Genomic DNA, 144,179 nt, shown 5'->3' on the forward strand with positions numbered 1-144,179 from the left:
ATGCATTCTGGGAAAACTCGATGGCATAATGTCCATGATCCATTGATGATTAAGCCTACCGTTTTCCAAAGAAAATGAAACAACTGAGAGGACTTAAGCCTCGTTATTTCGAAAATCGGAATCTATTATGGTCATAACACAACTCTCTGGATTAGTTTTAGTTGCAATCGAAATAATGAAACACTTGAGGCTTTGATTTCGGTTTACTGTTGTTTTCTGAATCTTTTTCTCCTAGTTTAATGGTGGAATGTTGTTTGTTTAACAGCAAAAATCAGGAATCGCGATGCCAATACTTTCTCTGACGACAAGTCGGAAGAAGGCAGGCTTGGCAGAGTTTGTAACAAATCGCAAACTTTTTCGGAGAAGGGGGTAGTAGATTCGGCTGATGCAGATGCTAAATCAAGTTCTGGCTTTCTGATGTCTGATCAACGGGATCGAGAGAACAATGATGTTGAGTGCTCTGATAGAAGTATGAATGAACCTAAGGTTGCCGGCGTTAAATGGTCTGTCGAAAATGCAAATGATCTTAGCAGGAAAAAGGATGAAATAGCGAATTCCATTGGGAGAGAACAGGAAGTGGATTCGAATTTCAGATATACTGGAGGATCACAAAGAGTGGGACAGATGTCTGGTTGGCAAGCTGGGAAGCGAGAAGAGATGGAGCAGTTTCAAAGAATTCCAAGACCTGTTGTTGAAGGTGTGCGATTTTCTACCTCGAAACATCCAGATGCAGGCCCATCAAATCATATTTGGATTCTTCTTATGGAGAATCATTGCAGAATCAAACTGAACTGGATGGTTCCTGTAGAATTCACCTTGAACAAGGTCGAGCTGAGCTTCTGAGGAAGCTAGATGAGCTGAAAGAGCAACTTAGTCGGTCTTGTGATGTGGTTGATAAACCAAAAGAGAAGGTTCTGCTTGATGGGAAGGTTGTTCCTCCAGAGTCTTACGGTGGTGGTGATAGCTGGTTACCAAATGGTTATTCAGGTTCGCGGAAACCCTCAATGCTTTTCTATGGACCTGATAAACATGCTGCAGAAGCAGGACCCTCTTATTTTAGCTATTTCCCAGAAGCATTTGCTTATCCTGTAGAGCATGATGACTCGGCACGGGATGTATCCTCCGATGCATAATCCGAATCACATTCCTCCGTATGGAGATCCTTTGGATCCAAAATGCTTGGAAGAACCCAACACCAGTTCCTTGGAGAATATCAACAGCCACGTCATCCATACTTTTCCGGGCAGTACATTGAAAATAATCATGATCCATTTATGCCATATCCACGAAGTTCAGTGTTGCATCAGGCTTCTTGTTCTTGCATTCATTGTTATGAGAAACATCAACGAGTTCCAGCACCTATTCATCCCGGTTCATTTGGCAATAAAAGGTTCCATGATGTGCCTGGTAACCCATTATACCATATTGACAACCCTGGGTCTTTTGGTTCGCGTTTCTATAGTTCGAGGACTACAGTTGCCCCATCGAATGTGGGTACACAAGCTTATGCTAGATGGCCCAGTGATATTAACTCGGAAATAGATGGTTTTGTTCGTTGCTGTCCCCAGAGGGTGGTGTTAGCCAGTGGCGGGCACCATATTCGTCCTATGGCTGGTGGTGCTCCGTTTATAACATGTTATAATTGCTTTGAATTGCTACAAGTGCCCAAGAAAGTGCAGCTCATGGAAAACAATGAACATAAATTGCGGTGTGGAGCCTGTTCAACTGTGATAAACTTTACCGTCACCAACAAGAAGATCATTCTTTGTGATCAAGCAGAAACAAAGGGAATTTCTGTAGATGATAACTCTAATGAAGGCTGTGTTAACCGAGTCGCTACTCACTTCTCCTCCGATGACTATGATCTATCAGGTTATGATTTTCAGCCAATGGACAGAGAACCTGTGGCAGTGTCAACTGGCCAGGCTTTGAAGTCGGTCAGATCTCAGGAAATGCAAAGCTTCCACTCTTCATCTCCAAGCAACTCCGAGGACGAAAACAGTCCAGATGTTTTAATTGCTTCAAGAGACGAAGTAAATTCTGTTCCACAGCCAACAAAATCTACTTTGTCTCCATCGCCTGCAGAGTCGCCTCTTCAAGAACATTTTGATTACTCTTCTACCAATCATGTAGCCAACCGATTCGGGAAGGGAAATTGTAGTAGCCGCTCTTATCAAGAGAAAGTTGTGTCAAACAAGGGTACCACACGACAAAATTCTTTAAAAGAGGCATTGCCTACTGAGATGGAGGTGTCATTCAACGAGTACTCTAATACTGGGATTTCTCAAGATTCAGGGGATGCAACAAGAGAAGATCAACCAAAGATGGCAAGAGGAGGTGAATCGTTTTTTGCAAATATTATCAAGAAGAGTTTTAAGGATTTCTCAAGATTTAATCAAACCGAGGAACGTGCGAAAAGTAATATTTCAGTTAACGGTCACCCTCTTCCTGAGCGTGTGGTTAAAAAAGCCGAGAAGATGACTGGAACAATTCTTCCTGGACAGTATTGGTAAGCATTTGTTGATATTTTTCCTGATATGTGCTGACTTTCGCTTGTTTCTTTGTATGTCTGTTGTGATAGAGATGCATGTAATTTCTAGTGTATTTCAATAACAGACATTCTTGTTTTGCGCATATGACTAAATCAGGTATGATTTCCGAGCTGGATTCTGGGGTGTTCTTGGCGGGTCTTGTCTCGGCATAGTTCCGGTAAGAACGAATAATTTTATCTTGATACTAACGGTTTAGCATTTTGTTGTTCTTTGGTTTTTCAAAATATATATGTTATAAGAAACCCAAATTTCTATTGCAGCCTTTTATCGAAGAACTTAATTACCCAATGCCGGAAAATTGTTCTGGTGGGACCACCGGTGTTTTAGTAAACGGGAGAGAGCTCCATCAGAAAGATTTAGATTTGCTTGCTAGTAGAGGGCTTCCGACGGACAGAGATCGATCTTACATCATTGAGATAACGGGCAGAGTTCTGGATGAGGACACTGGTGAAGAGCTAGATAGCCTTGGCAAACTTGCCCCAACGTAAGTACATAATTTCAACAGTCCTTTCTATTAATTATTGTGAGAATAGTACATGATCTTAGGCATTGATGGTACTAAAGTCTACTTGTCATGAATACAAGTGTTAGTACATCATACCGACATCGCACATCATCCTGCTTGCTTCGTTGTCTGTCCTTTATAACTTTGAACTCGTGGTTCTTCTAATTATGGATTGCTGTTAAATTTTATTTATCACAAGATGGGATTTCTTTGTTAGGATACTTATCCTGAAGCATTTTTGACCCGATTTTTAACAGTGTCGAGAAAGCGAAGCACGGTTTTGGCATGAAAGTTCCAAGATCAACTGCATAAAGAATTTGTAATGATCACGGGCTCACAGCAGAAATAGTCGTCGCGTTAAACCGTCCGAAGTCTGAATGAACGTTTCTGATATATTTGGTATTTCACCCGGTGTTTGGTAGGACACATTCTAAATTTATTGCGTTCTCTAGGCTGCAATTTGTATATGCAAATTATGTGAATTTATTAACTGGCAAAAAGAATATTGTTATGGCCAGAGGACCTTGGTTCGAACAGCTGCATATCTTAAGCACCTGTTTCCGTTATTAGCATCAGTGTTTCATGAGACAAGCACAATGCAAGATATGTAACCAAAACCGGTAACACAAAAAGAGGGAAGGAAATAAGGAACTAAGAGGTAGATCCTGCTTTTATCATGTTGATTTGCAAAGTTGTCTGCCTGGTGCAACTTTAAGTAATGTTCTTAAACACAATGCAAGCGTTTAAGGACATGGCAGCCGAGTTGTTATAAGAAACAGAGGAGAAACTACCACAAATTACACAACAATCAGATTTGATATTATTCAACAATTAACTCATGCTCCAAACAGCCACCTAGGCATCTGTTTGCTCAAGAGAGGTCATTAAATTTAGGGTAAAGTACATAGGTCATTGAACTAGGTTTAAATGATCATTATGATCATTGACCTTTTAAAACCTACAAAAAATTATTAAACGTATCGAATTTTTACAAAATGATCATTAAATTTGATCAAACAATTATAAAACAATCATTAAATTTATCAAACTATTACAAAATGGTCATTAAATATATCAAATTTTTACAGTTATTATAAAGTCACAATGACCATTTTCTAACAGTTTGATAAATTTAATTATCATTTTTTGATTTTGAAATTTAGTGACCAACCCAATCATTTGAGCATGATTTAGTTACCTCTAGTTTATTTTACCCTTAAATGTATTGATAGGGAGTGAATTTTGTGTGTAAATTCATCCTTTGTCTCCAACTTAAACAGGGGCAACAATAACACAGCCAGTCACATTGTTGACCGGAATAAAAATTTGGAAGAAACAAGGGGGCAAACGGCAAGGGCAAATACTTTATTTGCATGCACGAATGATGTGTTGAAAGTATTAAAATAGTTTCAAGTTTGGTAACCAACTTTGAAAAAATGGTTTTCAAAGTTGGTAAATGTTTCTTTGAAAATGGTTTTCAAAGTTTGGTAAATGTTTCTTTGAAAAATAGTTTTTCAAAGTTTGGTAGATGTTTGTTGAAAAATGATAATGGGATAATCACAATTAATCCCTAGGTTTTACGGTATTTACAAGATTAAGTCCTTAAGTTTCAACTATAAATACCCTAGCTCATTTAGCTTCAAAACTATCCCAAAAATCATTTCTTTCTCCCAATACTAGAGAGCTTTCTTATGAGTAGTGAGTGTTTTGTAAACACCTGTAAATTTTTTCTCTTAGTAAAAGATCTGCAGCAGTCCGGAGACGTAAGCACAATTGGCCGAACTCCGTTATCAATTTCGGGTATTATTTTTCCGCTTTTATTTCGTATTCTCACTAATCTAACTATAGGGAAATTACTTGTTACTTGGTTTATTTCCCAACAACTGTTATCAGAGCTTTTTGGTTATGAATTTTGTCAATTTTTGCGAGGTTACTATTCAGTGAATAGTGAATTTCGTGAATAGTAAAATTTTGTCGGCGATACAAATTTGTCGACGGAGGTGTTCTAATACACGGTGGTTCGCAAGAATTATCAGAAACGATCCAAACGAAACCAGATTCGAGTGGGAGCGATGACTGCAGACGAAGGGAATGTGAAAATTGAAAAGTTCGATGGTGCGGACTTTGGCTTTTGGAAGATGCAGATTGAAGATTTTCTGTACCAGAAAAATCTATATCAACCTCTCTCAGGAAAACAACCAGAGGGCATGAGGAATGAAGACTGGGCTTTTCTCGACAGACAAGCCATCGGAGTTATCCGACTGACGTTATCCCGCAATGTTGCTTTCAACATAGCAAAGGAAAAGACCACGGCGGGTCTTATGACGACTCTCTCCAGTATGTATGAGAAGCCATCGGCCTCAAACAAAGTTCATTTGATGAGGCGATTATTTAATTTGCGGATGACGGAAGGGGCATCGGTGGCACAACACCTAAATGAACTCAACACAATCACAACCCAGTTGAGTTCAGTGGAAATTGAATTTGATGATGAAGTTCGAGCTTTAATTCTCTTATCATCTTTACCAGACAGTTGGAATGCTAATGTTACAGCAGTCAGAAGTTCGTCAGGAAACAGCAAATTAAAATTCGACGATGTTCGGGATCTGGTACTGAGCGAAGAAATTCGACGGAGAGAATCGGGTGAAGCATCAACCTCCTCAGCCTTGCACACGGAGTCCAGAGGGAGAACTTCAGAAAGAAATTCAAATCGTGGCAGATCGAAATCCAGAAGGGGAAAATCAAGAACAGGAAATAAAGATTTTACCTGTTATAATTGCGGCAAGAAGGGCCACTTCAAAAGAGATTGCCGAGCACCGAAGAAAATACCGGCGCACAGGAATCTGCCAACATGACGGAGGAGACAGGTGATGCTATGATTTTAAGCGTCAACAGTCCGATTGAATCATGGATTTTGGATTCAGGGGCATCTTTCCACTCCACGCCATGCCAAGAAATCATGGAGAACTATGTCAGTGGTGATTTTGGGAAGGTTCTTGCTGATGATGAAACCTTGAAGATCGTCGGAAAAGGAGACATCCGACTAAAGCTGCCAAACCAGACCACCTGGAAGCTGACAAGAGTGAGACATATTCCTGGTCTCAAAAGAAATTTGATTTCTGTAGGACAGTTTGATGGAGAAGGATACAGTACAACCTTTTCAGGCTGTGAATGGAAGATTACCAAAGGAGCACTCGTCATTGCTCGTGGTAAGAAGACTGATACTCTCTATGTAACCTCAAATTTAGAGAATATCATTGCAGTAGCAGATGTTGATGGAAAATCAAACCTATGGCACCAAAGGCTTGGCCATATGAGCGAGAAAGGAATGAAGATACTTCTGTCAAAAGGGAAGCTGCCGGATCTAAAGAATGTAGATGTCGGACTATGCGAGGATTGCATCTTTGGTAAACAAAAGAAAGTCAGTTTTGCAAAGATTTGTAAGACACCCAAGGCAGAAAGGTTAGAATTGGTTCATATTGATGTATGGGGACCATCCCCAATTTCATCTCTTGCAGGCTCACTATATTATGTCACCTTCATCGATGATTCAACAATGAAGGTGTGGGTTTATTTTTCGAAGAAGAAATCAGAAGTCTTCGATACCTTCAGAAAATGGAAAGCCATGGTGGAAAATGAGACTGGTTTAAAAGTCAAGCGGTTGAGGTCTGATAATGGAGTAGAGTATAGAGATAGTAGATTCAAAGATTTCTGCGCAAATAATGGGATCAAGATGGAGACAACAGTTCCCATAACACCGCAGCAGAATGGCGTAGCAGAGCGCATGAATAGAACTCTGAATGAACGTGCCAGAAGCATGAGGATACATGCCGGATTGCCCAAATTTCTATGGGCTGAAGCTATCAACACTGCAGCTTACCTGATCAACTGTGGGCCCTCAGTTCCTTTGGATGGCGGAATACCAGAGGAAGCTTGGAGCAAGAAAGAAATAAACCTTTCACACTTAAGAGTGTTTGGTTGTATTTCTTATGTACACATAAACTCTGCTGAAAGAAGTAAACTTGATGCCAAGTCCAACAAATGTGTATTTGTTGGTTACGGTGGTGATGAGTTTGGTTACCGGTTTTGGGACTACGAAAATCGGAAGATCATTAGAAGCAGAGACGTCATTTTCAATGAAAATGTGATGTACAAAGACAGGTCAACCGCAGAATCAAGTAATACCGAAGCTGAAACAAAGGAATTTGCTGAGTTCGAGGAGATTTATGGAAATGATGTTCAGATCAATCCTGAAGCAGTTCAAGAGGAAGAACTAGGCACACCAGAACTGAGACGCTCCTCCAGAATTCCTAAACCAACCCAACGGTATTCTCCTTCTTTGCACTACTTGTTGCTGACTGACAATGGTGAACCAGAGTGCTATGATGAAGCAATGCAAGTGGAGGATTCAGTCAAGTGGGAGTCTTCCATGAAAGATGAGATGGACTCGTTTATGTCAAATCAGACATGGGAATTAGCTGAATTACCACCAGGCAAGAAAGCGCTCCATAACAAGTGGATTTACAGGATCAAAGAAGAGCACGATGGGAGCAAACGCTATAAAGCAAGATTGGTTGTCAAAGGTTTTCAACAAAAAGAAGGTATTGATTACAATGAAATTTTCTCTCCAGTCGTGAAGCTATCTACAATCAGACTGGTGTTGAAAATTGTAGCTGTAGAGAATTTACATCTTGAGCAGTTAGATGTAAAGACAGCTTTCCTTCATGGTGATTTGGAGGAAGAAATCTATATGAGGCAGCCAGAAGGCTTCATAGAGGTAGGCAAGAAAAATCTGGTATGCAGGTTGAAGAAGAGCTTGTATGGTTTAAAACAAACTCCTAGATAGTGGTACAAGAAGTTCGATAGTTTCATGAGTAGCAGTGGTTTTACCAGATGCCAAGCAGATCATTGTTGCTACATCAAGAGGTTCGATAATAGCTTCATTATTTTATTGTTGTACGTTGATGGCATGCTCGTTGCAGGCTCAGACATGCAAGAGATTATAAACTTGAAGCAAAAATTGTCAAAGCAGTTTGCTATGAAGGATCTGGGCGCTGCAAAGAAGATTCTTGGATGAGGATCAAGAGAGACACAAAGTCGGGGACTTTGATATTATCACAGGCTGAGTACATCAACAAAGTACTCTCCAGGTTCAACATGCAAGATGCTAAACCAGTAAGTACACCTTTAGGTGTTCATTTCAGACTCTCCAAAGAACAGTCACCAAAGACGGAGGAAGAACGTGCACACATGGTGAAGGTGCCGTATGCCTCAGCAATTGGAAGTCTGATGTATGCCATGGTTTGTACCAGACCAGATATTGCTCAAGCAGTGGGTGCTGTTAGCAGGCACATGAATAATCCGGGCAAGGTACACTGGGAAGAAGTCAAATGGATCCTCAGATATTTGCGGGGTACCACAAACAAAACACTTTGTTTCAAAGGTGGCGATACGATACTGACAGGCTATGTAGATGCTGACTTAGCCGGAAATGTTGACATCAGAAGGAGCACTACAGGGTATGTATATACTCTAGGAGGAACCGCAGTGAGTTGGGTTTCTCAACTACAGAAGATAGTTGCTCTCTCCACAACTGAAGCAGAATATGTTGCTGTTACGGAAGCCAGTAAGGAGATGGTTTGGCTCCAAAGTTTCTTGGAAGAGTTAGGCAAGAAACAAGAAAACAATGTCTTGTATTGCGACAGTCAAAGTGCTATACATCTAGCAAAGAATCCGTCTTTTCATTCCAGGACAAAGCACATACAATTGCGATATCATTTTATCCGGTCTCTTCTGGAAGATGGGTTTTTGAAACTTGAAAAGATCAGTGGAGCTCAAAATCCGGCAGATATGTTGACAAAGACTGTGACTACAGACAAACTGAAGTTGTGTTCAACTTCAGTTGGCATGCTAGAGTAACGACTAGAAAAGCCTGTTGCATTGATCGAGGTGTGAAGACAAATTAAAATCAGTCTTCAAGTGGGAGATTGTTGAAAGTAATAAAATGGTTTTCAAGTTTGGTAACCAACTTTGAAAAAATGGTTTTCAAAGTTTGGTAAATGTTTCTTTGAAAAATAGTTTTTCAAAGTTTGGTAGATGTTTGTTGAAAAATGATAATGGGATAATCATAATTAATCCCTAGGTTTTAGGGTATTTACAAGATTAAGTCCTTAAGTTTCAACTATAAATACCCTAGCTCATTTAGCTTCAAAACTATCCCAAAAATCATTTCTTTCTCCCAATACTAGAGAGCTTTCTTGTGAGTAGTGAGTGTTTTGTAAACACATGTAAATTTTCTCTCTTAGTAAAATATCTGTAGCAGTCCGGAGATGTAAGCACAATTGGCTGAACTCCGTTATCAATTTCGGGTATTATTTTTCCGCTTTTATTTCGTATTCTCACTAATCTGACTATAGGGAAATTACTTGTTACTTGGTTTATTTCCCAACATGATGATGGGTTTGTTCCGTCCCTTATTTTGTGGCTTAGAATTGGGGATGTCTCAGGTACGGCAACCTTAATATACAACTAAGAAAATACGCTATTGAAAACATTATTACTAATTTAACATTTTTTGTAAAACACTATTTAAAACATTATTTTTTCTATCGAAAATGTTAATATTGAACGCTACATAAAATGTTTAACATTTTCGGTAAAGCGTTACCTAAAACATAATTTTTATACCAAAAAAGTGAATATTAAGTTCTATCGGAAATCAGTTAGCGAAAATAACATTTTTGATAAAAAAAAATAATGTTATAAGTAATGCTTTACCGAAAATGTTAAAAAAATAATAACATTTTTGATAAGATATTTTCTTAACTGTATATTAAGACTGTCGTACAACATAATTATCCCTATAATCATGCAACCATCGTTCGTATTGGAAGTACGTACAAATGCAAGAAATAATATAGTGAAAACAATAACTTTTTATATAAAATTGTGTCAATTTTATACTAAAACTATGCCAGAGCTCATCATGCCATATTAAATACGTCACGGCAAATGTAATAATAAGAAGTGGGGGTAAATATATTTTGGTGGTTTTGTCTGATGAAAATACTACGGTCTTGTCGGATGATAAGCTTGTTTGCCATTTTGTGCCGTTTGACACGACAAAATGTGGGGCATGAGAGTTGAAACACCACTGTCTCCAACGATACATCGAGATATGTCTGGTAAGCTTGAAAATGAATTTGGTGGTTCATTTGTAACGTACACATGCTGCACGCGACAACAGTTCATATTTTCTTACCCTTTTGCTGGACCCTGTGCTTCCTATGGAAATTCAGACATCTTTGCTTAACTAGAATAAATTAAATTGGATTAGACGAAGATAATTGTCTCTAAAATTTTTAAATTATTATATTTTTATTGATAAAATGATTTTATTCTCTTTAAACTTGTTATAAATTTATCTCTTCTAAAATTTTAAATATTTTTCTTTAATATAAAATTATACTTTTGTGTATGTGCTTAATCCACCCGCATGACACTAGAACCGGAATGTGATTAAAATAAGCTCGTTTTTCTTGTGGACAAAACTCGTTAGGTAAATGCTGGACTGATTAGTTGGTTTGGACGTGACAAGAGGGGGGGCCTTAGCTTTTGGCCCGCCTTGCCATGTTTCCTTGAAATTATGAATTAATTCATGTGTTTAATTAGGTGAAAATTATATAATAAAAGGAGAGTCTCTTTAAAAACAAATTGAAAGATAAAGTGATGATTGCAGGGACACTTGAAATTATTGACAAAATTAGCCGAATAAGGTATATAACAAGTAAAAAATTTATTTTGGGATTTATGGTATTTTTTATATTGACTTGGAACTCATTACGTCGAGGTAACGAATTACAATAAAAATATTTTTTTATTTTAACCTTTTACATTGATGTACTATATTTTAATAAAAAAATTATATTTTATTTGAACTCGTAATTTCGACGTGACGAGCTCCAATAACACTGTAGAAACGGGGTAGATCCCAAAATAAATTTTGACTTGCCCTAATAGGCTAAATAAAAAACTCGTTATCTTTATTGGACTAAATAAAAAAACTCGCTATCTTTATTGGGCTAAATCAGCCGAAATTATTCATATTTTTATATCAATGTAGTTTGGTTTACAGAATAGAAAATTACTTTTAGTCAAATTATCGAAATGTTATATTATGAGAATAATGTATTGCCTTATTTAATTTGTTTGATTGGAATGTAAGATTATGATATTTGGTTGAAGGGATATAAGATAGTAAAAATATATGTTTTACCATATTATTCTTGAGATATTTTAAAAAAAATGAATTCTCAATATTAAAGTCGAAATGTTTATATGAAATTCATAGAAAATATAATTTCCTATTATTTATAATTTTTTAATAAAAATATACTTAATATATATATATATATATATATATATATTATTTTTCATTATTCATTTCTTTGAAAATACTGAAACATATTTACACAAATATAATTATATGTCTATTTTTAGGTACTAAGATATTGGGAGATATACATATTTACACAGGTATAAGTATGTGTTTATTTTTAGGTACCAATATATTGAGAGATGTACATACTTATACTTGTGTAAGTATGTGTTAATTGATACATTTTTATTTATGCTAAATATATGACTTGTACATCGAAACATCACATCAAATTATATGATAAAATTATTAAAAAATATATATGAAAATTAATCCTAAATAATAAACGTAATAAAACATCTAAAAATAAATTTTAAATACAACAAATACGTAAAAATAATAAAACAAAATAAAATATTGATATATTTTTATTTTATTTTTATTTTATATGCATGATTTATTTTATAATAAATATAAAAAATTCATAAACTATTAAAAAAGAAATAAATATATTTATGCTCATATAATTATATAAAAAGAATGATCATTTTGAAATAATTATATTATTTTAAGAGTGTTTTTATCCAAAATATAGGAAATTGTTTGATAACTAAGAAAGGGGATAAATAAGATTATCGGGAAATGCAAGGTAGAAAAGTACTTCGGCAATGTTTCATTATATATTGGAGTGAATGCTTTTTAACCAAATATAGGTATGTGGTTTTGAAGAAAATAAAAAAAATGTAATAATGTTTTTTTTAATCCAAACGCGTCCTCGTGTATAAATGATAAAATGAGTAAGATAATGTACGTGAGATTTTTTAATTCCCAATATAATCTACCTCGATGATTATTTTTTCATATAGGGTGAATTGAACAGTATTAACTTAAAGACGCCACGTGCTCAACGCGTCTTCAAACTAAATATGAAGACTCCACGACTCCACGACATCTTTAGACAAATGAAGAAGACCCTATAATGACATAACGCCTTCAGACAAATTGAGAAAACCCTAGAAGTACACGACATATTCAGACCAATGAAAAATCCTAATTCATAAAATAATATAGTGAATGCCTTATATGAGAAAATAATTTTTCCTACAATCCTATATGGGCGAGGAACCAATAATTCCATACGAAGGGTACCTTTTAGGCAGTGGAAAAATTGGCAAGGGAATCGAAATATTTTCAGTAAAGCAGTATCATGAATTCATACTAACTTCACGCGGTTCAATAATATTGGAGTAAGACATGATAGTTTTAGATATTTGGACCTTGAGTATTTTAAAAGGCAATAAATGTTTTTGTTTGTTGTACTAATATGAGTATGATCAAATTAAGAATTTATATTTGACATCTCAAGATTAATAAGTTTTTGTAATGAAAATATTGAATCCCACATTGTTTAGATATAATTTTTTTTTAAATGTATAAATATAATCTTTCATATATTAGTTCATTGATTATTTGAATATAAGGTTTTATACACCTGTGATGAAGATATGCTACACGCTCATGCGAAATATACGTGCTTTATTTGTTTTCTATATTTTACAGCATCTGCGATTGTATTTCTTTTAGTTTTCAGTACATTATTTTAATTTATTTTATTTTGATCCGAAATGTTGCCAACATTAAAAGATACGTCCGAAAATAATGTCACGTTTTAAATTTCGGAAACGTGACCTATATGACTCTATTTTATTAAAAAAATCAAAAATAAGTTTTTATATATTATTTATAAAAATAACTTTAAAATATATATTATTTCTATAAAATTACCATTTTAAGTAGATGGAGAGATCGATAAATTGAAAGAGACATTTCATATATATTAAATAGTTTAAGGTGATTAGAAGATAATACATGTTTATAAATTTTTTAACCATTGACAACACACACAAGCAATTAGGGGAGCTCTGATACAGTTCAACCTAGCCTCACTTGGATGGATGGTGAAGTTAAGGTTGTACCTTTGATTGTTTCGATCTAGGAAAGCAACAAGGATCCTGCACAAGCAAGAAAGCTCAAAAAATAGTTAAATAAGTAATGAAATGGAAAGATAAATATGGCAATAGAATATATATATAAGTTGGTGATATGTTTAAAGGAAATGATGAAGTATGGTAATGGAAGTAGAATGAAGGTGATGGAGATGAATATAAAAAGTAGTATCTCAAAGAAGACTCAAAGAAGAACCAATGTTAAAGAACAAAGACCCATACTTTATATTGCTTCTTTAAGGGATGGTAAACAAGGATTTTGACCCACTATCTATAAAGAGATAGGAACCAGAAGTATCAAGGTGACATAGATAGGGGTGACGCCACAAGCATAAGCTTGATAAGTCGTTAAAGTTCACTTAAGAACTAAAGAGAGAAACTCTCACAAATATTTGATTAAACAAAGTGAATTGGTTCCTTTTACAAATGAATGGAAAGCTATTTATAGGCCTAAGAGTGCATGGTGTGAATAGAAAACATTTAATGAGTGAACCTTCATGGATGAGTGTTCATACTTTAAGTAGATACAAAGCATGGCTTAGGTGAATGGATTTTGATGAATGGATATTCATCTTTTAATGGAATACATCCTTTGGCCGAATTCATTCCACCTTGTGTGAACTTGTTGATTTGTCTTCTATGGATGAATGTTCATAAATGTATCTTGGCTGAAATTCTTCCCCTTGTGTGAACATGACTATTTGGCTTCTTGCATGAATGGATGAATTTAAAAGCCTTTGAATGAATCCTTGCACCTCCTCACAAATGTTTTGATTCATTTTAATATTATTTTCTCGTCCATGCATGTCTTCATTAATTCCTCCCATGCATAAGTCCTTTGAAAGAGATGAATGGTTGCAAATCCCGTATTAATTTCCAGCATGCAATGTCTTCAGTAATCTAGGCATATCTCAAGCTCTCGATATCGTATTAATGTGATTAAAAATGCGTTGGAAAGCTACGAGATAGGGGATTAAATGTTAAGAAGACTTCATCACCCAAAGATTCTTGGAACATGTTCAAATATGTAGATCAATCTGACTGACGTGAACTGTCCAACCAACTCTTCAATTGCCTTTAGTCTTCTTAGCATCCAATGAACTAGACAAAGTATGTAAACAAATAATTAGATAGGAATTGAGCTATGATAATTATGAATGCATGCTTCCACCTATGTTAATAATGCAAATGAGCTAACTATGAATGCATATGCATTGAATGAGTTATATAAAGATGTGAATTAATAAGTCATGCATGAATATCATATATTATACATATAAATGACATCATATAATATTCAAGAAAAAAATAAGAATAAGATAAACATATTCACGTGACATGTAATGCATAAATGAGTAAATAAATAATAAAATAAGGCAAGACTTCCTTAGAATCATCTTGGAAGAACTTCAAAGTTGTGAGCATGTTTTGTTTGAACTTGGTGGTCGGTAGGATCACATCAAGCTCCCTTAGGGCCCAAAGGGGCCCCGACCCCTGTAAAATTATTTTATGTTTGATAGATTTTGCTTTAATATTTAGTATTTAAATTAAGAAATATAATAATTTATTAGATATTTAATCAAGTAGGGGCGAACTAAAGAATGATAATACAATACAAACAGCCGGTTGGTCTAGCGGGATGAGGCACTTATCCCTTAAGCAAGGTCAGGGGTTCGAATATTGGCGATTGTGAATGGAGCAAATTGGGTTGGGAAGGTCGCCCTCGTCTCTGCAGTACCTGATCCGAATTAGTCGACCAATAGATTGGAAACCGGTGGTTATACAAAAAAAAAAAGGAATGATAATTCAATGTTCTCAATTTTTTGGTCTAATAACAATTTAGAAATAACAATTTAGATAGTTCTAAATTTAATTATTAGACAAATTAGACATTATTTTCTGAATTGTAAGTTTAAACACCTAATAAGTCATTGTATTTTTCTTAAAAAAATTAATATTTCAACTCTTATCCATATCTAATCATAGCTCCGTCCCTATAGACAACTACTAGAGTCCAAGACTTTAAGAGAAAACAACAATACCTTTAACTAATGAGAATATTAGACTACTCAAAGAATTCATATATTAAATAATTATTTATACCCATTGAGTATCAGAATAATAAATATATATATTTATAGATGCTAAAAATGAAAGTACAAAGATATTAAAGTGAAAAATATTGATATGAAATCAATCAACATTTCAATGTTCAGTAAATAATGAATAAGAATTCATTGCATCTTTCAAGAAATAAATAGGAAAATTTTAGTATGTCATTCATTGCAATTCATCACTAATTTTATAAGATAAAATTTACAAATGGTCATTAAACTATGTCAAAATTATACTTTTGAATATTTGACTTTTAAAAGTTATATTATGAGTATTAAATTTTAACTTTGTTACAAAATGGGCACAAAACCATTAAGAAATATCTAATTTGACTCTTCAATTATAGCTAAAATTTAATTTTACTCTTATTTTTAATTGAAATAATTCTTATTATGTCCATTAAACTGAAAATAAAATAGATATAGATAAAATAAAAATCATCTTTCAATTTTATATTATAAATATTAAATTTGTACCATATAAAATAAAAAATATTTGATATGATATCTTAAAATGATGGATGTATGATTTTTAAATTACATTTAAATTTGTTAACTAACGTTAAATGCTTAAATCACATTATTAATAATTAAATAATTTTATTATTTGATAGTAATATAAATTTTTGAACGTCAAAAATTATATTTTTTTATTTTAATAATACTTAAACAATTAAATAAAATAGTTATAAAATAAATTTTTAGTAATAAAAAATAATTTCATTGCTTGATAACTGAATTTTTTAAAATAGTTTTAAAAATAATATATTTTCATATATTTCAAGAATTATATATTTTTAGAATTACTACTTAAAAATGTTTAAAAATATTAAAAATGAAATTTTAGTTGTAATTGAGGGGTTAAATAATTTGTTTATTAATTTAGTATTTATTCATCTCTTAATAACATTTAACGGTCGTTATTTATTTATTTAACAAAGTTCAAAGTTAAGTCTCTATTTTGTAATTTTTAAAAATTTAATAATAAATAAAACCAATCTAAAATATTTTGTGACTATTTATAAATTTTATCCTATTTTATATTAATGGTGTATTTAAATGAATGTCACTAATTGTATAGACCCATCCAAAACAAATAAATTGTTAGACTAGTAGTATTATAGGTAAATGGGACATCTTTGACTATATTGGTATTTGGTTTATCAAGTCAAATATTTTGAAATATTTTAATAATGAAAACACGCTAACAATTCTACACGTGTCAAGAAAGTTGAAGCCGCCCTTCGGCCTTGTTTTAAAACTGAGAGTAGGGACTTTTCAAACATTGATTTTATTTTATTTTATTTTATATTATAAAGTAATATATATTTTAAATATTTTTAATTATTTTATAATGAATGTTTAATTATTTTATTATAGTTAATGATATTTTAATTACTGAATTCGTGTAAATATTAAAATATTAAAAGATGATGATAAATTACATAAATAAAATATTAAAATAAGTTTTGTGGGTGACATGATTTTGCAAAAACAAATTTGCAGTCAAGACAACGACATCCATCTTTTGACTTAGAGGGAGTTCTGAAAGTCGTACCTTTTCTCTCTCCCGAATCCCGAAGCAATAAACGGCCGCACGCACTCCACGTTCCTCCTCTATTTTCTCAACACGTGCACCGTCGAGTTTTGTATGAAGCCTGGATATTAGTGACGCATTCTTATTGGTTGGTGTGTATACGGAAACATATGCTGTCATAAGTGTCGGGTTCCTATTGGTTAGCTTCTCTGAATTATGAGTAACAAAAGAGTGATCATTTGCTGGTTTAGCAAAAAAAAAAAAACCGTGGTCTTCATTTTATTTTCAATATAATCGATAATACCACTGGTAGTACGGTGCATATACAGTTTAGGGATAGACACAGGTCGGGTTTAAGTTAGAATTCAGTCAATTCGATTTAACTCAAAAAATTTACATTCTCTATTTGATCCGAAATCAACTTAATTTTTTAAGATAAAATTTGAACTGGACTGACCCGAAATAATATATTTATTAAAAAAAATATTCAATAAAATGTAAATTTAATTGAATAAAATAATATATAGAAGGGTATTTATTCATAAATATATAATAAAATTATATTTTTTCCAAATCAAGTCGAAATTTTCACCCTAAACCCCACCCCACCCAATCCAAATCCAACCTCTAAAATACACGACCCAAACCCATTTAAAAAAATCAGATTCGATCTAGTTGAAACCTGTCGAGTTCAGGTCCCACGTCTATCCCTAATACACATGTTTGGCTCATGAGCCATCTCCTTTTACTAGGGATGGTAATTTCATTCGATGAAAATATTTTAGGGGGAAAATGCATATGAAGCTATTGCATTTTTTAAGAAAAGAGATTGAAGTCGTACTCTAACTTAAAAAATAAACATAACCGAGTTCTTTAATTAACATTTTTTTCCGTTGATTGTTATGTTGTTAGCATGACGTTTTATGATTCTGATAACCTGATGTGATAATTTGTAGTGTTGATGTGACGGTTTATAGTGACAGTTAACGTAATATATGACGTGACAGATGGACTAAAATGATTTTTTGATAATGTTCAAGGGCAAAATTAAATTTTTTTAAAAATTAAGGGATTATTTAGTTTTAAAAAAATTAAAAGTATCTTAATCCTAAATTTAAAATTTAAAATATTCAAAAATTAGATATATCATAAGCTATAAAATACATACTTTAAAAAATACTAAAAAAATTATTTGTTAAAAAAATAAATAATATCATAAGCTATAAAATAATAAATAATAAATTATTAAAACTTAAAAATATTAAAAAAACATATATCGTACGTAATATATTCATGTAACGTAGAGTTATATATCAACATTTATATAGGGACGGGCATGGGGTGGGGCAGGTCAGCCAGCTCCGACCCAGTTCCGAAAATATATACATAAAGCCTGATCTCATCCCGCTCCAATGAATTTTAGGTTTTTTCCCACCCCAAGCACGTTCTGATTTTTAGACTAAAACCAGACCCCGACCCGATATGAATATATTAATTTTTTAAAATAAGTAAAATAATATATTTTATAATAATATATCTATAATTATTTAATATATTTAAAATTATTGAATTAATATATTTAATAGTATTTTATAGTTTTATTAATTAAATAATATATTTTAATAATATAAATAAAATTTCTTAAAAAATTAAATATAATATATATATATATATATATATATATAATTAATCAGGTTGGGCCGACTCGGTGATTTTTCACCTTAATCCACCCTCGTCCCGTCCCAAAATTTTATACCATAACCTGCCTTGCCCCCGAGCTCCGATTTTTTTATTTTTTTAAAAATCCACTACAAGGTCAGGTTGGGTCGGGACCCGTTGAGTTCGGGTATTTTGACTATCCATACTATACATTAAAAAAATCAACATTTATACAAAGTATTATGATTGGATTAGTATAGACTTAAAAATTTTATATCAAAATCTAGCTAAGAAACGTCATAACTTACTCACATTGATACAAAATCTAGCTATATTTGAATATAAAATTTGTAAATCTCGACTGATCGAGTAAAAATACTTTGTATAAGTGTTAATGGTATATATATCCTTTTTTTTAAATATTTTTATTTTTAAATAATTTATAATTTATCATTTTATAATTTATGATATGTATTTTTTTTAAATAATCATATTTTTAATATATATTTATTTTTTAGCAATTTAATTTTAATTTTTAATATTATTTATATTTATTTCTTTGAATATTTTAATATTTTTGTATTTAAAATTTAAGATATACATTTTTTCAAAATTTAAATAATTCCATACACTTTTTTTAAATAATCACTTTGGCCCTCAAACATGATCGAAAAATCAATTTAGTTTATCTATCACGTTATCTATTATGTCATCAATCACTGTAAACTATCATATTAGCATTGTAATGGTTAACGATATAAAAATTGGTGATTGACATTCTCTGTAACACCCCAACCCGTACCCGACCCGGATACGAGTCTGAGATGTCACATTGACTTTTTAAAACAATATTCTTACAAAATAACAAAACATTTGGACTTATATTAAGAAAATACGATAATATATTGTTGAATTATGTTCGTTATAACAAATTTAAAGAAAGAAACGTTTTTATGAACAATACTATACAGTATGAACAGTACCGTGAACAGTATCGAATGCTAAAATTTTCCAGAATGCTACAGTATTATCGATACCCTGCTACAGTGTACCGATACCCTTGTTACAGTAATTTCGGTCCACTTATATAAAACTCATAAAATTAAACTTTCATCACCATAAAGATTACCATTTACATTTATATGTTTTAAAACATTACAAACTAGATCATATGATTTTACAAAACCGATTATAACATATCAGATTCAAACCTTTATTTACATGCCAACTACAATTAGTATTACAAAATACAAACTTTTCATTTCTTTTATGATCTGATCTTTGGAAAGGAAAAACTGACATGTCTTGCTTAACTTTTATCAGTCTTCCTCTTCTCAGAACCTACGTGTGAAACAATCACACGCTAAGTCTTTGACTTAGTGAGGCATATAAAACATATAATAGAAACCATAGAACATTTCATATAACAGAATGCATACATACATATATATACCATCCTTATCAACATCAACATCATTATCACGATCTCTATCATTATCATTAACCCATTTATCATATGATCTTATACTTATCATTTCGGTATATCATATAACACATATATCATTTCACAAAGAAACACACAAAACATCATATAATAATGCAAACACTTTTGATATCTTTTATAGGCCCATGTACATTACTGAGAGCTTAAGGTATTCGAGTACATTGAGGTTGTGCACTTATGTTGTCACCACAACTCGTATGAGTTCCCACTAGGGGCATGTGAAATTTGTCCCAAAAAACCTATGTATTTGTCCCGAAGGACCTCTGTATAATGTATATGTCTCGAAGGACCGCATAGACCCTCGACTCTTGGCATGCTAACTATACCTATAGTTCTCGTATCATATAACATGGGCATTTTTCTTATGCTTCATATATTCATGTACTCATATATTCTATCACATATCACATGTGCATATGATCATCCATTTCATGTAATTCAGTATCACATATAATAACATATGACATATATACCCATTTTCATGTACTCATGCACACATAAAAATCACAAATCACAAAACATTATAGGAGTCACTTCTTACCATAGTAACTCCGTCACTGGCTCATCGCAAGCCAATGTTTGTTCGATAACATAAGTACAAATTAAATTGCATTCACCTTAGGCTTACTTAATTACCAACTCCACCTCTATGATTTCTCTCTCTCTTGAATCGATCCTATCTTTGCGGTTGTTCATGAACTTTCTTGTGCTTAATATCTATACAATCATACATATAATATCCATATCAATATTTCAATTATTATGATTCGATCATTTATTTCTTAGACTAAAAGAATGCTTAGTTTCACTTTATCTTAAGGTAGTATCGATACCCATATTGCATTCGAAATTTCAGGGTATCAATACCCTCCTTAGGGTATCGGTACCCCCTACATAATCTGTCAACTTAATCTCAACCCAAAATTTATTGTTTAAACCCAAAAATTCACCAATACTCATCTAAATCTTCCATTTTAAGCTTCTATCATGCAATTAAACTCAAATACCTTTACTAACGTAAACTTATATCCATATAAACCATCATTATCTTTCATATCTCATCATGATTCTCAAAATTAAGAATCTTACTAAACTTTCAACTTTGTTATAAATCCTTTCTAATTCCATAAATCTCTTATTCTTATGAAGGACAAGTCAAATTTCATCTCAAAGTTCCTTTATTAACTATTTTTCAAAAATTCATTTAGAAACCCATTCTCCTTAATCCTTCATAACTTCTTCATCTTTTGATTTTAAGATGATTAAGCTTTCCTTAAGCTTAAGTATCACCTAAGGATCAAAACTCATACTTAAAATCAACAAAAAATCAAGAAATCAGAAAACTCACATTTGCTCCCTTGGTTCACGATGGAAGAAGAAAGCAAGAAGAAGAAGAAGAGAGTTTTCCATCTCACTCTTCCCCCTACGTGTTTATCTCCTATTAAAGGGGAGAAAAATATCTTTAATGTCAAATGATCATTTTACCCTTTATTTCCTTTAATATTTACTAATAACCCTTCAAGGAATATTTTCAAATAAGTCATTAAACTATTAAACTTTTCTACTTTAATCACCAAATTATGAAATTTTACAATTTAGTCACTAACCCGTAGTTTAGGATGTTACATTCTCGAGCTGTTAAATGATCAACAACTCGTGAAAAATAACATTGACAGACCAGGCTCTGTTGGATGCTAACAGACCCCTTCAATCAGCCAAGAAATTGACATGAAATGTGTGATAACCTCTTCATTACTAAACCCACCACATCTTATAAGATATATCAAAAGGTTTTGATTCGTATTTAGCAATGGGTTTTGTCTTAGTGGTAGAGGCGTGCGTCACGGGTCGTCAACGGGTCATTTTTTTTAATTCAATCTGATTCGACCGCCTCGAATTTTTAGAGTATAAATTTGACTCAATCTGATAAAAATAAGAATTTAGTTAAAAAATAAATTTTACGAAGATTACATTATTATCCTCGGGTCGGGTCGAATAGGATAATAGTTTTTACCTCAACTTGAACACGATCTCACCTCTTAAAAAATTGACTTGACTCTACTTTTTTTAAATCCGATCCTATCAGATTGGGTCGAGTCAAAAAGGTCAAATTCGAATTAAATTGTCATCCCTACGTGCATCCCACTTCCTTTATGTCCCAGGCTCGATTTGTCATGCTCATTTGACAACATTTAATAATTATGTGATTTTATTGATAAAATTTAAAAAATAGTTATCAAAATAAAAAAGAGATAATAATGAAGTGATTATAGCTATGGTTTACTCTTAATATTTTTAATAGACCTTTGATTCATAAAAATCTAATCAAATTCTTTATTTTAATTAATATAAGGCAAGTCAATGATAATATATATTTAAAGATAATTTTTAACTATTTATCACTGAACCTTCAGATTGTTAATATTTTTATACTAAATCTCAAAATTTTAAAATATAATAACAATTTATTTATTACCGAAAGCGGTAGCTAATCAAATTCATAAAACCAAAGAGGAGGGTTTATGGTTAGTTAATCACGACAGCCTCGTGAACCGAGATTAATAAAGATCTTATGTCAAGGGAGACCGGAGCCGTTGAAGCCGTGTCAGAATTTCAAAACTTTCCTTTTTAATTCATAGAATCCTATATATATTATTTTGTCCCTAGAAAAATCGAAACTGTAAAATGCCAAAGTTGGGTGAGATTCCCCACATTTCTTCCCTCTGGTTTTCCCTGCGTTTCTCTTTCCTCCTTTTTCCCACTTTAGCTCTCGTTGTAAACTGACAACAACAACGATAATAAAACATAAAAATCAACGGCCAAATCTTCCATAAAACTTCATTACTGCTCCGGTCATCTCTTTTAACAAATTCAAAAGGAATTTTCCATTTTTATTTTGCTGTAAATATCTTTGCACTTCGGTTACAGTCGAGAATATTCGTCTCAACTGGATATACAGTAAATTTTTGGCCAAGCATTTTTCTTTTTCTGTATTTCTTAAGTTTATGATTGGATCTCTGAGATTGTTGAAATAAAAACATCGGTTCTCAAGAGCCTGTAACTTTGATTTTAAGGTAAATTTAACTAGATCTTTATTTGTTTCATGTTTTAGTTCTTCTGGTTTAGAGTTTTTGGTTCGATTTCTTATTTATACTTGTTAATTTTAGTTTAGTACCATAACATTTTTTCCAGAATTTTTCTTTATTTTAGAATTGGCTGTATTTTAGTACTTGCTGTTCGTTATCTAAAAGGGAAATCTGTTTTGAAAAAGCTGTGAAGGACTTTCAAAATGATACCCAGAAAGGCTTTTCATCTTCTTTTTAAAGCTAGATAGAATGTGCATCTTGCAATTTTGCTTAGTTCATGTACTTATTCTTAGATCTGTTTGATTAGATTAAAAGCTGAAACCCTTTTTCTTCATTTTAATAAACCGTGGAATTGATTCTGCTTGTGGCATACCTTGCATTTGAAAACCACGAGAAGAATCAAGAGAAGTTGTTATTAATGATTTCTATGTAATGAATAACTTATTAGTTCTTTTTTTTTTCCTTTGCTTTGTGGTTACGCTGTAGTTAGTACTAGCAGGATGCTTTTGGAATTGATTCTCGTCTAACATTATGATTGTTTGATCAATGTGATTGGTTGCACTTAAATAATAAATAAACTTATTTTATGTGGGGAAATTAGTTGAACTTGAAAATAGCTAAAAGCGGTATGTTTCTTTGTTTTGGTAAAAGATCCTAATCTCAATCAGTGCCAATGGGGCTATATTCCTCAATTCCTGTTTCATTTTGAACAAATATTTCAATCAGGATATGTGCTCTTCACAGTGCTTGATTCACGGCCTTGTGTTGTAAACTTCTTCTCAGGGAGGATATGATTTATTCAGATGCCAGGATTTGATGTTCGTGAATTAAGTCGCCTTAAGTGGGGGAGTGTGTGAGGCTCCGTGGTGTGTAAATAGATGCAGGCGGTTGGCTTTTTGTTGGAATGAAGAATTTACAGGTGTTTTTCTCTTTCAAAAGTAATTATTTGTATATATAATTGATCTCTTTTGTGTCAGCTAAGTAGCCACTTTGTCAAGTTGTAAGTGGTCTTTACTCCCAAATCAACACAGAGAAGAACTGCTTACACTTTCAGTCTGTTTATTCGGTGCATGAATCTGCTTATCATTTTCTTCCTTGACACTAACTTGATAGATTATATTTGATTACAGACCGCACAAGATAAAAAACCGTCAAGTCAAGCTTCACATGAACCAAAAACGGAACAGAGCAGTCAAACAGCAGATGGCTCTGGCTCTTTATCTACTTCAAGCAATGATGGCCGAAAAGTTTCACGCCAAGATATAGAACTTGTAGGAAACCTGTTCTTTCTTATATTTCATTTTTATTTCTTTTCCCTTTTGATGTTTATTTATCTGTTTTCTAATTAGTGATTCACAATTCATGTAAAATGGTTGTTCCAGGTCCAGAATTTAATTGAACGATGTTTACAACTGTACATGAATAGAGACGAGGTTGTCAAAACCCTATTGACTCGAGCGAGGATAGACCCTGGATTCACAACTTTAGGTATGCTTCCTGAAATCTTTTATTAGTCCTAATATGTGTTTGTTATCTGGGATTTTCAATAGAATGCGCATATGCTAGTGATAAAATAGAGCATGCTATAAAATGAAAATGAAAACCAGTCTACTATAGCGACATCTTCGAACTAGTCAAGTCTAAGCTGCCAATCAAGTATATTTCTTATTCAACCCTGTTAGAGAGTGGGAAACCTCACACTGTTCTCTTTGCTATTCTTGTTTATTCAGTATGGCGAAAGCTGGAAGAGGAAAATGCCGATTTTTTCAGGGCCTATTATATAAGGCTAAAGTTAAAGAAACAAATCCTTTTATTTAACCATTTTCTTGAGCATCAATATCATATGATGAAATATCCCCTGCCTCCAATGGTCCCTCTTGCCCCAATACAAAATGGGATTCATCCCATGCCTGGTAAGAGTTCTGACTAAATAAAAAAGGGACACACGCCTTGCCTCAATTACTTCAGTTACAGTGTAAAATGATCATGATTTTAAGTTTAGACACGGTCTCTATTGTGGTTATTCAATGCCACTTTTTGCAGTGCAGTTAACAACTTACCCATGGGATACCCTGTGCTTCAACAACCTCCAATTCCAGCTACGGGGCAACTTCATATCGACTCCATGGGTATATCTAGTTGTTGTGTGGTCAACGGAGTCCCTGCACTCAGCAATTTTCAACCTATGCGGATGAGTACTGGGAATGAGTGAGAACTTAACAATCCTTGTTTTGATCCACTATTAATTGGCTACTAAACATACAAATATTTACTTGGCGGTAATTCTGAAGGTGCTGTTCTATATTTTCATTATCTCATGTCACAAGTTATGCTGCTTCGTGAAAAATAACTTGCCAAATTTATGATTTTATTATTATTTGCTGCATTCTTTTGTCTTTTTCTGGTTGAGATGTTCAGGAACTACTTGATCAGATTTGCAAAAATGCATGGTCGTGTTAAGGTTATATTACAGTATCATAAACTAACTCCATTCTGTTAAACTCTAATCCTAAACTGTTTTAGGTTATCTCTATGCATAACTTTTACTACCACATTCTTAAATAATGTTAAAATATTTAGTCCTTATCACATTATCTTGGATTTTTGTAATTTCATAAACCAAAATTTTGTTTCGCCGTTATGCTAATGATAACCGATTTCCTTATTCTACCACGGTGATGGACAACACTGCCAGTGATGTAACACCTGCAATTCCTCCAACCACTGTCATTTCATCTATGTCAGAGATGCCTGTGAGCTGTAAATCAGTGGCATCCAGTGGGAGTTTTCCCTTCACTGCTTCAGACATGTCAGGGATGGGTGTAGATACATCAGCACTTGATTCAGCCTTCACAACGGACGTGGCAAGTTCAGTAGGATTGCAGCTTGGACATGATAATGGAGCTGGGAATTCTAGGGATTCCTTTAGATCACTTGATCAGATTCAGTGGAATTTCAGTCTCACTGATCTCACTGCAGACTTGTCAAACTTAGGAGGTAAGCTGTGGCTATGATGCCCACACTGAGATAGCCAGTTAAACTTTTGTATTTAAGTTTGTGATCTCTCTCTCTCTCTCTCTCTCACACACACACACATATATGAGGACTTAAGTTTTGTATTTGTTTTTCAGCATTTTGCTCTTAATAACTTGTGAATTGCTTTATTATTGGCCTTGGAAACCATCACTCCAGGAACCTAGCATGCTCGCTACTTCTTATTGTTCAATTTGGTGTTTCTCTTTATTGAGCTTGTACTTACAATGTGTGGCCCTTGGAATTGTTACAGATCTAGGTGCTCTCGGGAACTACCCTGGTTCTCCTTTTCTTCATTCTGATTCAGAAATTTTGCTTGATTCTTCTGAGCAAGATAATATAGGTAATGAGGTTGCATACTGATGTTTACTAAATGAGATGCTTTGACTGACCTAGAATAGGAGTTTACACGACCTTTCATGCACTCAGTTACGATTGAATTTAGCCTTGAATCACAAAATTATGCTCGTATAACTAATATGGAGGGTTGATATGGTGTAATTACATATATGGGGCTTTGATTTGATTCAATTTTCATGTACCATTAACAATAGTATCCATACGGTGCCCTTTTAATTATTAATTACACAAATAATTATATTTATTTAAAAATAATAATATATATTCTTTTAAATATGTTGGTTTTTTATGTTTGAGTCTTCCCATTTTAGTTCCATGAGCATAACTGGATTAAAATATTTTGGTTTTTGACATTTTCCCATTCAAAGATACTGGGTGTATTAATGTGTTTGACAATACACTGATAACTTCAACTTGTTTCAGTGGAGGAATATTTTGTTGATTCTGTCCCTGAACAGCCGTTCTCTCCATCCGATGAAGATAAAAAATCCTAGCTCAAGGTGAGTCTTGTAAGCTTATCTTGTTAAAATTGATGGCAACAAGAACAAGATTCGACATCTTTTCAGTAGGCATTTTGAAAATTGAATTGTTAGCAAATCTGAACATCTAAGCAGTGTAACTTTTGCTTGTGATCAAATCAATAGCAGTCAACAAACAGGAAAGTAGCCAAGTTCTTAGTGGTAAATTTTCAGATTATGGTTATCAGACCCTTAATTTTATTTGGAGAATATGTGGATCATTTGTTCGTAATCTTGTGTTTCCGGGGTCGTAGTTCCGTGAGGTACATCTTTGATTTACTTGTTCCGGTAAAAGGATGAGATCATTTCTGTAAATTGTTATCTTCGCTAGCTATAATAAACATGGTTATACTAGATGGCTCATATTGTAAGAGGTATAGTGCACCGTTATTTTCTATTACTATGAAAGCCGCCAGCCTAGTAGCAGGTAAATTTACATATTACTGAAAAAGAGTTACATATGCTCAATGGTGGATGTCTACAAAACTGGGATTTCTCATTTGTTTCAGTTAGCGGAGTTTTAATTCTTCTTGTAAGAGATAAATGGGAGTATATTTCGACAACCCTTAATTCATATATTTCGGCAGTTGGGAGCTTTACATTGGCAAGGAACTTCAAGTTCATCACACTCATGGATCAAACAAACAATGTACTTAGTCAGATCCATCAACCCTTCATAATCCCAGGACCCTTAAACATGGAAAAAGTGTCATCATTGGAAAGCATCCATTTGCCAGTGGATATGATAATTTGGATTGCACATTCAAATATATGCAGTCCAATCCATTTCTTTTAGATAAGTAAAATTCTTCCAAAATGATTTTTACTAAAAAAAAACCATATAAGGGAGCCGGTCTTGGTTATTTGTTAACACGAGCGGCTGGTTAATATGAAGAGCATGCCGTACAAAGTTGCAGACAGATTTCCTGAAAGCTTTTATATTTGAATGAAACTTTACAGACTGGGGAAGAGATTAAAGAATTCAACTTCCTTAAACCTCAATGACCCGGAACATTTCTTGGAAGGTTTTTTAAGCTTCTTCTTGACCTTCTGGAAAAAAAAATATACATTAAAATAACACAAATAGCACACTCGTATTATGAACACATCTATGTCTGTACCATCAGCCATGTCAAATACCAAATTACCATCTCCCACTAGCGTTATTTTGTTAGGGAAAAACACACAGAGAAGACCAGAAATTACCTCCTGGTTTATCACCAGCGCCAAGCACGCCCTTCATCAAAGAGCTTATATCCACAGAGCGTTCACGCATGATCTTATCGTGGTACATCTTGCTCCCGATCTTGCATATTTCTTCTTCCACCTCTTCCAAAGTTTGATCTACATTCAACCGTAGCTCCCCTTTCCTGATCACGGTTACACCGAAACCATTTGCTTTGGCTTCTCGAAAAGCATCCTAAAACAGATTAACAATTAGAACCAGAAATCATTCCAGCCTCAAGAGGAACAAAGGAGAATGCAAAAATATAATAGAATTACCATCACCTCTTAATGCATTTTAGGTCAAATTTCAGTTTATCAGATCAGGATATAGAATGTCATATTGGTTTTCTCAGGCAATCTTTTAACATTTGAAGTCCCTTTTTTTATATAAAATTGAATATGGTTGATCATATTTCATTGGAGAACCAATCAAAATTTTACCTTAGGTGGCTGTGGAACAATAAAGGCTCTGCCATTTCCTAGCATATCCAAGTGAGCCTGCATGATGTAACAGAAGCTTTTGCAATCATCAACATCTTCAAAAGCAATCACATGGTGTGGTTTTGGTCCCAGTTCAAGATCTGTTGTCATCTCCAGTGCATAAAATCCTATTCTATGATCCTCGTTTTCAAATGTGTATAATTTGATACACTGGGAAATAAACATAAGATTTAGACTGTGTTCAATAACCAGTACCATAGGCAACAAAAGTGCATTATTAGAAACATACTACAAAAAACCTTATGAATAATATTCGGGAACCATACACTCGTGCAAAGAGATAACGCAAATTCTTTCCAGTACATGTGGAAGATCTAACCACCATAAATAATCTTCTTCCTTCACCTCTGCATACTCTTGATACTTGCTCACAACAGCTTGTGGTCCAAATAATTCCATTTCTCTCTTAAGTTTGTCGAGTTTCTTTTCCACGAACTTTTTGTTCCTCTCGGGAAGCTTCTTCATCAAATCTGCTGCTGCTTGTATCTCCTTTTCAGTGATCCATTGGTCTAAATCCTTCCCCATGTCTCGACAGTATAAGATTCCAAAAAGCCAGGAGACCATTTTTTCGCGTGCTGCCAAAACTCCTTCCCTGTTTTTTTACCTGGTTTGACAGAGCCATCATGGCCTTCGATAGCTATCCTGGGGTCTTTTTTATCTGCATCATGAATTTCACTCCTCAAATCTGATTCGGAAGAAGAAATAGCTAAATCTCCATTAATGAGGGATTCAGTTACTGTGGGTTTCTGAAGGAAACTTTGTCCATCTCCTTTTGTTGGGTATGCCGTACCAGCTTTTCCATTAAAAAGTGCTTTACGCTGTTCTTGGAAGTTGCTGAGGAACTCGGGACTTCTCTCTAATGGGGGTCCCTTCCAGCGTGGTATAATTTTTTCTAGCGGATCATGCAGGGTGATACCATCTAGAAGAAAAAGATTCTATGACCCTCATTGCCATTAAGTTCTATGTCTAAAGACACCAAGTAATAACAATCAGTAAATCGGAACAAATTTGGAGCTGTTCTACTTAGAAGATGCAAGTACAGGAGACAATTTGCCTGAAGAAGGATTCTAGATTTATGAATCATAAGTCATAAACTGGAGCCGCTATAAACAAAGATTTAACTGTATGGTGAAATATTTCTTTTTCAAGAGAGAAAATAATGAAATGATTGTGTCATTAGAACAACTACCTGCTCCTTAATCAAGATTTTCAATATTAGAATGAAGCCACTCATGGAGGTGAGACAGTTTTTTGTTTTCTTTCTCAACTTTCTTCTCCAGTCCTTGGAAGAATGCAAGTTTCTCTTCAGCATCCATCAAATAAAAGGGATCTCGGCCTGATAACTCATTTTCTTGGACCTGAAAACAATGTCTCTAAGTCTATCATCTTCATCCACTCAAGCTCATTTTCATCTTCATTAGAGCCAAGTTGTTTAATCTCTTTATGCACATTTACTTGTTCACCTGCTCTCTCCCTAGCAACCATGTAATTTTCTCTAAATCCATATCCGATCTTTTTAAGTAGGGGTTCGACGTCATGAAAATTATTCTCTATCCAATTTTCTGTCTTCACTGATTGCTCTTGTTCTCTACTCATTCATACCATTGCTTTCTTGAGAAGAAGATAGAAGTAGTTGATGAACCTCTTCTTTGCATTCTTCATCAATATTTCCTTCATCATTTTCGTTATTGACCGACTCTTTATCCCCCTGAATAGCACTTTGACAAGCATTTACAGAAGCTGCAGACTCTGAATCTCCACTGGAAATGCCCAGTGGGAACATTTTGTTGTTCGCACCTATTATCTGCTTTGTACTTCTACTTGATTTTTTATCATTTGGTAGGATTAAATCAGGACCACTTTCTTGCACAACTTCCATTACAGGTTCTTGGTTAAGTTTTTCTTTTTGTAGGATTGATGTAAGGCTAACCAGGCTTCTTCAATAATGGAGAAGTTGTCAACCTTGTTGTTTCCCGATCTAGGAGAGACACCAAATGCTACACCTTGGACTGAAAGTAATCTGCACAAAATAAGAAGAATTGTTTAATTAATATGATAATTAAGAAATTAAAAGTGAATGGAATTGGAAAGAATAGAAATGGAAAGGAATGTTATCAAGATGGGCTGCGGAAGTGTTGAATAAATCTCCTTCAAGTGATGTTGACTTCGGCCTCCAATGGTGGTGATGAAGTATGCTTTGTTTATGAATGAAGGATGATTTAATAGTGATGAAATGTTATTGGAATGGTGGTAGAGTTGGCGAGAAAGTGATGGACTATGGTGATGTTATAGGCGTGAAAATGGTGATGGAAGGTGGTGATGAATAGATAGTATCTTATAAAACTAAGAAGGAACCAATGCTATAAAGGAGAAAAGACCCGTTTCTTATAAGTTCTATAAGGGATGGTAGTAAGGACTTTGACCCTCTAGTTATATGAACTAGGAACCAAAAGTATCAATGGAAGGGATTGACGCCACAAACTTTAGAAAAGCTTGCTTAATCGATATAGTTCTAAAAAGAACTTGAAGAGAGAATAATCTCACAAAAAGTTTGTATTATCAAAGGGTTTTTTTACAAATGAATGCCAAAGCCTATTTATAGATTTGTAAAGGCTTGGTCGAATAAATACATGCCTTTTCGGCAAAGTACATGTCTTAAAACGAAAATAAATAATGCTTGGATGAGGGGAGATGTCTTTGGCCGAATGGTTCCTATATCTCTTCATCTTGGCGCCAACTTGAAGCATGATGATGTTTAGGCCGAATAGAGAGAAGCCTCTTCATTTTGGCGCCTATTTCATTCACATGCAAAGCACATGGGTGGCTGGTCATGTGACACTCACATGGATTGTGTAGAATGCTTAAGGCGTGGACTCCTCCATGGCGTGAAGATGAACAACAACTTAGGCGTGACTTGGCATCAAACATGTGTATAGGTGATATGGCATCAATGGGGCAGCAACTAATTATGAAAGGTCACATTTGTGTGAAGCAACCTTTCATCATTTGAGCTACTTCCCATGAGTTTGAGCTGAAGTTGAGCTGGCCATAGATGAAGGACATGTGTACAAGTCATAGGACATCTCCTTATGAAAAGGCACCTCTCGGAATGGCAACTCTTCGCGGAAAGGTACGAATCCACAAAAATTAACCTAGACCATATTTGTAGTGCTCTGTGTGGTGAAGATGATGGTGCAACTCTCCAGCTGAAATGAAGTCTCTAGCTAGCTCAAAAGTCCAGCTCAAGTGAGCTATGAGCTCGGGGGTCAGCTAACAACTTTTCACCATTTGTTCTTCATGATCTCCTGAGTCATCCTATGTTAGATTTCCTAGCGTATTGACTCCAATTCTAGCTTTAAGTCAGCTCCCATGATGTGGCCGAACATGTACCTACAAAAGAAAGCATTTATAAGCTAAGTAATATAAGATATAAATATGTGGTTCATAACAATAACTTCATACATTCATAATATCATCATCATAACTATAATTATAATGTATGTAAGCTATTATCATAATTATGGTATAAAGAAAGATTAAGTTAAGGAAAATCCCCCTTTGAATATTGAGAAAGGTTAGAGATGCAAGTCCATTTTTGACGTTGAATCGGATCACATCATCCCCCCTTCTTTAAAGCAATTTGTCCTCAAATTGAAGGGTGGTTTCTTTTCAACGTTCCTCCATTCCATAGTTGTTGTTTCGTCAGAAATTGGGATCCCTTCTTTAGGCTCTTGAGTGAGATATGCCCATGTAAATTTGCTCTGAATATTTAGGTCCCTTGATATCCCAAAAGTGGTGTTTCTTAATACTCCAATAGACATGATCATTGAATTCCCATAGGTCACGTCCATTGGCTCTTCTAAAGACACATTCTTTGAATGAAAATTGATGTCCTTTTGCTTTTCAATGGACACATCTTTTGGATTCCCAAAGGTCACGTCTCCTAAATCTTCCTTTTGGCAAATTGTGCCTCTTAGTAAATCCTGCAAGTCAAAGAAAAAATCTGCATGTTCAAAGTTAGAATAATCATCTTTAACCTTGCATTTTGTTAATAGGCATTCTCGAATCAAACACTTTGAAGAATAAGCACTTGTTTTTTGATCAGTTTCTTCCACGGTTGTTGCTTTTCCTTTCCTCATAGCCTCAACTCTGTTTCATTCTGATTTGATCATTCTGAACTTGTTTAGGCGTTAAAGGAGTTAGGATAATCTTCTTTCCTTTATGGCTGAATGAGTATTGATTGGTAAAACAATCATGAATAGTCATTTTGTCGTATTGCCATGGCCTTCCAAGAAGTAGATGGCTAGCGTGCATAGGGACAACATCACACATAACCTCATCTTTGTATTTGCCAATGGAAAAAGGAACTATCACCTGTTTGCTAACGTTGAGTTCTCCTCGTTCATTGAGCCACTGCAACTTATATGGATTTGGGTGCTTCATTGTTTTCAAACCAAGCTTTTCCACCATTATTGTACTGGCCACATTAGTACAACTTCCACCGTCTATAATAACAAAACATACCTTTTCATTCACATGGCATCGGGTATGGAATATGTTTTCTCGCTGTTCATTATCTTCCGCAACTTGAAGATTCAAACTTCTTCTAACTACCAAGGCTTCTCATTGATCAACGGGATCTGCAAGAGTTATTTCTTCATTGACTTCAATGGGTGCCTATTCTTCTTCTTCAGGTTCTGATTCTATTTCACCATTTCCAAGTAAGAGCATGGTATTTCGGTTAGGACATTGTGTAGCTATGTGGCCCCTCCCAAGACATTTAAAGCACCTAATGTCTCTTGAACGTTCAGTAGTTTGCTTTCCTCGATTGGGGTCTTTACTTACTTGTTGAGTCTTCAAAGATTCGGCTTGTTCTTTAACAGGAGGAGGAGTAGGTTTCTTTATGTTTGGATTCCATCGTGATGGTGTGGGTGCAACATTGCGAGATGTATGTCTCCTCTTCAGTTGTCTTTCAATCTTCATTGCCATTTGCACCATCTCATCTAGTTCGATGTAATGATACAACTCTAAGGTATTGGCAATTTCGGGATTAAGTCCAGCAAGGAATCTTGCCATAGTTGCTTCACGATCCTCCTCAATGTTGACTCGGATCATGGCCACTTCCATCTCTTTGTAGTAGTCCTTCACACTCTTATGGCCTTGTTTAAGATTCTGTAACTTTTGAAACAAGTCACGATGATAGTGAACATGAATGAATCGTTTTCTCATAATACCTTTCATTTCAAGCCAAGTTGAGACTGGTCGTTCTCCATTCCTCCTTCGGTTAAGGGTAAGTTGATCCCACCATATTAAGGCATAGTCTATGAACTCCATGGCTGCCAATCTCACTTTCTTCATCTCGGAATAGTTGTGGCAACTAAAAACATGTTTCACTTTGCTTTCCCATTCAAGATAGGCTTCAGGATCAGTCTTTCCTTGGAATTGAGGAATTTTGATCTTAATGTTGCTCAAATTGTCATCAACAATGGCACGTCTAGGGCCTTGGAATGCTGCTTGTTCACCCTCGTCAAAATTTTCTTGAACATCTTCTTCTGGAGGGGGTGGTTGTTGTTGTCTTCTATTGGCTCCATTATTACAGGTTGGTGGTAGATCATGGTGTTGATCTATCTTTTCATGAAGAGCATCGAACTCTTCACGAAACATTCTCATCATTTCACCAATGAGTGCCTGCATTTGTAAGTTTGGTGTTCCTGTATTTCCTCGGGGACTTTGAGACATGGTTAGTGAAATAAAGTAATTTAAAACCTTACCAACACACTCACAAGAACCTCACGTGATCTCTCCAAGAAAATTCAGATTGCACTCCACTCACTCTCGTGTTTGCACTCGAGGATATGATCATTGGCTTTTTCTGATCCCCCTTCTGATCTCACCCTCTCGTTTGCCTTTTACCGCTCGATTCTCTCTTGTGGGTCCTTTTTAAGAACTAACTCAAGATTGAGCAAGTTTCTTTAGTTTGTGCGTCGGTTTAGAAATGGTTAGGGTATATGATAAAGGATAGGCTAGAAAATGTTAAGAAAGATGATAAGGTAATGGAATAAGAAAAGATGAAAGAAAAGGAAATGAAATAGTAAATAAGTGAAGATAACTTACAACTCAAGTTGCAACACTTACTATCTTCCTTCACAAGAAACAACAAGGATACCTCCTTCAAGTTTGATGTTGGGCAGATTGTATGGTGCTTCTCTTTGAGTGTACTTTGCAACTTGCTTCACTTTTCTTTTGCTTTTCTTCTTTTTCTTTTCTTTCTTTTGCACTCCAAATTTGATGTAGGAGTCTTTTTCTTTTCTCTTTTGTTTTCTTCTTTCTTGTTGCTTTTTTTTGTTGTAGCACTTTGTATGTCAATCGACCAAAGCTCTGATTACCGCTTGATGTAAGGCTAACCAGGCTTCTTCAATAATAGAGAAGTTGGCAACCTTGTTGTTTCCCGATCTAGGAGAGACACCAAATGCTACACCTTGGACTGAAAGTAATCTGCACAAAAGAAGAAGAATTGTTTAATTAATATGATAATTAAGAAATTAAAAGTGAATGGAATTGGAAAGAATAGAAATGGAAAGGAATGTTATCAAGATGGGCTGCGGAAGTGTTGAATAAATCTCCTTCAAGTGATGTTGACTTCGGCCTCCAATGGTGGTGATGAAGTATGCCTTGTTTATGAATGAAGGATGATTTAATAGTGATGAAATGTTATTGGAATGGTTGTAGAGTTGGCGTGAAAGTGATGGACTATGGTGATGTTATAGGCGTGAAAATGGTGATGGAAGGTGGTGATGAATAGATAGTATCTTATAAAACTAAGAAAGAACCAATGCTATAAAGGAGCAAAGACCCGTTTCTTATAAGTTCTATAAGGGATGGTAGTAAGGACTTTGACCCTCTAGTTATATAAACTAGGAACCAAAAGTATCAATGGAAGGGATTGACGCCACAAACTTTAGAAAAGCTTGCTTAATCGATATAGTTCTAAAAAGAACTTGAAGAGAGAATAATCTCACAAAAAGTTTGTATTATCAAAGGGTTTTTTTACAAATGAATGCCAAAGCCTATTTATAGATTTGTAAAGGCTTGGCCGAATAAATACATGCCTTTTCGGCAAAGTACATGTCTTAAAACGAAAATAAATGATGCTTGGATGAGGGGAGATGTCTTTGGCCGAATGGTTCCCATATCTCTTCATCTTGGCGCCAACTTGAAGCATGATGATGTTTAGGCCGAATAGAGACAAGCCTCTTCATTTTGGCGCCTATTTCATTCACATGCAAAACACATGGGTGGCTGGTCATGTGGCACTCACATAGATGGTGTAGAATGCTTAAGGCGTGGACTCCTCCATGGCGTGAAGATGAACAACAACTTAGGCGTGACTTGCCATCAAACATGTGTCTAGGTGACATGGCATCAATGGGGCAGCAACTAATTATGAAAGGTCACATTTGTGTGAAGCAACCTTTCATCATTTGAGCTACTTCCCATGAGTTTGAGCTGGCCATAGATGAAGGACATGTGTACAAGTCATAGGGCAGCTCCTTGTGAAAAGGCACTTCTCGGAATGGCAACTCTTCGCGGAAAGGTACGAATCCACAAAAATTGACCTAGACCATATTTGTAGTGCTCTGTGTGATGAAGATGATGGTGCAACTCTCCAACTGAAATAAAGTCTCTAGCTAGCTCAAAAGTCCAGCTCAAGTGAGCTATTGTTCTTCATGATCTCCCGAGTCATCCTATGTTAGATTTCCTAGCTTATTGACTCCAATTCTAGCTTTAAGTCAGCTCCCATGATGTGGCCGAACATGTACCTACAAAAGAAAGCATTTATAAGCTAAGTGATATAAGATATAAATATGTGGTTCATAATAATAACTTCATACATTCATAATATCATCATCATAACTATAATTATAATGTATGTAAGCTATTATCATAACGATGGTATAAAGAAAGATTAAGTTAAGGAAAATCCCCCTTTGAATATTGAGAAAAGTTGGAGATGCAAGTCCATTTTTGACGCTGAATCAGATCACATCAAGGATTTTGAGGAAAGGAACTCCCTAGAATCCTTCACTGGCAGTATGACCCTTGGTTTCTTTCCAGAAGAACTGCTCTTTGTAGTATATGATTCGTTATCAGGAAGAACAGGGGATTACTTCCGTTCTCCATTGACCAAATAGTGTTAAAAGTACTGTCCTTATTTTTCAAATCCTCTTAAGTGCTTTGCTCGTCTTTCGGTAACTGTACACTTGAAGCATCAGTGACTTGTCTAACTCTACTACCTAAAGAGGCTACTCCATTGAGAAATTTAACATCATCGCCACTAGGTACAAATGAAGAAGTTGACTTCATAGCTTTGTAGTTACCTTTACCTTGTTTGGAATCTTCTTTTGTAGAAAGATTACCCAAGGAACTCACACCATCTTTGATACATGCATCACAAGGCTCACATCAAAGGAAGAAGTAATAACTCTTCCAAATGATCCACTCGTCCAAGCATTGGAAAAGAAGATCAGAACAGAAGCAGACTTACGACGACTTTTTGAATGGGATCCTGATCTTATTTAGTCAAGATGTCTTCTGAAGATACGACCATCTGTCTCTTATCTTTCTAACAGTTCTTGAATCGCATCAATCCGATATCGGGAACTCAAGATATGACTATTTTACTGAAGACGGTGCATGCAGAAAATCCTATACGGGATTAATACGGGATTTTGTAAATATTACGAATTTTCAATATTTTTATTGATTATTTGTAATATAACTTAATATAGGATGATGCATTATCTTTTAGGATTAGATTTATTATTTTATTAGGAATTAATGTTGGGTTAAAAGTATTATCTTTAGTTATTATTATTTTATTAGGAATTAGAGTTAAGATATGTTTAGTTTATTATTATTTTATTCATTAGTTATTTAGGACCTTTAGAACTCAACCCCTATATAAAGGAGGCTTCATTAAACTTTGTAATTCAAGATTTCTTTGATCAATAATACAACGAGAGTTTGTTTTTGCAAGTGCTGATTGCCTTGTGCCTTCGAAGCTTCTTCTCCTGGAGTTCTTTCAAGTTCTTGTGAGGGAGATTAATCTTCACACTCCAATTTGCCTTTTCATCACGACTAGGAGGATTGGTTAGAGTCATTTATCGTGTTTGCCTTTTCATTGCGACTAGGAGGGCTCAATAGGACACTTATCCATCTATTTTTCCACAATTCCATCCGCACCATCAATCATCTTTACCGTTCACCTTCATAAGGGAGATCTTTTGATTTCTTTATTATCTTATTTCATCTTTCATTTATTTATCTTTTGTTTATTTTATTCTAATCGTGTTGTCTTGATTCCAGCACATAAAAGAAACCCTAAACAATCCTAGCGACTGCCGCCACCTTCCCATATTCATCACCTTTGTTCTTCATCGAGTCTAGAGCTTTCTAGGTTTGATTCTTCAACAAGAGCAACGTTCATCATTCCGCCACCGCTTCCCTATCAATCTTTTCCACCCTCTTCGGTTGGCTGCATCTCATCAGAAAATTCCTTGTTTGCAGCCTGGACTTCCTTTTTGTCCTTACCCTCGAAATCCCCAGATTTGCTACTCTGAGTGCCAGAAGAATCCGGCAATGCCAATTTATCCATTGCAGCATTTGCCTTTAGCATATTATTCTAAGTTCTTGCTTATCCAGCAGTGGTTTTTGAAACGACACACTAAACGCCTCAACAGCTCTACGGATGCTTGAACAACTTCAACACTACCCTTCTCCAATCTCTCTCTCCCCTTCCTAGACTTTTTAACTTTCTCATATTTCTTTCTCCAATTGTGTGTATTCTGCCTCCTTTTTTCCACGAACAAACAACTTCGCCGCCCAAAATACGATCAAACCACTTAGAACCAAAGTTCCAACACTTGAGAGTTTTGGGATAAACCCAGGATGAAGAATAACCCGACCAATTCCACTCATTAAACCAGACTCCTCACCAGGAACAACAAACTCGCCTACAAAACTTGTCCTTGGAATCACATTTCCACCCACTTCCATCTCTCTAGCTAACTTCTTTGCATATATAACTTCAGAAGTCACTTTCTTGTCTTCAAATTCATGTCTTTTCAGAATCTCATCCTCATGGACTGTAACCACTTTTACATTCCCTTCCAAGTTTTTTTTAACAAGCTTTTTACATTCCCTTCCGAATCTTCCAAAGCCGTGAAAATAGGATCCGACCCATTGACCAAAAACTCAGTGTCTTTTCTTATATTGCTTAACCCAATTCTCTAATTTAAAACAAAGTCACCTAAACGCGTTGCCTGCACCGTTATCTACATCACTCTGTTTGGTCCTACCAGAATTCAAATTCTCAAAATATTCTAAACCTTCATTTGGGTTTTGAAAATCAGGAGTTGGATTCTGTCACACCTGATGATGACCAAGCAGTTTTTCGTTGTCCGTCCAAAATGACCAAGCTGAAACATTGGTCCAGTGAGGCGGTAAACTCAACGGAAATGATGGTGCTTTGAGTAATCTATTCAGGGGCTTATTATTGGAAGTTCTGATGGAAAATCTGGGAGTAAAAGATGAGAAGCTGGAGAAAAACAGGGGGATTTAGAGAGTGGAGAATTGAGAAGCTCCATCAAACGAAAAATTCGACCTTCAGGATAAAAAATGAAAAAGGAGAATTTTCTGATTACTGCTGATAACATTAAAGAAACGTAGTTTCTACTTCGTAGAGTGGAGAGAGGTTTTGTGGAAACTCTGGGAGAATGCTAAAACCTCTTTGGAACTTAAAACGGCGTCCGTATTCGATGTAATCCATAGTTGTGGACTTGTGGTCATTTGCTACACTTTCTCATGGAGGGAAGGAATTGATAGAGAAACTCGTTTTTGATTGCATTTCTCAATACCTTACAGCACGGTTTGTTTTTTGACAACTGAGAAAAGACTTAAGCCTCCAATATTCATACAGAATTCAAGAATCCTCAACACTAACAGCAGGCTGCTAAGAATATTAAAGAGCATCAATGTTATTATGGGGTGTGCATCAGTGATCCAGCAGAGCTTCTGTTTTTTAACTGCAAAGGTTGGGTATGCAGGCACCACCTTCTGGGTTCTGTTGTTCTTTCCATATCCGTCCGGTTACTCGCAGCTTCAACTCTTTTCTATCTCCTCCAGAGAAGAAAAGCGCCATGTTACGCTGTATAATTAGGCCATCATGGCTATCCCTGACCTTTCTGTGGCTATCTCTTATGCTTCTTGGTGTGCCTTCCCAAATTAGTTTCCTTCCATTGCCCCCAACTTCCACGTGTAACTGTAGTTGCGGGCTTCGACTTCGTCACCCATGAAACGAAGGAATGCCATATAAACAGGGGCCATCCCGAGCTGGAAGGCTTCAAAATGGAGGCAGAAGTACTGGCCATAACAGTGGAATACCTACACCATAGATTACAGTATTAATTGTAGTTCAGTTCATAATCAGGATGAAGGTGCTTAAGAAGAGTGCGCTTACGGTTAACATCCATGTGGCGTTTTCTACTTCACGAGGATTAGACTTCACATAACGATGATTGAATGTGCATCCAGAATGCATGTCTACCTTGTGGTCATCCCTTAGATGAGCAACAAGGAATGGAATACCACCAACAACAGCGCATTCCGATCCAGCATACGGGCAATTGTATGGCCTAAAGTTACATAAGGCCTCATGTTTGAGTTTACTGTAATAAGGAAAGATCTCCAGGCATCCAACTGACGTATATTTACAAGGCAGTTCGAGTGATTCGGCTACTTTCTCCAGTGCTAGACACCTGATATCACCAAGCTCCTGTCTACAAGTGGGGCACTGGTTGTGTACCCTTGTTTTACAGGTTGAACAGAGGGTATGCCCATTGTGGCACTGTGGAATAAGTAGAGAATCCATTAGGGGCAGCTAGATTCACAGAGCATAGGAGAATGTAAAATCCAGAATGTCTTACTTTTGTAGATTAAGCCAATATTCAAATGCTTTTTCTGTTAAATTCATCAAATTTAAAAAAAACATCTATATATGATTTTATTCTCCAATATACTCAAGTAAAAACTGTCATGGAAACAAACAAATGCACTGTTGATTCCTAACATTTGATTACTCCATCTTCTTCTATGTTCTCCTTTTCTCCTACTCATGGAAATGCTTTTATACATTTCATCATTATATGGAAAGGATTATTGTACTGCAATTCTGCAGTAAAACCAGCAAAACCGAACTACAGACACTCTAAAAATCAGATTCCCAAAGGATGGAACTTTAGAGTTCAGACTCATGCGATCTTCCAACACATAAAATTTTTCCAATCAATTGTCCTAATTCTAACACTAAAATAGCACAGATTCGACAAAGGAGATCAATCACTCAAAACCAATAAATTAATATTTAAAACCAAGAAAAAGAAGCAAAATTTAAACCATTACAGCACCCCAAGATGGTAAAAAAAATATTGGAATTAAATACTGACCTGATGGATAGGAGGGTACATTGAATTGGTACAAACAGGGCATTCAAGAAGTTCATGGACACTGGTGGTGCTCGACTGAACCGCTGATGACACAATACCGTTGCTGTTTCCATTGTTGCTATGGGACTTCAACAATGAAGACAACTGATGATGATGATGATGATGAATCTCATCATCGTCATCATCATCAATCACATCCGAAGATGTCATACAATCGATGCCATCAAACTCCATGGGAAAGGAGATGAAAAACTTATCAAATTTGACCCTTATTTTCCGATGAGAATAATTCCTTTTTGGAAAGATTAAAACTTTGGGTTCACTTTGTTTGATGAGAAAAATAAAAGAAAAGAATGAAATACAGAAGAAAAATGAAGTGAGTCAATACTACAACCTCTCTTTATTTGTGCTTTTCTTCGTTGGTTCCATAGAGAGAGAAGAGAGGTGTCACCGTCTAACGTTTCTGTGACACTTGATCAACATCCAACGGTTTGGCGTTAAAGAGAAAGCATGGTTAAAAAAAGGATCGAAAATTGTAAACAAAGATAGAATCATGAGAGACGAGAACCCTTTTCAAGATTTTAACAAAAGGAAGTTGGTTGCTGCCACTTGCCGCCTGTTCCTTGGATGGGAATTTAGAGTAGTAGGGCCGGCCAGCCAGCCAGCGTCTCAAAGGCTAAAGAGATGAGCTTAATCCTGCTCTCAAGTGTGGTATATTAATCGAGCGCATAATTGTGTTGTGTGAGCCACTTGTCGGGCCTACGGCCATGGATTAGGATATTTGTTGATATTTTAAATATGTTCATATCAATGTAAAATGTAAAGAGAAAATGGCTCAGCTGGAAATAACCCTACCTTGTTCGGACTTTGGACAACCAGTGGGAAATATATGAATTATTTATCAACATTATTTGAATCTGAGGGGATGTTTGATAAAATAAAATGATTAAGCGTTGAATGATTCAATGGCCTGAATGATTCAAAAGCTCTGTATGAATTGGCTCTGAATGTGACATGATATTTGATAATTGTTCTGAATGTACAATCTGAATTATGAATATTTTCATTTTTACCTTCATAATGATTTATTATATTATAAGATATGATTGTTTAATAAGACAACATGTGAAAAAATATGTATTATGATAAAATATCGGGTGCTTAATGATTCAAAATGTACTTTAATGCTGAATCATTCAGTTTTGTTGTTTCATTCAGCATAGTATTCATTCAGAGATGAGAATCAAATACACTGAATGTTGAACGGTTCAACATTCAGTACTAAATAATTCCATTCAACAGTAAACAAACCGCCCTTAGTCTTTTAGAATGTCCACAAAGAACTTAACCGCTGTATCCCTATACTATTAGCACATCTTTTGAATGTTACACCTGATATACAGGGATGGGCAGTCAGAGGTCAGCCCAAAACTCATTTTGAGCCTAACTACAATAATGGGACCAATATATATGGCCTGGGTTTTAGAATCAACCACTTAAAACGCTTAGACTCAACTGCTCAGGAGTGATTTTTTTAGTGTGTATTACCTTTTTGTTGCCCAGAATTTCTCCCAACATGTTATATTATATTGAATTTTACTAACGGGCATTATGTTTAATGTTCTAGGCAAGACGCTAAGTAGGAAAGTTGATAAAATCTTCTTTATAAAACAAAAGTTTTTCATTGTACAGTCAGAGGATACTCTTTTTAATATTTTGCTACTATTTTCAAAGCACCGAGTGCTGGTAGTATCTGAATCATAAATTTTGTTACACATATACTTTGTAAGTTACTGGTCGAGCTTGCTCGATCATATAATTAGCTAATATTCATGATGAAAAACCTTTATTATAAATTAGTTCTTATTTTATAATAGAATACAATTATCCAGTTGTTATTTTAACTTGATAGATCCATTTGATTTAACAGTACCGTAAAAAAAAATACCAAATTGACGGACTTTTAATGGAAATTAAGTAATCGTTGTTAAACCAGCGGTGACCGGGCCATTGAGATGGAAAAAGCATGAAATTTATAAATATCTCACTTGGTGGGGCCTGGTTCTTTGGTCAAGAGAAAATTGCATTTTGTAACATAACACACGAATCATGATCATGAAGGTGGATACCATAATAAGTGGACCCTTGCTATTTATGAAGAGTCTTCACCTCCTCCTGGTTTACTTGAGCTCCTACATAGAGATTGTTTTGGACCTCGCTTATTAAACTTCTAATGTACTACTGGCTACAGCCTCACCAGCATATCCTTTTTCAAATACGATAGCCCCACCTTAATCTAATGAATGACACCCTCAAACTTACTACAATGCCAGCTTTGATCCATTGAAATGGATGCTTCCTTTACATTTGTATTTTGCAAAGCGTCAGCGTTAAATCCAAAACACGGGAAAATGCAGTCACCGACTTGCAATGAACACAAACGTTAAAAGGGCCGCAAAAAAACAACACTGATTCATCCGACAAGCTACCCGCTCTTCTCCTCTCTCATTCAAATCCATCCAAGGTTTTGTTTCTTCTTACATTAAAATAGAGGCAAGCAACCAGATTTATCCCTAACCATAGTTAAAACTGATTAAAATAACCATACCCCTGTTTAAGCGCATCCACGGGGAGCAAACCCGATTCGGTTACCCGCTAAATCGAATGCGACCCGGAAACCCTGCTGCTGTATGTTTCCAATTATGGACAAACCGCTCATGGTACCCGCGAAAGCAAAGCAAAAGGTCCCGCTTCTATCCACCGGAATCATATAATTCGTCGCCGGCAATGACACCATGGCTCCTCTAAAATGCAGCACTACCGTTGGTACCTTAACGGTAGTCTGCCTCGACAAGTCGAAGCATGTATCGAACAACGAGAAATCGGGTGCCCGCTTCAATTTCGAAGCCCCAATACGGAACGCATCCCTCGTTGAGATGTAAGCGGGTCGGGTCAAGCGGGTGACAGACGTGCCGGAGTCGATAATGACTCCTCCGTTGCCAGCTTGATCCATTTTGAACAGAGAAGGCGTGACGCCGCGGACACGTGTCCCGCCAACACTGATCCCAAGCAGTTCCACGTAGTAGAACGTGTCGAGCTTTGGGTTCCTTAGCAGAGGCGTAAACACGGCGGTTCGGGGAATGGCAACGTCACCGAAAATCATGGAAGAGGGTTTAGAAGAAGCGGAACGGTCGACCAAACAGTAAGAGAACTTCCGGTTGAACCTGCGTCCGGTTTGGGTAGGAAATGATAATCTCCCCCGACCAAGGCCTAACAAACCTGCTGCGCCGACGAACAAGCCCTCGTTGTCGTGACCACAACCGAGCGCCACGCTTCCCACTCTGGTTCCTCTAAACGACAGCGTTTCGGTGGAGAAATCGCCGAAAGTAACCGAGCCGTCGCCGTAAGATACTTGGTAAAGACACATCCGGCGCTGGTTACATCCAGATGAATCTAAGCTACGGCAAAGCGACGACCCGCAGGGAATACCAGAGAAAGAGCGTGATTTAGTCGGATCGAAAATCGGGTCAGTCTGAGAGTAGCAATTCTTGCAAGGCGAACACTGAACCCAAACGACGTCGCTACCGGTGTCGAGCACCATATAAAGATACCTCGGCGGAGTACCAACCCCTAGGCGCGTGAAGTACTCTCCACTACCTTGAGCAAGTCCGGATACAATGGAGCTACTGAACCCAGAACGGCTTCCCGCGCGTGGAGGGTCACGCGCAACGGCAATCGAAACCAGGGAGTAGATCGTTTCAGCGCGGAGCGCATCGCGCTGCAGTCGAAGGTCGAAAAGTCGCTCCGGTATCTCTTCGGAATAAAAAGAATCTAAGTGGTGCAATTCTAAGTGCATTTCCAGAGTGGTATTGGAACTAACAGTGTTGAGTTCGGCAATTTCCGTGAGTGAATCGGATTCGGGCTCGGAGTCTGTCCATGATAAAGTGGGCGGAGAAGGAAGAGGGCGGGGCAATAGGGTTTGCAGCTGTACAGGGTCAGAAACAGCGAAAGAAAAAGAGATGAGGAGAAAAATGGAAGAGGAGAAGAGTAGAGTGTTTTTCGATTTTTCTGCCATTGATCAGAGTCAGAGTGAGACTGAGAGAGTGAGAGGATCGAGTTTGGTGCTGGCATAGAGGATTTAAATACTAAAAGGATCAAACAATAATTACAGGCAACCATCACTAGAAGAAGAAACTAAAGGTCTTTTTCACCCTTGTGAGGGTTTCCAATTTTGAACTGGTGCCAAGGGTGTTTTTGTCTGTCGACATTAACTGAATTATTAATCCGCTTTAAAAATCTTCTTTTCTCCATTAATCGAATGTAATGTTTTTGTTTTTTTTAACTATAATATCACCCGAAACAAAAATTAATTTTAAAAAAACATTTATATTTTAGGTTAAATTTATATTAGTATTTTTTATCATGTAAGATAAAGACAGAATGTAAAATCGTCTCTAAAATTGTGGTTTATGGGACATGTTATGTCTCTTTTATCTACGCAACAGTATTGTGGATATATTCTAGACTAAAAGAGAAAATAATTATAATATGAAATATATATATATATATATTTATTCAAAAAAAAAATACACAATGAGTGTCAAAGACACATAAAAATCAATGTATAATTTTATGTTATGTTGAATTTCTATAATTTTAATGAACAATAAACTTATAAAATTAAAATGAAAAAAATAAATTATCAATAAATAATATAAAATATATAAAATATATAATAATTTAAAATTTTTAACTATAGTCATCTTCTCGATCCAATCAAAAAGACATGCAATTACATGAGCACGAGTCGATAAGATAACGTGCATGTATTATTTTTATGTTTTATCACTCCATAAACACTTGTTTAAAATACTATATTAAATACTTAAAAATCTTTATATCTAAATAATATAAGATCTAAAATTGACCATAAACTTCTAAGAAGTCATCACTTTTTATTCTTTAAAATATTATTTATCAAAATAGATGTATTTTTCTCGAAAAAATATCGGTGATCGGTATATTTATCGATCTAACACCGGTCAGATTATATTTTTCGATCTAACACCTGATGCAGTAAAGCGCGCCCCCTGAATCGCGCTATATGTTGATTTGGCGCCACGTGGAGTATAGCGCGCCCCCTGCTCCGCGCTATACGCCACGTAGGGGTATAGCGCAGATCAGTGGTCGCGCTATACTCCGTACCAAAATTATATTTAACGCGGTCCCTGGTCCGCGCTATATAATAATTACATATAACGCGGTGCAGGTACCGCTTCTTATATATTTATAAATACACTCATCCGGTTCTCACATCTCCTCACATCTCTCTTCTCAACTTATAAATTAATACAACAATTCCGTCAACGAGTAATAATTCTGGCAATCTTCTCATATTTGATTTAGAAGTTCGTGAGATTTTTCGTTATAAGGTAATTTTGTTATAACTTTTTAATTATACTTATTGTTTATTATCATTATTTGAAAAAATATTATACTAATTATTTTCAATTAATTTTTATGTTTGTAAAATTGAAAAGCGGAAGCATACGTCGAAATAGTTTTGCGGTGCAGGTAATAATATAAAATTATATTATTTACGTTGATGTGTAAAAAAAATTTTGTGTTATATTTTCGTTCATATATAATTTATTTAATCAGGTTTGTTTCAGTTATTTTTTTTTACAGATATAACATTGCCGCACTTTTAAACTCAAAGAATGGCGCGACTTTCAGCTATTGTTTATTATGATGGTGAAATTCGAGAAGATGAAACCGACGTTGTTTTCGTATCAAATGAGCGTGTTAAAATATCATTCAAGAGAAACATAACTCTTGAAGAGCTGATAACGAAGATTTCGATGAAGATTCATGTTGGAAGTAGTAGAAGAATGTCGTCATTGCAGTACAGATTTCCAACATCATTGTTGCCATTAACTTATACAGCGTTCGAACTTTCGAACAATGATGATGTTCAAATGATGGTTGAAGCTCAAAGTAATTATTCAGACGTCGCTATTGAGATATATGCACATTTTGTTCAAGTGCGTGATGTTCGGGGTCAATCTTTAAGCTCACACTATGGGCTGGTTGAACAAGTTGATCAAGTTGAGAGCCCGACTACAGTAATGTGTAATGATTTTAATGCCATAATGGGGAGACATTCATCCGTAACTCCTTACGATATATACCGAGGTGGGTCCACGAACAATTCGTATGGCAACACTGTGTCCAGTTCAAGGGGAAGGCATTCATCTGCAAATTTCTTTGACCATGTGGAGATGTCATTGATGCAACCATCTGTGCAGTTTCCATTTGACACGATGGCTTCAAGCTCTAGGGGGAGGCATTCGACTGCGAACTTTTTCGATCTCAATGTCGATATGCTTTCTAGTTCAAGGGGAAGGCGTGCAAGTAGTAGGTTCTTCGACCTAAATGTGTAGAGCATGGAGGAACCATCATCTCCACCAGAAGAATCGCTTCGTGAACCTGGTGCAGATGCTGAGACTGGACTATTCATTCACCCATAATCACCGCAATTCAACTCCGATGATGATGAAGTTCCAGGAAATATGACACAAACTGACCCTCCTACACACATGTATGAAGCTGATTATGGTGCAATGTACGGGCTAGAATTTGCGGATATGCCTCATCTCGGTGACTATGAATATTACTCATCAATAAATAATGGTGAATTATCTTTAGGCATGGAGTTCTCAAGCAAAGAAGAAACGGTGATGGCTATAAAAATTACAATATCCGTAATTCTATTCAGTCCAGAGTCAACCGATCCACGACCGAAAAATATGTATGCTACTGTGTCCTACGCGAAAATGGATGCAATTGGGATAGTTCGCGTATCGAAAAGGAAGAGGAAAAACAACATATGTGAACTAACATATACAACGGTCCTCACACATGTTGTGCTGGAGAGGTCAACCAAGATCATCCCAACTTGGACTCTGAAGTGATATGCCAAGCCATCATGCCCATGGTAAAAGCAAGCTCTCATATAGCTGCTGCAGTGTTGATTTCAGCTATACAATCGCAGTATGGGTACACTGTCTCCTATAAAAAAGCTTGGTTGGCAAAACAAAATGCTGAGTGTGAAAACTGGGAAAATTAAGAAAACCCAGACATCGCTGAGTATGAAAACTGTACAGGAGGTGTCTGTGCTGCGACCATGGGTGATGAGGTTGAACCCGCCAAATATCCAGTATATGAACCCCAAGTTAGATCTACAAACATAGACTCATAATAGCCTCCAGGAGGGGTCATCTGTGACGGTGGCGGCGGCGGGGTCATAAAACCAGGTGAAGGCGACATCTAGTAATGAAAAGGTGATGGTGGCATCATAAATGGCTGTGGTGGCTACTGTGAAGGTCATGCTGGTGCAGCTGAGGATGAACCGGAAGCACATGCTCTCCGTCCACGAGTCGGGGGACGATGTTGTTGTGTCGGATCACATCTCTGTCGACTTCGCAGAAAAGTCTGCCCTCGTGCATCCTCGGGAAGCAGAAACGGTTTCCCGTTACTGTTGAACCACTCATAATAACCATCAGCATACATCAAGAGGTCATAAAAAATGGGCTCTCTACGGGGAAGGCACCGATGTCGATCCTCCCACAACACGAACCACTCATGATGCCTCGCCAACCAATCTATATCTGTCTTGCCGCATCTATCTAAGCTATGCAACTCATCCATATTGCGAGGTGCTTCCGGAATTGGTTGAAAACAACCAAATTGTCGGAGCACGTGATCAGTGAAGTGCCACTCGACGGTCGCATAACAGATCAGAGGGATCATCGCCATCCAAACATCTGATGGACCCCTCAACTCAGGTGGGATCGCCGCCCTCGCATCATCAGTAGAATATGACACCCATTCAAACTAAAACAAATAATATATAATTTTTATCAAAATAATAATCTAATTATATAACTATAATCTAAAATCGATTTTTAAACATTAAAATTCATACATGTGTGCCAGCCTTCTGTTCGATTAGCACCCTAATTTTTTCTAAATCATCAGGTAGCTCCTGATGATTTTTCCTATCAGTAGACCACCTATTCAAGGAAAAAATTTGTTATACGATGTATAAAATTATTAATATACAAAATCAATTTTATAATTACCTCAGAAGTAGTGGAAATATGAATGGGTTCTTCACAACGGGACATAAAAAAGGCAATCGATACCATGCCCAAGACTGCAGCAGCAGGAGACATCCACCGATAGCATTACGCCTGTAGTCAGTGGCTCCACACATCTCCCTGTACAGCAAAGCCAAAACTATCGAGCCCCAACTGAATGATCCGGCGAGACGAAAGTCGATAAGATGTCGCAACCACATGCAGTGAACTAGGTTGCGCGATTTGTCCGGCATCAGCAACCATTCTATCAGTTGCAGTATGCATGCCCATGCATACATCTTAACCTCATCCTCAGAGGCGTCTGCGCACAACTCCCGAAAATTGGCATCTAACCAATTTAACGGTATCCTACCTCCGATAAAATTTTTCGGGACACGTCCTAGACTATCCCGACACAAAGTAGTCCAAAAACCGGAAGCTATCCCCGATATCACATCTCCATCCACCGGAAGCCCCAGGTGCATAGAAACATCCTCAAGCGTGATCGTGTACTCTCCGCACGGAAGATGGAATGTGTGGGTCTCTGGCCTTCACCGCTCTACTAAGGCAGAAATCAGGTCTGGCTCTATCTTACAGTGACCCTGATATCTACCTATGTAACCGAATCCAGCCTCTACTAAATACGCAAGACACGACTGTGTATCACTAACTTAAGATTCCTAATAAAAGGATCTAATACACGGTCATTCTCCTAAAAATAATTACAAAATTAATTCTTAATCTAATAATCATGCATTAAATAAATAAACTAATTATTACTAATAATTTAAATTAAATTAAAACGTTAAAATGTTACCGTATCAGCAAAGTGTCGAGATATTTAATTCTTAATCTAATAATCATGCATTAAATAAATCAACTAATTATTACTAATAATTTAAATTAAATTAAAACGTTAAAATGTTACCGTATCAACAAAGTATAGAGATATGATTTCCATCAGCGAAGTAGATTGCCTTCCATTATATCTGCAAAAGAATTATATTAGTAAAATATTAAATAAAGTAAAAAACTTAAATAAATTAAATACATAATATTAAACATATTGTAAAATATACCTTAAAAAGAGAGTATTTGAGAGAATTTGAGAGAATTTGGTGTGATAAAAGTGATTGAGGATGGGGGTATTTATAGGGAGGATTGGGATGTGGACGGGCGGTATTTAGGGTATAGCGTGCCCCCTGCACCGCGCTATACCCTACGTATCAGATAACCAGGTATAGCGCGGATCAGGGGCGCGCTATACCCACGTGACGCCAAATCGACCTATAGCGCGGTTCAGGGGGCGCGCTTTACTGCTACAGGTGTTAGATCGAGAAATATAATCTGACCGGTATTAAATCGATAAATATATCGATCACCGATGATTTATTGAGAAAAACGTCCAAAATAGAAGCATAATGCTTTTATAATTGTCTAAAATTTGACATGTAAATTATAAAATTATTTTGGATACTAAGAAAAAATATGATATATTTTCTATATTTATTTTCAATAAATATTTATATATTTAGAGAAAAATAATAATAGTCAAATATTTATTTTAATAAAATATATGAATTATTTTAATAAAAATAATTAAATCCAAAAAACATATCCTTCATCCTTTTCGTCACCTTATTCTCTCATTTTTGGGTCCACTGCATGTTGAAGCACATGCGTTGGGCAGGGATGCAGGTGTAGTTCATACCATCAAGTTCGGTGCTATAATCCCCCCCCCCCCCTCTTGATGGACGGTTCTATAAAATTAAATAAATGAAAACAAATAAAATAAAAAACTACATTTAATAACTTTTTGTACTAAATTTTGCAAAGCAAAAATAATAAAGAAATCGGTTCTTTAATCTTCATCGTTAAAGATAAATTATTTTATGAATTATTTTTACCATATTATTAGTAATTTCAGTCAATTAAAAAATATACTAATCTTTTTTTATATCATTTATATACGTAGATTTTATTTTTCAATTCAATTTCTTTATTAATTAGTATCAAAATTAAACTTAAATTTAGGGATTATTTTTGTTTCTTTTACGGAGGGTGTATGTTACATGTATACTTTTTCCCTCCCAAATTCAATTCTTTTGAATTTTACATAAATTTTTTTTTGACGCACTAATAAAGATCCTAAAACAATTCTTAAATTTAAGTTTAATTTGGATATACATTGATGAAAAATTGATTTGAAAAATAAAATTTACGTATATAAATGACATGAAAAAAAGATTTATGTAAATTGTTTTAATTAATAGAATCATTGATGATGTAGTGAAAATAATCCATGAAATAACTTATGGTCGTTAAGATACTAATATACGTTATTAGTCATTTCTTTCATAAAAAATGAAGTTTCTCGGAGTTGTCAATATTTCCTCAAATTTATTTTACTTTATTTAATCTTTTATTATGATAATAATATAATATATATAAGTGCTCCATCTTATATTGCAAGGTCGATGATGGTAGATAAAAAAATTTAGAGTAAATACATATATATATATATATATATATATATTAACAAAATAATTTTAATTGGAGGTGAATATAAATAAAATTTTAAGATGAAAATATTAAAAAATAAATAAATAATTAAAAGATTTTGATTTTAATATCTATTTTCATAAATAAATCTGTCATTAAGGGTGCGTTTGATTCACGGAGTGTAAGATTACCAGTGGGAATATAAGATTACCAGGGAATACGATTACTGAGAATGTTGTATTTTGTGTTTGGTTGGTTTAGCAGGAATGTAAGATTACCGTGTTTGATTAAAGGAATAAAAGATTATTGGAATGTATATTTGACCAAATTATCCTTATTATATATTTATTTTTTAACAAATTGAAAAATATTTATATATTTTCTTTAAAAATTTAAATTCATAAAATTTATATATTTTTTTACAAAATTGAAAATATAAAAATGTTTAATCTAAGGGTAAAATTTTGTTTTAACCTCTAAATTTCATATAAAATTTTAATTATAGATTTTTTTGTAAATCTAAAATAGTTTAAGGATAAATTTGTAATTTAACCTTAGTAGATTTTTTATTATTCAATGACAGAATAAGAATATTTTTGAAAGAATTTTTTTTAAGGGTATTTTAGTCTAAAATGTCTGTAATCCAATAATACCTAAGAAAAGAAAGATAATGACAGTTCCAGTAATATACCCCAAAAAATCCACTATTGATAATTTAAGATTACCGAGAATGACATTTCCGACTAATCAAACGGGAGAATGTGGATTTTATTCCCATAGAATCTCACATTCTCCCAATCAAACACACCCTAAAGGTAAGACATAAGACACGATAAAATCTTATTGGATCTTGTTATTTTGGTCCAACTTCGCAGACATACTCCTTTTTGCATTAATTCAGCGAAAGGAAATGTTTAAGTTAAATGCCACAACCACACCATTAATTAATTAATTAATGTAAGAAAAAGAATTCATCTCCTACACAAATGTACCTCCATCCACATGGGTACCCTTTTAAACACCCATTATTAATTATCAATTTTATTTTAATATTTATACTTAATAGAGATTAAAAATGTTTAAAATCCTTACAATTTTTTTTAAACAATTCAATTGAGTGCCTGATTTTCTTTCTCATCGTTGGTAATTATTAACCAATGGTTTCATAAAATTAATGGCCGAGTGAGGTTCGCCTACCCTAATTAATTCACAGGATCAACAAATGCATACAAAGTTAATTAATTCTCATCATCTTAATTAATGGAAACTTCCCTACCTAACAAAATACTAATAATATCCATAAGTGGTAGTTGGGCTAACTTCATAAAGGCGCACAAGCCAACATCAACATACACGCAGAGTAATTTGTCATACAAATTGAGCTTAATTATAGATGAATGCGTACATGATACAAATATAGTTGTTTTTATATATATTTACATAAACTTTTTTTTTAAATTAATCATTGATATCAAATCCATTAATCAACTAATCCAAATTATATGTTGCAAAAATAAAAACGACTATCCCAATCTAATTATATGTTTTGAACCTTCGGATTTGATTTGGATACCCGATTTACGTTTATGGATTCGTTTAAGTTTGATTTGTAGTTTATCGATGATTTTTAATAACTGATAATCTTTTGTCGTTCATTTGCCCATGTCATCAAATATGTTTGTTGTCCGAGATTCTTGATTAGATTTTTAATCTTTCATTGTATGGTTATTATGTTATCTTAAGTTGCTAGTTTTGTTTCAATGATTATAGAAAATTTTCTTAATTATGTGCTTAATTAACGATTGTGATTATAAATCTTTATTATAAATTAAAATATTTTCTATTTTAAAAAAATTAGTTGTTCAATTTAAACACTCCATTTTTAGTCATTCAATGTCTCGAATTTAACATCATCATTAAAGACACTTAATGTAATTGATTTTGATATGTAGAAACATTTAAAGATAACTTTTAGTCTAATGATAAAAACAAATGAAAGGAATACAATTTTCTCTCTCGATTAGCTGGACTATTGGTTGAAGGGTCTAGGGCTCCTTCACAGTTCTTTGTTTCTTGCTATGCTGTCTTTCATGGCGTTTTCCTGGTGATCATTTTGGGGATATAGATTGGAGGGGGCTCTTATATGGTGTGGAGGAGCAATCCTTGGATTTCTTCTCGCCAGAGTGTTGTGAGGGTTCTACGACAGTGAATCTGTCGATCGCTTTGTTTGAGGAAGGGATTTCTAAGTAAAAATATTCTTTGGTTGGCCAATTCATCGGGTTAGCTCCCAATTTTGGTTCTCTGTATAAGATTGTGGAGATACTGTAAGGAAAGTCTTCGATGGTTAAAGTGAGTCTTGTTGATTCCAATCTCTATGTTTTTTATTTTACAAATGGGACTTGTAGAGATTGGGTTCTTGTAGAGATTGGGTTTAAGTCGTTGATATTAAGGAAATGGGAACCTAACTTAAAGCGGCTTGATTTTGACCTAGCTAGGATGCCAGTTTGGGTTCAGCTTTTCAATGTGCCATTGGAACTTTATTCTATGAGTGGTCTTAGTTACATAGCGAGTGACTTGGGTGTGCCTCTGTATATAGACTCCATAATTGCTTCGAATGAGAGATTAGAGTTTGCTAAAGTGTGTATTGAAGTGGAGGCTGGGGCTAGTCTGGCTAGGTCGATTGACATTAAACTGGGTGATGGTTATATTGCAAAAGTTCGGGTAGTGATTCCTTGGTTTCCATCTTGTTGTGCTAAGTGCAAGATCTTTGGCCACTCTGAGAAGAATTGTATTGAAGGAGCTAATGGGGGCAGATAAAATGGTGTGTGAAGACTGAGGTCTTTGTAGAGTATATTCTTTCCATTCGGGGATATAGTGCTCATTCTAGTGAGCAAACAGTTAGTTAGATTATGGCTAACAGTGTGGAAACTTAGGAAGTGACTGTTGTGGTGGATGGTGGTTTGGATCAGGTGGATGACAGACCATTGTGTGTTGTGGTGGAGGTAGCTGTGGAAACTAGTGAGGTTAACAAGGATTTATGTTTTAAGGTTGGTAAAGATAAGGTAACTGATGATCTTCCTTCTATTGATCCTCCATCTTAAGGAATAATGGGTCGTATGAAGAAGGGTGATAGGGGTAAGTTGGTATTTACTGGTTCTTCTAATAAGTTTGAAGTCTTTGTTGCTTTGGAGGAGATTGATGGAGGTGGTAGGAAGCCTAGATTTACTTTCCAAGGTGTAGCTACTATCTTGCAGAAAATGAAGGCTAAAAAGAAATATCATATGGGTAAAAGTAAGAGGACTGGTGAAACTAGTTACTCTGGGGGAGGTAAGACTTATTCTCCTTCTTTATGATTGTTGTCTTTTGGAATGTATAGGGTTTTAATCACCCCAAAAAACAAGTTAAAGTAATGCATATGATTAACTCTTTGAATGTTGAGGTGTTTTGCATGTGTGAGACTCGGGTTAGGGAGCATAAAGCTATGACATGATTGCTAAGTATGTTGGTGTTTGGGATTATTGTTGGAATTACTACTCTGTTGCTAATGGGAGAATTTGGCTGATATGGAGGAAGAGTTTAAATTTTTCTGTTATGCATTTAGCTGATCAATTTGTTACTATCCATGGTAGTTTAGGTGGGAAAAATATAATCATAATTGATGTGTATATGAGTAACTCTGGATAGCTAGGAGAGGACTTTGGAAACAATTGAATTTTATTGGCCCTATGATTAGTAGCTCTAATTGGGTAATTGGGGTGATTTTAACATCATTACTGATGTTAATTAGAGCTCTAACATGGAAGATATACAAGGCACTTCTAAAATGGAGGATTTGAAGGGGTCTATAAGGGACTTATTTTTTGTGGATCACATTTATTTTGGACCAAACTTCACTTGGTCTAATAAACATGAGATAGGTTATTTGGTTAGAAAGTTAGATATGGTGCTTGTAAAGGATATTTGGTGTGATGTTTTTTCTGAGTCTCATGTGGAGTTTCAAGCTCTTGGGGTCTTAGGCCATTGATTGGTTGTTGTTTGGTGCTCTAGGGGAGCCTTATTTCTAAGCCCAAGCCATTTTTTTATTTTATTTTTGGGCTAAGCATCCTGAATTTAAGGAGATTGTAAGGGGCTCTTGAATGGATCTTGTGCAAGGTGATCCCATGCAAGTTCTATTTAGCAAGCTAAAGAGATTAAAGCCTTTATTGAGATATTTGAATAAAAGACATTATTTTGATATCTCTGGAAAGGTTGCAGACAAGAGGGGCCAGTTGGAAAAGCAAGAGATGAAGAGTTTGGTCAGGCTTGTTGTGGAGGGTTTGGCTACAAAAAAATGTTGCAGGCTAAGCTTGCTGAGTTAGAGAAGGTTGAGAGGTTATTTTATCAGTAGAAAACCAAGGTAGATTGGTTGCAAGATGGTGATCAATGTACTAAGTTCTTTCATTCGTAGGTTGCAATAAAAAAGAAGATGAATACTATTAGAGTCTTGATGGATGAGGAGGGAAAAAAATTGGAGACTTTTGAGGCCATGTCTTCTGAAATGGTGAATTTCTTCACTAAACATATTGAAAATATTGATGGTAATGTGCATGGCTGTAATGATGAGATTGTCAAAAGTTTGTTGGGGTACACTTTATATGCTAGTGGTAGTGAAGGCTAGGTTAGGAGAGTCACTAAGGAATATATTAGGGCTGATGTGCTTGACCAGGGAAAAGATAAGACCCCTGGAACATATGGATTTATTTTTGGTTTTTTTCAATCTGCTTGGGATATTGTTGGAGGGGATCTATGTGCTGACGTGGAGTATTTTTTGATACTTTTGAGTTGCTCCCTACTTTTAATGTAACAATTATTGCTTTGGTTCCTAAGCTTTCTAATCCTAGGATGACCAATGACCATATGTCCATATCTTGATGTTCTGTGGTTTACAAGGTGGTCACTAATATTTTGGTTGCTAAATTGGCCAGGTTTTTCCCTGGTATGGTCTCCCCAAGCTAATATGTTTTTGTGAAGGGTAGAAAGATCGAGGACAACACTCTTTTTGCACATGAATTAGTCAAAGGATATGGTAGAAGTTTTATTTCTCATAAATGTGCTATTAAGGCTTATTTGCAGAAAGCCTTTGACTACTTGATTTGGGATTTCTTTCTTGTTGTTTTAGAGGGGTTGTGATTACTTGTTAAGTTTAAAAGATGGATTAATGCATTTGTTACTAACTCCAGATTTTCATTACTTTTAATTGTAGTGTAGTGGATTTTTTAAAGGCAGAATGGGGCCAGACAAGGGGATTCACTCTCCCTGTAACACCCCTAACCCGTATCCACCCCGAATATGAGTCTGAGGTGTCACATTGACTTTTCAAACTTTGTCACTTTAAGAAAAACAAGGAAATTTTAATCTTTCATTAAAACAAAATACATTAATTTACATAAAAGAGATCACGAAATACAAAATCAATCAGATCATTCGTAATTAACAACTTATTACATGCCAACACTCTATACACAACCCAAAATACCTACTTTGCCAATTACTTCTTATCTGATCTTTTAGTAGTGATGTTATTCTTGCCACTTCTAGTATTGCTCTTCTTGTTTCCTGGTACCTACGTGTAAATCACTTTATCGCTAGTCATAGACTTAGTGAGGCAATAAATAAACATGTAGCTATAGATTCATGAATATGCATTCTTACCATTTGATCACGACATTTCAATATGCATGTCTATATGAAACTTATCTTCTTGTATCACTTTCACCTTAATTTATCTTTCAATTGCCCATGTACATTATTGAGAATAGAGGTATTTGAGTATATTAAGGTTGTGCACTAATGCTATCACCACAGCTCAATAAATTCCCTCATGGGGCACTGAACATTTGTTCAGTATTTGTCCCGAATGACCACTATGTCCCGAATGACCACTGGATATCTCCCGAAGGACTAATATCCCCTCGACTCTTGGCATGCCAACTATACCTATAGCTCTCGTATCATATAACATGGGCTTTAATATGAATACATTTCTCATTTCATATATCTTTCATCACTTTTCATATAAACCCATAATATTTTCCATTATTTCACATACTTGGATTATTTTCTCTGGCAATGATATTCGTTCATTCAATGTCATATGAACATATAATGAATTATGCATGCAATCACTATTACAATAGTATATGTATGCATATACATGGGTATGGATTCATTAATTCAACAATCAAAGATAGACTTATCACAAGTCTTGTCTCTATACACTTTAACTATAAAATGCACTCACCTTAGCCTTGCTTTGATTCGATTATAATCCTTCGATTGTTCTGGAATAAGATTACGCTCTAAATCTACATAGTAATACATTGATACTTATCATTATACGAATTGATATATTCCAAACTATTAATCCTTAGGCTAAAAGAAAGCTATTTCCATCTCTTACTGAAGGTATGCATCGATGCACTACACCATGTATCGATGTATCCCTTGACGGGTGCATCGATGCACTACCCATGCATCGGTGCATAAATCCTATTCGATGTTTGTATTTTAAGCAGGTACATCGATGCACTCCTGATGCATCGATGCACTATGGCATTCGATGTTCATTTATTTTAAATGAGTGCATCGATACACTCCATGTGCATCGATGCACCTTCAACAAATTCTGGGATTTTCTCTTGATGCATCGGCACACGTTGAATGTGCACCGATGCACTCTGCCCAGAATTCATTTCTTGAACCCGAAAACTTATCCATTTCAGCTTAAATCTTTCATGTTACATCCCCTTTTATATTCTTAACTCCAGTACACATACTTAAACCAATCTATACTCATTTATTTCATCTTAAACCTCAGAATCATATTCTCCTTGTGAAATCCAAGAATTATACCAACTTTGCAACATGATTTAATTCCACTCCTAATCCTTAATATGTCTTAACTAGATTAATGACAATTCAAATTTAAATTCTAATTCTAGATATGAACTCTATTCCAAGATTTCATTCAAGAACCTTTAATCTTTAATCTCTTCTAACTCCATCATCCTTTGATTTTAAGATAACCTAAGCCTTCCTTAAGCTTAGTTATCATCTAATAATCAAAACCCAATCTTAAATTTAACAAGAAACTCAATAATCAGAAAACTCACCTTTGTTTTGCTTTACACGTACAACGAAGAAAGAAAAAGAAAAGAACTCTGGAAGCCTTTGTGTTTTCCCCTCTTCAACCCACGTGGATACATATATAACCCTTCTTTTTGTATTCCCTTAGAAATGACCTCTTTGCCCTTCTATTCCTTCTTCCTTTCAATTCAAATACATACAATAATTTACAAATAAATCTTTATACTATTCAATCATTCTATTTTAATCACCAAATTATGAGACTTTATAATTTAGTCACTAACCCGATATTGAGGATGTTACAAATCTCCCCCTTAAAAAAATTCGTCCTTGAATTTTCATTACGCAAAGAGATAGGGGTACTTAATCCTCATGTCCTCTTCACTCTCCCATGTTGCTTCCTTTACTTTGTGATTCCTCCACAATACTTTAACCAATGGAATAGTCTTGTTTCTTAGTTGTTTAACCTCATGAGCTAGTATTTGAATATGTTCCTCTTCATAAGTCAAATTTGGTTGAACCTCGATCTCTTCAGTATTCATGATATGTGATAGATTAGATCGATACTTTCGAAGCATTGAGACATGAAAGACATTGTGTATCTTTTCCATTTCAGATGGCAAAGCTAGCTGATATGCTACTGATCCTACTCTCTTAATAATCTCATAGGGTCCAATGAACCGAGGACTCAATTTTCCTTTATGTCCAAATCTCAGAACCTTCTTCCAAGGAGAAACTTTAAGAAACACTTTGTCTCCAACTTTGATATTCTATTTCTTTCCTCTTTAAATCTACATACGATTTCTGTTTATCAGCTGCTGCTTTGATGTTACTCTGAATCACTTGAACTTTTTCTTCCATTTCCTGAATCAACTCGGGACCAATAATTTCTTTATCATTAAGCTCAAACCAATTCAAGGGCGTACGACATCTTCTTCCATAAAGAGCTTCATAGGGAGTCATTTTGATACTTGACTGATAACTATTATTAATGCAAATTTAGCAAGTGGCAAATACCTTTCCCACGATCCTTTGAATTCGATTACGCAGGCTCTTAGCATATCCTCCAAAACTTGGATAGTTCGCTCGGATTGTCCATCGGTCTGGGGATGAAATGATGTACTAAAGTTCAACCGAGTTCCCAATGCTCCATGTAATGATTTCCAAAATCGCGATGTGAATCTAGGATCCCGATCAGAAATTATGGAAACAAGTATACCATGTAAACGTATAATTTCTCTAACATATAGTTCGACATATTTATCCATGGAGAAATCAGTTCGCACCGGGATAAAATGGGCTGACTTAGTCAATCTATCTACAATCACCCAGATTGAATCCCTTTTGTTCTAAGTTAAAGGTAACCCAATCACAAAATCCATTGCTACATTATCCCATTTCCACTGAGGATTTGATACTGATTGTAATAGTCCCGACGGAACCTGATGCTCAGCTTTGACTTGTTGACAAGTCATACGCTTTGATACAAATTTTGTAATGTCTTTCTTCATTCCAGGCCACCAATATCGACTCTTGAGATCCATATGCATTTTGTTTCCTTTTGGGTGCAGCGTTAATGGACTACAGTGAGCTTCCGTTAATAGATCAGTCTTTTAATTCATTATCATCTGGAATCACTAGCCTCCCTTGATAATATAGGTTCCCATCCATTTTCATCTCATAATCTGAACACTTTTCATTCCTTATTTGATGTAGCTTCTTTGAACACTTTTCATCTCTAGCCTGCAATACTCTAATTCGATCTAGCCATGATGTCTTGAGAGCCAATTCCGCACATATGACACCGTCTCCTCTTAACGATAGTCTAGCATCCAAAGTTCATAACGCTGCAAACGTCTTTCGACTTAAGGCATCCGCTACCACATTCGCTTTCCCTGGATGGAAATCGATCACTACGTCATAATCCTTGAGAAATTCCACCCATCTTCTCTGTCTTAAATTCAACTCTTTCTGAGTCATCAAGTACTTTAAACTCTTATGATCCGTATACAAGTAGCACTTTTCACCATACAAGTAGTGACGCCATATCTTAAGAGCAAACACTACTGCTGCCATCTCCAGATCGTGTGTAGGATAATTCTTTTCGTGTGGTTTTAGTTACCTTGAAGCATAGGCCACTACTTTGCCTTCTTGCATTAACACGCATCCTAAACCGTTATGAGACGCATCACTGTACACTACAAAATTCTTGCCAGACTCGGGTTGAATCAACACTGGAGCTTCTGTCAAAATCTTCTTTAACCTTTCAAAACTCTCTTGACATTCGTGGGTCCACGAAAATTTTATCTCCTTTCTCAACAGCTTAGTTAGAGGTAATGCTATTATGGAAAAGTTTTTAACGAACCTTCGATAATAACCAGCTAATCCCAGAAAACTTCTAACTTCCGATACATTCTTTGGAACTTTCCACTCTAGAATAGCTTTAATCTTTTGAGGATCCACTCGAACTCCTTCTGCATAAATTACATATCCAAGGAATGTCACTTCACTCAACCAGAATTCATATTTAGACAGTTTAGCATAAAGCTTCTCATCTCGTAAAATCTGCAAGACAATTTTCAAATGCGAACTATGCTCTTCCTCTGACTTTAAATATATTAAAATATCATCAATGAAAACTACCATGAACTGATCCAAATAGGGTTAGAATATTCTGTTAATTAAATCGATAAAAGCAGCTGGTGCATTCGTAACTCCAAACGGCATCACGATAAACTCATAATGATCATACCTCGTTCTAAACGCCGTCTTTGGAACATCTTTCTCTTGAATCTTCAATTGGTGATAACCCGAACGTAAATCAATTTTCGAGAATATTGAAACTCCCTTTAATTGATCAAATAAGTCGTCGATCATCGATTCGAGGAAATGGATATTTATTCTTGATAGTCACTTTATTGAGTTGTCTATAGTCAATGCAGAGACGCATTGAACCATCTTTCTTCTTAACAAACAAAACTGGAGCTCCCCATGGTGAGACACTCGGTCTGATAAAACCTTTATCCATCAATTCTTGTAATTGAATCTTTAATTCTTGCAACTCTTTTGGAGCCATTCTGTATGGTGACATTGCAATAGGTGAAGTTCCAGATATTATTTCAATATGGAATTCCACTTCTCTATCTGGAGGCAAACCCAGTAAATCTGCAGTAAAAACGTCAGAAAACTCTCTGACTATAGATTTCATCAATCCCTTTCTCCTTGGTTCTAACATCCATACATTAGCAATGAACCCTTGACATCCCTGTAACATTAACTTCTTCGCGACATTACTGAAATTACATTTGCCAATGGATTCATCATTCACTAAATACCACCACTTCTACCCCTTCTGGACTTCTCAACTTACTCTTTTCATTCTACAGGTCAACATTAGCATAGTAACGATATAACCAGTCCATTCCCGTATCACCTCAAATTTGTCAAAAGGTAGTTCCATCATATTAATAGGAAATTCAATTCCCTGAATCCGTATGGAACATCATCGACTCACCATATTTACAGGAGCACTGTGCCCTAATGGATTCGTCACTATCATCTCATTGCTAGTAGTTTCTAACGGAATGTTCAATTCTATCACTAACTTACTAGTAATGTATGAATATATAGACCCCGTATCAATCAATATCATAACATATTTATCAAACAATAGAAATGTACCTATTACAATCTCTGGGTCATCCCGATCCTCATTGGTCTTGAAATTATACACTCGAGCCGTGGAGTGTATCTCTTGTTGAGCAGAGGACTCTGACTGATTTCTTCTTCTGCCTCTACCTCTTCCCCTTTGGCCTGCAGAAATAGACCTCTCTAGTTGTGCAGAATCATCGGCTAACCTGGGACAATCCCGAACAAAATGTCTGGTCTCTCCACATCTAAGACAAGCTCCAAAAATTATCCTACATATCCATGAATGATTCTTTCCACAATATGGGCATTGTCTGACTTGACTCTGATTAGCTCTCCCAGCTCCAGATCCCACTGACTGAGTTTGTACCTCTCATCGGATTCGATCCTCTAGCGGAGGATGCCACTGACTCTGATCTCCCTTGGGGTCGAGAACCAGCATCTTTGCCCCCTTTTTATGGTGCAGAACTTGAAGAAGCACCCATTCTTTTGACTGTTTGAGCTCTTGAATTTTCAAATCTCTCATTCTGAGCTATTTTCAAAGCTTTGGCACGATTGACTACCTCTTGAAACGAGGATAGATTCAATACAATCAACATTTCCTTCAACCGAGGACGTAAACCCTCTACGAACCATTCACAAGCATTCTTCTCTGTAGGAACAAGCTCGGCAGCAAAGCGGCTCAACTTATTGAATTCATACTCGTACTCATATACAGTGTGATTCCATTGCTTCAAATTCATGAACTCTTGTTTCATCTGTCGACCAAATTGATATCCGATGTACTTATGCTTGAATTCTTCTAAAAATAATGACCAAGTTACTTGATTACTAGACATCCTCAATGTAACATTGGTCCACCAAATCCTTGCTTGCCCTCTTAACAAGGAAATTACTCCATCCAGCTTCTCAGTATCAGAACAATGAAGTCCCTCAAGCATGACTTTCACGTCATTAAGCAAAAGGTCCGCAGTAACAGGACCTTCCTCAGCTTCCCCTCTAAACTCGGGAGATCCTAAACCCTTCAACAATTTCGCAACATTCATTTTCAGAGTTGAAGTAGTAAGAGGTTGGAAACGCGTCAATACCACGTCTAACGTTCTAAAGAATACATCTTGATCATTCATATGTACTCCAGAGGGTGTCTGTTCTTTACTCTGCCTGGCCATGGCAGGTGAATTGCTACTTTCAGCGGGTCTATCATCTCCCGCTTCATTTCTAGAACTACCATGTTCGGACATCTATTAAGACACAATAATATCATTCTATTAGCAAAACAACATACTTACTATTCTATCAGATAAGAAGTTTTCACTATTTTGTTGGCTTATATACATTATAAGACCTTCTAGACTTCGATTTATGCCGAGAATCGACTAGACCGTAGCTATGATACCATTAAATGTAACACCCCTAACCCGTATCCGACCCGAATATGAGTCTGAGGTGTCACATTAACTTTTCAAACTTTGTCACTTAAAGAAAAACAGGGAAATTTTAAACTTTCATTAAAACAAAATACGTTAATTTACATAAAAGAGATCACGAAATACAAAATCGATCAGAGCATTCGTAATTAACAACTTATTACATACCAACACTCTATACACAACCCAAAATACCTACTTTGCCAATTACTTCTGATTTGATCTTTTAGTAGTGATGATATTCTTGCCACTTCTAGTACTGCTCTTCTTGTTTCCTGGTACCTACGTGTAAATCACTTACACGCTAAGTCATAGACTTAGTGAGGCAATAAATAAATATGTAGCTATATATTCATGAATATGCATTCTTACCATTTGATCATGACATTTCAATATGCATGTATATATGAAACTTATCTTCTTGTATCACTTTCACCTTAATTTATTTTTCAATTTCCATGTACATTATTGAGAATAGATGTATTTGAGTACATTGAGGTTGTGCACTAATGCTGTCCCCACAACTCAATAAATTCCCTCATGGGGCACTGAACATTTGTTCAATATTTGTCCCGAAGGACCACTATGTCCCGAAGGACCACTGGATATGTCCCGAATGACCACTGGATACGTCCTGAAGGACCACTGGATACGTCCCGAATGACTAATATACCCTCGACTCTTGGCATGCCAACTATACTTATAGCTCTCGTATCATATAACATGGGCTTTAACATGAATACATTTCTCATTTCATATCTCTTTCATCATTTTTCATATAAACCCATAATCTTTTCCATTATTTCACATACCTGGATTATATTCTCTGGCAATGATATTCGTTCATTCAGTGTCATATGAACATATAATGAATTATGCATACAATCACTATTACAATAGTATATGTATGCATATACATGGGTATGGAATCATTAATTCAACTATCAGAGATAGACTTATCACAAGTCTTGTCTCTATACACCTTAACTATAAAATGCTCTCACCTTAGCCTTGCTTTGATTCGATTCTAATCCTTCGATTGTTCTGGAATAAGATTACGCTCTAAATCTACATAGTAATACATTGATACTTATCAGCATACGAATTGATATATTCCAAACTATTAATCCTTAGGCTAAAAGAAAGCTATTTCCATCTCTTACTGAAGGTATGCATCGATGCACTACACCATGTATTGATGTATCCCTTGAAGGGTGCATCGATGCACTACCCATACATCGGTGCATAAATCATATTCGATGTTTGTATTTTAAGCAGGTGCATCGATGAACTCCTTATGCATCGATGCACTAATGGTATTCGATGTTCATTTATTTTAAATGAGTGCATCGATACACTCCATGTGCATCGATGCACCTTCAACAAATTCTGGGATTTTCTCTTGATGCATCGGTACACCTTGAATGTGCACCGATGCACTCTGCCCAGAATTCATTTCTTGAACCTGAAAACTTATCCATTTCAGCTTAAATCTTTCATGTTTCATCCCCTTTTATATTCTTAACTCCAGTACACATACTTAAACCAATCTATACTCATTTATTTCATCTTAAACCTCAGAATCATATTCTCCTTGTGAAATCCAAGAATTATACCAACTTTGCAACATGATTTAATTCCACTCCTAACCCTTAATATGTCTTAACTAGATTGATGACAATTCAAATTTAAATTCCAATTCTAGATATGAACTCTATTTCAAGATTTCATTCAAGAACCTCTAATCTTTAATCTCTTCTAACTCCATCATCCTTTGATTTTAAGATAACCTAAGCCTTCCTTAAGCTTAGTTATCATCTAATAATCAAAATCCAATCTTAAATTTAACAAGAAACTCAATAATAAGAAAACTCACCTTTGTTTTGCTTTACACGTACAAGGAAGAAAGAAAAAGAAAAGAACTCTGGAAGCCTTTGTGTTTTCCCCTCTTCAACCCACGTGGATACATATATAACCCTTCCTTTCTTATTCCCTTAGAAATGACCTCTTTTCCCTTCTATTCCTTCTTCCTTTCAATTCAAATCCATACAATAATTTACAAATAAATCTTTATACTATTTAATCATTCTATTTTAATCACCAAATTATGAGACTTTATAATTTAGTCACTAACCCGGTATTGAGGATGTTACACTCCCCTTGTTTGTTTTGGCAATGAACGTTATGTCTAGGCTGTTGGACATTGTTGTTGAAGAAAGAGTGTTTAAGTACCATCCTAAATGCAGTAGGGTCGGACTTACTCATATGTGTTTTGAAGATGATTTGTTGAGTTTTTGCAAAGGCACTCTTGAGTCTATTTTGTGGGTAAAGAGTGTTTCAGAGAAGTTTTATGAATTGTCTGGGTTAAAATTAAATGCCTCTATGTTGAGATGTTTGTTGCTGGAATGGATGTTGATGAGGTGACTTTGGTTGAGGGGGCTACTGGTTTCAGACTAGGAACACTACCTGTCAGGTACGTTGGGTTTCCCCTAGTAACTAGGAAGTTAACTGAAAGGGATTATGTTGATCTAGTGGATAAAATAAGAGCCAGGTTAGGGCTTTGGTCTAATAAATATCTAAGTTATGCATGTAAGCTTCAGCTGATTAGGCTATTTTAGTATTGTTAACTATTAATGCATGAAATTAAATTTCCCTGCTGCAGTGGTTAGGAGAATAGACCAAATTTGTGCTAGGTTTTTTTGGAAGGGGAAGATATGGCTGTAAAAGAAGCTAGGGTGAGCTAGGGGAGTATATGTACTCTTAAATCTGAAGGTGGTTTGGGAATAAAAAATTTAAAGTGTTGTAACAAGGCTTACATGCTACTTTTAATGAAGAGGTTGCTTGTAGGGGAAGAGTCCCTTTGGATGACCTAGGTCAGGACCTATGTCTTTAAAGGTACTGACTTTTGGATTGTTGAAAGTAGGCCTTGATTTAGTTGGTGTAGTTGGTGTGTAAGGAAGATTCTGGGGATGAGGGATAAATTTCATTCTTTGTTTTTTGGGGCTATTGGTTGGGACAAGATAATTGTTAGATGAATTTGGAATAAAATAAGGGAAATGAGGGAGAAAGTGTTGTGGCATAGACTTATTTGGTTTCCCTTGCATGTTCCTAAGTATTCCCTAATTGATTGGATGACAATCCTTGATTGATTGTCTACTACTAACATTAAATTATTATAAAATGTGACAATTACCTAGTGATATGATATAAAATAATAATAAAATATACATCATTTTACTATCTATACTAGCAGCTGTCATTGCTTCCATCTTAAACCCGTGCTTGTTGTTTATCCTTCTGTGTCAACACTACAATCCTCAAGACTTCTAAGAAGAAAAATGTTCTCTTTAATCACTAAATTTAATTATTTTATAGTGTTATAAATATCATATTCCAAACTTTAAATTAATTTATTTAGCTAAGTTATACTACAATGCAGCAAATTACAATAGACCTGAGCAGACAAAGCTGAAAATAAAGGTGAAGATTTTTTTAACGTCTTTGTCCAAATTTAGAACAGTAGCAAGGATTGCAACCAAAGTATAATTATTATCTCTACAAACCATGAATAGTCTGATTCAGAACCATCTTCCTATATGCAACACATTTCTTCTGGGAGCACTTAGCAATGGAACCCCAAATTTGTCGTCAACAGAGTTAACATCCTTGAGAAGTGCCGAATATATCTTACTCCTGATTAGGCATCAAGCTTTGGGCCTCCTTCACGGCAGAACTAACAGCGTACAGCACCATCTTTTTTACCTGCACATAACACAATCCAATGAAGCCTGTAAAGTAATTATTCAATTTCGTAGTCTTTTACAGAAAACAACATTTCTACTGAAGAAGTTTGTCAAGTCTGTGAAAAAACTCGTCATATAAACAAAAATATCTACAATTCTAACACTGATAAATTACCACAAAATCTGAAGCAAGATAGTTTTATCTTTTTTTTTCAAGTTCTAGACAATCAAGGAGGTAATATATCATAGAGCACGTAAATCTAGCTCTCCAAAAGTAAGCCAGTCTACTCGAACCTATTTGTTAGGATCCCCGGTGTTACTTTGTTGAGCTCCAACTATAAAAGTTACAAAATGATACCTAATTGTTTATGTGTTCCAAACTCATCCTTTTCTGTCAAAATTTTGAATATCATTTGAGCTGAACGTTAACCAGCTGATTGAGATATGACAAATTCCAATCTCATATCTATTTGAGTTGTATTTTGTAGCTCGAGTCTCCGTTTATATTGTCACTGAGCCAATGCTTAAAACATTGTTTCGTTTGAGTCAATGCTTGAAAGCAATGCTAATGCTTGTAGACATCATTGAAAATATAATTTTATCATATCCCGTTCAACATGTTAACGTCAAATTCAGACGACTGACAATATTTTTAACGAAAAAGGACAAGTTTAGAACATATGAATAGTCAAATGATCATTTTGTAACTTTTAATAGATGAGATACTGCTAAACAAAATATCTTATAGTTAGGGGACCATTTGTATACGTTACTCTTAAAATTAATGAAAATCACATTTTATCTTTTAAAATAGAAAAAACATAACCCTATTAGGGTATATAAAATCCTATACATCTATTCTACAAGTTCTGAAATAATTAACTTCTAACAAAAAGATAAGTCACATTTTAGTCTTTGGACTTATTTACTCTCTTTTTTTCCTTCATATTATTACACTTTTGCAACAATGTTAGGGGATGCAACACTTTGAGATAATCACCCGATTGATAGAAATATAAAAAGCTATGACCCACATTCTAAAATTAACACCCCCAAATTTATGATCCACATCTTAAAATGATTCCTAAACTTTAAAATATTTTATATCAGTCCACCAAATTATGACATATATGTTAAATTAATATGTAAACTTTAAAACTTTCTTTATCAATCCCCCAAATTATAATCTACATTCTAAATCAATCCTAAAGTTTCAAACATTCTATATACATTCCTAATACTATTAGTTTCATTCCATTTTGATCATTCTGCTAACGAATTATGATGATTAAAAACTAATTTATTTAAAAAAAATTAAAAATTCAACACGTCTAAAAGATTCTCAAAACCTTCAAAAAAAGATTAATTTTTTTAAAAGGTCAAGGGTCTAATTATCATAAACTTGAAAAGCAAATTATATATATATTAAAATCAAGAATTCAATTCTTAAGACATTAAAAAAGTAGTAAAGTTAACGACATGTTAACAGTTGATCAAAATGAAATGATATTAACAATTTAAGAATTCATACGAAACACTTTAAAGTTTAAGGACTAATTTAAAATGATGTCATAATTTGAAAAACTATTGCGCAATCATGCTCCTGTCGGAGCTTCCAACGAGTCCATATCCTTCAAGGCACATGAGTATCATAGCCTCCAATCAGCTACAATGCATAGACATCCTCTGATAGACCCACGTGATCTACCAGGGCAAGTTAAAGATCTGACAACCAGATCTATTTAGCCTGCAGACATATGAGTAGACATAACTACTCTATGCCTAACTCCATCAGCTAAGACCACTATAAATACAATTAGCCACCAATGGAAAAGGGATCATGTCCATTTTCTTCTCCTCCTTTACTATCATCTTCCGTTAGGCTTTCATCTCTCACAGAGAAATACTGGCCAACAACCGTATCGTCATCGACAGAAGCTATTTGCCCGAACTAGAAGAATTAATCGTCAAAGATTATTTCCATCAACAAAATTTAATGTAAAAAAATAGATAGGTTCAAGAACCTCTTCGGCCTTACAAAATTTAGATACTACTGTGAAAAAAATAGGCAAGATAACAATGTGAACAATTTTTTTTATTTATGTGGAAAAACAAACTAGTTCCCTTCCAATAATAATACAAATATTGAGTCCTTTAAGAAATAAATAAAACTACTTTCCTTAAGAATCCTACGTCCATAAGAATACTTTAAAAAAAAGAGTTTGTCCTCAAGATTGAAGTCAAAATACCACAATATAACCAACAGTTCAATCATAGTTTCAGTTTTTGGTTCTAGTCATTTTGATAAGCTAATCCCAACCAAAAGAGCGTCTTACATTGATTCTGAACCATATAGGATTCAACACAATTGAAACATTAGCCCTTTACCCTTCTCTCTCTACCATTTCTGGTAATGATAATTTGTTTAAAGGAAGGATAGATGAACTTACCGAATTCACTTCAGTAATTCCTTTTAACGTATTGCTGCCTCCAGAAAGTTGGGATGTCATTTCTCTACTGTATTTTTGACACGTTGCATTGCTGCTTGTATTCAAAAGCTCTAACGAGGCTCAAGGCCATGACCAGGGGGTTGTGCATTTTAACATTCACTCAGATGGAATCATCTGGACATAACGTCTCAGCCCTGTTGTTATGCCATGCGGCACTTGAATGAGACATCTCCTAGATAAATCAGCCTTTCCCAACATAGATCCATGCATCGAATTAACTCGTCATGAAATCAAGTCACAATGGCTAAGAATCATCCCTCAGGACAGTTGATCCACAGTATCCTGTCCGAACAAATAAACCACACATTAGTCTCACGCCATAATATAATTCCAAAGCCACAAGTACTCTTGGAAGGGAAATCCTGCGGGACATAGCAAATTCTAGGTGGTAACCCCACTCCTTAACCAAGAGCCCGATATGGGTTCCACTGGCTCCAAACCATCCCTAGATATCATCCTAGAGAGATATTGTACCATCCACTTGGTCCTAAAGCCCGCACACCTAGGTTCCTCTTGAACCTAGGAGAAGGTCACTTACACCATGGTAGCTCCACATGCTAGCTCAGGGTGAGGAGGATGGTGGAGACCCAGCAGCAGATCATTTCTCCCTAAAGAGTTAAAGAAACTTACCAGCTATGACACAAGTACACGTTGGAACGTCTGAACTAAGGCCATTACCTTGACAGGCCCTCAATCTTCATTATTCAAGCTTTTCCCTTGCTCACGGTATCGTCTACTCAGCCTATCATTGGGTCACTGTGGGAGTAAGCTCATGGAAACGAGATGTCCCCGACATACTCCCCCACTCACTTTGGTCGATGTCCTCATCGACACTAAAACCATATCTTAGTTACCTTGTTGCAAAGAGTTGACCCTTCTCATGAGGTCCATCACTTGCCCTCAAGAACTAAGATAATGATTCGTTCCATGGGACACCAAACTCATCGCTTTAGGTAGAGTAAACCCACTTACCTTCGTATTTCTCTCATTGCCATTGAACTTGTTCTTTCTAAGGATGTAACCTTCAGGAACTGTCGTTGTTATGTCTAACATTTTGAACACCATCACATATTCTAAACCATATGACGCATCACTTGGTGTGTTACCCCTTGCATACCTATCGCTTTTTGGCATCTCAAACATTGTGTCATATATGACACGATTCAAGTAAACATTCCCAAATCATGATAAACCAACACGTTGGTTTCGCCAAACGTAAAGACTAGCTTTAACAATTTTTTTCCAAAAATTGCTGCTGCTGGATTTATCGTTCCTGTGCTTCAGACTAAATAAATTTTCTAAGGGGTTGTTGCCTGATGGAGGACCAAAATGAAGAAAGCAATAATTATGAAACTCTAACTAGTTCACCATATGAACAATCCAATTGCATTCGCCAATGCCCGAGTTGTGCCTTTCCCGAAGGATGCCAAGCCTACCTTGTTTGCCGCATTGGCACGTTCAAATAATTGTTCACATTGATGCAGCTAGATCAAAGGATCTTCCAATCCATCAAAGCCAGGAAAATCAAATTTTGTATACTCGGAAACGATTCCTCCAACTAGAAGAATAACCTCGCCAAATGTTAATGGATGGAGCTACAACTCCCACATTGGTGGTGGCAAGGGAGCCTGATATAGTTGTGCTGCCAAACTAGTTACATCTCCATCCCCAATTGTATATTTTATCAAACTAGAAAATAAGGTTTTAACCTGTTCTTGCATTTATAGATTGATTTTTTGGAAGTGGTTGTATGTACGATTCCATAGATCGTCATTAGTTGATTTCTCCGAATAAAAACAACACCGAACTACTCCTCTTCTTCTCTTTCTTTCCTTCAATTCAAACTCCTCAAAAAATATTCCACAATCTCCTCAAATCCCAATCAAAACTAAAAGCTAAAATTTCTTGATCCGCCATTGTAAATCGTTGGATCAACTTAAAACCTAACTATGTTAATCTCTCACCAAATGAAACCTTCACACCATTGGTATTGACCGACGACTGCACCATTCATTGAAAACTCACCAAGGCCGAAATGAGTAGTTCTTTTTGGTTCTTTACTTTTTCGCTTGTTTATGTTGTTGTTTATTGTTTGTTTCTATTAGTGGTTTTGGCTATGGACGGTGACCAAATGGAATTGGTGATATAGGCTCAGGTTTTGGTTGTGGATGGTGAAGGACTTTTAGTTGTTTTTGAGACTTGGATGAAATGGTGGTGATGAATGGTTCAATAATTGTGGGGAAACAATGAAGCTCTCAAATACGGTGAGTGTCATGTTTAATGGCCACGAAGATAAAAAAAAGTCAGTGATGATGGCAGTGACGATGATCCGAGCGACGGCTGCCAATTTGAAAGAGGATGCGTAGGGCTTTTTAGGGTTAAATGAAAAAGAAAAGAAATAACATGCCATATCAACTTTTCGTAATGGTAGTTGATGACACTGACCGTGATTAAAGCGAATTAAAAATTCAGTGATTGTATTGAAAATTTTAAAAGTTCAATGATCAGAGTAAAATCACCTTAAAACTTCAAGACCATGTATGGACCTTAGCCTATTTTTTTATTATTCCATATGCCCCTTTCAATTGAGATTATAATAAAAATTAAGTATATCACTAAATAAAGTCCCACAAAACACAATTTCTATTCTAATTCTAAGATTCCTAGAACAATTAACTTCTCGTAAGAACAATAAAACCTCTTTTATTAATATTCTTAGATACTTATCCTAAAAATAATAAAACCACTTTTTTAAGTCTTACGTGCATAGCACTATTCAACCAAAATAAATAAACAAAGCTCAAGTTCCTTACCTCTAACTTGTCTTCCTTGGCTCTATGGTCCTTTGGAAGCTTACGGAACTCTGTAGTTAACCGAAGACATTCTTCAGCGTTGTCGGGAGAAACAAAATCTAGAGCCACCTTAATACAAGACTGGTAGAAAAAGATAGTTAATGGAATTAATACTGCGAGCTGAAATTTATAAATGTACACCGACACACAAGATTGTCAGTAGGCAATGGCTTACTTGTCTATTTCTCACTTGATGAGGACATCCAGCAGGAATGAAAACAGCCTCACCAAGGTATTGCACAAATGTCCATGGTTCAACATCTGCATTCCACATCAAAATATTAGTGGTACTGTATAAATGGTGGAAATTTTGAAGGCTTGCCATTGATCCATCAACAAAGAGAATGTTCTTACCGAACTCCTCTTTCAGTTGTTTCTTATGCCTCTCGTTTAAGAAAAGGGTCTGATCATGAATGGGGTGAATGACCTAGGAAAACACAATGTGAGGGATTATTCAGCTCTCCAGTACAGAGAAAACATACTAAAAACTCACTAGTGGAAGCAACGGTACTCACTGAAGTAACTGGAAGATTCTCAATATGGCGAAATTCCTTCTTGTGCTTTTCCAAGTACTCAATGATTTTAGGAACATCCTGCTTGCGAAAGATATCCCAAACAGCACCCCCGTTCACCAGTTGTGGCTTATCCTTGTTTCCTCTATCCTTGACAGGTTTTTGGTCTGGTTCTTTTGATTTGGGACCACTACCTGCACTGTCACACGAGTAAGAAGTCCCTGAAATGTATTTCTGGTTACTAAGTTCCCTTACTGCCTTGTCGTTCGAACGTTTAATCTTTTTGAAGTAGGATGCACTCAAATCAGCTAAACCTTCTCCCTCAGCTACCACTGCATTGACATCAAAAATGGCATAATCAGAAGGGATTGTCAAATTTCCAACAAAGGATTCCCTTTCAGAAGCAACCGCACCATTAGATAAATCATTTCCTCCTTCAGAGTCGTTTATGCTTTTCTTGTTCAAGTTCACGATTGGGTTTTCTGCTGTGGATGCATTTAACCCTGAAGAGTAGACATTTTCATCTATTTGATCCTTTTCTGAAATATTTCTAGCCTCTTTCTCCACTCTTAAACTATGATCGATTGTTCTGATTTCCAAATTATCCTTAACTACCGTGCTGCTTGACGAAGAGCTCTCCTTCATTTCAAGTTCTTGCATTTTTTGAGCAGTTCTCACTTTTTCGTTATTTTCTCGAGAGGACTCTGCCTGCACCTTCACATTATAATTCAACAGGCTTGATTTTTTATCCAAAATACCAACGAGCAGATAATCCCTTTCAGCTACACTGCTAGAAGAAGAGCATTTGTTCGCTTCAACTTTCTGCTTATTTGAGGTTATTTTTCTGTCAGCATTTTCCAGGAAGGAGCATTTTCCAGGGTTATTATTACAACCTAATGACCTTGTCTCACCATTTTCGTTAAAATCAACAATGATAGGATTTGAATCGTTTACTTGAATAAACTCTTCCTCAATACTATTATTTTTCCAATTTTCAGAACAAACAGAATACCTCATTCCACTATCTGATTCATCCAATCCTACAATTATATCCCTGGAATTTGAAAATGGCGGATTAGTATTTGATTGTTCTTTATCCAGACTCCTTACCTTTATGGGTTTCTCTTCCACTGACAAGTGGTCATGCTCCATGCTTCCATTCTTTGTGCAGTCAGTAACAATGATCTTGTCCCCTTGAGTTCTCTTCAATAGTTTTTTTTCCATCCCAACCTTAGCCTCATCTACACCACCGTAGAGCTGCTGCAAATCTTGAGCAGCATGTCTTTTCTTTAAGCGTTCTATCTTTTCACGTTGCCAAGAACCAATTTTCACCTTAGTAGTGTGTGTCAATACATTTACCTATAACAATATCTAAGAAATGTTAGCAAATTGAAGTCTATAAAAACAAAATGCTAGATATCATTGTGTTGTGTTGTCACAGAAGATGAAAGCTTTAGACTTAAACAATACCGCATCAGATATATCACAATGCAGCTTTGTCACTGAATCGCCTCTACCAAGTTCTTCAGAGAATCCGTATGCAATATATGTTTTGGGTCCCATATCTGGCTTCAACGATCCCTCTGGAAGCCGTGTAGCAAGGTTTAAAAAGCCAGATTTTGGATCAGTGTAATCACTGAAAGGGAGCGCAGCAATGAATTCAGCATTATGCCTGGGCAAACGTTCTTCAAATAAGGTTGATGAAGGCCAATCCTTCAATTTTAACATTTCTGGCCAGTGAGTTCCATGCATACGACCCTCTAAGTAGCCCTTGAAAAATTGGTGAATATTAATTTCAACCTACATGACAGTACAAAACAACATTTTAGATCCACAGAAATTAGAACATTCAGCGGAGCTTAGAGGTTACATAACTGACCTCACACCAGTCTAAGCAATCAATGGCCTTTACGCTTCGAGTCTCTTCTTTGAATTTTACATTGGAACCTGTTTCTCTAAAAGCTCTCCACATGACCATGGGTTCCCAGCTAAGACCAGATGTTTGCCCAAGAACATTACGGACAATTACAGGTTCACCCCTCATCCAGTGCCTCTGAAAATGCTCAATTTCACCATCTGATATATCAGGAGCATCTGGGCAGAATAAATCATTATCACAAGATTCTTCCCGGTTAGCTGCATGCCTCACGTTAGAACTGTCGTTGCTGTTTCCATCTGAAACATTTGGCTGGCATGAATAACATTCTCTATGGAAATCAACCTCAGGCGGCTTGTATTGAATGGTAATGTCCTCGGCATTACTTATCAGCTTAGTTACCCAATTAGCTTTAAAAATACGCCTCAACTCAAGAGTTGAAGCACCACAACCCTCTTTGTCACTTCGAGGGCATGGAATGCTACCATCAGCATTAGCTCTCCAATCAGGAAACTGAGAAGACATAACAGCTTTACCATTTCTGAGTGAATCCGCTTGGCTCTCCCATCCATGTCTTCTCCTTGGTACATTACCTTTTTCATCCTTTTTTATAGTTTGAAAATCAGCTCTTTCAACAAACTGTCGGCAGGATGTTTCTGCTTCATTAGCATCAGGTTGGCAGCCTTCTCTTAGCTCTTGACAACAGGTTGGGCATAGATCATAAGAACAACTGGGGCAGCTTCTGTGAAAATTAACAATTGATGTATTGCAGTTGTCACTGTCATACAACAGCATGTAAAGTTCAGTGGATGAAGTTCACATTTGATAACCAAGTCCTATCAGATTTTAGTTCAAGTTGGAAACATACCAATATAAACGTTCGCTTTTATCCAACTTAGACCTTGTTATATCAATTTCTGTCAATTGAGATCCTAACATTTCGAAGCCATGGCAATATCAAACACAGAGAACAAAAAGTTTGTTAACTAATTTCATTTACAAGTGCATCATGTATGTTTCTACCTTTTATGTTTGCTTCAATATCTATTTCGGAGCTCTGCTCCCTGTATATATGCCTAAGAACCGGTAGAGCTTTATACAGCAAGTATTTTAGCAGCTCTAGTTTGACACAAGCGTCTATATCCTTGTGGATATCCTGTCAAAGAACAGAAAATAAACAAGAATAACAACCAGAAAAAGAAAACAAAAAAAGTGGGGAATGGGACGTGCATTAGGCAGCTAGATTACATTGAGAGAGAGAAGTTAAAGGCTTCTACCTTGACAACCAAAACTTCACGCAAACAAGCTTTACAATTGCAATTTCCACAGCAGTACGGACATACAGCCTCAATTTCATCCCTTGTTTTCTCAGGATACCTGTTTCGTCCTAACAATTCAGCTACAGCTATAAAATGGTATCAAAAGTAAACTAGTGCCAGATTTGAGAACCGAAGCATTTTCAAGCATGGTCTTGTCAAAATCTGTACTGTTAAACTTACCATTTTTCAATACACTCGTAACAATAACGCTTCCTTCCACAACTGGAACAAAACACAACGCCGCTTTTATCGTTCCTTTGGCATTGATGACACATTAAACTTACAAATTCTTTACTTTTATTCGACTTGCCCTGCAATGCAAAAAGTTGTTCTTCTGAGACAGTTCAATTTTGAACATGATGCAAATACATTGGATATAAAGCGGTTACTGCTTCACCATTACAATTTATTGTTTCATAAAACTACGCTTAAAACTCCAATGTACTCATTTCTGCTGTTAAATATGAATGAAGTGGAAGCTGATCATATATCTGATAGGAAATTAAAGAAAGCCAGTAAATTTTATCTTATCATTATTTTCATTTTAAAATATGAAAAAAAAAATTGTTTAGAAATTTCTATGTAAATGTAATTGAGATTAAAAGGAACAAAGAGATACGAATATGTTGAAATTACCTTCTCGAAGGACATTTTCTCTCGTGCGGAGGCATTCCTGACCGTCTTACCAGAAGAGCTGTGTTTTTCACGAGAATAGATTTTTCCTTCGCCGGAATCCACTATCTGCTTCGCTGAATTTCCAGAACCAACCTTACTCCCCTTGATATCAAGCTTCGTTATCTCATCCTTTTTGCGCTCTCTCGCCAACATCTCAGTCAAGACAAGCCCGTCCTCTTCTTCCGATCCACCGCTCAATTCCTCCTCCCCCCTCTTCTTCTTCTTGTTCTTCTCGGATCCGCTGAATTCACCTCTCATAGTGCCACTGATCTTTAACTTGCGGGATTCACGGTCGCTGCCTTCATCCCTATTTCCACGAACTCTTTTCTGTGCCTGTCTATTTCTCTGCAAATGGTGCTTCTCGCATAACGGTTTTGAAGGCAACGCCATTTCGCTGCACCGCCACTTCCCAGGACCGGCGTTCCTCCTGCACCGCCGATAGGACGGTGAGTCCATGGCCAAGTAGGGATATAATATAACCGCTCAGGTTGTCATTGGATTGAAGCTTCAAAAGTCTGATCAGATTGAAATTCTTTCACGAGTAGAGAGGCTGAAATAAAGAGCTGAGATTTTATAAACGTCTGCTCGAATCCCTATGCATTTGTACGAAGAAAGAGGCGAGTCCTGAAAGCAATGCGAATTGTGAAACCCCCTAGGGGTAAAAATGGTTCCCTACTTCCTATTATTCTCTCTCTCTCTCTCTCTCTCTCTCTCTCTTAATTATCAAATTTGATCACTTCTATTTTAATCTTGTTTAAATTTTATTATCAAAGTTATCGATTTATTATAATTTTTTATCAATTTTATGAAAGATTATTTAAAATTCATTTTTATTTAAATAGGAAAATATTCTAACTGAGAAGTATTTTCGTATGATATTTAAGTTAAATGTTTATTATAGTTATCTAGTATACAATTTATTAGTAATTGATTTGAATTTAAGTATTGTACGGGTTCATTATACGGATAATCCTCTTAATTTAATTTAGCTTATTTCAGTTATAATATAAAAATTCAAATACTTATTAATATTTATAATATTTAATGTTTCATTTCACAAAATTATTAATAATCGCGAAATAACTTATCTCAAGGGATCATTGTTGTTCCTAAAGGTCACGGGTTTTAGTACCAGCGAATGCAATAAGGTAATTGAGTGTTTATTGTCAAATAATTGAAAATATTTAAAACTAGTGGCAGATCTAAAAATTTAACAATGGGGTCCAAAATTTTAATTTTGTTTTCTTAAAAATAATGGTGTGCAAAATTTTTTATTTTTTCCATTTTTCTTTAACATGTTATACTAAATTTCACTTTTTTCCTAAACAATGGGAATGCACTTGACCTCCTATGGGGCTTAGTGCATCCACCCCTATTTAAAACATATACTACTTTATAATATCACCTTAGTTAAATCAAAACAAAAATAATAAACTAATAAACTGTATTCGAAAATTATATTTGAGTTGTGAAAGTGGGCTTATTCATTAAAATTTACCAACAACGGGCCGTATTGGTGGCCTAGGGGAAGGTTGTTGGCCTTAGGTTGTTAATATAATATTTAAAATGGCAGGGCAGGTAAATTATTTAGGAAAATAGGGTAAGTAAAAGTTTATTTTGAATTTACGATATTTTCTATAATATTCATGAAACTCGTTATTTTGAAGTGATGAGTTTGAATAAAAAATATTTTTTATTCAAATTCGTCACGTTGTGGTGACGAGTTTCAATAAAATATATATTTTTTTTTATTAATTTTTAGCACATCAAAGTAAAAAAAATTAAATAAAAAATAATTTTTTATTAAAACTCGTCACCTCAATGTGAAAAATTTCAAGTCATCATAACAAATATCGTAGATCCCTAAATAAACTTCACATGCCCTATTGGGCTATTTTTTTTTGGTTCTGCCCTATTGTACCCAAAAAAAATAGCAACTATATTACCAATTGAGCACTTGAGTGGTAAAAAGATTAAAAAGAGTATTATTCTTCAAAGAGATTTTAGATTTGAGCAATTGAAAAAATAGCAAGTCATTAAAACCAAAAACCCTAGTATTTTCTTTTTGTTACTGGTTGTTGTTACTTATCTCTTTCTCATGAAGAAAATTTGTTCTCAATCTTTCTTGGATTTTTAAAGCATTTTCGAAGATCACCCTCTGTGGCTAGCGTCAAAAGAACAAAACCGCAAATTGATTCCTCGGATTCCTTTTTAGTCTGGATAAATGTGATTATCTAAAGAAGGGAAACTACTCAAAGATGATTGGTTCCTCTGTTATCATAACAGAATATAGTAGTGAAGAGAAACTTTGATCATCTGCAGATTGTTCACCATGAAAAACTTTGATTTGACCATCCATTCCACTCTCTACAGACTTAATATAGTAAATCCGTGAGGATGTAAGGTTCCATCAATGCTCGAGCCCCTAGAGATTTTTGTTCAAGAAAAGGAAAAAGTCGGGATCTAGTTTCCGTCGGGTTGTTTTTTCTCTGCTGGTGTTTCGTGGTTCGATCTTTGACCTTTTAAATTTTTATTATTGTTTTGATTTTAGGTTTCTGCTGAAGACTTTGTTGTTCTTTTATGCTACATTTGAGGGAAAAGAGCTCATCATTTTCTAGATTATCATATTTCTAGACGTTATTAATACAAGTTTCTCTTTCTCAACGTTGTGATGATAAACGCATGTTATGAATTCAGTTTGAACAGTGCGGAGCCACAGTTTAGTGAGAGTTGGCTGAAATCCGAATTTTCTTCGATTAATTATTTATTTTACAGACGGTGACCACCTTGAAATTTTATTTTATATTGTTAACATATGTGTGTCCACCATGAAAAATATTTATGGATCCGCCACTGAATTTAAATTTCGTAAGTTTTCTTTTTATGTTCTTAGTGTTTCATTATAGTTTTGTGTTCTGCATGTTTTGTTCAGATTTCCTTACAGATTTTTAAAGGCCTATAATCCATGTCGAATGAGATTTTTGAAAAATAAAATCATAAGAGTCCCTAATAACTTAGAAGTAAAGAAAATTTATTGCCAAATGTCATTCTACTTTAACTATGAGAAATGTTTTAGGGTGAAGTATTTTAAATTTTTAATGCCAAATTGAAGATTAATTTTATCAATATTTGAAATTTTCAAGAAGATTTTTATAAGAGTTATATTGAATAAATTAAGTTAGATACATTTTTATAAAGTTAGAATTATATATCTAATCTAAGCTGCGTAAACAGTTCTCTATTATTTTATTTACTTTTATGATTTTCAATATTTTTTTCTTAATTACTACTAAACCATGGCATTGCTAAAACAAAACTACAGTTATTGGTGTGTTTAGCCCTTTACGTTATTGGTTCGTTCAGTTTAAGTTACTCGACCGTTAACTTCCGTTAACCCATTAACGGAAGTCTGAGTTGGTATCTTCTTCTTCTTCTTTATTCATCCATATATACAGTCAACTTGGTCGGAGTTTAAAATGTTGTATTATATGAAAAAAAATCTGATATAAAACTATTTGAAAATATTTCCAAGGTTTCAAGGTGAGAACTTAGACAAGAACAAGATGTTATATCTTAAGTTCGAGAAGATGGTTGAGAAACATGGATATAAACCTGCACAACTTGCACTTGCATGGGTTACTTCTTCATCAAGCAGATGATGTGACACCCCTTCCTGATGAGTCAAAATACTCTCTCTAATAAATTTTTAAAGATAATTATGCAAGCCAATTACATTTATAGAGAAAACAACTTCTGATATTTAATAAAGTACTCCAAAGAATTAATTATTTCAAGTGTGCACGTTAAGGAGGGTAGGCTACTTCCCCACTGATATTAAGCCATTATAAGCTTTCTTTCACAAGGTAAGCCAACCTACAACCCAATCAAAGGGTTAAGATTTTTCCCGTGTTTTTTTCTAAAGAATTCCCAGTAACACCATTACTTTCTCAGAAGAAACCAAAAAGTTGTTATAGAATAATTAGTCAAAATTACCATTAAACTATAAATCAAAGAGCTCTTTCATGATGAATGGCTATGTACTTCGAAGAAGAAGCAAAAGAATTTATGATCAATAATAACAATGGCATGGGCTTAGCCGAAGGCAGAAGTTACTAGAGTTTACCTGTGCATTACGAAAGTGCTAATGTCTTTGTGCATAATGATAGCAGTGAGCAGATGAATAAGAGGCATGCCATGAAGCTGTTTAAATCTGTAGTCGGTTATATCAGCAGTTCCTGTTCAATCCATAACGACAAGTATCTAGAATGTATTAACACACCTAACAAGTTATGATTTTGGCTTATATGTAACGGCCACCGCAAGAACTGTATGCTTCTGCTATGAAAGTAGTGAAAGAAAAAATGATGAGGATTTCTGGTTTTCTGCTGTAAAGAAGCATGTGACTCCATTGGTGATCGGTGAGCTGAGAAAAGAGATACTGAGGATGATCAAAGATCTAATCAACAAGAAATGAGAGTTTTTGAATCACAAGTTAAAATTGAAGGATGGGTTCAGATTGAGTGGAGTGTACAAAGAGATGAAGTTCTATCATTTCATGGATTTTGTATGAATTTATGTTCTTTCTTCAAAGTTTGGGACTTGATCGGATAGTAACTTAAAGCAGGCAGTGTAACACAGCCATATATATTGCTTATTTATTACTTCCTCTCCTTTTTTTCCCTTTTATTATATTGTTAAATGAAAACAAAATCAAGTAAGTAAAATAAAAATAACTAAAGGTCTTCCATTCCATGGATTTTGTATGAATTTATGTTCTTTCTTTCAAAGTTTGGGACTTGATCGGATAGCAATTTAAAGAAGGCAGTGTAACACAGTCATATATATTGCTTATTTATTACTTCCTCTCCTTTTTTTCCCCTTTTATTCTATTGTTAAATGAAAACAATATCAAGTAAGTAAAATAAAAATAACTAAAGGACTTAAAAATAGAACTCTATGATTCTATTATTCAGATAATAAGGATATGACTTTGATGAATTTCCATAACAAGACTAGTAGTGAGTTTAGCGGTGGAACTCTCCATAGGAGGGTAAGGCCTGCTATTTTCTCGTTGCTTTGAAATATTATGGGTTTTGCTAAAAATAACTGAAGGATTTAAAAATAGAACTATATGATTCTATCATTCAGATAATAAGGATATGACGTTGAAGAAGAAGAAGAGGAAGAGGAAGAAGAAGAAGAAGACTATGAAAGAAGAAGAAAGAAGAAGAAGAAGACTATATGAAAGAAGAAGAAAGAAGAAGACTATATGAAAGAAGAAGAAAGAAGAAGACTATATGAAAGAAGAAGAAGAAGACGACTGTATGAAAGAAGAAGAAGAAGAAGAAGAAGACGACTATATGAAAGAAGAAGAAGAAGAAGAAGAATACTATGAAAGAAGAAGACTATGAAAGAAGAAGAAAGAAGAAGAAGAAGACTATATGAAAGAAGAAGAAGAAGAAAAAGAAAAAGACTATATGAAAGAAGAAGAAGAAGAAGACTATATGAAAGAAGAAGAAGAAGAAGAAGAAATAACTAAAGGATTTAAAAATAGAACTATATGATTCTATCATTCAGATAATAAGTATAAGAAGAACCCTCTTATCACCATCGTCATCATGTGTAACCAAACCACCGCCGTCGAGAAATCATCTCCGACTTCGATCACATTTACTTTGATTAACCTGAAAAGCATTACCATGGAGCTGATTACCTATGCGGTTTAATCTCTAATATTATATCAGAAGCTAAATCGCTCTTCAATCTGGCCTTCCCCATAGCTTTAATCGGTCTCATTTTGTACTCTCGTTCCACCATTTCCATGCTCTTTCTCGGCTATCTCGGCGATATCGAACTCGCCGCCGGTTCATTAGCTATAGCCTTTACTAACAACCCCGGCTACTCGGTTCTTTCCGGCCTTGCTTTGGGTATGGAACCGCTCTGCTCCCAAGCATTTGAAGCTCAAAGACATAAGCTTTTATCATTAACCCTTCACCGCTACGTTGTTTACATGTTATTCACTTCCGTTTTAATATCTTTTCTTTGGGTAAACATGTTCAATATCATGGTTTATCTTCAACAATATCATAATATCGCCCGCCTCGGTCAGAGGTATTTGCTTTTCTCCCTCCTAGATCTATTCACCAACTCTTTCGTTCACCCAATCCGCATTTACCTTCGCGCTCAAGGCATCACCCACCCTGTCGCTTTAGCATCCTTCTTCGGCACCATTCGTCATTTGCCGATCAGCTTCGTACCCGTTTCGCATTTCAACTTCGGCATCGCTGGCATTACGGCTTCGGCTTTCATATCCAACTTCTTTGTTCTCATCTCCTTGGTTGCTTAAGTTTGGGTCTTCGGCATCCACGAGCCAACGTGGGAAAAGCCGAGCTTTGAGTGTTTAACCGGCTGGAAGTCACTGCTGAAGCTGCCGGCACCGAGAGCGTTTTGGTTTGTTTGGAGTGGTGGTGGTACGAGATCATGATCGTTTTTGTCTCAGAACTTTTCCTTTCCCCTTTTTTCTGACTAGATTTCCTCTCATACTCTCTCTCTTAATTGATTTTCTCATACAAGTGGATGAAGAAAGGGTTTCTGCCTCATAACTTTTCGTTTCCCCCTTTTTTGTGTGTAGATTCCTTGGTAAATAGTATAATCTTAAGAGTAGGGTTCAATTAAATCAAGTAAATATTCAAGCACCGGTCAAAGGGATTTCAATTATTTTCTAACGTGGTAGTCAATCCATCCACGTAAGCAGTTAACACACCGGTCAAAGGATTTCAATTATTTTCTAACATTGCAGTCAATTCATCCATGTAAGCAGTTAACGTTTGACTGATAATGTTGAGTAATATTTTTGTAATTAATCGATAATGTTAGTGATTAATTTGTTACTTTTGAAACTTTAGTGGGTAAAATAAAAACTGACTCAAAAATTAGTGACCAAATGTGTAGTTTACCCAGTAATAAACTATACTCCATGAATAAGAGGCAAATGAAAGTAGGGCTTAGATTTGGACAGCAAGGCAACGTGGAAGATGGGATCTAAGGTAAATAGATAGAGAGCAAAAGGCTGAAGCAATGGCTCCCTCATTTTGGGCCATATGTTTCAGCATCCATTGTTCAAATTTCAGACAATGACATTTTTCAATAAAGATAAAGAAAATGCTGCACATGGCCAGCATTTTGAAGCACACGTTTCAGATGGGAGAAGGTTGAAGATGAAGTAATTAAAAAAAAAGATTAAAATAACCAAAAATAAACTGAAAAATAGTCTCCCGAGCAATGGCTTTCCGGGGTTTGGGGGTTTTACCAGCAAAAACACGTGAGGATGTGGATTTGTCAAGCTTTTCGAACCATTTGGCCAGACTTGAAAGGGAAAAGAAAATATAAAAAACACAATGTACTGACTGCTGCATGAATGTGATTTGATTGGCTACAAACACTGGAGCAACGCGGGTTAAATAAGACCACTTAACCCATATCCACACACCTATTCAATAAGATCTGATTGCTTAATCAAATGGTTAACTATTATGGGATAAAACACATAAATGGTCCGCGGTTATAAGGTATTTCATTATTGAATTTTAGATTATTAAAAATTATGAAATAATCATTTAATTTTAGTATATTAATTTGTTGAATCACCAACTATTGAAAGTTACAAAATGATCATCCGATTGTTCATATGTTTTAAATTTGTTTTTTTTTTGTCAAAATATTGGCGAAAGTCTGAACTGGACATTAACATGTTGATTATGATATGATAAAATTTAATCTTAAAATATTAAACAACTATCATAACATACAACCCATACTATCATCAAATTTTAACCAAAAAATAAATAACTGGATAATTATTTTATAATTTTTAATAATTAATGGACTTAACAAACAACATATTATAATTAAAGACTATTTTATCATTTTTAATAATTAAAAGATTAAATAAAGCAGCCCCTATAGTCTAACCATTTATGTACAGTATCCATTATTATTCTACCTTTTTTATATATATTTTTGCTTCACAATGTTCTTCTCTGACAGTTTTTGTTCTCGGTTTTCACCTGTGCATCTGTCATGTTTGACAGAAGATTCAGCCTATATATGCTACGGTGAAAACTAGGTTTCCACCTAATCAAAGAGTGAAACAACATGCAAATTGAACAAAAATAACTTAGAAATCTAATTTATGTTGCAAAAATAACTCATTATGACAGAATGTATGTATATAATAATATGAACAAATCACATAAACTTTGCTGTCTTACTTGGTCATTAAGAAGTTAATTTCTACTCCTACCAGGCCCTTCATACTCCCATTGCTGTATAATCCAAAAACCTCTGAAGAAGCTTCAAAACATGTTCTTCACACTAATTACATTAATTTTTATACCTATGGACATTGTTAAAATGCAATTGTGTGCTACCCGAGAGATGATGATAGTGGCTGTAACGAATTCGGTTCGGCTGAAAATGCTGCCATCAGCTTTTCCCTTGTTAGCTGCTCTGATCCTTGAGACTTGATAACAAATGTATGAAACACGGTATCGTCCACTGCGACGAGTTTCGACTCGAGTATGTTGATATCTGCTGCTTTGAATGCTTGGATTACTCTTGATGCAGGGTGTGAATCTGAAGGACAGCTTACTCTTACAACAACTTCATCTTGAACAGCTTGAACATTGATATTAGCCGCTCCGACGTGATTCTCTGTGTTTGCGTTAGGATCTAACCCTGCTGAATCTCTTGAAGTATTACAGAACTTCCCCCTTTCTGATTCCATGATCTTAAGTTTCGCTTGAAGCTCATTGATGTAAGCGATTGCATCTCCTAACAACGAAGCTTTGTCCATCCTGGATATGTTGGGCACCACAGCTCTTAAAGCATAGAAACGCTGGTTCAGTTTCTCGCGTCGCAGCCTCTCGGCTTCAACATGATTAAGAGGCTCTTCTCTACCGTTAGCAGGCTTTCGACCCCTTTTCCGGGGTCTCCTTTCATCAGCCGCACTAGGTTTCTCTTCCTTGCAAGGAGCTTCAACATCCAAGGGCTCATATTCAGCACTTAATGGCTGAGTAGTTGCAGAAGAAGGCCTTGAGGCGGCCCCTGAAAAATCGATTTGCATTTGAACAGGCTTTTGCGACTGATACTGATTAAGCCGAAACTCCTCCCTAGTTCCATTAACAAGCTCCTGAACATCATTTGTCGCGTGTTGAGAACCATAAAAGTTGGTAGAACTCCCCTGTTTCACACCATGAAGCCAACCTGAACCATGAACACCATTTTGATTCCTTGAAAATGGAAGCTTACCACCATTAGCATAAGCTGACCATGTTGGTCTATCTTCCATCTTTCTAACAGCGAGTTTCTCCCGATGATGGGGATGAACATGTGAAATGTTGTTCAGATCCTGCCCAAAATTCTTTGGAACTCCTTCCACAATCCCCAAATTCAAAAAATGGGAAGAGTCCTCATGTTTCTTCTCATCCACCACAGGTACTGCTGCTGCTACAGCCATTTGCTTCATCCCAACCAGCGGATAATTCGACGAAAACAAACTTCTTATGGACTGCAACAACTCCAAGCTTTCAGGCACCGATCTAACCGACCCCAATTCGACAACACCAACATCAGTAGGTACCAGAACAATGGTTTGAACACCGGCAGACTTTGTCAAAAAAGACCGAACACAATAATCCAATCCCGATTTCAATGCATCCGAGACCCATACATGTTTCCCGGACAGAAAACACTTCCCAGGGCCTCCCTCTCCTCGAGGGAAAGAAAAATACATGGAAGCTAAAAAGAACATCTCAGTATCAGTAACTCTGTCCAATCCAAGTGCATAATTATCCTCATCTGATCCACCGAACAAAGTATGCAATTTCTGCAAAACCCTTTTCCTCGTATTCTGCTGAGTCTCGTCTTCGAGGCGAAGGCTAAGAATCCGAGCCGTTTCGGGTTCTTCTCCTTCTTTAGGCTCTCGACAACACCCATCGCTCCATCCGAGGACCCAGTCGCCGGTCTTGGACCGCGAAATTTGCCAGAAAATGGCGTAGTTCCAGCTGAAATTAGAAGCGTTGGGGCAGTCCACGAGATCTGAGAGCTTGTTTTGGAGATTTTCATCACTTGTTGTGGTCATTGAAAGGTTTTCATTTGAAACCGAGTTTGATATCAAGTAGTCAAATGCTCTTGTTCCTAATACAGCGGCAACCATGGCCTTATCTTCATCGTTCCAATCCCCACCTCCCATGCCCAATTCAATTTTCATCTCCTAAACCACTCCAAACAACCCAATCCAGAACACCCCAAAAAAATGAATAAAGATTACAACTTTCCAGAATACCCAGATCAAATCTCACCCGTAAAAGAAGAAAAATCAATGCATTTATAACTAAACTAGGACACCATAACGTCATCTCTACATGCACAACATATAGCAACCATTTCCACTCTTTCCAGATCCTACTAGCTCCTAAATAAGAAGGGAAACCCAGAAAAAAAAAGCTAAAATCAAAGCGAAAAAGATATAATAATTGGAGAAATACACACCAGTTTACATGGAAAAGCAAGTTAGGGATCAGCAGAAGAGTGCAAAAGTCACAGGGCACTGTCAAAAACAAAAACACACAAGGAAAGAAGTTTCCCCAGAAAACTAAAGGATCAGTTGAAAAGGAGAACGGGAGAAGTAATAAGGCCTTCGTTCAATTTCCCTTTCTTTTCCTTTTTCTAAAATCCTAAATACAATAAGTGGATCATGGTTAAGCAAGGGAGATTAGGGTTAAATACTAAGGTAAAATTTTGGATTTTAATTTTAATTCGTTTTAAAGTTGGAGGGTAAGTCGGACAAGAAATTTTCCTTTAATTATTATTACTGGTCGTAATGAGAGAGATTTGGAACATCAATTTTCATATAATAGTTAATAAGCATAATATAATAGGTTTAATATGTAATTTTATTAATTTTATATCAAATCCAAGTTATTAATGTTGTTTTATTTTCTTTAATTATATTAATTTAATTTTTTTAATTTGTTAAATTACATTAATTTAATTTTGTATAAGCAAAAATCAATATAAAGACAAAATTACACAATAAAATTTTTTTCTAATAATATGAGATAAATGTAAGATATTATCTATTGTATGATGTTTATAATATTCAAACTTAAAATTTTAAAAAATAACAATAATACATTTACAATCGAAATCGCTATGTGCGTATGTTATTTTCCCCTTAAATAAACGTTTTCAATGATATTGATTTTAGGATAATGAAAATGAGTTATTGTAGTTTATAAGGTAGGGGTGTATTCGGTTCAGTTTTTTACCAAAAATTGAATCGAACCGAAATAAACGGGTTTTTAATATTTAAACCGAAACCGAATAGTTAAAAAACCGAAAAAATTGAAACCGGTTTTTTGGTTCGGTTCGGTTTTTTTAACGGTTCGGTTCGATTTATCGGTTTTTCAATAAAAAAATCACTTGAAACTAGAATTTTTTTACAAAAATTGTCTATTCGGTTCAATATGGAACAAATGGGTTCCATATGGAAAACCCGAACCGAACCGAATCAAAAAAATGAAGTCTTTAAACCGAACCGAAAATCGAATCGTTTAAAGTCAAACCGAACCGAACCGTTTTACTCGATTCGTGTCGGTTTTTCGATTTTCTCGGTTTCGTTGCTCAGCCCTATTATAAGGCACACAAATTGTATGAATATTCAGAGAAGGAAATTATATAAATTTCACGTTAAACACCGACACATAACAATTAGTCAAGTTTACAACACGTTCTTCCTGTGATATTAATCAATATCTTATATCTAAAAATACAATATCACATTAAATCAGAATCACAAATAAGTTAAGAATTCTCAATTTCTTTAAAATTTTCTTAATTGCCTTAGAAAAATAAAATAAAACTTCCACAGACTGACATCTTCAATATAATGTTATTATATTTAAATTATTTTTAAAACCATAAAAATTCAATAATAATCATACTGTATATTTTTATGATTATAATATTAAAAAAAAGATGAAAGTGTGCAAGTTGGAAAGGTTCATTCATAAATGTGGGCATGTGGCATCTGTGAAGGGAAGTGAAAGAAGTGTTGACCGAGGTAGGGTCCCGGAGTTTAAGCTTAATTATTTTAAAATACACCTGAAATTAGCGACTAATTGATATTTTTTTAAATTATGCCGATGATATATAGCACAAGGTTCTCAGTAGGGATTGTCTTTGGGGAATCATGACATGGATAGCTTAACAGAAAGTCAGCCCTACGAACCCCATAACAGTTTTGATAAATTCGAGGTTTCACCGTTAATTTGGTGATTAGATCCTTAACAACGCTACCCCATGGCCCTTTCTTGAGTAGAATCCAAGGCAAAACCAAGGTTGAAAGTGATATGAAGCCAAACAAATTATTAAAATACCCATTAATTTAAAGAGTAATTCTTATTATAACATTTTCTATTGTATTTTCATGTTTTTTTTATATCTTTTAAATAAAAAGAGTTGAAATTGAAATTCGAGTACAAAATCAATAATTTGTGTATAATTAAATTATTTATTTTAATGATTTTTTTTAAAGTTTACAAGAAACTAACAAATAAAATTCTAGATAACTCAAATTTATTATTTAAATTTCAGCTAGAGACATGGTTTTCATTTTTTTCCCGTAAATTTATCTCATTTAATATACATCTCCATTAAAATTATAAAATTATATTTTATATAAAGTTTATAAATCAAATTTAAAACTAATTATTTTTATTAACTTGTCATATTATTAGCACGATAAAATTTATATTTAAATTATTATTTTATAATAAATTAATAAAGCAAATGATTAAAACTTAATTTGTAAAATAGAATAATTAAAATCATAAAAATAAAAATGGGTGACTATCCATATAATTTACTCTTATATTTATATGTATAGGTGTAAATGAATAGAGCATTTGATGAATTGTTCGAATAATATTCATTGTTTAAGTTAAATAAATGAATGCAAAAAAAATCTATATTCATTTAATAAGTGAACGAACATGAACATATGTGTACAAACTACAAACAAAGGTGTGTTCTATTCGTTTATGTTATTGAATAAGTTCATTTGTTGACTCATTTATCAATTCATTTAAGAGCTAAATTATTTGGTTATCATTTTCCTTTTAATTTTTACATTTTAAATATCATTAAAAGGTATAATTGAGCACAATGTGAATTTTGGAGTTCAAACTATAAAACATAAGGAACATAATAACTAATGGCGTAATATTATTAATTTTCTTCTACTTGCAAATAAAATGGTAAAAAGAGTGTTAAATGAATATATTGATGATCGTTAAATGAATATATTTATGAAAGTTAAACGAACGTTAAACAAACATCTTAAAAAAATTAATACGAACATGATACTAAAAATTAAAAAAAATATGTGATCACTTCTAAAAGTAAACAAATGAATGCAAACATTATTTTACTTATTCATGCTTGATTCGTTTACACTTGTATAATTGTACCAGTAAAAATAGTTTTTAAATATATAATTGTATCAAAAAATTTATATTATTAATATATATGTGCTCTCAATTTTTTTTAGATCGATCACAATGCACAATATTAATCGATTTAAATATCAATAGAGATGGAGATAATGTCGATGGTAGCTATAACTAAATCTAATGTTAAATGAAAAAAAATGTGATTTATAATTTTGACGACTAACAGTTTTGTATAATATTATTAAAATACCAAAGTCGCTATACCAAAACTTCACGTGCTAATATAGATGTGAGAGGAGCCATGGGTATATGAATGCTAATTCATGGTCGACCAAACACGTATCCTCTTCGGGTATGTATAAGTACGGCAGAATTAATAAACATCTAAGGAAAAACATTATCAAAAATATTAATATATTTTTTAATATTTTTGATAAAATAATATCTCAAATATTATTTTTTTACTAAAAATATTAATATTGAATGTTACGTAAAATTTTTTTACAGATTTTTCAATCAAAACTTACGTAATAAAATTAATATTTTCAATACAAATTTATTTAATTGTATGTTAAACTACCATACAATAAAATTAATATTTTCAATACAAATTTATTTAATTGTATGTTAAACTACCATACGATAGAACTGTTGCGGAATACGGCTATCGGATAGAGCAAAATCGCAACTGATAATTTGAGAAAATAAAAATGAAGATAAAAGAGACACAAAATTTACGTGGAAAACCTCTAAAAAATATAGGATAAAAATCACGGGCAACGGTAGAAGAATTTCACTATGAGAAAATAGGAATTACAACCTCTCTCGATCTACCAAGGAGAAAACAATGATAATTCTCTCTTGATAAAAAGGAGAAAATAACTTTCAAGAAACTCTCTAAATTCTTTCTAGTATTGGAAGAAAGCTAGAATGCTTTGGGATGGTTTTGAAGCTAAATGAGATAGGCTATTTATAGCTAAATCTTAAGGACTTAATCTTGTAAATACCCTAAATTTTAGTGACTAGAGTTTGTAATTTGACCATATAAAAATAATAAAAAATTATGCACCTAATTTTCGGTGCCAATCCATTTATTATTTTTGACTTTCTACAACTCTCACTTGAAGATTTGATTGGAACAATCATATCTTCACACCATTCTTTCTACCTTGTACCATCATGTTGCTTACGTCTCTGACAGGCCACAAGAGGATCGACACCAAGTAAATTTATCAGTATTGATCTCCTTCGTCATGAAATCTGCTATGTTGTCTTTGGTATGGATTTTTTGCATATCTATCGTCCCTTCTTCTACCTTTTCACGAATGAAATGGTACTGAACTCGTATGTGCTTTGTCCTTGAATGAAATGCTGGATTCCTTGCTAAATGCAAGACGCTTTGACTGTCACAAAACAAAGAGACATACCCCTGATTGTGCCCAAGCTCCTCCAATAGCATCTTCAACCAAATTGCTTCTTTACTGGCTTGTGTAGCTGCTACATATTCTGCCTCTGTTGTGGATGTAGCCACAACTGACTGTAATTTTGAAACCCAACTTACAGCTCCACCAGCAACTTTGAACACATATCATGTAGTAGATTTGCTTTTATCCAAATCCCATGCATAGTCAGAATCTACATACCCATTGATTAGTAAGTTTGATCTTTCGTAACATAATGCAACATTTGAGGTCCCTTTGATGTATCTCAGGATCCTCTTTACTGTATTCCAATGCTCTTTGCCTGGATTCTCCATGTACCGACTAACCACTCCCACTGCTTGTGTAATGTCTGGTCTTGTGCATATCATAGCGAACATTAAGCTTCCCACTGCTGATGCATACGGTACTCGAGACATCTCCATCCTCTCTTCTTCACTGCTAGGACCCATACTGGAGGATAATTTGAAGTTAATAGGAAGAGTGATAGAAATTGGCTTACAATCTTGCATGCTAAATCGTGACAAAATTTTCTTCAAGTAATTCTTTTTGAAAGCCAAATCTTCCTATTACTTCTGTCTCGGTGAATTTGCATCCCTAGAATTTTGTTTGCTGATCCCAAGTCCTTCATTTCAAATTTCCTAGCCAGTTGTGCCTTCAATTCTTCAATATGATCTTTGTTGGGTCCTGTAACCAACATGACATCCACATACAACATCAATATAACAAAATCGTTATCACCAGACCTCTTGAAATAAGTATAAGGGTCAACATTAAGTCTGTTGTATCCAAGGCACATAATGAAGGAATCAAATCTCTTATACCAACACCTCGACGCCTGTTTTAGACCGTACAGAGATTTGTTCAACCTGCAAACCAAGTTCTTCTTTTCGTCTTCTTCAAAACCTTCAGGCTGGAGCATATAAATCTCTTCTTCAAGATTTCCATGAAGAAAAGCTGTTTTAACATCTAGTTGCTCTAGATGTAAGTTCAATATAGCACACATTGCTAAAACTACTCGAACTGTTGTTAGTCGAACCACAGGAGAAAATATTTCATTGAAATCAATACATTCATTTTGAGCATATCCTTTGACCACCAGTCTTGCACGATACCTCTCAACTTGATCGTCACCATTTCGCTTGATTTTGAAGACCCATTTGTTACCAATTGGCTTCCTTCCTTGTGGTAGTGGCACAAGGTCCCATGTATTATTTTTATGAAGGGCTTCAATTTCTTCTTGCATCGCCATCATCCACAGTGAAGCATCTGAGCTGTTTATTGCCTCCTGGTATGTTGATTGCTCACCGTCCTCTGTTAAAAGGTAGTATGCAATATTACCTTCTATAACATAATCTGAGTGCCAATTGGGACGTCTTCTCACATGATCTGATTGACGAGTTGTTGGAGTTTCATAACTCTCTGGTTCTTGTTCATCATGTGCTGGTTCTGCTTCAGAATAATCTCCTTGTTCAACCTTCTTTTCCACATGTATCTGTGTAGTCTCTGACTTTTCAGCGCTATTATCATCTTCTTTTCTTTGTAGTTTATCTTCTACAAAGATAACATCCCTGCTGATGATCACTTTGCGGGCATTGGGATCCCACAAGAGATACCCTTTACACCATCAGCATACCCCAAGAATTTGCATTTCCTGGATTTTGGATCCAACTTTGAAATTTCTTGGGCGTTGTACATCACGTACACAATACTTCCAAATACATGGAGGTTTGAATAATCAACTGGTTTACCAGTCCACATCTCCATTGGTGTCTTCAGCTCTATTGCAGTTGATGGAGCTCGATTCACCAAATAACAGGTGGTATTGACTGCTTCTGCCCAGAATGATTTTTCTAGGCCTGCGTCCCTCAACATTGCTCTTGTTCTTTCTAACAAGGTTCTGTTCATCCGCTCTGCCACTCCATTTTGTTGAGGAGTGTTCGCCACTGTGAACTGTCTTTTGATGCCTTCTTTCTTGCAAAAGTCATCAAATTCTTCGTTTGTGTATTCTCCTCCATTATCTGTTCTGAAACACTTAATCTTATTTCCAGAATCAAGTTCCACCCGCGGTTTGAAGTTTTTGAAAGTTGAAAACACGTCTGACTTCTTCTTAATAGGGTACACCCAACATCTACTGGAGTAGTCATCAATAAATGAGACAAAGTATTTTGCTCCGCCTAGGGATGTAACTGGTGCTTGCCATACGTCAGAGTGAACCAATTCTAGAACACTTTTGCCTCTAGAATTTAATGTGTTGAATTTCAACCGGTGCTGCTTACTTGTTATGCAATGCTCACACAAAGTAAGTGATACATTCGTTAAGCCTGGAAGTAGCTTTTTCTCCACAAGGACTTTCATTCCTTGTTCTGACATGTGTCCAAGTTTCTGATGCCATAGCATTGCAGAATCTGAACTACATGAGGCAACAGATACTTCTGCTTCTAGCAAAGTCTCTCCATTCAGCATGTACAAGTTTGCTGCTATCTTTTAGCCTTTCAGCACCACAAGCGCTCCACGGAACACCTTCATGATTCATTTCCGTGTTTCAATCTTGCTTGCATTATTATCCAACAATCCGTAGGATAATAAATTTTTCTTCAGCCTTTCACGTGCCGCACATCTCGAACAACTTTAATTGTTCCATCATACATCTTCAATTTGATGGTTCCAATGCCAACGATCTCTAAGGCATGATCATTGCAACTATACACAGATCCTCCTGAGACAGGTTCATAATGATGGAACCATTCTCTTCTTGAGGTCATGTGATGTGTTGCTCCTGAATCAATGAGCCATATATCTGCAAATCTTTTTTGCCTTCCACGGTGGTTGATGCTTCACAGCATAGAGCATCTTCATCATCTGAAGTGTTTGCGGTATTGCCTTGTGGTTTGGAGTTTTTATTTAGACTTTAACAATCCTCCTTCAAGTGACCCTTCTTTCCACAGTTGTAGCACTTTAAATTCTTCTTGTTTCTCGACTTCGATCTACCATGTTTGTGACTGTTGCTTTGATCATGTTCTGTTGATCTCTCTCTCATCGTTGTCATCGTTGTTAACGCTTCTGCTTGTTGCAGATTTACTTGTATGTCTTCTTTGTTCTTGCACAGATTTTCTTCTTGTAGAACAGCAGCTGCAACGTCATCGAAGACTAGACTGTTGACATTATTGTTTGTCAAGTTGATGATGAGTTGATCATACGAATCCGGTAGACTTTGAAGTAGAAGTTCAGCACGTTCTTGTTCTCCTATTTTACAGCTTAAAGATGTAAGCTGAGAAAATAAAGTGTTCAGTGTATTTAAGTGCTCCGTCACTGAAGTAGATTCTGGCATACGGAGAGTGTACAATTTTCTCTTAAGGAAAATTTTATTGTGCAGCGATGTGGCCTCGTACAGTTTGGTGAGATGATCTCATATCTCCTTAGCTGTTTTTTTCTCCTCGATGCTTGACAATACTTCATCTGCTAATGCTAGATGAAAGTTTACTATAGCATTTCCGTCTATTTCGATCCATTTGCTGTCATCTGCAAAATCCATCGGCCTTTCACTGATAGCCGCTAGACACCCGTCTTTCCTCAGGATGGCCTTCATCTTTAATTTCCACAATGAGAAATTTCTCCCATTGAACTTTTCAATATCAAATTTCATTGCCATAGCTTCTTTTACGGATAACTCTCACTATTTCACTATCGTGAATAGTTCTCTGGAACCTTCAAAGAATGGGTAATAACTTCTTACTTTCTTATGTTTGAGGATCCACCTTTTGGTGGCAACCACAAAGACAATAAGCAGATATTACACACTCTAATCTAGCTCGGATATCAATTCTTACGGAAGACGGCTATCGGATAGAGCAAAATCGCAACTGATAATTTGAGAAAATAAAAATGAAGATAAAAGAGACACAAAATTTACGTATAAAACCCCTAAAAATATAGGGTAAAAACCACGGGCAACGGTAGAAGAATTTCACTATGAGAAAATAGGAATTACAACCTCTCTCGATCTACCAAGGAGAAAACAATGATATTTCTCTCTTAATAAAAAGGAGAAAACAACTCTCAAGAAACTCTCTAAATTCTCTCCAGTATTGGAAGAAAACTAGAATGTTTTGGGATGATTTTGAAGCTAAATGAGATAAAATATTTATAGCTAAATCTTAAGAACTTAATCTTGTAAATACCCTAAATTTTAGTAACTAAAATTTATAATTTGACCATATAAAAAATAATAAAAAATTATGCACTTAATTTTCGATGCCAATATATTTATTATTTTTGATTTTCTACAATAACTACCCATCGTTTTGTATTTATAATGAACTGAATTTTGTCTGTTTTTGTAGGATGGGACAATTCAACCTTATCTTCTCCTTATTTTTATTATATATTAATATACTTTTATGAAAAACATATATTATTTTATTAAAAGATAAATATCTTGGACATCGTGGAATAAATCCCATGAGGAATTATTAAAAAAAGAAGAAAAAGGTTGATGAAACATCGACTGTTTTTGGTATGTTTATCCGTATGAATAATTAAAGAAAAATATTATTATGTATCAAAATTAAATTAAATTCTTATTATTGTTAAGATTGTTCTCAAAATCGAGAAGTGCGTATTTACTCTTCATATTTACAAATTAAGACCCGCTCAAATGTATTCCATTTATGGAAAGAAGACAGGCACCGGTAGTCGAAACATCAACGACATTTAGAATGACAACATTACATTCACAAGGAAATAATTGCATCTGAACTGTACTCACCATTTCTAGACAGACAACATTTTTGTTTGTTTCAATATAAAAAAGATCATACAATAATTGAGGATACGATAAACCTAGAGACAGACAGGAGAGGCTAGTAGGACAATTATCTCTTAAATATTTTAAGTTTTTATATATATATATATATTTTTCATTGATAATGTTATTTTGTTTCTAAAATCTTATAATTTAATCCTTATAAACTTACCACAAATATAAAACCGTCCGTTGCTAGATGTACCGGCTTTTGTGGGTGGAGGTGGACTGGTGGAGGTAGAAAGCTCTGCATCTATTATTCAATTCGTCTTATTTTATTACAGGACCAATCGCAACAAATACACACTTGATTTCTTACCAATTATTAGACTAGCCCATCGCATATTTCTGGGCCCAGTATAGAAGCAACGAGACAACACAAAATCCGAATATTACAGATTTCCAGCGGCTGATTCGACACAGTTTATAGCATTACTTGGTATCTTCATTTCAGTGCGTTAGGTTCACAAAATATAAGATTATTAGTAGAAATAAGATTATTACCATAAGCGGTTTTTTATATATTAATATTAGTGTTGGATTTATGAAAAATAATTTACATTAGTAATATAGATTATAATATTATATATATTAAATATTTTGGATTTATTTATGCAGTGAAATTGCTACACTCAATAAGTAGCTTCGCCACACCCATCATTACAAAGCACCAACCCCCAAACATTAAACCCGAATCTCCCACCTAAAACAGAGCAAGCATTCACAGGGTCATCCTTGTCCATACTTCTACCCTGCAATATGATGCCAACCAAACAAAATAAATGAAAGCATTCCAAGCCAACTCAAGAATGGAAACAATAAAAAATTTATCACTCAAATGACCAATCAGCCAATCCAACTCCTCCTACCAACATCGAGTTCCTCTCCTTACACCACTCAATTCCAGAATGGCAGTCCAAATGAAAGATGAGAAAGAGCACTCATGAAACGAGTGATCCCTCCTTTCAGTCCCCACACCACACAGTAGGCACTAAACATCAACAATCATACCCATTCACGGTAATCTGTCTTTAGATGGAAGCCTCCCAAGATGGCCATCCATACAATAATTGTATGTTTTTGAATGTGTAAAGGGAACCAAACAATCTTGTGTCAATAAGCCACACGAAGCTCCGACCAAAACCACATAGCCTTAACCTTATTTAAATCCCTAGCGCTGGAAAAAAAAGGAAAAGCCTCATTTCTTAATTTCAACAACTTTCTGAAACACCAACTAGAATTGACTTGTAACATTCTAAATCCAGTCTGGCCTGAAGATCGAAGGATTAAAGTGTCATACAGGACCACCGAGGTGGTTAATCTAAAAATTTTCTTTAAAATCAATTTTAAAACATCGTATAAAAGTCATCCATGGTGATATGAAATGAAAACGTAATAATCAGAGTTTATAATTACGAGGTAGCTCTCATAACCCAATAATAATAGTGTTTAAAACAAAATAGAGTTATGACTAAATACAAAGGGTATACGAATAGTACGTACCCTCTAAATATATATCAAGGCGTACTATGAAGCCTCAACTGATCTGAAATATCTAATGATGATAACACATCACGAACGATCTCCTAAGAACTTGCATCCATTAAATAAGCAAGCTAGTGGTATAAGTACGAACACATAAGAATGATGACATGAAATGCTGAGGTAGGCATCATGGTGTAGTTGAGGGTTTTGCATCTCGGAGCGCACACCCCTCTAGCCTACCTAAGATAACCCTTGAGTATCTGGGGTGAGATCTGGAACTACATCGAAAATGTACACTCGACCAACTTACTTCGTCGAGTCTTGAGGCATCTGAGTCCAATTGGCGATTGAAGTGCCTTGGCATTGACTAGGATATATCTAGACACTTTGTCAACAAGACAATCATCATCTGCTAAAGTAACTTGGGTGTCTTGACTATTTTTCGAGCATCAAACAAGGCTAGTTTTATATTATCCTAACTGTTATTGTTTCTAGCTGTAATGCGTTTATTACTGTTCTCACTTGTAGTTTTATTTAATGACATTCTAGTATTATTGGGTCCCTCAAGTTTAACCCATAGACCATTTGCATTCCTTATCCAAAATTGTACGCTAGTATCAATATTGAGCCCTTCGGTATCGGTACTGACCCCTGAGTATCGATACCCACCCTTTGGTATCGATACAAAAATGGCTATTGAAAACTGGGAGGGATTGGTAGTTTCGATACGTCTAAACTAGAGTCTTGATACCAAATTTTGTTTCAATGTTTTGAAAAATGACTTAGTATCAATACCCTACACATAGTATCTATACTCCCATGAGTACCGATACCAAAATTAGCTACTAGAATTTGCAATGTGAACTCGGTATCATACTCCTTTTGCGAGTGTTGATAGCGAGTATCGATACCCAACTAGCAGTATCAACACTCGATGAATGAATATCTACACTCTTAGCCCAAGGCGTCATTATTTTAAGCCATATAACGAACAATATCGATACTATTCTTTTAATACTGATACCCAAACCCAAAAATGTCTTGTTTGGGCATGAAAATGATTCCTCATTTCACCCAAAAGCCCTATCGAGCTTCTCAAACATTGTTAAAGTTTTATGTATATTAAGAGGGGTTATAATAGGTCTATAAACATGCTGAAAAACACCAAATGTTGAAATCTACCATGAATGTGCTTTTATGCTTCTTATCTCAAGTAAGCTACCAACCACACCTAGTGATCTACATAGGGGCTCCCGTACGAGACACACTAAAAACATTCGATTAGGCGCTCATGTGCGAGTAGTTCTAACCCTTTGGGACTCCTGCATGAGACACTCGAAATACATTCAATTAGGTGCTCCCATGTGAGTCGCACTAACCCTTCAGGACTCCCGTACGAGATACCCAAAATACATTCGATTATGCCATATGAGTTTGTATACATACATAGGCACATATATCATCCAACTATTTTCTCCAATTTCTATTTCGTCAATGAAAAACATGACAATTCAACAAGTCCAGTCTAACAGTATCGGTACCCCAATGAGAGTATCGATATAACAATTGACGATTATCAGTACTAAATTGAGTATCGTACCAAAATGGCTTACTGGAATTCTACATCCTCAAAATTTTTCATAGTGTATTGGTACTCATAACTGAGGTATCGATACTCGTCCTGCAGTATCGATACTCTAATCTATAGTATCAATATTGACCAGATATTTTCGCACAAAATCTCTAGGGTACCGATATTGTTCTCAAATGCTTGAATGTGATTTAGGGTCTCATAACCCCCTTCTTCCTTGCCTAACTTATATAGGATATGCATTTTACATATTTTACTTAATTATAACACATGAATCATGAAGAACATAAAGTCCATTAGCTCTAACAAAAAGGTGATTGAAGTAAGCTCCTCCATTCCAACACTTCAAATCTTCTTTTTACCTTTTTTACTTTAATGATCCTCAACCTCTTTCTCTATAATAACATATGTTTAGGCTTATGAATAAAAAAATAGATAACACATATTTGCATATTCAACAAAACATTTAACTTAACTCCCCATAATATTTCCTAACAAGTAAACCCCTCTCTTCTTGATCTAACAACAATCCCAACCAAAGGATCCATCTTTTTTCTTACCTTGCTTAGGAATCTTGAACCTCAAAAGCCTTTATTAGATGAAAAGAACTAGAGTATGAAGAAAAGAAATTACAGCTCTCATCCCTATTTTTCCTTATTTCCTTTTTCTTTAGACTCTTAACTTATTTTATTCCCAATTTTTGGGGGGAAAATCTCCTTAAGGGGTTATTTTCTCTTATAGTCCTAACATCTCCATAATAGTATCTTTCACTCCTTTTTAGCTTATAGTTTGGGTCCCTTTTGAAATATTCATTATTTTCGTAACCCAAAATCTAACTAGTAACTTTAGTCCTTGAAATTTTCATCCGACCATTACATTTATACTATATACATATAACATAGTTATATTCATATGTTACACTGAACGATCATATTAATATAATATTAAGTTTTATTAATCAAAAAATTAATTATTATTTTTGTGATATAAATACCACAGTAAATACAATTTTTGTTTTTAAGTTTTCTTGAGGCCTCAACCACCATGAAAGTTTTTCTAAAGATAGAAACTAAACCTTGCTCCCCTGCCGCTTCAGTTACCGCGCAACTACGCCTAATTCTGTTCGAAGTCTTATTATTTAGTTCGTTTATACCCAGGCGATCTTAGATTCTTTTTCTTCTTTTGTTAGAATTAGAATTTGATAATGGAATGCGATTCTGAAACCCTTCAATTCCTTTCACAATGCTTCCCCTTCAGCTCTCTGACACGGAGTCTTCGCTTTCTAAAGCCGCCGCTCGTCTTAACTGTAGCCTTGCCGTTCTCAGTCTCGTTGCCGAGCCTTCTGCCGAAGAGCATGTCCTTCAAGCCGCCGCTGTTAACTTCAAGAACCACAACTGTTCCCATTATGTTCCCTCTTATGATCCCATCAATGGGCGATTTGATCCCCTATTTTCGACCCTGAAAAGAATGTTATCAAAGAGAAAATCGTATATGTCATGTTATCTTCTTCTCACATTCAAAGCCAGCTCTGCGAAGCCTTAGCTGTTATAGGAAATACAGCTTCCCTAAATCTAGGCCGAATTTGCTACTGCAGATCGTCTCCAATCTTCAAAAGGCTGCCCAATCTGTTGATTATGCTTCCATTAACGGTATTCTCGGGACTCCCAATTCTTTTTTTTTGTTAGAAAAGCTGGCTTCAGTACAAAATAAACAATCTTTTACAAGATTTAAAGACTTGTTTAGATATATTTGCGGCTCCGTTGTTAGAGTTTTTCTTAGGATCATTTTATTAATTGAATCAACGGCTGCTTCTGCTGGCAGTTGTTCGACATCTCTTTGAAGGTTATGTTGTAGAATTTTCTGTTCGTTTGACTTTCAGGAACTGCCTGAGTTATTTCAGGATAATATGGGAGACTGGATCATTGATTTTAGTAAATTACCCTTCACTTTAGAGTAGCTGATGGGCTAGCATTGGTCGATGAGCTTAGGGCTGCAGTATGTGAAATTTTTAGTCTTTAGGTAGAAAAGAGCGAGGAGGAATTTCAAGGTTATTTAAATGGTTTGGCATTAGACATTTGTAACTTGCTTGCGGATGTGTCTGAATCCTCCATCTGTGACAAAGTAGCTGTTATTGCAATGAAGTTAATACCACGGTTAGCACAAGTGTGCATCATAATTGGATTGCATCTAAGGGTGTTATGCAGTAGATTTGTCAGCATATTGTGATTCCAAATGTGCAATTGAGGGATGACCATGGGTGGGGATGTCTTTGGAATGAATTACATTAAAGTTCATAAGAAGAGATATGGAGAGGAGTGATCTTGATATGCGGACAAAGTTTGCTTGTGATAAAGGATTTTCAACCAATTACAAGAAGGAAGACAGTGATATTGTTTCTATTCAAATACAAAATTTGTTGAACTCCTTTATTGCAGACCCTTTTGCCAACTGGAAGGACAAGGACCGTGCTATATATTTAGTTGTGTTGCTTGCAGCAGAAGGCTGGTGGTACTTCTGTTTCAACTGATCTTGTGGATATTCAGAACTTCACATCGTTATCGTCCCTAATTTGCAAAACCAAGATGTGAATCTCTTAAATTCTTCACAATGTTTTGTGGTCTGATACAAAAACCTGTTGCATTTCAATTGTTCCCAGATTTGGTTAGATGTTTGGGTGTGAATCAAATGTAGTTCACTCTTATGCTGCTTTCTGTATAGAAAAACTCTTGCTTGTCAAGGATGAGGGGGGGGGGGAAAGCTAGATAGAGTTAAGCAGATGTTACTCCTTGTGTGCCAGTGTTGTTGAAAGACCTTCAGTGTTTTGAATTTTCCAGAGTCCAAGGAGAATCTGTATGTAATGAAATGTATAATGTGTTTTCTTGGAATGGTGGACATTTGCACAGAGAGATTGCAGGGCCTTGCATTCATAGGTTAGCCTCCAATTTTCAATCATTATCTTTTTGAGTGTGTGGCCATTCTTATCGGCATGTGAGAGGGATGCCTCTCTTATATCAGCATTTGAAGCAAGCCTCTTTCCCAGTTTCCAAACGATCTTGGCCAATGATGTTACCGAATTTTTGCCTTATGTTTCCCAGCTGCTGGTTCAGCTCAATCGGGTCACCTATTTCTCCAAGTTACATGCAGATCTTTCTGCATCTTCTCCCACCTGATCCAATGAAGGGATCTTCAAATGTTCCTGCCCTTGTCCTTTTTTTTCAGGCTTTTCTTTAAAAGGCACCCCATGAGCTCGATCAAGAGGGAATACTAATTGAGGTCCTCAACATTTTGAACAAGCTTGTCTCATCCTCTAGCACCAAAGATCAGGGCTTCTATGTGCTTAACACTGTTGTTGAGAAACTTGAATACTGTGTCATATCTCCCTACATGAGTGCTTACATTGTATGTGCTTCAAATAGGACAAAGCAGTATCAGGGCTTCAAAAGGAAGATGGTTTTGAGGGGAACGGACAAGCAGAAACTGTTTTGTAACTGAAACAAAACGTGGCTAAAGATCATTAAAAGATGAAAAAGAAAAGGAAATAATCTTCAACCGTCATTACATAGAAACTACCAGCGAAGAATATAACTGTCAGGTCTAATTGGTCTTTTTCTATATAAATTTTAAACTTTAATTCATTTCCTTATTCGTCTCTTCCTAAGGATATTCTCCATTAACATTAATGGGGTAGACTCAGCCACTCTATTTGAGTCCAAATACCTTTTATTTTTCTTCTTTTGTGCTTTACTTTCTTGGCATCGTCGGTACGATCTTGTTTTGATGGCTAATATAGAAGGTAATCCAAGGGGTTTTACGATTGCTCATGTTAATTTAGGTGAATGTTGAGTTAGAATTTATGGGAAAAAATAGGTTTCTTTTGGTGTCTAAGAAAATAGTTTTTTGTTTGGTTGTCGAGAAACTAGAAGAAAACGAATAAGGTTTTAGTTTTTAGAGTTTAGGTTGTTGTATTGTTATCGTTCGAACATTGGTGTTTTTGCTAAAGAAAATGAACTAAGCTCAATTAGGTTTAGTTTATCAGCTTTAATTTTTAGACCATTTTCACAGTAACCGACCAAACCTTGAAGTTATTGTTTTTCGTATTTTTTTTCCTTCTATGGTCTCTGTTGGTTGGATCCTGTTTGATCTTACTTTTTTTCCCCACTTTTTGAACTAGTGAGTTGAATAGAGTTTTCAAAACAAGTTTCTTTTCATTTCTTGTTTGATAGGTTTGACTAGGGATGATCTACATTCACAATTATGGAAGCTCTGTGCAGGCCCGTTGGTGGAGATTCCTCAGCTTCATGAGAGAGTCTTTTACTTCCCTCAGGGTCACATGGAACATGTAATTATCTCTAAGGAATTATTTGGGTTCTTCGTTTTGATTAAATAGTTTTGATTTAGATAGAAAATTCAAAACCAACCATGCTCTTGTTTATAAAAATTTATGCTTTTTTTTAGTTTACATTGATGTATTCTGCAGTTAGAAGCATCAATTAATGAAGGACTGGACAATCGAGCCCCACGATTTAATCTTCCCTCTAAGATCCTATGTAGAGTTGTTCACGCGGAGTTCCTAGTATTCTATATTTGATTTTATTTCTTATTATTTATTTATTGGAGCTTGAAGTGATCATCTTATTAACTATTTCTTTCTTTTTTATTCTATCTATATAGGCAGAAAAAGAGACAGATGAGGTTTATGCTCAGATCACTTTGCAGCCTGAAGCAGATGTATGTAAATGCTATCCAGTCCTTATTTCATGATTTTCCTTATTTTTCAGCTGATAGATTTGCCAAGGGTGAATGATGTTAGGGGGATTGGTTCTTTGACCAGTATTGAGGAAAATAGTTGGTTTCCCTGTTTTTTTTTGTTGCCCTCCCGTTTCCAAGGCTTCGCCCTGACTAATCCGGACCGACCCGTGTCGGATTTGGTTTCCCTAGTTGTTTTTTATGCATCCTTATGTTATCATTATAGGTAGGCGGGCCTCATTATCCTGATCCCGTCCCAAATGAGGAGGCTCCAAAGAGGATAGTCCATTCCTTCTGTAAGATTTTAACAGCATCAGACACTAGCACCCATGGAGGGTTCTCGGTTCTCCGGAAGCATGCAACAGAGTGCCTTCCTCCTTTGGTAAAACTTTACTTTTCTATTACTATTTACTGATCCTTATTAAACTTTTATACCATAACATTATGTTTGATTAAAAAAACTCTTTCTATTTATTTCGAACAGGATATGAACCTAGGAACTCCAACTCAAGAGTTAGTTGCCAAAGATCTTCATGGGCATGAGTGGCGGTTCAAGCATATATTTAGAGGTAATAGTTTGTTGTCATATAAGATTTTCTTTCTTAACGTGTGATAGTTTTTGTATTAGTAAATAAACTTCTTAATTGGAAAGTTGAATCTCTCTTCTTCCTCACTCTATCTAGTTTCATCTTGTACTTACAAATGACTAGGGCAACCACGAAGACATTTACTCACATCAGGGTGGAGCACTTTTGTTACATCTAAAAAATTAGTTGCCAAAGATGAATTTGTCTTTCTCAGGTAATTGGGCTTTTAGATCTGTAGTGTTTGCATGCATGTTTGCTTTAGTTATGGTATTTTTGTAGTTCTTTTTTTGTTGTTGTAATTGCACTACATGTTTTACTAGAGCTGATAATGGAGAACTAAGAGTTGGGGTTAGACGGCTTGCTCATCAACAAAGTGCAATGTCTCCGTCAATGATATCCAGCCAGAGCATGCATTTAGGAGTAGTTTCCAATGCTTTTCATGCTGTTGAAACTCATACACTCTTTGTGGTGTACTACAAACCAAGGTTTAACATTCTCTCTTCATGTAAACATGGTCAACACTTTGGCAATACCATTTTTTGTTATTGTTATCTTTGAAATGATTTTCTTTCTTTTTCTCTTGTTCAGGACAAGCCAATTCATGATAGGAGTAAATAAGTATTTGAATGCCATTAACAATAGATTCTGTACCGGCACGCGTTTTAAGATGAGATTTGAGGGAGAAAACTCTGCTGAAATAAGGTATGTTTGTCTGCATTTGTTAATTTTTCTTTTTATCTATTTTTCCTCTCTTGATCCTTTTACCTATTTTGATTTCTTTTTAACGTCAGGTTGACAGGTACTATAGTTGGGGTTGGTGATATTTCCCCACTTTGGTCGGAATCTAAATGGCGGTCCTTGAAGGTTGAAAAACATAGTTTTGATTTAGTGATTTGAATTGCCTTTCTTGTTTTTAATAGTAGTTCTTTCCTACTATTTGTCCTTTTAGGTCCAGTGGGATGAACCTGCAACAATAAAAAGGCCAGAAAGAGTTTCTCCTTGGGAAATTGAGCCATTTGTGGCTTGTGTTCCTGCTTTTGTGAATCTTGCACAACAAGCTTTAAAAATCAAAAGACGGCGACCTGATGATATTCCATCTGCTGGTATGGGGAAACTATTTTTTTAATAATTTTATAGAGTTTTGAGTACTGAATTTATTTAGCTTTTATTAATTAATTGAAATTGTATAAATTATTACAAATTCAGCTGGTTCAGCCTTTAGACGATGGGGGCCAAGCCAATCTAATGAACTAATGCAAGCGGGAAGCAGAGCAAAAATCCAAAGCGGTGAAAACCAAATGAAATGGACAATGAGGCAGGAAGTTGATAGTGGTAGTGGAGGTAATAAATCAATGACCAACTAAAATGGGTTGGATACATTCTCCTTTTGTGAATGTTTCTCTAAACCTTTTTCTTGATTCAACAGATAACAACAACAAAACTGGAACAATGCAAACTGATCTTGGTGGTTATGGCAAGAGCTTGATGCTTGACCAAACTGAAAAAAGAAAAACTGAGACTTTTACAGGCTTTCGGCTGTTCGGGTTTAATATAACAGACAACACTTCTGTTGCTGGCCTGCTGGACAAAGAATGAATGAACACAACTGTTGATTACAATGGTGTAAAAGGGTCTATGCCAGTTGCATCTCATATCGATCAGAACCCAAGAACATCAAAGGGGCATAAGCAAGTTGCATCAAAGACGGTAACCCAAGGGATGCAGGCTAAGCAGGGTTATGAAACTTGCATAAGACGTCGTGTTAAGGTACACATGCAAGGGATAGCAGTTGATCGTGCTGTTGACTTGACTGCATTGAAAGGATATGATGATCTCAGAATTGAGCTGGAGAAAATGTTTGGTATGAAGGGAGAGCTTTATTGTGGCGGTCCGTGGTCTATTGTTTTTATTGATGACGAGGGTGATATGATGCTTGTAGGAGATGATCCTTGGGTGTGAGTAACTTGAAACCTAGTTTTCTATATACATATGCATATATTTTCATACCTGATTTTCTGAAAACACATTTCATCTTTTATTTTTACTGCAGGGAATTTTGCAAGCTGGTAAGAAAGATCTACATCTATTCAACTGAGAAGGTGAAAAAGATGAGTTCAAGTTGCAAACATCCTTCCTCATATGTGGAGTGTTAAGAGACAACTGTAAGCATGGATTCAGATAATAAGTTTGAAGCGTGAACGTTTGAAACGCTTCTTATTTAAATGGCTTTATTATGCTCTTGGTTGCAAGGAACATGGTACCTGTTTATTTTGCTTAGTTCTATTTTGCGAGACCTTTGCTTTAGACAATATAAGAATAAAGTGGAGAAACTAAACTTGGTTTATGGTAAAAGAATAAAAAGACTTTTTTTTAACATTTTTGGTTTTGTTGTAGTTTTTCATTCACCAATGGCTGAGGCTGGGTGTCCAATCACTGTTTTGGACACTTTCAATCACAGCGTTTTGAATTTATTTTGATGCCATATTTTGTTCAAATGGTAGAAGATTATTTCATATTAGATGATATGCTGTGAAGGTAAATATGAAGATTTTTCATAGAATTCTTGTTAGTTTGGAAATTGAAATCTTTGGGATGGTGCATCCCAAAATTTTCTTGTTTGAGCATATTTTTATTCCACAAATAAATTTGATGTACTTCAATGAGATTTTTCTAGAAAACAAACATTGATGATTGAGTACTTTATCTTTCAAGTGGCCTTGTGTGATTAGGCACTGTATGGTGAAATTTACATGTTTGGAAAATAGGGACTTTATGGAAGTTTCCTTGTTCAAAATGGAATATCTGACACCCACTTTTAGAGACAAAATGTACAAAAATTAAAGTGGAAAATAGAGATACTTGACGCATATCTCTGTATATAACAAACTTTTGCTTTGATTTGTTTAGGGTATTAATGGTTTGATTGCTTAAGATGGTTTGATTGTTTCACAAAAATTAATTTATTTAATAAATATTGTAAGGGTTCTATCAAGAGTTTTGAAAGTTTAAGTGTTAAATAATTAACGAGGATTTAAATGATAGAATAATTTAGGGTCTGTTTGTTTAGCTGTAATTGGTTTTCCAGAAAATGAATTACTGGAATTTGAATTACTGAAATTTGAATTACTGGAAAATGAATTACTGGAATTTGAATTCTGGAAAATGAATTATATTTCTGTAAAATGAATTACATTTCTGGAAAATGAATTACATTTCTGGAAAACATCTGGAAAACGTTTTATGATGTTTGGAAGATGTTATTTAAATATTTTTTCGGTATATTTTAGTGAAATAAAATTTTATAAATTATATTAATTATTTATTAAAGTAATAGTACTATATTATATTTTAAAAATATTAATTAGTATATTTTAATATCTTTACTAAAATATTATTGAAATATATAAATAATATTATTCATTATTAAATATAAAAAAATTATTATATATTATTAAAATAAAAATATAATATCTTATATTATTATAATATAATTGATTATTTTATATAATATTAAAAATATAATATTATATTATTATAAATATTAATAAATATATTTTAAATATTTTAATAATTAATATTTTGATGAAAATGATATTAAAATATTTTATTATTATTAAATTCATAAAATAAAATTATTTTGAGTATTTTTGCTTTGAAGTGAAAAGTTCGGAAAATGACTTACGGAATTTTACAGAAAACACAAAGGAAATTCTGTTACTAGGAAAATGAATTACATTCCGGAAAACGAATTACGTGAAACAAACACGGGAAAACGTTTTCGGAAAACGAATTACGTGAAACAAACACGGGAAAACATTTTCCGGAAAACGAATTACGTGAAACAAACACGGGAATTCGAGGAAAACCAATTCCGTAATTCCAATTACGGGAAACAAACAAACCCTTAGATGTTGTACTTTTGTTTACGTTTTGATTTTTCTAGTGATTCATTATCATTATGCTGGTGCAGGACCGTATATATTTGTTTAATTAATTTAGTACATAAAAAATAGTATTTGAGGTTGATTAAATTAACATGAAGGGTGACAACACAGATTTCCGTTACTATGGAAGAAAATCGGTTTTCTCTTGCGGAAAAATGGTATTTGTGGGGAGGGGTGTTTAAAAATATTCGATGTGGTGATCTGGTTTATTGACTTGTCGATCCGAACCTAAAAAAATTATTCGAACGGACGGATACCCGACCCATGATTTTTCCTGAGTAATTGGATCCGGTCTAGGTCGATTTTTTTTATAATCGGCTATCCAACCCGACCCGATAGTATTTACATATATATTTTTAGCTGTAAATTATACTTTTATTTTAAGTTCCTTAATTATTTACCTTGAAATTAAATATTAGTCCCTAAATTCTTTATAGGTTTCTATTATCTACTTTTAAGTATTTTTTTTTTATTAATTTGTCAATATTCAAAGGAAAAAATCATGATCGATATTAATATTTTTAATATTTTCTTAAATAAACTTTAATATATATTTATATAGGGGTGTGCAAATCCGGATACCAGAGTTTTCGGGTACCCACAACATCTGGGTCGGTGATTTCTCGACCCGTATCCCGACCCGGATGTTGCGGGTACCTGGTACATTTTTTTTTCATTTTCAAATTATTAATTTTAAAAAAATATATACACAAATTTAAATGTTCGAAGATTCGAATTACATACTCCAACATCCGAACGTAAAATTTAAAAGTTTGAAATACAAAATCTAATAATTCATAATATAAATAATCCATTATATATATATATATATATATATATATATAAACTAACCGGGTACCCGAAAAACTTCAGTTTTATGACCCGGGCCCGACCCGGAAAATGTTGTGTCAGGTACCGGGTAATTTTTTTTAGAAAATTACCCCTTTTTTATGTTCGAATTGGCGGGTCGGGTCAACCGGGTCGGATAGTTTTGCACATCCCTATATATATTATATCATTTATTTTATGTATATATTATGTCTTATGAAATTTTAAATTTTATGTGTTTCATATGTAATTTTTTTTAAAATAACAAAATAAAAAATATAAATCAAGTATACGTTACTCGAAAATGTAGATACCCAACTAACATATACCTAAACCTAATAGGTTGGGACACACCCACAAATATATTACCGGTACTTCGGGTACCCGAAAAAACAGATTCACAATTTTGAACATCCCTATTTATGGGTATTGCTGGAATTAAATTAAAAAAGGTAAGAGATTAATAAGCTGAAAACATGTCATATGTAATTTGGTTTCCTCAGTACATCATATATGATAATTGAACAATCATGCTTTTTGTTTATCAATAATCGTAATATATTGAAAATAGCATATAATAAGTAATCTCAACTATCAAAGAAAATTTTAAATAATTAATATATTCAAACAATTATATATATATATATATATAAATTATCAATAGACTAATATTATAAACCGTTATAATATTAACAAATAAAGATAATGATGAAGTTTGTTCGTTTCTAAAAAGCCACCCGTCAGGATTTGCAGCTTTGGGATTTAATTTGACATCATGCGCTCCGGCAATTTTACTCAAAAATACCCTAACAATTAAATATTACCTATCAGACATATTTTCTTCAAATATTATTGATCTAGCATATTTTCTGACAAAGCACGGATCATGAAACGTGTCTTCGCAGGGTTTTTTCCGAGCTGGTGTCATGATGGAAAGACGCAGATCATGAGGCGTGTCTTCACAGGATTCAGTTCAAGCAGTCAAAAGGTGTGAATCATGATCCACACCTTTCATTTAATTTCAATTGTTCGCCATGAATACCGCCCAACCCTTTCATTTAAATTCAATCATCCGCCATGAATACCGCTCAACCGTCCTTCTGCCTCCCCTCCCCTTATAAACATTCTCCCCTTCAACAATTACACCACAAACGAAAATATTACATTTCTTTCTTATATCTTTTATTTTATCAAGTTTTAAGAAGGTATAGTTTTTATTTTTAGAAGTTAAATTTTTTATTATATTATAATAATTTAATAGTTTATTATTTTATTATAGTTTATTATATTTTATTATACTAATTTTTTATTACTTTTTGCAGTTATAAAATGACAAGCAGGTTGTTGCGTTTATATGATTATTATATCTCGAGTCATTTTGCCGATATAGTAATAAATTTAAATTCTGTTATTTTATTTATTATGAATGTTTCATTTAGTTATTTTTAGTATTAGTTTATATTTTAATTTGTATAATATTTATTTAATTAGATGAATGATTGTATATTAGATCCATTTATTCGTAACGTTAAGTTAAATATACCGAGTCGTGTATGAATATTTTTAGCCATAGCTAGACTCAGTGACATAGCGAAATATGAAGGCATTGTAACCTTAAACCCAACCTTATTTATACACTAATTGAGAGATGTAGACTAGACACATACACATTTCATCTTTTATATGGGAAGTGCACTATTACGTTGGAGGATGTTTTCATATATTTGGGGCTTGTAGTAGATGGGGATGTTATTTCTGATGTGGCGGATGGTGATCGGTATTCCTTGTGCGAGGAGTATCTTGGAAATATCCCGCCTAATTTCAACGATGGTCGAATACAATTATCATGATTAGCTACAAATTTTCGACAGTTGAGTGAAGACTGTTCCAAGGAACATGCTAAAATATTTGCACTGGCTTGCATATTACAACTCATAGGAGGGATCTTGATGTCTGATAAATCTTGCAACCAAGTTTGTTTTATGCGGTTACGTCACCTCGCAGATTTTCGTGATGTTGGTTCATTCAGTTGGGGATACACAGTTTTGGCATCTCTGTATAGAGAAATGTGTCAGACAATTGATTATCGAAAAAATGCTATTGACGAATGTCTCCTTTATCTGTAGTCCTGGGTGTGGTATCGCGTGCATTTTTTATGTTCGGTCCTGAAAAACTCGTTAGTCTTCCTATTATTGTTGAAGTAATTTCAATATTGAGTTCGTACATAAATAATTTTTATGTATATAATGAATTTTTTTACACTAAATAGGTGGTCATGTATAAGGAAAAATCATTGTGATATATCAGAGATTTGAAAGAAATTCGACTACTTATTGATCAAAAGGCTGGAACAGAGGTATGTGTTTAAATTTTAATATTTACCTTTAATTATCGTTATATAATTATAATATTATTTTGAAAAGAATTATATATTTTTATTTTAGTTTCAATAGGCTCCTTATTGTACTGAAGAAATGAGGCATTGCATCCAACCTCACTTGAGTGTCCCATTAGATATGTTGATGGTTGCAGTCCCTCTAATATGTTATGTTATTGTTGGCAGTCCCTTAATAAGGCATCGTGGCTCATGAATAAGCTGGTAGTTGAATGTCTCCCCCTTGAACTTGAAGGCATCGTGTCATATGGGTTTGAACTAAGTGTTGTGTCGCATACATCTTCACATTGAGGTCAAAGAAGCTCGCAGTTGAATGCCTCCCCCTGGAACTTGAAGGCATCATGTCAAATGGGTATTGAATAGATTGTTGTGTCGAGGGCATCTCCATATCCATGTCAAATAAATTGGCAGATGAATGTCTTCCCCTTGAACTAGAAGCGATGTTGCCATACAGATTGTTCGTGGAGCCACCTCGGTAGAGATAGTAACAAGTTGCCGATGAATGTCTCCCATTGAACTTGATGGGATGGTACCAAGATGTGGATTTCTCATTAACGAGTTAAAATCATTATACATTACTTGAGTTGGGCTGTCAACTTGATCAGCTTGTTGAGCCAGCCCATAGTGGGAGTATAAAAACATATCACGAACCGTAGACATTTTAACAAATGTGGCATACATTTGTGTATCATCATCTGAATTTTGATTCTGGGCATCAATCATCATAACAACATTGTCATCATTGGAGAGTTTGAACGATGTATAAGTTAATGAAAATAATACAGCTAGAAATTTGTATTGAAGTGAGGACAATCTTCTAGTACTTTCAACATGAACCTTCTTTGAAATTTTAGTGATCAACTCCTCAAGAGTGATATTTCTCTTGAAGGATATTCTGACATAATGATTTGATGCGAAGACAACGCCGATTTCATCTTCCCGAATTTCTCCATCATAGTAAATAATAATTGAAAGAGAAAATAACCTCAGTGACCAAAAATACCATATAATATACGATTTTAACCAACTTTTTCTGGATTTGCCAAAATGACCAACAAAATCGTAATGCGATCGCTAATTCGCAACGCGATCTCCATTATCACAAATCAGTTTCCAGATTCGCAACGCGATTATGACTATCGCGTTGCGATTTTCCAATTTCGCGTTGCGATTTTCCCAATTCGCAATGCGAATAAGTAAATCGCAATGCGAATTTGGAAAATCGCAATGAGATATTGCGATTCTGACTATCGCAATGCAATTTTCCTAATTCGCATTGCGATTAAGTAAATCGCAATACGAATTAGGAAATCGCAATGCAAATACGTAAATCACAATGCAAATCTTACTATCGCAATGCGATTTATATAGCGCCATTCGTATTAACGCGTATTTTTTTTTCAAATACCAAACACAAATTTTTTCTTAATAAATCGGAAATTGAACCGTCCACAGTAATCGCAACTCATAACCTAAAACCTAAAATCACAACACTCAGTCCCATCTCCATCTCTCACTCTCTACGGCGAAATCCATCCCCATCTCCGAAGATTTCCGTCCCCATCGCCGGCGAAATCCCTCACAACCATTCACAGTCAGAAATCCCTCACAATCAAAATCAACCTCCGAGGGTTAGTTTTTTTTATTTTTATTTTGAAATTTTTGCATTATTTTAGGTTTTTCATATTGAGATTGATGATAAGTTTACTGGTAATTTCAATAATAGATTAACCATTTCACTTAGATTTCTTATTAAATTCATTCGATTGCTGCCAATACTGCTAAACTGTTTAGCTTGTGAAGTTAGTATTTGTCTTTGTTTTGTCTTTTGGTTGAAGTAATGCAGAAGAAGAATAGTTTCGAGAATGAAAATCACAACGCGGAAATAACTATCGCAACGCGAAACCAAAATCGTATTGCGATTTTCATTTCGCGTTGCGATTCTCTCGTTGCGATTTTCATTTCGCGTTGCGATTCTCTCGTTGCGATTTTCATTTCGCGTTACGATTCTCTCGTTGCGATAGTCATTTTGCGTTGCGATTCTCTCGTTGCGATAGTCATTTCCGTGTTGCGATTCTCATTATCTCGTTGCGATTTTCATTTCAACCAAAAGACAAAACAGTGTTGCAAATTTTAGTTTCAAGAATAAACTACTATTTATGTTTATTGTTTTTGGTATATCTTCACAGTGTAGTTTTTGGTATATCTAACTTGGTATGTTTATTGTTTTTGTAGAAATTTTTTTCGGCTTCATTGACATTAAGGAATAAAGTTAGCCTAGCCACTACAATTACTTCGAAGCTTTCACCTGCACAAAGAAAATTGTTTGAGGAAACCTGCTTCGGGCCATGGCTGAGAGTACAACATCCGGGTGGAGATGCTAATTTGACCCATTTGTGGCTTCAGACCATGACTAGTGATCTACCCGACAGTATACAACGTGGTGAGGAAGAGATATGGTTTCATTTTCCACCGGCGTATACTTGTTTCGGGCGGAAGGAGTTCTGCTTAATCACTGGTCTACGATTCGGACACGATGATGTAGGCCGTTACACTCGTCATATCACCCCCATCATAGTTATCCAGGGTTTTTCCTGATGAGTCAATAGAGAAGCCAAACTTACACGTCGACGACAAGAAGAAATTGTTTAATAAGAAAGATGGTTTTACTCGGATGAATGACGTCGATGTTGTCCGAGTATGCCTTCTACTACTTTTGTATGCCGGCTTTTTAGGCAGAGAGGCCAGACAACCTATTCCTCAGGAGCTAATATTATTGGTAGAGGACCTAAATGCATGTAATCTGTTTCCGTGGGGTTCGTATATATGGAAAGCTATCTGGACTAAGTTGTTGTCTGCCTTTGATGACCGCAAAAGTTTGCGGGGCGATGAGTCGAAATACACTTTGTCATGCTTTGTTTGGGCCTTTAAGGTAAGAATTTCTATATAATGTTTTCAAAATTATAATTAATTATTTAACAATTACTAATGTTTGTTATTATATTGTTTGTAGATTTGGATATTCAAGGCCTTTCCCGCCATGAAGACATATGCAATAAAAACTTCAAATGATATTCCCAGTGCTATTTCCTGGAAGAGGAAACGTCTGTTGGATTGGGAAGACTTAATACCATATGCGACAATAAATAATGTAAGTTAACACAAATACTATCATATATAAACAAGTTATTAATAGTAGACATTTAACTTTGTTTGAGTTTTTATATTTTTAGGAGGCCAACATTCCATTAATGAGACTGACACCCACGGAGACTGAGCTTGCCACTGATTGGTGGCAAGCTAGTCAGCGTTTTCTTGATGGCACGAATGATGAGCAGCCTCCACTTCCTCCACTTCGAGAGCCATCACCTCACCCAGAGCCATCAACTGATTGACCCGACTATACACCTCTACAACGAGAGCCATCACCTATCCCGTCACATCATCGAGCCTCTTCTCCACCATCACCTCATGATAGGCGACCGGCAAAGATGCCACGACTTCTATCTCCCTGTTCTCCACCTCCACGGGATGAGTCAAGGGAGTTACGTGATGAGGTCAATGCCTTGCGTGAGGAGATCGGTACTCTACGCGATAACGATGGTGCATGGCGTGTGGAGGTGTCTACTTTACGTGGTGAGGTTGCCACTCTACGTGAGATTGTAGTATCGTTGCAGAATGAGGTTCATACTCTACGCAACGAGGTAAGTTTAAGATTTTTCATATTTAACTTGATGATAAATTTACTCGTAATTTCACTTAAATTAACCATTTCACTTAGATTGCTTAGTAAATTTATTCGGTTGCTGCCAATACTGCTAAACTGTTATTAACACTGTGAAGTTAGTATTTGTCTTTTTGGTTTGTCTTTTGGTTGAAGTAAATTTATTTGGTTGCTGCCAATTCTGTTAAACTGTGTATTCTTTAACACTGTGAAGTTAGTATTTGTCTTTTTTTTGTCTTTTGGTTGAAAGTTTGAAATATATTTGTCTTTGTTTTCACTATTTAAATATCATGTCTGTTTATTTACTGATATTTGTATTTAATTATTTAGTGGACCGATAAGGTGGATGCTTTACGTCGGGTTTTTCTTGCACGACAGAGTTCACGCATCAAACGGCGTGCACGTGCTATTAAGTCTCCGTATACCCCAATAGTACGAAGACACCGCAAGAAGAAGCCCGACTCGCCTGTCATCCCTCAAGAGTCCACTCCTATCGTTGAAGAGGCCCCTATCATTCCTCGAGAGTCCCCTCCCACCGTTCAAGAGGCCACTGTCATCGTTGAAGAGGTCCCTCCCACCATTAAAGAGTCCGATTCACATGGCGTCATATGTAGGATTCTTGAGAAACCCTCTGACGTGCCGGACATGATGGATTCAAGTTGGCTCTCATATGAGTTACCGGCCAGTACCATACCGGTATCTGAAGTGGAGAGAAAACAACTACCGGACACAATTCTGGATAACACCCTTTGGGCTAAGACCGCAGTTGATTTTTATCTACATGAGCGGAGCCAGGGGGTGTTTCACTGACATATGCAAGCTCAACGATGATATCTATTTGTTGCTTGATCGGTTTTGGTGAGGCGTATTATTAGGGGTCGAAGACAATGGCTATTTCGATGGAGGGGTAAGTCTTATATTTTTCTTATATTTTAATTTGATTATTTTTTTTTAAATTTATGTAAGTTACTAATATATGTCTTTTTTTGTAAAACAACATATCGATGCGTGGGTGTCACGTCTTCTAATAATTAGGAAACTTAAGGAAAATAAAAGAAATACACGATATACAATTATGCCGACGTCTTTTAACGCCGTTCACTTGAAGAATCAACGAGATGAATCATTTGCGTTGGGCAATGGACAAGCTAAACTTTATCCTGCATGGTGGGAGGTCGATAAGGTTAGTGTTTATTTTAGATTGAGTTTAAAGGTATTCATAAATAAGTGCGCAAATGAATGAATTATTACTTATGATTGCAGGTGTTTATCCTTGTTTTGGAACGTAAACATTGGCTTCTCGTCGAGCTTCAGATCCCATCCCTTAAGGCAATAGTATATGACAACATGATAAATTACATATCATTGGCTGATTTAAGAGATATTATTAAGGGATGGAGCTCTCATTTGGCTAAATTCTTGGATGCGATAAATTATTGGACTCGTTCTGGAAACAAGAAGCCAAAGAAGCTCAATATTACAGTTAGCAGAGACGAGACCACACCACAACAAACGAAAGGACCCAGAGGGGATTGTGGTCCTCTCGTATGCTTGGCGTTGGACCGTTTGATCACAGGAAGTATAAAGTATCTACCTCCTACCGATAGAGATAGAGCTACAGTAGGCTTGTGGTTTCGGCATTATATGGCTAGATCGATATATACGAGACGCTGCCTACCTGCATCCGCGTTATAAAAATGTCCATAAACAATTGGTATGTTTATAGGCTTGTGGTTTGAAAATGTTTGGTTAAGTACCTAGAATTCAATAATTTGCTGTTTGTAGGTTTTAGATGTGTAGAAAGTGTTGTTTGAGCAAATGTTTGGTTTATGCAGGTTAATCTCAGAAGTGAGCTGCGTGAAAATGATGTATGGCTGCAAAAGTTGATTCAATAGTAGATGAGGAAATAAGAATTATTGCTTATTTTTTTATTGTTTAATTGATTTGTAAAAGGTGATTTGTAAAAGGTGATTTATTTAATTGATGTTAACATAATTCTTATTTGTGCTTGTTTAATTGATTGAAATATAATGGTTGATTTTGTTGATTTCAATCTGCATTATGTTGAAGGCAAAAAGTACTATCGCAATGCGAAATGAAAATCGCAACGAGAGAATCGCAATGCGAAATGAAAATCACAACGCGAATTTTGCAATGCGAAATGAAAATCGCAACGACAAAATCGCAATGCGAAACTAAATTCGCGTTGCGATTTTCATTTCGCATTGCGATTCCCTCGTTGCGATTTTCATTTCACATTGCGAAATTCGCGTTGCGATTTTCATTTCGCATTGCGATTCTCTCGTTGCGATTTTCATTTCGCATTGCGATAGTAATTTCCGCGTTGCGATAGACATTAAGATGATTGCCTATTAAGTGATAACAACTGAACATATCATAGCAATTTTCAAACTCAAGTTACTAATACATGCCTAACTGAAAATGTTAAAAGTTCACACATAAAATCTACATAATACAACGTTTGCATTTAAAAATCACCTAAGTTAACAGTCCCAAAAGGTGAAGCCAGTTGTGATTGGGATTTAAAGATGATTGCGATTTTGATTGCCTTTTTCTTGACACCATATGAGCTTTGGATTTTGATGATGATCCATATTTTGGTAGAGGAAAAGATGATTATGATGGCACTGGTGATCCACATGTCAACCTTGTATGACCACTTTCCTTGCACCGACTACATGTCGATCTCTTCTTCTCTTCACCCTTAGACGGTATACGATCGTGACTTTTTGGTCGGCCAGGTAGCCTTCTGTCCATGGCTGGTGGCAAAACTGTTTGTAAGTCATCTGGTATGTCCCACTCAGAAGGATGTGGAATAGGGTAGACAATCTCGGCATAAGTCTGTCGATACTTCTGTAGTGTAGCAATCCATAGCGTATGTGCTTGAATCATCTTGGTTTAGATGAAGAGCAACTTTTATAACATGGCCACACGGATAACTAGATGTTTGCCATTTCATACAACTACACGTTCTTGCATTTAGATCGACAAGCCCATTTAAGTTATTATCCAGTACTTCAAACAAAGTGTTTGAACATGGTTCAACTCTCCATGACGTTGACTTCACAACACGTTTCGTTATCTTTTTTTCAGTTCATGGTGTAACACGATGTTCCAATGTTCCTGTAAATTTAAATAAATAATACTTAGTAAAATATATGATAAGTTACGAATTCAAAGAAATAATACCTGCATGGTTTCTTTTCTTGTAGTACCACTGTTGAATAGAGGCTCGAAAAAACTCCATTAACATAGTAATGGGTAATTTCCGGGAATGACGACTTAGAGCGTTGATTGATTCTGCACTATTAGACGTCATGAAACCATATCTTGCTCCAAGTTGATGTACTCTTGACCATCTTTCAAACCCGACATCTTCTAGTGTTTGAGCACACTGAGGCAAAACACGTCTTAAACAGTTTATATGCTTATTGAAATCCACTTCCCGATAAGCTTTTACAGCCTTCCAGTATGTCCATTTGTGCTTTTTTATACCAGCAGACCTTGATTTTAGATTTCTATACAAATGAACACCACAAAGTCCATGAAAAGCATATGGGAAACACCTTCTAACAGCGTTGTCAATTGAGTTTGCCCTATCAGATATGATTGTCAGATTGCTAATAGGATCTATGCAATCCCTAAGATGCCCCATAAACCATGTCTATGAATCAGAGGTTTCAGATTTGCCAACCCCGTAAGCTATTGGCAATATCCCATTGTTAGCATCCATGGCTACTGCTAATAAGTTTACTCCAAGGTATCGACCTTTCAAATGTGCTCCGTCAACTATAATATCTGGGCGCATGCAAGTAATAAACGAACGAATCTACAAAATAATATACACAAGAAATATAATCATTTAAATGTGAAATGCATGTAACTAACAAAAATGAGTCAACAGAATTATATTGATTTACTAACCGTAACACCAATGGCGATAAACAGCAACTCAAAGCGTCCATCTCTATCTGTTTTGATATGAGTTACCGACCCATGATTTTTCAGCTTTAAATTGTGACAATAAGCCGGCAGTTGGGCAAACGATGCTTCTGGCGACCCCCTCAATAATTCCAAGGCATAACATTTGGCTCTCCAAGCTTGAGAATATGATATACTAATCTTGAACCGAGCATTCATGTCAGTCATAATTTCATGTCTCCGATATACCCTGCCATTCAAAAACATTAACTCAGCCAGAAAACCACCCAACACCTTTTTGTGTGCCTGTCTATGGTGAGGAAAAACTTGGGTTCTTGAACATGTATGTTTATCAATAAAAGTCCTAACTTGAAATATTTCGTAATCTTTTATCCTCTTTGCAATCATACGCCACGTACAGTTTTTGTCAATCATACACCTTGTTTCGAAACGATCTTTGCTTGATTTGTTAACTTTTAGTTGATAGCCATCTTCCACACATTTCGTATACAAAGCTATCTTCAAGTCTTCCTTTGTATCAAAACAATCATCTTTCTTGATACGAATAACTTTTGTGTAACAATCAACTGCTTTCTTTACCAACTCTTCTTCTGGTATCTGAAGTAATTCTGGCATATTCCAGTTATACTCCCGTGGCATTTTTTTTTCTTCGGGGACTTTTTCTTCTTCAGGATTATATGAATTACAGAATGGATGTTCAACATGTTCATTCACAGTCGTAACTTCCTCCTCATTATCATCAACAACATCTTCCTCGGCAACGGTTGTTTCATCATCAAAATTCGGGTATTGACCAATATCAAAATCATTACACGCAGGGTATGTTTCTTCTTCTGAAACATCATCAAAATTCGAGTATTGACCAATATCAAAGTCCGGGTATTGACCAAGATCAAATTTCGAATACTGACTAGTACTCATAATTTTTTCTGTTGGCTCATCATCGTCTAATTGGTCAATACGAAAACCGGAATTTGGTGCTGAAAGTTGATTGGGATTTGGATTAGAGAAGGTTGTGGGTTTTGAGAAAAACTTAGTTGATTACTACCCGCTACTGACCCAACAATACTACTTCTAGGTTCAACAACATACAATGTAACATCATCACTTGAAACACTAATGTAAGCAATGAATCGTTCAACATCTTCATTGTCGGTTAACAAATAAACTTTACCATTTCTCTGATAAGATAGCCTAAATCCACTTAGGGGCTCTAAATTTAATTTCTTTGAAACACGTAACATTAGAGTTTCATAAGTTAACTTTTTTAATGACAGTTTTAGTTGAAGATTCATGGGTAAAGGCATATATTGTAAAACACCATGAACATTCTCCCATGACCCTCCAAAACATAAATCTATCCAAACATGATCAACATTAGATGATTTCATGGTTGTAAATTAATTTACTAAACAAACGAGCTGCGAAACTAAGACCTGTTGTCGGATGGGGAAGGATGTAGGAACGGATATAGGAACGGATGTTACCGGAGAGAGTGATAGATGGAGATGGAATGAGTTGCGATTTAGGGATTTAGGTTATGAGTTGTTGCTGCTGCGTAGATATATACACAAAAAATTTGTGTTGCGAAACTAAAACCTATTGCGAACTTTGAAAATCGCATTGCGATTCTGTATTATCGCGTTGCGAAAGTAAGTATTGCGTTGCGATTTTCCTAAATCGCAATACGAATTTGGAAAATCGCAATGCGAATTTGGAAAATCGCAATGCGATACTGACTATCGCAACGAGATAATACAAAATCGCAACGAGATTCTGACTTTCGCAACGAGATTCTGAAAATCGCAATCATCTTCAAAATCCCAATCACAACCGGCTTCACCTTTTGGGACTGTTAACTTGGGTGATTTTTAAATGCAAACGTTGTATTATGTGTATTTTATGTGTGCACTTTTAACATTTTCAGTTAGGCATGTATTAGTAACTTGAGTTTGAACATTGCTATGATCTGTTCAGTTGTTATCACTTATTAGACATTCATTTGACTATCGCAACGGGGAAATCGCAACGCGAAAATGGCTATCGCAATTCGAAATGAAAAATCGCAACGCGAAAATGGCTATCGCAACTAGAAAATCGCAATGCGAAATGAAAATCGCATTGCGATTTTCTCGTTGCGATTTTCATTTCGCATTGCGATTTTCTCGTTGCGATAGTCAGTTTCGTGTTGCGATAGTCTGTTTTGCCTTCAACATAATGCAGATTGAAAATCAACAAATCAACTATTACATTTCAATCAATTAAACAAACACAAATAAGAATTATGTACACCCAATTAAACAAATCAACATTTACAAATCATTTTTTACAAATCAACTAAACAATCAAAAAATAATAATAATTCTTATTTCCTCATCAATTATTGAATCAATGAATCAACTTTTGCACCCGTACATCCATTTCACGCAGCTCACTTAAGGATTAACCTGCAAAAACCAAACATTTGCTCAAACAAGACTTCCTACACATCTAAAACCTACAAACAGTAAATTATTGAATTATAGGTACTTAACCAAACATTTTCAAACCAAAAGGAGTATATATGTTAACAAAACTTGCATTTGACTTACCAATTAACAATGGATACTTTCATAACGCGGATGCAGGTAGGCAACGTCTAGAATATATCGCTCTAGCCATATAATACCGAAACCACAAGCCTACTGCAGCTCTATCTCTATCGGTGGGAGGTAGAAACTCTGTGCTTCCCGTCGTCAAACGTGCCAAGCACATGCATACAAGAGGACCACAATCCCCTCTGGCTCCCGGCGATTGTTGTGGCACGGTCTCGTCTCTGACAACTGTGACATTGAACTTTTGGCTTCTTGTGTCCAGAATGAGTCCATAATTAATCCCATCCAAGAATTTAGCCAAATGAGAGCTCCATCCCTTGATAATATCTCTCAAATCAGACAGTGATATGTAATTTATCATGCTGTCATATATTATTATCTTCAGGGATGGGAGCTGAAGTTGGATGAGAAGCCAATGACGACGTTCCAAAACAGGGATAAACACCTGCAATCATAAGTAATAATTCATTTATTTGCGCACTTATTTATGAACACCTTTAAAAAATTTAAAAAATAAACACTAACCTTATCGACCTCCCAACATGCAGGATAAAGTTTAGCTTGTCCATTGCCCAACGAAAATGATTCATCTCGTTGATTCTTCAAGTGAACTGCGTGAAAAACCGCCGGCATTATTGTATATCGTGAATTTTTTTTTATTTTTCCTAAGCTTCCTTATTATTAGAAGACATGACACCCACGCATCGATATGTTGTTTTACAAAAAAAAAAGACATATATTAGTGAATTACATTAATTTTTAAAAAAATTAATCAAAATCATATATAAGTCAAATATAAGACTTACCTCCCCATCGAAATAGCCACTGTCTTCAACCCCTAATAACACACCCCACCAAGACCGATTAAGCAACAAATACATCTCATCGTTGAGTTTGCTTATGTCAGTGTAACACCCTTGGCTCCGCTCATGTAGATAAAAATCAACTGCGGTCTTAGCCCAAAGGGTATTATCCAGAATTGTTTCTGGTAGTTGTCTCCTCTCCACTTCAGATACCGGAAGGGTACTAGCCGGTAACTCATACGAGAGCCAACTCTCATCCATCATGTCCGGCAACGGTGGGAGTTTCTCAATAATTCGATATATTACCCCATGTGAATCGGGCTCTGGAATGGTGGGAGGGACCTCTTCAACGATGACAGTGGCCTCTTGAACGGGGGGGACTCTTGAGGGATGATAGGGGCCTCTTGAACGATTGGAGGGGACTCTTGAGGAATGACAGGTGAGTCGGGCTTCTTCTTGCGGAGTATTCGCACCATTAGGGTGAACGGAGACGTAATAGCACGTGCACGCCGTCTGATGCGTGAACTCCGTCGTGCAAGGAAAACCCGACGTAAAGCATCCACCTTATTGGGCCGCTAAAAAAAATTAATACATAAATCAGTAAATAAACAGACATGATATTAAACAAAGACAAATATGTTTCAAACTTGCATTGTATTCACCCAAGTCATTATTCTATCATAGTTCACAAAATGCATCAGATAACATTCCAGAAGTAAGCACTTATATAAACATTTAAAAGGACAACATATATAAACATTCAAGAAGAAGAATAGTTTACTTTCGCAACACAAAACTTGCTTTCGCAACGCGGAAATCACTATCGCAACGCGGAAATGGCTATCGCAATGCGAAATGAATTGCGATTTTCATTTCGTGTTGCGATTTTGTCGTTGCGATTTTCATTTCACATTGCGATTTTGTCGTTGCGATTTTCATTTCGCATTGCGATAGCCATTTCCGCGTTGCGATAGTCATTTTCGTGTTGCGAAAGTAAACTATTCTTCTTCTGCAAATTGAAACTTGAATGGATTGCATTACTTCAACCAAAAGACAAAAACAAAACCAAAAAAAAATACTAACAAAAACATTTTAGCAGTATTGGCAGCAACCGAATGAATTTATTAAGCAATCTAAGTGAAATGGTTAATCTAAGTGAAATTCTTACCTTAAAGGCCCAAATAAAGCCTGTCAAAGTGTATTTGGAACCATCGCCATGCAAACTTTTTCGATCATCCAAGGCAGACGATAACTTATTCCATGTAGCTTTCCATAAATACGAGCCCCGTGGAAACAGGTTCCACGCATTTAGGTCTTCTACCAATTTGATTAGATCATTCGGAATAGGTTGTCTGGCCTCTCTGCCTAAAAAGCCGGCATGCAAAAGTATTAGAAGGCATACTCGGACAATATCGACGTCATCCATCCGAGTAAAACCATCTTTCTTATTCTATAATATCATCAGGTCTTCCACGTGTAGATTCGGCCTCTCCAGCTCAGGAAAAACTCGGGATAACCATGATGGGCGGGTAATGTGTCTAGTGTACCGACCTACATCATCGTGTCCGAAGCGTAGACCGGTGATTAAGCAAAACTCCTCCCGCCCAAAACACGTATACGCCGGTGGAAAATCAAACCATATCTCTTCATCACGACGTTTTATAGTATCTGGTAGATCCCTAGTCATGGTTTGAAGAAACAGGTGTGTTAACATCGCATCTCCACCGGGATGTTGTACTTTCAGCCATGGCCCGAAGCAAGTATCCTCAAACATTTTTCTTTGTGCAAGTGAAAGCTTCGACGCAATTGTTTTGGCCAGGCTGACTTTATTTCTTAAGGTCAATTGAGCCGAATAAAAGTTCTACAAAAACAATAAACATACTAAGTTAGATATACCAAAAACTACACTGTGAAGATATACCAAAAACAATAATAAACATAAAGAGTAGTAGTTTATTCTTCAAACTTAAATTTGTAACACTGTGAATTTCTTATTTGTCTTTGTTTTTTGGTTGAAGTAATGCAATTCATTCAAGTTTCAATTTGCAGAAGAAGAATAGTTTCTGAAAATGAAAATCGCAACACGAAAATGACAATCGCAACGCGAATTTGACTATCGCAACGAGAGAATAAAATCGCGTTGCGATTTTGTCGTTGCGATTTTCATTTCGCGTTGCGATTCTCGGTTGATTTAATAAGCAATCTAAGTGAAATGGTTAATCTATTATTGAAATTACCAGTAAACTTATCATCAATTTCAATATGAAAAACCTAATAATAATGCAAAAATTTCAAAAAGAAAATAATTAAAAAAAACTAACACTCGGTGGTTGATTTGGTTGATTTTCCATTTCTGATTGTGAGGGTGGCTCTGAGAGATGGAGATAGACGGATTTTCGCCGGAGATGGGGACGGATTTCGTCGAAGATGGGTGAGAGAGTGAGAGATGGAGATGGGACTGAATTGTGATTTTAGGTTTTAGGTTATGAGTTGCGATTACGGGATATACTGTGGACGGTTCAGTGTTCCAATATATTAATATTCGTGTTTGGAATTTGAAAATAAAATACGCTTTGCGATACTATTGGCGCTTTGAAAATCGCATTGCGATTATGTATTATCTCGTTGCGAAAGTCAGTATTGAGTTGCGAAATTAAGTATCGAGTTGCGAAAGTCAGTATCGCGTTGCGATTTTATATTATCGCGTTGCGATAGTCAGTACCGCGTTGCGATTTTCCAAATTCGCATTGCGATTTACTTATTCGCATTGCGAATTGGGAAAATCGCAACGCGAAATTGGAAAATCGCATTGCGATAGTCATAATCGCGTTGCGAATCTGGAAACTGATTTGCGATAATGGAGATCGCGTTGCGAATTAGCCATCGCATTGCGATTTTGTTGGTCATTTTGGCAAATCCGGAAAAAGTTGGTTAAAATCGTATATTATATGGGATTTTTGGTCACTGAGGTTATTTTCTCTAATTGAAAATATGCCTCATTTTGAGAGTTTAAAAGATTGAGAGTCTTATATCTGCAAAAACAATAGTTGAAATACATCTAATTAAATAAACAATATACGAATTAAAATATAAACTAATGCTAAAAAAATATAAAAAAAAATCACGATAATTTAAATAACAAAATTTAATATTGTTACCGTATCGACAAAATATCTCGAGATATGATTCCGCCTTCCATTTTACAATTGCAAAAAATAATAGAAAATAATTAGTACAATAAAATTTGGTCAAATAATTAAATATAAAATAAATATAATATAATAAAAAATAATTTTACCTTCTAAAAACTATAACAAAATCTACTTAGCTTAATATAAGGAATTGATAGAAGGAATAATGTAAAAGTAATTTTGGCGTGGTTTGATGTTCACATTCGGGGGTATTTATAGGGGAGGGAATAGGTTAATAGCCGAGATTTAAGGCTCGGAGAATAATGGAGTATGCAATAATTCAAGGTGAATAATGGAAGGTGCGCCTCATGATATGCGACTTCTTGTACGTGTCAGATTTACCCGCAAAGGTGCGCTTTATGATTTGTGCCTTCCAACGTGATGTCAGCTCGGACAAAACCCCGCAAAGGCATTCCTCATGATCCGCGCCTTTCCACAGTGGCGTCAGCTCGGACAGAACCCTCGAAGGCGCACTTAATGACTCGTATTTTATCAAAAAATGTGCTAATTCAATAATATTTGGAGAAAGAGTGTCTGACAGATAATATTTCGTTATTAGGGTAATTTTTGGGTAAAAACGTCTATGGTCCCTGGCTCTCTTTTTGTTCACTTCTTTCACCCCATCCGAGAAATGTTGTTTATAACATCTTTATATACAATAGAAAAACGTCCCAAGTGGATTCTTGTAATTAAGAAAATGCTTGAAAGGTGGTGAAACATGAAAATGGGAGTCGAGAAAGACCCAATATTTGATGGGGTTTCAAATAAAAAGGCTTCGAGTGAAAGGGTGATGAGTTATTTTCCTTTTTTACACTTAAAAATAATTCAAGATTTCGAATCTAAAGCTTTATTCATGAATCCTTGTGCTCCCTCGTTTTTTTTGACTCCTGCATGTCAGCTGGTTCTCTCGGTAAATTTATAAAATTTCAAAGAATTAAAAATAAATTATCAATAAAAATATAAAAAAATATTAAAAAAATACAAGAATATAAAATTTTAAAAAGGACATAATATGTAGTTTTAGGGTTATTCCCCGTTTTTATCTTAAAAACAGAACATATGTACATATATTTCCCAAATTTGTTATGGGGGCTGGTGCTGTACATATCTTAATTTGAATGAAGGACAAAGCATGCAGCAGGCAACAGCTGAATAAAGCTGAGATCACCGCAAAGTAGATTATTGCTTCCTTTAAGTGCTTTTACTGCTCATCGTCTAATCTTGATATTTTATTCACCACCCTTTTTGTTTCATTTACAAATGGGGGAGTTTGGTGCCTTAGTCAACACCTTCTAAATTGCATAAAAAATGCTAACATCAATACATCATAAGATCATGCTCAAGTAGAGAGCTCATAGCAACAATAAGAGGACGCCCTTTGGATAGCCTTGTCTAGATAGCGACGACTGATTTACTTGACAGCCTGCCTTTTTTTTTCTCACTTGGACCTTCCTTGCTTCCTTTTGTCTCCCCTTTTCATACGTTACTTTTGTATGTATATATATTATAATTGGCATTATTGATTTAGATTAGCAGAGGAAGGTAAAGAGAGAGAAACCATGGGAGCAGAGGAGGAATCGAGCTACATGCCGGTGCTACCGCTGTTATCAGTTTCACATGCGCAAAAGCAGTCGCCGGAAAGATCAGGGACATTAAGCCCACCACTTTACGTATCGGCAGCCTCGGTCCCATTTACCTGGGAAGAGGAGCCGGGAAAGCCGAAGCCGTGTACTACGCTCGCCACTTTTTCTTCTGCTCCGAATGAGTCTCCTCGGAAGTGCCTGGAACTTCCTCCTAGGTTGCTGCTAGATGCCAAGATTACCAAACTTTCCTCACCCACCACGGTCTTGGAAGGTCCTTACATAGGCAGGGCTAGGTTTCAGTCTTCTTCTTTCAGAATGGGAAGCGAGTGTTATGGATCGTTTCGATCTTCTGGAAGTGCTAGTCCTGACATGGTGCAGCTTGGGACTATGGTTCTCGGCAAGAGAGGGTACAAAGAGAAAGGGTTCCTTGGTTCTTGGAGGAGAAGAGCCTTGAAGGGTAGACCTAGAAGAGAAGTTACTGGCAATAGTTGCGTCTTTGCAGCTTCTGGTGATGGTGGCAGTGAATGCAGCAGAGACAAAGGAGAAGACAGCAGTGGCACCGACAGTGTTAAGATCACTGGAATCACAAGGACTGACAGCTTTCCCATTCTCTCTCATTCCAAGTCCCACTTCTGGGTATGTTTTTCTCTCATTTTCTTTGCTTATTTTCAGTACCCAATCACACCCCATACACTTAAGTTCAACCAAAAATTAACAAACTCTGTACAAATTGGGTTCCCGATCCTTTGATGGCACTATGGAATATTATTAAATAAAATTCTCCTTGCTTGAAAGCACAATCAAGCATGTACTTTTACTATTGATGAATTCACAATAATGTGCTACTCCAGTAAGCTTTATGGGCATTTTATCCAACGACTCTGTTTTAATTCTTGTTCTACAACATCCAGAAAGCTGTTGATTTGTTGCTTGGATATGACAGGAAAGTATCTACGAAGGCTTAATGAAAGTGGTTCCATGGAGTAAGAGGGAAAAGAAGGATAGATTTATGGGCTGACATTTTTTCCCACGATACAAGTACAAACAATTTACTAAATTACCTGCACTGCAAGGCCAGGCTGCTATCTTCCAATCCTTCCGAGGCAGTGAGTTGACATCTTGCGGTGAATGGAAATGAGTAATCAAAGCCAATTACTATTATGTTTCTTCTCTAGTTGTGGGGCTGGGGGGTTGTTTTCAGCTAACTTTTTATTGGATGCGTCTGCCTATGGCAGCAATTAATGTATATGCATGCCATCCTTATCAACCCAAGGCAGTGGGAAGTTGAAAATTTTGTAACGATGTGAAATTTATGGCTTAGCTCTTATATTTAACATTTCCGAAGTAGTTTGTTCGGTCTCACCGTTAACGTCCGTTCTTTCGGCTTCTGTATCTATTTGTATTTCGGCTTCTGTATCTATTTGTATAAATTTACGACAACGGCAGCCCGACGGGATATCCACTAAAATAGGGTTTTGGTGCATCTATCCAGTTTAAGAAATGATCCCAATATTGCCGATAACAAAGTTCCCAAGTTACTCTTGTTTACCCTACTAGAACTAATTAAGAAGCCTAACTGAAGTTTTGTCTTACTTTATACAAGATGGCTCCTCCATGCGTCCTTTTTTCTAGTAGTTCTAGATATAAGGCTAAAGAAGGTACAATTCAGCGATGTCTTAACACACCATCTGCACATTGTTAATATTCATAAGACTAGTGAAACAACAGGGGCACAAAGGGAGTATATCAACCAAAGAAAGAACATTAATTGCAGGGAAACAATATTCAACTCTGACATGAATTATCCATGCTTTGAGCAATCCTCAACTGTAGAAAATCAAAACAAAACAACAATCAAATCCTCGTGCTAAAGACGAGGTTGAAGGCACAAGTCAATCTTTAAGAGTTCAACTTAAAAAGTCGGGTTTATTTTGTTGCTGATCACATTGCTAACTACATTCAATATTTTTGCTAATTTCCAATCCACAAATCAAATCAACCCTGCTTTTTACCAGTCACACCTGCAACCACCTACAACAATGGAAACGTATCAGTATATTGAAAGCAATAACAAATAAAAGAACACTGGCATAACCAAGGCTGGAAATGTCCTCTGGAGAACTCAGCTCCACTTCGCATATCCCAAGTGTTTGGATATCCAAACTCAAAGAATATTGAAGTGCATTCTAATGATCTTATATAGCCGTTGTCTTTCATAGGCATGACAACTCCAACAAGCCAATTGTGACTAGTCTATTTTTTTTCTTAAAGAAGCACAAACGGATAATACAAGGGTAAAATAAACCTGACCTCATCTTATTTGCAAATAACAACTACAATCTGCAAAACTTATGCAGTGGTTCTTACTTTTCTTCATGATACCAATCAGTCATTATAACTAGATGAGTAATGCATATAATTTACCAACAGCACAATCAAATTTGTCATCGAACTAGAACAAGCTAAATTTAAGGAAGATCTTCCGAAAACAAAACTCCTCAGTGCCAGCTAGAATGAGTGTTCTAAGTTGCATAAGGGTTTTTAATGACAAAAGCCTGATTAAACCATTGTCATTAGTTGTTCAAATTATCCATCAATTTCAAAGATAGTCATAAATAACTGCAGCCATGGATGAGAAATTTCCATGTCAAGGAAAAAAAACCTACCCAGTAACTAGGATCACAATTAGATAATACCCTCTCCGACACCCAGGAAAACAATCCCAAAATTTCTTTCTTAAAAGAATATCTTGAATACTTTAAAAATGAACCATCTTGCTAAGTACTAAACTTACATCTTTTAAAGCAGGCTGAGGGACTTGCTTTGACGATTCCAAAGAATCCAGAATGGGCCTTACAACAGCAGGTAGGAAGAGACCTGCATATTTTTTTACAAAAGTTCGAGGTCAAAGAGGGGAGAAAGCAACGTAAATTCAAACACAAATTTAATAAAAAAAAGAAAAAGGAATGATGCCACAAAATAGTATTTCTCTCTTCAGATAGATTCAGGCTAGCAACTCCGAAAACTCCTGAGTCTCAACTATTGTTTCCCCAAAAACTACTACTATTCTTTTTATTATGAAACATCATTACTTCAACCACATTGGTATTGAACATAGAAATTCCCACTTCGTACGTACAGATTATACATTGGATGATTTATAAACTGAGCTTCAGAAATTCCAGCAGTGTTTGCTATGACATAGTCAAAAGGGCATAAATTTATAGAAAAAGAAAAAAAAATAGTATATTGTCCAAAGTATCTCCTAAAGTCTGAAGCATTTAACTTTGATTCACCTTCCGCAACCCATCAACAATGAAACCAAAGATTGAAAGAATCCCATGTAAGAAATTTGAGATAATTAAAAAAAAGTGTTGGATTAAAAGCCTAGACGATTTAAAATAATAATAATAATAATAATAAACCCTAAGTTTTTCCCAAATTCAAATCATTGATAACCAAACAACAAAATATTAGGGATTAGTAATCAAAGAACAATAAAGAAAAGATTGATATGAAACACGATAGATAATTAGAAGGGCGATTGATTAGATTAAAGAAAAAAAAAGGAAGAACATGCACCAAAACCAGCGATGGCGCAAGAAGCAGCGACAACTGGCTCTTGCACAACGAACATTTTCAGCTTCTCCATCACCGGCATCTCTAACCGTTTTTTCCCCTGCTTTCACCGACTCCTTTTTGAAAGCAACTCTGTGAATGTTCTCCGATGAATACAGCAAACAATAAGAATCGATAAACTAGACGGCCCCCCTCTTTTATGAAATTAAAATGGCATAATCTTAAAAATAATGTTAAACAGTCTTTAATATTTGGTTGAATATCTACTTTAACCCTATTCATTTTAAAATGTTTTAATCTTCAAGTTTTATTATTATACCATAACAATTATCAATTTAAAAATTAATTTTTTAACAATATAATAGTATGTATCAACATTTTATTAGTAAATAAAAATGTGTCAAATAAACCAAACTATAATATGAAGGAATTTAAACTCCTAATAAAAAAGTACAAATATTAACTATTAAACCAAACTATCACTAGAATTAATTATATTTATTTTATAAAAATATAATAACTATAACATAAATTATAAAATATTATAAAAATATGCACAAGTTCGCACACTGCTAAATTAACGGAGGCTAGAAGTCTCGGGTTCGAAAACTGCCGAATTGACCGAGGCTGCTGTTTTTGACCGAACACGGATGGGATCAAGTGACCGTAAAAGGCAATGCCATCTCAACAAGACATGAGCTATTTTTACGAATTCCCCGAATGTTAAAATGCATTATGTAAAGCAAGAGGAGAACCGGGTAACGTACACACTTAAGGATTAGACCTTCTCGAAAATTAATCCTTTTTTATTTACATTTGATGATTTGGAGTGTACCAAAAACGATATAATACTTGACGCGATTTACATTTAAATAGGATCTTGTACCTGAAAAAGAAAAGGTGTCTTGGATACATAAAATCACCACCATTCCAAAGCTACTAAGATCGAAGAATGGGTTTCAAAATCCAGGAAGTGTTGGGTTTATAGGTACTGAACAATTTCGTATGGACTTATTATTGAGATACATTTTGTCTCAGGAAATTTTCACCCAATATACCTACAACAGCCATCGTATCATTTACGCACTCAAAGAAACAAAGACGACTATAAAAGAGTGAAAGACAAATTGCTTACATACAGTATACATGACCTAATACATGTAAAATCAAGTCGAAAATGACTCCACATATCCATGGAAAGCAGGTATTATCCGAGTAATCGACCATTCTTCGAATCTTCTGGCGCAGTGGATGAACTCCTTCATGGTCTACAAAGGTAGCATCCACCCCACGGTCCATCCCAACAGCAAACCAGCGCCAACAAGACCAAGTCCCAATGCTAAAGCAACAGCATACCTGGTTATGTCTGGTCTAGGTCGGCCTCGCTTCCCCCGTCTCTCTTTTCCGGTCTTTTGCCAGCCCTTCTGCATTTTCTGGCTTTTGTAGGGTGTGCACGGAAGGACTAGAGGCTGCTCGTTGTTCTTGATCTGGACATAAAGGGCTTCCAGCTGCAGGATTTGGAACCATTGTTTATAGGCAAAGAGTTGCGAGGCTTGTTTGAAGACAAGCCTGATGACATGTTCCTTCTCCGCATAGGCTTGCTTTGCTGCTTTCTCGGCTTCCCTTGCACGTGATTGTGAGTGACAAAGTGCTTCTAGCAGCTGAGCCTTGGTAGGATTGGACTCTGTAACTTGCTCTAAGATATCCTTTTTGGTTGTACTCGTACTATAAAAATGAAGTAAATAAAGTTCAACAAACATATAATAATAGCTTCATCTTTAATTATTGATTGATTAGAAATGTAAAACAATATTGCTCATCTAAGAAGCCATTTGGACACTTTTTTTTACCTATCCATTCACATAATGGATCAATGGATTTGATAAAAATAAATACCTGGACGAGGTATCGGAAGCACACTGAATCTGCCCTTCTCCAACTGAAGCCATTTGTGTTCCAAGTTTTCTTATAGAATCAGGAGACATCGGTGCATTAACTACCGAACTGTAAACCGGGACTTTTTGGGGCTTCCAAACCAAAGATGATACTTCACCACTGTCAAAAGAACCAGAGCATGCATGTGAGTACTTCCTTACATTCACATTCTGAGGTGGGGGAAGATCACAATTCTCGATATAATCAAGTGACTTTTGTGCAACCAAGGAGACCAGCTCGTCTTTGTCTGTCTTCCGCCACCATGGCTCGGCCTTCCCATGGTCAGACCAGGGAGACTCTGGTTCATAACAGAAGTCATTTGTTTTCATGCAAGCATGACATTCAACAAATTCCATATCCAAGACTTCCCAGTTCTCCATTGTCATCTTTGAATCAAGAGAAACATCATGTGAATCCTGCTGATAAGATCTACTTACTTTGGAGGATGAGTTTATTACGGCTTTCAAGCTTTCCACCTCATCCTCCAAGGCATTCAATTGCTCATGTGTTAAACCCATTTGGGGACCATAGCTAGGCTGCAGCTGAAGCCACCACCTCGTATCTGGGGGTAGATTGGAATAGGAAGGGTTCCTGTTGAGAGGCATGAAACCTGTTGAAGGATGATGATTCGTATCTGCCGCATCAGTGGGGCTTGAATCGGCCTGATTAGTGGAAGAGGATGACTGGCAGCAAGCTAACTTGGGAGCTCTTTTGGCATCCTCTTGGACGAAGCAGCGATTAGCTGTCCTTTGCCACACGGCCCTTGCTTCAGCTGCTGCCATCACTAGCCTTCTCTGCTACACATTTAGCTGTTAAAGATAACTACACTCATTAGAAATAAGAAATTCCTAAACCTTCATCATTAAATCAGCCACATAATCACCAGCCAACAGGACATGTTTTAAGGCAAATAACTTTCTCAGTTGACAAACATATAAATAAGAACCAATCCAAATGCATTCCCTTACCGAACCCTTAAAGTTCTATAAATGATCAATAAACAAATAACAGATAATCCAAACCCTTATTCATCTGAGAACAACACAAAAGCCTAAACATCATACATACTTCACAATCTGAACAAATTAGCAAGTTTGAAACAGAAAATCATACATCTAGAAAAGCAAGCAATACAACTTGATCGAACTTCAAAAGTTGATTTAACCCACAGCGTCATTCATGAAATCATCCAAAACACACACACACAAAAACCTACAGCAAAGTTAATAAATGAAAATAAAACAGTGTAAGGAAGAAGGAAAGAAAACCGAGAAGGACCACAAAAGTATACAAAGAAAAGAAGATTAACTGTACACGCAACAAGGTTGAATAGTACATCATAATTCAACAAACAAAACGTACCCAAAAAGAAAAAAATAAAAAAAATAAAGCTTTGATCAATCAAATAAGAGAAAGATGACTAACCCAGAAAGAAGAAAAATGGAAAAGAGGTGGGAAAGTGGTAACTGCATAGATCTAGTTCAGAAGTAAAGTAAAAGAAACGGTTCTTGGCCAAAACGAGAAGGTGAAAGAAGCCGTTTGATTTCGATGGATAAAGAGGAAAACTGAAGAGCAAGACAGGACAATCTTCTAGGAAATTGGTGCTCTTTTTTGTTCTTTTTCTCGGGCTTTTTGGTTTTCAGTTATCAGAATTTTAAGTACATGTCTGGTTTTTCTGCACGAAAGTTTACAGAATTTTTTTTGGGTTAAAACGAGGAATGTAAGATCAAACGACAGCGTTTCATGCAGATATATGACGTGTCACTTCCGTAGGGTGTTGACTGTTGATCGAGTTACATCTGGGAATTGATTACGGGGATCAAGGGGAGAGGGTTGGCAGTGGGTCCCAATAATATTTATAAGATAAGGGTTCAAATCTATATTATATTCAAGGCAACTTTTTTCTTAATACATCTCAATCTTGTAATTATCAAATAATAGCAAATATATTAAGGATAAATTCTATTTTTGGTCACCGGATGGATATTCTCATTTTAGGTACTGAACTCTATAATATTACATTAAAACCACTAAATTTTTTTTCACTTTCATTACGGTCATTATTGTTAACTGTAGTGAGAAAATGCTAACATGTAGTCTTTCTCCTCAAAAAATTCTATTTTTTTTGCAAATTGTTAATCGTTGTAAAAGTCGATTTTTTTATTAATGGAATGGCGATAAGATGATAGACGAGTATAATTTTGTGGATTTCGCATCACACTCGTATCAATTGGGACGGGGATGAGTATAAATTTAGTGAATAGTGAGGCAGTGTGGATGTAAAAAGACATATCCGCCATAGGTAGTGGATAGGTGATGGGTTTGAGACCTTAATCGTCCCACATCCACCCGCCCACCCGACATTCATCCCTCACTAACTATCCACCATATAAATTGTGGACTATTATGAATTTAGGTATAATTTTAAAGACTATTATGTAAATCTTAAGATTTTATAGAAATGAATTATAACTTAACCAAATGTTAAGATATAAATAGTTTTAGACTACCATTTCTCGTGTCTCAAATTCTTAATCTTTAGAATCAATTTTTTTACTTGACTAATGACCACATTTTGTTGGGATGGGTGGTGGGTACGGGATGAGTATTGGATATCCAATTAGGTAGTGGGTGTAGGGATGAATTTAAGAATATATCTACGTGAGTGGGTGTAAATTAGTGATAATACGAAAATATTAGCGAGTATGAAGATGAGGTCCCTAGTAGTTTTCTGTTAATCCTAACAATGAAAATGCTCCATTTAGTCAAAAGATAAAAAAATTGATTTATGTTGATCTGACAGTTAATAGTGATAGATTAAAAAATTTAAACTTTTAGTTTTTTTAATAGATTGTTGCTTCCTTTCTTCGTTATTTGATGATTCTACTAGTCGAAAAGATCGCCAAACCATTCTTCTTCTTTTATTTCTTTTGGTTTAAAACCATCAAAAACCTTTCAATGTTCCAAGTAAATCTTAATCAAAATTAAAATATAAAATTTCTAATATGTCAACGTTAAATGTCGAATCAACTTTAAATCAAACTATATTAATCAAACTTTCTAATATGCTAAACAAATTCTTTATGCTGTTGAGATTGATCATCCACCATTATGTTCATCATAAATTTAGTGTTGGTTGTAACATTTAATTTAGAATCTTATAGTTTTTTAAATAAAATTAAAACTTTAACATGTCACGTCGATATTGCTAACGACAATAATTATAATAAAAATAAATTAAAATTTTAATAATTAGAATATATATTTCAAAATTTTAATAGTTAAATTAAAAATACCTTAAATATTCAATATATAAAAAAAAAAAAAATTGACTTTGATAACTAAGGTAAAAAATGACGTCTAAAATATAAAGGGATAAATTACATATTTAATACTTAAACTATCAATTTTGATAATTTTAGTACCTAAACTGGACATATATTTATTAAAGATAAAGACAATTGTAGTGTACATATGTTGGTAGGGATGGGTATGGGTCGGGTTTTTGGTCCACCCGACTCGACCCGATAACAAGGGATCCTCCACTCGAGAACCGACCCGATCAAAACAAGATTTCACCCAACCCGAACCCAACCCGATATATAACTTAGAAACCCGACCCAACCCGTCCCGAAATAATAAAAAATATATTATTTTTATTTAATAAAAACAGTGACTTAATTGAAAAAAATGTATATAGAGGTATTATTGTAATTATTACTAAATACATAATGTAAATTTATATATATTTTTTGGGTCAGTTCGGGTCGGGTATTTTTCACCCAAAACCCAAACCTGACCCGACCCGAACCGAACCCAATTTTTTTAAAAAAAAACAACCCGATCGGGTCGGGTCGGGTCTCATGCCCATCCCTATATGTTGGTTGGACCAGTAAAAGGTATAGTGCATGTGCAGTAACATCCTATACCATCTTCACCACGAAAATTCTTTACTGCAAAGCAGTCAACTCCAACATTCCCAGAAGAAGAAATCTTCAGCCAATACTAAAGGTGCCCAACTCAAGCTTGTATATTAGAACATTTATTTTGAGTTACATGCTTTCCACAAATTTTCCATGCAGGAACCAATGTTGGATAGTCAATAATACCATTTGAATCATTAGGAAGAGACCAAAACAGAAGTAGCCCATTAGAATCCAGTGAAACAGCCAAATCAACTTCACAAACGTAGGGGTGAATACTAACTTGCATGATTTTACTGGTATGACCATTTATATCTAAAATTCCAACTACTGAACAATATAGGGAATTCCCACTATTAGTACAATTGCTCACTACTCATTAAATTGCACTTCAGATATATTATTATTGGTGTAACTGTGCTTCGTACTTTTTTTCCGTTAAAAAGATTTCAACCGTGGCCACTATAGCTATTGTGGTTCGTTTATCGATGCAGTTAGATTTGTTGATTTAGTCAGATTTACCCACTATTAGTACAATTGGCCACTATCATTTGTGGTTCGTTTGTCGATGCAGACAAATTTATTCATATTTTATTTTGTTCGAGTATTGTTTATTTTTTAATCTTTTCCTTTTATGGTCGTTGTATGATCTAGGTGGTTAATTTTTAGGAAAATATCCTAATTATAATTTAATTTACATTTACGGTTATGCTCGTAAATATTCGTTGTAATTTAAGATATTTTTTATTTTTAATAAAATTAGCGGCATTGTATATAAAAAAATAGTAATTTTAATTAAAATTAAAATATTAAGAATTACAATAATTTAAAAAATTAATATTATATATAAAATATTTCCGAATCTATTTAACTTTTAACGTGCATCAACGTCAATGAACGGTTCCTACGATTGGAAAAGGGATTTTGACTGTGGGTTCGTTGGAATCGTCTTAGGGAAGTGTGGAAATTTATTTTCAGGCTTTTCTTCTTGACATGATTGATTGTACTGAAATTTCTACCTTTAATCTTCAATGGGGTGTAGAACTGGGAAGAAGAAAGAAAGACTACGCCCAGCAAAACAAACAACTTCAAATTTTCATCAATGATACGATACGTTAATATGTATTCCTTTGAAGTTATACAGTTCATAGGCTTATACTGAAGAAGATAACTTCGATATACCAGCAAACCATATGGGTTTTCTAACCCTTAAATGATCCAGCTATCGCAATCTGCAGGGAACTTGACTAGATCATATGCCATAGAGTCATCGTAATTTAATGAGAAGCTGCCTCCATTAACGGGGGAGAGGAGATCAAGATAATTAACATTCACAAGAAGGCCCAAAAACTCATCTTTTTGCTGCTTCAACTCCAACACCCGAGCTTTCGTTGATTCAAGCTGCATCGTAAGTTCTTGCACCATCTTTTGCAGTTGGCAAATAGCTCCGGTGCTGCCATAAACAGGGTCTCTGATCCTCGCTGTTGCTTCATACACCAGCGCTTTCACAGCATCCTCCCTGTTTCTTTCCTCCACAATCTGGTATCAGAAAGTAGAAACAAATATGATGAAAATATGGATGGATGTCTCAACTGCAGAAGTGCAGATTCAATTTATTATTACCAACCTGAATCATTTTGATTACATTGCTAGCACCGAAAACCTTGTGCACCTTGGCGAACTTGTCAATCTCATCGCATGAGAAATATGGGGCAAGAATGCAACTACTGTCGCATCTCCTGCGTAGCATCCTACAAGCAGCACATGGTTGATGGGTTCTGACTCTTGAAACAGATTCTAAACCCATTTTTTTAGGAGTACATTGTTTAATGTGAAGCAAAGCAATGTCTATATAAGGTTAAGGAAGACGGTGGGAGATATAGGGCACTGCTTTGTTTGTTTGTAGGACCTAAATTTTCAAATGTTAGTGCTGGGAAGGTTAGGCTGCCGCTTGAAGACAGGATCACGATACCGGCATTAATGTTGAAAAATGTGGAACTCACTGTTAGGACAGTGGACCTAACAGCATCGTTAGTGTTAGAATTGCCTCTCTTTAGTCACTGTCTCACAGAATATCTCACTACAACTTCTGACCTACGAGTTGCCAGCCTTATGTTTTCCCTCCTAATTGTATTTTTTTCCTCCATTATATTATATTTTATATACATGTTTAATCTAGTTACTTGAATGCCGTTGATTTCCACACAAAAAATAAGGATCGTATAGTTGGACTAAATGGTATTGATCAGCATAAAACGTGGTGCATCTTTTTCATATTTTATCTCAAGGGTTTATCATACTTTCTTACTTATATATATCATTGCTTTTGTTTGGAAATTATAGATCTCCCGATCTGTTCTTGAGTTTTTGCATTATATGCATGCAGTCCAAGTACGGGTCACCAACATTTTGGCGTTACCTGGCTTGTTTGTTTGACTCGACTGCCAGGAATTTGTTCTAGGTGCACCGTTTTCATTCCGGGCTATATAGAGCTTTCAGGCCTAGGACTAGGAGCAGGAGCGGACATTCAATTTTATGTTAAGAGTGACTTTATAAAATTCTAAGAGAGAAAATATTTTGTCAATTGTAAATACAAAGAAAATATTTAAATTATATGAGAGTTTTAAAAATTTTTAGGGAATGATCTCTACCACCGGCTTCTTTGATCCATTCGATGACTAGGAGTATTTAAAAAGACATTCTTCACAAGCCCATTGGCTGAGGGGCATCGCGTGGAAAATGCTTGAACTTGAAACAACTTTTCATTGGCAGCTTGTGCGAGTATCAACATCATCCTTTGATAATGTGATCCCAAGGGTAGTTCAGACACGACCGTTCCCCACACTTGTCTGGTCTCGGAGTTTCCTAGAAACAGCTTCTTCGGAAATGGCCGACGTTGGCATATATTTTTTATTATCTCCAAACCTAGTGATTTAAGACTTCCGTGCACGAAATTACTTTTTTTTTACATATTAGGATAGATAATGACCCTAAACACTAGCTTCGGTTTTCAAGTTCATTGTTCCAGTGTCATAAAGAAGGGTAGACAACTGACATTTGTCTGTAAATAAAAAATCTGATCCAGTGGTAACAATTGACATGAAAGATTCAAATCAGACGGTCTAATAATCTCATCTGAATAGTTTGATCAAATCAGGCGATGCAGCTTCATAAGATAGATGGTATGGCTAATTGGGTGGGCAACAGCATGGCCTCTGCATTTTTTTTGCATCGTTGGAGCGGTGCTCCTGTATGAATCTCAGATTTTGATGAGGATGAGGAAGTCTATTATGATCTTCCTCTCGTCCTCACCAAGCCGCTTGTCCATGACCAACCCGAAACTGAACCGCTTTGCAAACCTGCCCCTTAGATCCACTCCATTGTCAATTTGCTCAATGTTGACCACTTCGTCTTCTAGGGTTTGTTCATTATGTTTCTGTACTTTTGTTTTCTCTTGTTTTCGTTTTATACGTGCTAAGATGTAAAAAGTTATTTGTGAATTAATTCTCGTATAGTTTGGTTTATAAGTTAATGTAATTTTGGTTCATTTTTATTATTATTTAAATGGAAGTTCCATGGAATTTGGGGGGGGGGTTCGAGAAGGGTGCATTATTACAATTATCAACTCATTTGATTTTAAGATTAAAAGTATTATTATACGAGATCAAAGTTCGTTTTAATTTTAACAGATAGGATGATATATTTATAATAATATTTTTAATTAAATGATATGTTTGTGATTTTTTTACATAAAGCCGCTATTTTTATTAAAAATAAAAAATATCCAGAATTACAATAAATATTTACAATTATAACGTAAAAGTAAACAAAATTATAATTAATACATTTTCCTATAACCATTGACACAAAATATTAGTTACCTAGATCACACAAAAACAAAAAAAAAATTAAAAAATCTAACCAATGCTCGAACAAAATAATGATACAAATAAATATGATTGTATCGGCTAACAAACCACAAAAGAAGATGAAGCTACTGAAGGTCACCGACAAATCGCAAATCAGAGTCAAGCAACATGAGAAAACTAAAACGTGTATCCAAATCAATCTGAGGGTCCAAAGCAGAGAAGAGCATCATAATAACAAATAAGCGTCATCTTGATCAATTACGACAATGTCAAATACAACCATGAAAAAAAAGATAAGCAAAAACAACGGCAAAAAACCGTAAACTACCAAAAAATAGAGAAAAAATATGCCACAAAATCAGATAACATGTCACAAAAACATAATTATTCTTATTAAAAAAATTAAAAGAAAAAAGATAATTGGTGGATGACAACCAACATTAAAATCGGTATCACCATCAATTAAATTAAAGAAAAAATTTGGATTAATTAATAAAATTTACAAAAGTTATAAAGAAGAAAAAAAAGCTGTTGAGATGCAGTAAGGCAAGTGTTATTTAGGGTTTGTTAGCAACGTAGCATTGTTTTGTCAGTTAGATTACGAGTTCAGTTGTGTTGATTTTGATTAAAAAATTATTCGGCTTGTATTCAATTCGATTTGATTTAAGACTCAATAAATTCAAAAAATTTGACAACTGATTTTTCATTAAATTATTCAGTTCGTATTCGATTTGATTTAAAAATTATCCGGCTCGTATTCGATTCAATTTGATTCAATACCAAATAAATTTGAAAATTGATTGTTTGACTTGTTTCCCATTAAATTCATCAAAATTTTTGTTCTATTTTTTAAAATATATGTAAAATCTAGTCATACCATATATAACTTAATATAAACATAAATTAACAAATTTAACAAAAATGATCAAAATAATGGGTGAATCAAATCCCAAAATTTAAACTCACAGTGATAATTCACAAATATTAACTAATTACAACCAAAGTAACAATCACAAGCATACCAAATTAACTTATTACAATCATTTTTGAAACAAAAATTCAACAATAAACAATAAAAATAAGAGAAATATAATATTTAAAATTTATTAAAAAAGTAACAAGTTGTCCGTGAATTAATTGGATATTATTAGACTTGATTCAATACAATTTTGATACAAACGCCGCAAAAGGTCAGATCTATAGCGGCGTTTTTAGAACAAACGCCGCTAATTGAAACTGCTTCTCAACATATCTTCTTCCAATTTTGTATTACTCAAATTGAAGCTGTAACAATATCCAATAACCATCTTAAATTTCATTACGATTCTAATTAAGTATGAATACATAAAAATATAAAAAAAATCAAATTTTACAAACATCCAAGTTAAATAAATAAATCTTCGGTCGGTACTGAAACATCAAGCTAGACATTACATAAGTTTAGACACCAAAATACTGCTTATGTAAGAGAATGTTTAGGACATTTGATTAAAACACATAAAAAAAGTCCTACCAACACTAAGAAACACATGATATATGAATATCCTCAAGACCGGCAACCAGAAATTTGCTACTTAAAGCCTCTCCAGTAATCCATCCGCAAGATCATTCCTACAAAATTCAAATCGAAGAATTAAATGGTAAACAATTAGAACAATTTCTTGTAAAGGTAATTTGACTAAAAAAGATTGAACAATTAGAACAACATTATTCAAATACTAAGCTAAAATGAGAAAATTCATTTAAAAATGATAAAATTCCAAACAAACTCAAACATACATCAACAACAGATGCATCTTCACTAGGAGTAAAATTTGCAGTAGCCCGCAATGCCTTTGCCTTCTGATCTACTTCCTCGTAGGAACACTCT

The 144,179-nt window shown here is 35.2% G+C and overlaps 10 protein-coding genes and 4 pseudogenes across 14 annotated transcripts; 6 read left to right on the forward strand and 8 right to left on the reverse strand.

Moving 5' to 3' along the window:
* The first annotated feature begins 1,136 nt into the window (after positions 1 to 1,136).
* Positions 1,137 to 3,578, forward strand: LOC120208106. Its single transcript, XM_039207460.1, has 4 exons — positions 1,137 to 2,509; positions 2,649 to 2,709; positions 2,813 to 3,036; positions 3,315 to 3,578. The coding sequence occupies exons 1-4, from the start codon at positions 1,176 to 1,178 to the stop codon at positions 3,367 to 3,369; spliced, it is 1,674 nt and encodes a 557-aa protein (XP_039063391.1). The 5' UTR covers positions 1,137 to 1,175; the 3' UTR covers positions 3,370 to 3,578.
* A 19,356-nt stretch (positions 3,579 to 22,934) lies between these two features.
* Positions 22,935 to 27,518, forward strand: LOC120208107. The gene is made up of 9 exons (XM_039207461.1): positions 22,935 to 23,328; positions 24,124 to 24,259; positions 24,471 to 24,611; positions 24,723 to 24,828; positions 25,071 to 25,253; positions 25,389 to 25,548; positions 26,012 to 26,337; positions 26,627 to 26,716; positions 27,157 to 27,518. Exons 2-9 carry the CDS (start codon positions 24,245 to 24,247, stop codon positions 27,225 to 27,227), a joined length of 1,092 nt encoding a protein of 363 aa, XP_039063392.1. The 5' UTR covers positions 22,935 to 23,328; positions 24,124 to 24,244; the 3' UTR covers positions 27,228 to 27,518.
* A 763-nt stretch (positions 27,519 to 28,281) lies between these two features.
* Positions 28,282 to 39,807, reverse strand: LOC120208068 (annotated as a pseudogene).
* Positions 39,808 to 40,056: 249 nt separating this feature from the next.
* Positions 40,057 to 42,074, reverse strand: LOC120208108 (annotated as a pseudogene).
* A 1,534-nt stretch (positions 42,075 to 43,608) lies between these two features.
* On the reverse strand, positions 43,609 to 45,598 carry LOC120208109 (aspartyl protease family protein 2-like). Its single transcript, XM_039207462.1, has one exon. It carries the CDS (start codon positions 45,555 to 45,557, stop codon positions 44,097 to 44,099), a length of 1,461 nt encoding a protein of 486 aa, XP_039063393.1. The 5' UTR covers positions 45,558 to 45,598; the 3' UTR covers positions 43,609 to 44,096.
* A 22,214-nt stretch (positions 45,599 to 67,812) lies between these two features.
* On the reverse strand, positions 67,813 to 78,482 carry LOC120208111 (lysine-specific demethylase JMJ25-like). Of its 2 annotated transcripts, XM_039207464.1 has the most exons (13): positions 77,774 to 78,482; positions 77,318 to 77,448; positions 77,096 to 77,195; positions 76,842 to 76,974; positions 76,687 to 76,750; positions 75,822 to 76,596; positions 75,413 to 75,742; positions 74,356 to 75,301; positions 73,946 to 74,274; positions 73,785 to 73,857; positions 73,606 to 73,691; positions 73,392 to 73,511; positions 67,813 to 68,087 (listed from the first exon to the last, which is right to left on the reverse strand). In XM_039207464.1, the coding sequence occupies exons 1-13, from the start codon at positions 78,266 to 78,268 to the stop codon at positions 68,013 to 68,015; spliced, it is 3,657 nt and encodes a 1,218-aa protein (XP_039063395.1). In that variant the 5' UTR covers positions 78,269 to 78,482; the 3' UTR covers positions 67,813 to 68,012. The 2 variants fall into 2 exon arrangements, with proteins under 2 accessions (XP_039063395.1, XP_039063394.1); XM_039207463.1 differs by having other exon boundaries at positions 73,946 to 75,301.
* A 5,151-nt stretch (positions 78,483 to 83,633) lies between these two features.
* On the forward strand, positions 83,634 to 84,158 carry LOC120208070 (protein DETOXIFICATION 51-like). Its single transcript, XM_039207433.1, has one exon. The coding sequence runs from the start codon at positions 83,634 to 83,636 to the stop codon at positions 84,156 to 84,158; it is 525 nt and encodes a 174-aa protein (XP_039063364.1).
* Positions 84,159 to 85,985: 1,827 nt separating this feature from the next.
* On the reverse strand, positions 85,986 to 88,546 carry LOC120208113 (transcription factor MTB1-like). The gene has a single exon (XM_039207466.1). The coding sequence runs from the start codon at positions 88,080 to 88,082 to the stop codon at positions 86,238 to 86,240; it is 1,845 nt and encodes a 614-aa protein (XP_039063397.1). The 5' UTR covers positions 88,083 to 88,546; the 3' UTR covers positions 85,986 to 86,237.
* A 13,153-nt stretch (positions 88,547 to 101,699) lies between these two features.
* Positions 101,700 to 104,216, forward strand: LOC120208112 (annotated as a pseudogene).
* A 206-nt stretch (positions 104,217 to 104,422) lies between these two features.
* On the forward strand, positions 104,423 to 108,324 carry LOC120208071 (annotated as a pseudogene).
* Positions 108,325 to 128,979: 20,655 nt separating this feature from the next.
* LOC120208081 (uncharacterized protein At4g00950-like) lies at positions 128,980 to 130,308 on the forward strand. 2 transcript variants are annotated; one of them, XM_039207436.1, is made up of 3 exons: positions 128,980 to 129,639; positions 129,947 to 130,008; positions 130,082 to 130,308. In XM_039207436.1, exons 1-3 carry the CDS (start codon positions 128,980 to 128,982, stop codon positions 130,116 to 130,118), a joined length of 759 nt encoding a protein of 252 aa, XP_039063367.1. In that variant the 3' UTR covers positions 130,119 to 130,308. The 2 variants fall into 2 exon arrangements, with proteins under 2 accessions (XP_039063367.1, XP_039063368.1); XM_039207437.1 differs by lacking the exon at positions 130,082 to 130,308 and having other exon boundaries at positions 129,947 to 130,081.
* Positions 130,309 to 130,738: 430 nt separating this feature from the next.
* LOC120208114 lies at positions 130,739 to 132,750 on the reverse strand. The gene is made up of 3 exons (XM_039207467.1): positions 132,586 to 132,750; positions 131,798 to 131,880; positions 130,739 to 131,034 (listed from the first exon to the last, which is right to left on the reverse strand). The coding sequence occupies exons 1-3, from the start codon at positions 132,662 to 132,664 to the stop codon at positions 130,999 to 131,001; spliced, it is 198 nt and encodes a 65-aa protein (XP_039063398.1). The 5' UTR covers positions 132,665 to 132,750; the 3' UTR covers positions 130,739 to 130,998.
* An 808-nt stretch (positions 132,751 to 133,558) lies between these two features.
* LOC120208115 lies at positions 133,559 to 136,170 on the reverse strand. Of its 3 annotated transcripts, none has more exons than XM_039207469.1 (3): positions 135,880 to 136,170; positions 134,479 to 135,326; positions 133,559 to 134,307 (listed from the first exon to the last, which is right to left on the reverse strand). In XM_039207469.1, exons 2-3 carry the CDS (start codon positions 135,297 to 135,299, stop codon positions 133,851 to 133,853), a joined length of 1,278 nt encoding a protein of 425 aa, XP_039063400.1. In that variant the 5' UTR covers positions 135,300 to 135,326; positions 135,880 to 136,170; the 3' UTR covers positions 133,559 to 133,850. The 3 variants fall into 3 exon arrangements, with proteins under 3 accessions (XP_039063400.1, XP_039063402.1, XP_039063399.1); XM_039207471.1 differs by having other exon boundaries at positions 135,943 to 136,169; XM_039207468.1 differs by lacking the exon at positions 135,880 to 136,170 and having other exon boundaries at positions 134,479 to 135,544.
* Positions 136,171 to 139,638: 3,468 nt separating this feature from the next.
* On the reverse strand, positions 139,639 to 140,279 carry LOC120208059 (LOB domain-containing protein 25-like). The gene is made up of 2 exons (XM_039207425.1): positions 140,068 to 140,279; positions 139,639 to 139,979 (listed from the first exon to the last, which is right to left on the reverse strand). Exons 1-2 carry the CDS (start codon positions 140,245 to 140,247, stop codon positions 139,650 to 139,652), a joined length of 510 nt encoding a protein of 169 aa, XP_039063356.1. The 5' UTR covers positions 140,248 to 140,279; the 3' UTR covers positions 139,639 to 139,649.
* Positions 140,280 to 144,179: the final 3,900 nt, after the last annotated feature.

The sequence above is a fragment of the Hibiscus syriacus genome, unplaced genomic scaffold (genome assembly GCF_006381635.1).
Source record: "Hibiscus syriacus cultivar Baekdansim isolate YM2019G1 unplaced genomic scaffold, ASM638163v2 tig00015910_pilon, whole genome shotgun sequence".
In the NCBI taxonomy this organism is placed as follows: domain Eukaryota; kingdom Viridiplantae; phylum Streptophyta; class Magnoliopsida; order Malvales; family Malvaceae; genus Hibiscus; species Hibiscus syriacus.

Excerpts from the sequence above, each read along its gene's own strand:
- LOC120208107 (XM_039207461.1), top strand. Across the intron at positions 24,612-24,722 it reads CACGCCAAGATATAGAACTT|GTCCAGAATTTAATTGAACG; the intron begins GTAGGAAACCTG and ends TGGTTGTTCCAG. Across the intron at positions 25,254-25,388 it reads TGGGATTCATCCCATGCCTG|TTAACAACTTACCCATGGGA; the intron begins GTAAGAGTTCTG and ends TTTGCAGTGCAG.
- LOC120208114 (XM_039207467.1), bottom strand. The coding sequence starts at position 132,664 with ATGCCGGTGATGGAGAAGCTGAAAATGTTCGTTGTGCAAGAGCCAGTT. Across the intron at positions 131,881-132,585 it reads TTGCGCCATCGCTGGTTTTG|GTCTCTTCCTACCTGCTGTT; the intron begins GTGCATGTTCTT and ends AAAAATATGCAG. Across the intron at positions 131,035-131,797 it reads CTCAGCCTGCTTTAAAAGAT|GTGGTTGCAGGTGTGACTGG; the intron begins GTAAGTTTAGTA and ends CCATTGTTGTAG.
- LOC120208070 (XM_039207433.1), top strand. The coding sequence starts at position 83,634 with ATGCTCTTTCTCGGCTATCTCGGCGATATCGAACTCGCCGCCGGTTCA.
- LOC120208081 (XM_039207436.1), top strand. The coding sequence starts at position 128,980 with ATGGGAGCAGAGGAGGAATCGAGCTACATGCCGGTGCTACCGCTGTTA. Across the intron at positions 129,640-129,946 it reads ATTCCAAGTCCCACTTCTGG|GAAAGTATCTACGAAGGCTT; the intron begins GTATGTTTTTCT and ends TGGATATGACAG. Across the intron at positions 130,009-130,081 it reads AAGAGGGAAAAGAAGGATAG|GCTGCTATCTTCCAATCCTT; the intron begins ATTTATGGGCTG and ends CTGCAAGGCCAG.
- LOC120208109 (XM_039207462.1), bottom strand. The coding sequence starts at position 45,557 with ATGGCAGAAAAATCGAAAAACACTCTACTCTTCTCCTCTTCCATTTTT.
- LOC120208059 (XM_039207425.1), bottom strand. The coding sequence starts at position 140,247 with ATGGGTTTAGAATCTGTTTCAAGAGTCAGAACCCATCAACCATGTGCT. Across the intron at positions 139,980-140,067 it reads ATGTAATCAAAATGATTCAG|ATTGTGGAGGAAAGAAACAG; the intron begins GTTGGTAATAAT and ends TTCTGATACCAG.
- LOC120208106 (XM_039207460.1), top strand. The coding sequence starts at position 1,176 with ATGCTTGGAAGAACCCAACACCAGTTCCTTGGAGAATATCAACAGCCA. Across the intron at positions 2,510-2,648 it reads ATTCTTCCTGGACAGTATTG|GTATGATTTCCGAGCTGGAT; the intron begins GTAAGCATTTGT and ends TGACTAAATCAG. Across the intron at positions 2,710-2,812 it reads CTTGTCTCGGCATAGTTCCG|CCTTTTATCGAAGAACTTAA; the intron begins GTAAGAACGAAT and ends TTTCTATTGCAG.
- LOC120208115 (XM_039207469.1), bottom strand. The coding sequence starts at position 135,299 with ATGGCAGCAGCTGAAGCAAGGGCCGTGTGGCAAAGGACAGCTAATCGC. Across the intron at positions 134,308-134,478 it reads GCTTCCGATACCTCGTCCAG|TACGAGTACAACCAAAAAGG; the intron begins GTATTTATTTTT and ends TCATTTTTATAG.
- LOC120208113 (XM_039207466.1), bottom strand. The coding sequence starts at position 88,082 with ATGAAAATTGAATTGGGCATGGGAGGTGGGGATTGGAACGATGAAGAT.
- LOC120208111 (XM_039207463.1), bottom strand. The coding sequence starts at position 78,268 with ATGGACTCACCGTCCTATCGGCGGTGCAGGAGGAACGCCGGTCCTGGG. Across the intron at positions 76,975-77,095 it reads GTGAAGTTTTGGTTGTCAAG|GATATCCACAAGGATATAGA; the intron begins GTAGAAGCCTTT and ends GTTCTTTGACAG. Across the intron at positions 73,858-73,945 it reads AGAATCTTCCAGTTACTTCA|GTCATTCACCCCATTCATGA; the intron begins GTGAGTACCGTT and ends GTGTTTTCCTAG.